The sequence below is a fragment of the Schistocerca nitens genome, chromosome 1 (genome assembly GCF_023898315.1).
Source record: "Schistocerca nitens isolate TAMUIC-IGC-003100 chromosome 1, iqSchNite1.1, whole genome shotgun sequence".
NCBI classification, from domain to species: Eukaryota; Metazoa; Arthropoda; class Insecta; order Orthoptera; family Acrididae; genus Schistocerca; species Schistocerca nitens.
Window position 1 is genome coordinate 81268760 of NC_064614.1, and position 144179 is coordinate 81412938.

Genomic DNA, 144179 nt, shown 5'->3' on the forward strand with positions numbered 1-144179 from the left:
AAATTAAGGATAATGCTGATACATGGTGAATCAACGGTTTGGTGGTCGGTTTGTGGGTTTAAATCACCTCGGGGTATGACCATGCGGTGCATTTGACCTGTGGTCGTCGCACGGTGGCACTGACCGCAGTCCACATGATAAGAAGTGTATTGGTGGATGTCAGAGTAAGGTGTATCAAGTAAGTGTGCAGACGTTTTCAGACGTACTAATGGTGACTGTGTAATAAAAATGGTTCAAAGAACACATATTGATGACGTTATGAGGGGTAGAATACTAGGGCGACTGGAGGCTGGTCGAACTCAGCTGGTCGTAGCACGGGCCCTCCGTGGGCCACAAAGTGTGGTCTCAAGATTATGGCAACGATTCCGGCAGAAACGAAACGTGTCCAGGCGCTACAGTACGGGACGTCAACAGTGTACAACACCACAAGAAGACCGATATCTCGCCATCAGTGCCCGCAAACCGCCGCGGAGTACCGCAGGTAGACTTGCTCGGGGCTTTTTCGCAGCCACTGGAACAGTTGTCTCCAGACACATAGTCTACAGTCGTCTGAACAGACATGATATATTCGCCGGGAGACCAGCATAGTGCATTACACTGACCCCTGGTCACAGGAGAGCCCGTAAAGCCTGGTGTCAGGAGCACAGTACATGGTCATTGGAACACTGGTCCCAGGTTATGTTCATGGACGAGTCCAGGTATACTCTCAACAGCGGTTCTAGTCGGGTTTTCATCTGGCGTGAACCAGGAACCAGATACCAACCCCTTAATGTCCTTGAAAGGAACCTGTATGGAGGTCGTGGTTTGATGGTGTGAGGTGGGATTATGATCGGTGCACGTACACCCCTGTATGTCTTCGACAGAGGAACTGTAACAGGTCAGATGTATCGGGAAGTCATTTTGCACCAGTATGTCCGCATTTTCAGGGGTGCAGTGGGTCCCACCTTCCTCCTGATGGATGATAACACACGTCCGCACCGAGCTGCCATCGTGGAGGAATACCTTGAAACAGAAGATATCAGGTGAATGGAGTGGCCTACCTGTTCTACAGACCTAAATCCCATCGAGCACGTCTGGGATGCTCTCGTTCAACGTATCGCTGCACGTCTTCAAACCCCTACGACACTTCAGGAGCTCCGACAGGCACTGATGCACGAATGGGAGGCTATACCCCAGCAGCTGCTCGACTACCTGAACCAGAGTTTGCAACCCGTTGTGCGGCCTATGTACGTGTGCACGGTGATTATATCCCATACTTATGTCGGGGTACATGAGCAGGAAACAGTGGCGATTTGTAGCACATCTGTGTCGTGTGTGTTCCCTATGTGCCTATACTATTAGCGCCAGTTTTGTGTAATGCCACGCTGTGTGGCACCACATTCTGCAATTATCCTTAATTTATGAGCATGAGTGTAGTTAGGCGTATCTTCTTTTTTTTAAAAAAAATATTATTAGGTTCAGTACAGGTAAAGTACAGCTCGGATTGCATTTCTTGTCAGACAATTATTCTTTCAGCGCATTGTTACATTCGCGTGTGTATAAACCAGTGTTCAGTAATTTGTTTAGTTGGTTCTGAGTAAGTAAATTTACAGGTCATTTTTATAACAGCATTTTCGTTATTCATTCTTTCAAATTTCGATTAATAGCGTATGTAGCATTTTTACTCTGTTAGCTCGTGTGTTGGAATTACAAGTCACGCATTTTGACCTCACGCGCGGTAGCACTGTTTACTGTACTGTACAACAGGATTTCACAGGACAGCTTATTTAGTTCACAGTTTTGGACTTCTAATTAATTTGATTGAAGTTAATTAAATTATAGTTATACAGTTTCTGTTTTGGCGACTCACTATATCAGATAGCGTTTCCGTAACTACATGTCTTGTATTGTTCAGCATTACAACATGAGTAAAAAGAATAACAGGCAAAGTTCACAAGAAACATCACAGTTTGATAAATTCACGCACTTGTACCAAAGAGGTTCCTTCCAGCTGACTTTTTTTTTCACTTAACTTTGTCTTAATGTATGGTGTCTACTGAAAAGTAAAACTATTTGATAGTGGTTTAAGTATGTCGTACCTTTTATTGCTTTTGTGGTTATTAATTTTTTAGGTATTCATTTTGGTATGAACCCCGCTAGTTACGTAATAGAAGTCTGAGATAGCAAGTGATTTACCATGTCTTCCTGTCAGACGCAATGACTCTGGAGTTGCTACAGTTGCGACCAAATTATGATTAATTTCCAGGCTAGCTAGCTTAGTTCGTTCGGTTGATATTACGAAAGCCTGTAATATTTTTGTAGGAAACAGCTGATGTTTCCCGCTTTTCCTAATATGAGACCTTTAACTGGAAAATAGAAATTCGTTGGAACCATCAGCTGCCTTTGGTGGATAATGCTTCACAGTGTTTCCGTAGGAAATACCATTCTGAACTACAGTAAGGCGTTACGCATTACACTCATCTTATGTCTGTAACATTATTCAAACAAAACAGCTGTGCAGCCAGTTTTAAAATTTCTTTCAAAATTTTGCCAAGCCGGGCACAACGTGGTATGCTAACAGAACAGTGCAAGTCCGTCCACAGTATCTGAGTGGTCAGTCCGACAGGCTCTCAGTTCTAAGTGCCCGGGTTCGATTCCCGGCTGGGTGGGACATTTTCTCCGCTCAGGGACTGGGTGTTCTGTTGTCCTGATCATCATCATTTCATCCCCATCGACGCGCAAGTCGCCAAAGTGGCGTCAAATCGAAGACTTGCACCCGGCGGGAGGCCCTAGCCACACGACATTTATATTTATTTAGAGCAGAGGAGGAAGTTGAACCTTATTTGATGTTTCTGATTTGTTGCATCCACAATGGATATACTGAAAGTATCTGTCCCTCACGAATACAGCGTGATATGACATTTTTCATGTTTACTCATCCTAGTGAGATGTTTTATTACAATGAACTGTGTACGTCGGCTTTAAAATGTACTTGTCATATATAAAGCACTTTCAATTTAAAGCAGCTTATGGTGGTAACATGAATTTCTCGCAGCATCCACAATGGATATACTGAAAGTATCTGTCCTTCACGAATACAGCGTGATATGACATTTTTCATGTTTACTCATCCTAGTGAGATGTTTTATTACAATGAACTGTGTACGTCGGCTTTAAAATGTACTTGTCATCTATAAAGCACTTTCAATTTAAAGCAGCTTATGGTGGTAACATGAATTTCTCGTAGCACACGGAGCAAAAGAAGTGAAGGGTCACGTGTATGAAACCCTGTCACATTCCTCTACTTCGACACAGAAGACTGCAATATGACTCGGAAATGCCTGCAACCTTCCACTGTAATAATACAAAAGCATGCCACCCTTGGGTTGGGCAACGCTTCGAACAATGAAGTACCCTAAACAAAGACCAGACCTCAGACGTTCATGTGAGGTGAAAGATAAGTAGGTAAGGTCATATTGCTACCAAATGTTGGCAAAGATCTGCCCAACACCTTCGTGCAGGCGTCGCACAATAGGAAGGTCCTCACACGATCCCTTACCAACATCTCACAAATTCTCTTAATGCCTCTGTGATGGAGGTCAGATCCGCGACATCCAGAATGAAAATTACTCGGTTGTCTTGTGGTTGGCCGAGGAAAGTATCTGAAACACATCGCCGCTTCTGTGCGGCTGGTCCCGGCGGAGGTTCGTGTCCTCCCTCGGGCATGGGTGTGTGTGTTTGTCATTAGGATAATTTAGGTTACGCAGTGTGTAAGCTTAGGGACTGACGACCTTAGCAGTTAAGACCCATAAGATTTCACACACATTTAAACATTTTTTGAACACCACCGCTTAGAATCGTACCGAAAATTCCTGGGGAGGTGGCACAGAGGATGTCAGTCAAACCACCTCTTCCCTTGGAACGTTCATGTAGACACATTTAGCTGTCAAAAACGACACTTTGCAGTGCGATGTGCTACAGAACGGCGTCCTTGACAACCTTACACATTGTTGAAATCTCTCGGACGATTCAACCCTTCTGTAAGTACGTCGTGGGCTGCAACCCAACTGAATGTAATCTAGTCCCTTTTAAATGTAGAGCGACAGCAGTTTTCGCTCTGGTATAACAGAGGGAACCACTAGAGACCAACAATTCGGCGAAATCTGAAGGTGATCAGAAGCAGAAAAGTGTGTTTGTGCCCTTTCAGCCATCCAGTTTCGCGCCCACAGGTGGACTGAATACGGAATACGGAGGGGGGTAGGGGTGGGGGAGGGGGTGTGATACTGATACTGGTACATGCATGAAAAAAACGGCGAAAGGGTCTCTCTAGGACCCTACAGTTTGCCAAATCTCTCACTGCCACCTACGCTCCTTTGTTGAGCACTGTAGCAATGTACCTGCGCAAAGACAATTCGTGTCGCATTACTAGGTGCCAGTGGGATGTGACCTGTCTCTTCAGTTTCTTTTAGCAAGAAATTCAGATATTTTCCATTCTTAGTATTTTTCCTGTCTCTCGTTTCACTTCCATGTATTAATCATGTTGGTTACCATGTTTATTTGTTTACCTACCTTTCTATCGTTCTTCAAATAGTTCAAATGGCTCTGAGCACTATGGGACTTCACGTCTGAGGTCATCAGTCCCCTAGAACTTAGAAGTACTTAAACCTAACCAACCTAAGGACATCACACACATCCATGCCCGAGGCAGGATTCGGACCTGCAACCGTAGTAGTTGCGCGGTTCCCGACTGAAGCGCCTAGAACAGCTCGGCCACCGCGGCCGGCTCTGTCGTTCTTCTTTTTGCATTTACCGCTTCCTTGTTCATTTTATAACATCAATTTCGTTTCTTCCTTTTCTTTTTACCAGTCACATGTTTTGCAGCATCTGTCATCCTGCCCTTCTTTCTCGCCCACCTCGTATCATTATCTAACTCTTCGTCATTCTGTTACTTTGGCATAGATGTCTCAGACTTATTCCCCACGGCAACATGGTCTCTTCTCGCTATCTTACATAAGTAATGATGAAATTGTGTTTTATATTTCTTTGTATAAACATAATGGAACTGCACATCACGTTACGAGAGAAATCAAGACTAACAGATCTAATCGAAGAAAATGAGCCTCTAACGCAGTGCACTTGAAGAAATACAGAAGTAAGTTTTCACAAAACCTCAGGGCCTGAATTTTGCACAATCAGGTCACTGACAGGTGCCCCATTTACTGACAATGCTATTTTATTCATCTTCGTGTTTTCAGTCTTCCTCTTCTAGCCTCTTAGCTTTGTCTTCCTGAATATAGTTTTACCCTAAAACGCCAGTGTACTGAGAACTTCAGTTCAAAAATTTTGTTTATCGCCGACAATGAGGGAATAAATACCTATTACGACCTAACAAAATGCTTGACTTATAACAAGGTTAGGGACACTTAGCAAACTGCGTAGAGTGATTACAAATGAATACGTGAAGTAGTGTGAGGGATTGTCTCAATAACTACTTGTAAAATGGGTAAGTCCATGTACAATAACTGAAGAGCTTGTTTAGTCAGTTTTGGAAAAGAAGTTGCTGGTGACATTCAATGTGAAACTCGACAGTGCTGACACAATTGAAGCGCAAAGAGTAAAGTTCATGTGGCGCCAAACAGAAAGCCCGAAAGATGAGTGAGACTGGTAAAGAAATTTGTTTATTCATTTATTTGTTTATTTTTTAGTCATCAGTCTTCCGGCTGGTTTGAGGCGGCCCGCCACGAATTCCTGTGCCAATCTTCCCGTCTCAGACTAGCGTCCTCAATTATTATTGGATGGGTGCTTTCCAATATCTGTTTTCCTCTACAGTTTTTACCTTCTTCAGCAAGTTATTGTCTGATGGGTTAAGAGATGCCTGTCCGCACTTCTTGACTGTGTTCTCCATATATTCCTTTCCTTGCTGATTCTGCAGAGAGCTTAATCATTCCGTACAGTACTGGTCCACCAAAGTTTTAAAATTCTTCTTTAGCACCAAATCTCAAATGCTTCGATTCTCTTCTGTTCCGGTTTTCCCACAGTCCATGTCTCAACATTATGTAATGCTGTGCTCCGAGAAATTTCCTCTTTAAATTAAGACGTATGTTTTATACTAGTAGGCTTCTCTTGGTCACGAATGCCCTTTATGTCAATGCTAGTCAGCGTTTTATGTCATTCTTGCTCCCTCTATCATGGGCTATTTTCCTAGCCCTTCAACTTCATCTACTTCGTTATCAACACTTTTGATATAAGGTTTCTCGCTGTTTTTGTTTATTGAAAATTTTATTACTTTCGCCTTTCTTGGATTTACTTTCTGTCCATATTCCGTGTTCACTAGAAGTTCATTTCAATCAACAGATCCTGAAATTCTTGTTCACTTTCACTGATGATTACCGTGTCATCAGCCGATCTTATCACTGATATTCTTTCACCGTGAATTCTAATCCCACTCTTGACCCTTCCTTTTGTTTCCGTCCTTGCTTTTTCGATGTAGAGACTGATCGCTAGGGGCGGCAGGCTACATCCCTGCCTTACACATTTTCTAAGACCAACACTTCGTTCTTGGCCTTCCACTCTTATTGTTGGTATAACCATCCGCCTTTCTCTATAGTTGAATTTTATTATTCCCAGAATTTCGAACATTTTGCACCATTATACATCGTCGAACGCTTTTCCAGGTCGACAGGACCTGTGAATCAGTCCTTATATTTCTTCAGTCTTGCTTCCATTATCATCTGCAACGCCATAACTGTCTCTCTGGTGCCTTCACTTTTCCTAAAGCCAAACTGATCGTCATCTAACATATCGTCAGTTTTCTATTCCATTGTTCTGTATATTACTATTGTCTGAAACTCCGATACATGATCTGTTAAGCTCACTCCACGATGATTCTCGCACTTATCGACTTTTTCAATCGTCGGAGTTGTGTGAATGATGTTTTTCCGAAAGACTGATGGTATATCGCCGGTCTGATACATTTTACAAGCTAACGTGGATAGTAGTTTTGGAGCCACTTCTCCCAAAGAATTTAGAAATTCTAATGGAATATTTCTACCGCTTGTGCCTTATTTGATCTTAAGTCTTCCGAAGATCTTTTAAATTGCAACACTGCACACTCTGTCTTCCCTATCAACTCCTGTGTCTCCTTCTACGACGTCATCAGACAAGTTCTTCTCTTCATAAATGCACTGAATGCACTCGTTCCTGTTATCCGCTCTCTTATGTGTATTTAACAGTGGAACTCCCATTGCACCCTTAATGCAACATCGCTTGCTTTTAATTTCACCGAAGGTTGTTTGTATACCAAGTGAAACCAGGTTGGTAGGTATTCAGAGAGCGCACAGGATAAGATTACGATTGTGGATGGGGCCGTAAACAGTTACTCTGAGTTGCACAATCAAACACACAACTTTATTCTTCTGAGAACCACTCATTTACACTTTGATTTCAAATATCACAATTAAACAATAAAGCTGAAGGTCTAATTAAAGAACTTGATATGCTTTCAGGGCTGAAGGCTCAAATCCACACCAAGAACAAGAATGGCTCAAGGCTGGGCTTAGAAATCAAAAGCAATTAAAAATAGAAGATAATTTTTTTTCCTTTTAAAGAACATGCAATTGAAAACAACTAGCGGCTGGAGGCCTATACTACACGTCTGAAGGACAACTATAATTCAAACACATTAATAAACAATTCTTCAAACCAAGAAATTTCTTTTCAGACTTAAACACAACAGCCGATAGCCTAATTAAAGAAATATTAACTTATTTCATGGCTGAAGGCCACATACACATTTCAAACAACGGCTGAAGGCCTGAACAACAAATCAGACAAACAATTTAAATTAATCCTCTTCCTCCTTATAAAAAAAATTTCCTTCAAAGAATACACACGGCTGAAGGCCTTATTAAAAGGGGTTCATGTAAATCCTTGGCTGAAGGCCATACATAACACAATGGACTGCTAACAGTTTAGGGCCTGGATTACAAACGAATTCAGATGGAACCAATTTTACGGAATTTTTTTCCTTTTTTGAAAATAAAATCAATCTACAAAATTTTAATTTAACACAGCTGAAGGTCTTTTATGTAAAATTTAAAAAGAACTGAATTAATACATGGCCAAAGGACTCACACAATACTTCAAACTAAAATGAAAATAACAATTCAAAACAAACAGAACAAGTGGTGCTCAGAAGTGTTCCAAGGGTCAGTCTGAGAGGGTAGCTCAAACTTAAGGTGAGGTGAAACAGGGAGCTAAGAGTTGAAGTTAAATAATAGGATGGCAAGAAAAACTAGGGATGGCCCAAGGACCGACCAACAATTTAACCAATTCCATTCCAACCAACCAATGGTACAACAATGGAAAATATCGGCCTAGGACGAGGATACGAACACCACTGCATCTTCAGAAACTGGCGTTGAAAAACAGCCATGAGAACATTAATCACTCTAGCAAATATGAACCAAACAACTTAAAAGGCTGTTAAACTACATGCCATGCCGGAAAGCATCAACACGATAAGGAAAGGCACACTGCCGGAAAAGTACACTAACGACCAGTGCAGGTAACTGGTAAGTAACAGTCAGTTTAGTAATTGATCACCACATAGGAAGACAGCTGAAAGATTTCACCAACCCCAACACGTCATACAGGGTGTTTCCAAAATGACCGGTATATTTGAAACGGCAATAAAAACTAAACGAGCAGCGATAGAAATACACCGGTTGTTGCAATATGCTTGGGACAACAGTACATTTTCAGGCAGACAAACTTTCGAAATTACAGTAGTTACAATTTTCAACAACAGATGGCGCTGCGGTCTGGGAAACTCTATAGTACGATATTTTCCACATATCCACCATGCGTAGCAATAATATGGCGTAGTCTCTGAATGAAATTACCCGAAACCTTTGACAACGTGTCTGGCGGAATGGCTTCACATGCAGATGAGATGTACTGCTTCAGCTGTTCAATTGTTTCTGGATTCTGGCGGTACACCTGGTCTTTCAAGTGTCCCCACAGAAAGAAGTCACAGGGGTTCATGTCTGGCGAATAGGGAGGCCAATCCACGCCGCCTCCTGTATGTTTCGGATAGCCCAAAGCAATCATACGATCATCGAAATATTCATTCAGGAAATTAAAGACGTCGGCCGTGCGATGTGGCCGGGCACCATCTCGCATAAACCACGAGGTGTTCGCAGTGTCGTCTAAGGCAGTTTGTACCGCCACAAATTCACGAAGAATGTCCAGATAGCGTGATGCAGTAATCGTTTCGGATCTGAAAAATGGGCCAATGATTCCTTTGGAAGAAATGGCGGCCCAGACCAGTACTTTTTGAGGATGCAGGGACGATGGGACTGCAACATGGGGCTTTTCGGTTCCCCATATGCGCCAGTTCTGTTTATTGACGAAGCCGTCCAGGTAAAAATAAGCTTCGTCAGTAAACCAAATGCTGCCCACATGCATATCGCCGTCATCAATCCTGTGCACTATATCGTTAGCGAATGTCTCTCGTGCAGCAATGGTAGCGGCGCTGAGGGGTTGCCGCGTTTGAATTTTGTATGGATAGAGGTGTAAACTCTGGCGCATGAGACGATACGTGGACGTTGGCGTCATTTGGACCGCAGCTGCAACACGGCGAACGGAAACCCGAGGCCACTGTTGGATCACCTGCTGCACTAGCTGCGCGTTGCCCTCTGTGGTTGCCGTACGCGGTCGCCCTACCTTTCCAGCACTTTCATCCGTCACGTTCCCGGTCCGTTGAAATTTTTCAAACAGATCCTTTATTGTATCGCTTTTCGGTCCTTTGGTTACATTAAACCTCCGTTGAAAACTTCGTCTTGTTGCAACAACACTGTGTTCTAGGCGGTGGAATTCCAACACCAGAAAAATCCTCTGTTCTAAGGAATAAACCATGTTGTCTACAGCACACTTGCACGTTGTGAACAGCACACGCTTACAGCAGAAAGACGACGTACAGAATGGCGCACCCACAGACTGCGTTGTCTTCTATATCTTTCACATCACTTGCAGCGCCATCTGTTGTTGAAAATTGTAACTACTGTAATTTCGAAAGTTTGTCCGCCTGAAAATGTACTGTTGTCCCAAGCATATTGCAACAAACGGTGTATTTCTATCGCTGCTCGTTTAGTTTGTATTGCCGCTTCAAATATACCGGTCATTTTTGAAACACCCTGTACATTGCTGCTAGCCCGAACATTCCAAGGAGCAACCTGCAAATGAATGAAGATATGTCACAATAGTTGAGGTTCCATAACAGGTTAACTGATAACTGAACTTCAGTGTCCAGTTTCAGTGGGCAACGAACTTCGTCGCTCTCGCAGCTAGCACCTCACGTTGCGACAGCGTGTGGATGCCGCCAGCGGTCCCGGCCCGGAGTCACGCGGAGACTTCTTCGCTGCTCCGTCCCAACTGACTGACTACGACACACACCACCACCACCACCACCACCCGGAAGTACTAGCGGTCACACCAAAGATGGTGCGACAGTACAAGTGTCGATAAACGCTGCTGCTGCCACTCAAGGGGGCAAGCCAGCAACCTCGGTACGCTAGTAAGTAAGCAAGAAACAAGACGCCACTCAATGTGACAAAATTCCAAAGAACAAACGGCATGAATGAGAGCCACACACGGCTCACTAGGTGAACCGTTCCGACATCATTTCTTTTTTGATGTTTTCATGCAGCCAACATTTCCTATTTATTTCATTCCTAAGTGACTTGTAGTTCTGTATTTTCGAGTAACCCTAAGCATTTTTTAAACTTATTTCTCTTTCGTCGATGCTGCGAGGGTAGGACATGTCTGAATTTCATAACTTCTAATTAGAAATCCCATTCGCAACGTTCTTTTCTCCGAAATATCGAACAGGAGATGATTCAACGCGCCACCGTGGCCGTGTAGCGAACTACAACGTACCTTAACAGGTTGTACACTGCGACCGGAGCTCACGCATTTGTGCAGACATGACAAATAGCGGCTCTAAGCGTTACAATACTTGCGCTGTGTTTAATGACTGCACACCTACCTATCATGTAGACAACATACGTAGAAGTGGACGATGAATTTTGTAACCGCAGAAGAAAAAACTGAACTGATGTTGATTTCATAGAATGTAGGAGAAATGTTGAGACTGCTGTTGCGTTGTATGCCGAGCACTTTCCGGAGAAAGCACGCTCTCTTTCGTTCCTTTACGACAGTGTCAACATCTTTATGTCTGATGGCAGCTTACAGACAGGCAAAAGGAAACGAAGCAAACGTGTTACAGAAGAAATAGTCGTACTAAAGGCAGGGCACCACATCCCACAGATAAGCGCTCGACAATTAAACCGCGATTCCGATATGCCCACAAGTAATATTGTCGCAATACTGCATCATCGTGTTATCCATATTATGTTTCACTGCATAAAGAAATTCATGGCGGCGATTTCCATAACCAGGTAGCGTCTTGTGAATGAGGACGTCAACGAACGCAAAAGACCCTCACGTTCATTGCCGAGGCACTGTTTTCCTACGACTATGGTATGCTTTAGTCCTGACAAAACTCTACCATCTGGTGAGCAAGATGTATGAGACAGGCGAAATACCCTCAGACTTCAAGAAGAATATAGTGATTCCAATCCCAAAGAAAGCAGGTGTTGACAGATGTGAAAATTACCGAACTATCAGTTTAATAAGTCACGGCTGCAAAATAGTAACGCGAATTCTTTACAGTCGAACGGAAAAACTGGTAGAAGCTGACCTCGGGGAAGATCAGTTTGGATTCCGTAGAAATATTGGAACACGTGAGGTAATACTGACCTTACGACTTATCTTAGAAGAAAGATTAAGGAAAGGCAAACCTACGTTTCTAGCATTTGTGGACTTAGAGAAAGCTTTTGACAGTGTTGACTGGAATACTCTCTTTCAAATTCTAAAGGTGGCAGGGGTAAAATACAGGGAGCGAAAGGCTATTTACAATTTGTACAGAAACCAGATGGCAGTTATAAGAGTCGAGAGGCATGAAAGGGAAGCAGCGGTTGGCAAGGGATTGAGACAGGGTTGTAGCCTCTCCCCGATGTTATTCAATCTGTATATAGAGCAAGCAGTAAAGGAAACAAAAGAAAAATTCGGAGTGGGTATTAAAATCAATGAAGAAGAAATAAAAACTTTGAGGTTCGCCGATGACATTGTAATTCTATCAGAGACAGCAAAGGACTTGGAAGAGCAGTTGAACGGCATGGACAGTGTCATGAAAGGAGGATATAAGATGAACATCAACAAAAGCAAAACGAGGATAATGGAATGTAGTCGGATTGAGTCGGGTGATGCTGAGGGAATTAGATTAGGAAATGAGACACTTAAACTAGTAAAGGAGTTTTGCTATTTGGGGAGCAAAATAACTGATGATGGTCGAAGTAGAGAAGGTATAAAATGTAGATTGGCAATGGCAAGGAAAGCGTTTCCGAAGAAGAGAAATTTGTTAACATCGGGTATAGATTTAAGTGTCAGGAAGTCATTTCTGAAAGTATTTGTATGGAGTGTAGCCATGTATGGAAGTGAAACATGGGCGATAAATAGTTTGGACACGAATAGAATAGAAGCTTTCGAAATGTGGTGCTACAGAAGAATGCTGAAGATTAGATGGGTAGATCACATAACTAATGATGAAGTATTGAATAGAATTGGGCAGAAGAGGAGTATGTGGCACAACTTGACAAAAAGAAGGGACCGGTTAGTAGGACATGTTCTGAGGCATCAAGGGATCACTAATTTAGCATTGCAGGGCAGCGCGGAGGGCAAAAATCATAGTGGGACCAAGAGATGAATACACTAAGCAGATTCAGAAGGATGTAGGTTGCAGTAGGTACTGGGAGATGAAGGAGCTTGCACAGGATAGATTAGCATGGAGAGTTGCATCAAACCAGTCTCAGGACTGAAGACCAAAACAACAACAATGGTATGCGTTAACTGGCATAACATACATTACTGGTGTTTGGACAACCCCCACTCTTTACGCCAAATTGAGTACCAACGTCCTTAGGCAGTTAACGTATCGTGTGGCATCGTGGGGGAACAAACTCATTGGGCCGTATTTTATCGACGGAGCGTTACATGTAAGCAAATATCAATTTTTTTTGGGACGGGAACTACCGGTATTATTGTACAGTGTTGTCCTGGACGTTCGATATGATATGTGGGTTAAGCATGACGGCTGCCCAGCATACTACGCAATTGAAACACGGAAGATACACTCCTGGAAATGGAAAAAAGAACACATTGACACCGGTGTGTCAGACCCACCATACTTGCTCCGGACACTGCGAGAGGGCTGTACAAGCAATGATCACACGCACGGCACAGCGGACACACCAGGAACCGCGGTGTTGGCCGTCGAATGGCGCTAGCTGCGCAGCATTTGTGCACCGCCGCCGTCAGTGTCAGCCAGTTTGCCGTGGCATACGGAGCTCCATCGCAGTCTTTAACACTGGTAGCATGCCGCGACAGCGTGGACGTGAACCGTATGTGCAGTTGACGGACTTTGAGCGAGGGCGTATAGTGGGCATGCGGGAGGCCGGGTGGACGTACCGCCGAATTGCTCAATACGTGGGGCGTGAGGTCTCCACAGTACATCGATGTTGTCGCCAGTGGTCGGCGGAAGGTGCACGTGACCGTCGACATGGGACCGGACCGCAGCGACGCACGGATGCACGCCAAGACCGTAGGATCCTACGCAGTGCCGTAGGGGACTGCACCGCCACTTCCCAGCAAATTAGAGACACTGTTGCTCCTGGGGTATCGGCGAGGACCATTCGCAACCGTCTCCATGAAGCTGGGCTACGGTCCCGCACACCGTTAGGCCGTCTTCCGCTCACGCCCCAACATCGTGCAGCCCGCCTCCAGTGGTGTCGCGACAGGCGTGAATGGAGGGACGAATGGAGACGTGTCGTCTTCAGCGATGAGAGTCGCTTCTGCCTTGGTGCCAATGATGGTCGTATGCGTGTTTGGCGCCGTGCAGGTGAGCGCCACAATCAGGACTGCATACGACCGAGGCACACAGGGCCAACACCCGGCATCATGGTGTGGGGAGCGATCTCCTACACTGGCCGTACACCACTGGTGATCGTCGAGGGGACACTGAATAGTGCACGGTACATCCAAACCGTCATCGAACCCATCGTTCTACCATTCCTAGACCGGCAAGGGAACTTGCTGTTCCAACAGGACAATGCACGTCCGCATGTATCCCGTGCCACCCAACGTGCTCTAGAAGGTGTAAGTCAACTACCCTGGCCAGCAAGATCTCCGGATCTGTCCCCCATTGAGCATGTTTGGGACTGGATTAAGCGTCGTCTCACGCGGTCTGCACGTCCAGCACGAACGCTGGTCCAACTGAGGCGCCAGGTGGAAATGGCATGGCAAGCCATTCCACAGGACTACATCCAGCATCTCTACGATCGTCTCCATGGGAGAATAGCAGCCTGCATTGCTGCGAAAGGTGGATATACACTGTACTAGTGCCGACATTGTGCATGCTCTGTTGCCTGTGTCTATGTGCCTGTGGTTCTGTCAGTGTGATCATGTGATGTATCTGACCCCAGGAATGTGTCAATAAAGTTTCCCCTTCCTGGGACAATGAATTCACGGTGTTCCTATTTCAATTTCCAGGAGTGTATTAGACCGCCTTTACACTGATGTGGAACGGCAGAAGTGGCGCTATTAATTAGCCCGCTAGGTCGCCGGATTTGACGTCGCAGCATTTCTTTCTGTGGGGATATTTAAAAGATAAGGCGCACCGGCAAGTGCCAGCAGGCCGTGAAAACAGTCAATTGCGTCAGAAACACCTGTGCTGACATTCCCGCAGATATGCTTCTGTCCTGTGTACGGTCATTCGAAAAGCGGATGACTAAGTGTATTGAAGTTGGCTGTACTATGTTTGAAGACTTACTCCAGTTGGAAAAGTAGAGTAGTGTTCGCTCCGAGGCACGGCCACACTGAAAGTCTGTTCGATATGTCGTAGGAATACAACGTTACGAATTGGGTTTTCAATTAAGAGCTATGAAATATTAGCCTGTCTTGCCGTCGCAGCATGGAGATGGTGTCTCACATGGCATTGGATATTCAGGGGCCATTGAGCATCATGTAATCAATTATGATTCTGTACCCATTTCTATTCCTCCGACTGAAGCACTATCTGTAGCGAAACCAAGAAAATGGTCCAGACAAAACGGATATAAATTTTTCCGTAGAATAGTAATATGCAATAACAAACGGGTGTTCCCACTGAAGAATTCAAAATTGCTCCCTGCCACTCACGCTCAGAATGGGTTGGCCGGTCGAGACAAACAAATTGAAATCATAAGTTTTTTGATCCGATGTGTAGTTTTCGAGATATTGAAATTTCTTTACTTAAAAATGAATGTCATGTATATGCATAAGCTGGTAGAAGTGTTGTTGTGGGATGACAAGAATAAAACTTTTTAAAATAAACTTTACGACTTGTTGAAGCTATTCCAACTAACGTTGATATAATGCGATTTTAGACTTGAAAGCGCTTTTGACTATTGTGTAATACGTTTAGATCTTGTGTCTGCTGTGGTTAAGTAAAAGACAGAGACAAATTATAATGAACAAAGCTTTTGGACTACACTACAGTGCGAAGAATGGGCGACGGGGAAAAATGCAATAACAAATACAAGAAATTTTTAAGAGCACTAAAAAAATGGTTCAAATGGCTCTGAGCACTATGGGACTTAACATCTTAGGTCATCAGTCCCCTAGAACTTAGAACTACTTAAACCTAACTAACCTAAGGACATCACACACATCCATGCCCAAGGCAGGATTCGAACCTGCGACCGTAGCAGTCGCGCGGTTCCGGACTGAGCGCCTAGAATCGCTAGACCACCGCGGTCGGCAACAGCTATTGGAAAACGACTTTCACTGGTATCAATGTAGGGCTGGGGCCCATGAATGTACATATTTGGAAACATTCTAAAACGAAAGCATATGTGTTTTTTAACACAAATTTATGTTTTTTTAAATGAACCTCCTATATTTTTTCTTCAGCAATCCATAGCATGACAAAGCACATACACAATGGCGTTGATTGCATCGCAATATTCCCATTACATCCAGAGATATTGAGACGCGAAGTTGACGCTTGAAACACCCGACATGCGCTGCTAGCGGACTCCTGAGGCTCAGGAGTAAACCCCATGCTGCCCGTAATCGCGATGTGATTGACATGTGTAATCACACCTCCATACTTATCAAGAGGTCCGAAACGAATAATACGGTCTGCTGCCATCAACTCTCATAAGCACATAATGGTTTCCCTCTTGCACGTTTTACGTATCTACGTACACTATATGAACCAGTACCGATCGGTGTACACCCGTCCGGTTGTCTTATTTATCCTGCACACCCAAAATATCGTTTATCTAATGCGTTATATGACCCATTGTGCCTGTCGCGCAGGGCCTGGCTCTACCTAGTCAAGTGTCCAACGTAGTTCCCACTACTGCCACAGTTACCACTTCGCCTTGTTTATGATTTGCGAGCCATGCAAACTCTACCACCCTCCGAGCATCCCATTTTTTGTTGGTTTGGCGTGCAGTACACCGCTTGCCAGTGTAGTCGTGCATCAGAGTAATCCAGTGACGGTACGGAGGTAGTACACATTGTGAATAAACGTTGTGTTGTGGAACTTATACTGTACAGTATAATGTACACACATGAAGATATGGTAGAAATGTTGCTGATCTATGGAGAATGTACGTTGACGGGAAATACGTTATGAGATTGCTTGTTTGTTGATAGTACTGTTAGCGAACATTATGATTATTAAGTTAATATGTCTGTTTTCTACCCTACTCTACATACCTGTACTGTACCCTGTTGTAGATGGACGAAATGCTGTTCAGGCAGAACGACTGTACAGAAGACGATTCCCTGACAAGCCATCGCCTTCGCGCCTGATGTTTGGTCGTCTCACATCTCGTCTACTTGAAACGGGAAGCTTAAATCCAAGACCTCGACATCGTCCTAGAATACGCACAGATGAACGTGCCGAAGTTGCTGTGCTCGCTACCATAGCTGTGAATCCTCAAATCAACACACGTCAGATTGAACGTGAAGTTGGTGTGTCGAAATCAAGTGCACAGCGTATTCTTAAACGTCATAAATTTCATCCTTACCATGTTCATTTACACCAGGATCTTCATGAAAATGACTTCCGCAATAGGGTAACATTTTGTCGGTGGGCTCAGCAAAAACTTCATGATGATGTTACAAACTTTCGAGGATAATGGAGACAGATAAATGTATCAATTTGAGGTAAGGGTCCCTGTGGCGGAAACGAAGGAGTCGAAAGTTATAAGTGTAAATTGTTCTGATACCTAGCACAGTGGAATACATGTAACGGAACTCTTGTTTCTAAGACTGTAGGGTAGCAAACTTTCAGAGAGGGTAGTGTGTAGCAAAGCAAGAAAAATTTTCTAGTAAACATGGTCTCTAAAATGCATGCCTTAAGAGCTATGAGCACTTGTTCAATAGAGGAAATGTGTTTCACAGTAGCGAAGATAAACAATTGCTCATATTTCCTCAGGCGTTCATTTTAATGTATCTACTGCACGTTTCTTCTTGTTTTGGTCCGTACGACACCTCTGAAAGTTGCATACATTTATCCGTATCCATCATCATGTCAAGTTTCTAACATCATCTTGGAATCACCCTGTATTTAATACATTTACAGGCGGCGTCACCAATAACTTCCACGATCTGTAACGTCTATGGGTGACGTTTCCTCCGGAGATGGGTTCCTATTTAGAATATTATGTACTGACTGCCCTCTACAAGTCCCAGAAGTTTGTAACGGGAATTTCCGAACACCCCCTGTATTCGTCAGTTGCTAAACGTCTTTGCCCTGAGTGACAAGATGAAGGACAACAGGAAAAATGGGCAAAAATCGTATGGATAGGTTAAAGGAAAATTGTGCAAGTTAAAAATATATAATGTAAAAGTTAAAACTTCCTCTAAGTTTCTATGTTCATTCATGCTGAAACCAGATAAGTTTTTTGCGCTCTGTACTTTCGATAAATCATTCTTGTCCAGCAGCATACCACAGCTATAAAACGCTCTCTTCACACATTTGTACCTGGTCTGCATAATTATGCTACGAGTACAAACGGAAGCATTAGGGTTTACGGTCTTTTTCAGGTTGACGCTACAGCATCATTGAGATATCTCAGCTTTATTCTTAAAGAAGAAACATATTTTTCGCGTCTTTCGGCAAGAGGAAATAGGAGAAACGCTCGACACTTTATTCTCCGCGGATTTTCGCTTCTCCCCTCTTCGCAGCAACGCCTGTATTGATGGCCACCGTTCGTCAGACCACCCACGGTGTGGTCCGTGTTTTTCCACAGCGTTGCTTTGGAAACAAACAATACAGCGAGGAACACAAACAAAGTGCTTCTCGTGGTGGCCCGCCGTATTTCATCGTTCCCGAAATTCTCAACTTCCCACAGGAGCTACGAGCCTTTGCATTTTCATACTGCAGGGAGACATCTCTTTTACATGCAAGTGCTGGCAACCAGTATCATTGTGTTATCAGTCTTGGACTGGTTTCATCACATAACGTTTGTCTTCCGTGAACCTATTTTTCATTTTTTGCCATTCTGCCATAGCCAACAGCCTTAAGACAATGTGATGAAGGCTGCTGTCTTTTCCCTATGACTTTCCCTAAGTCGCTCCTATTTTGTTATTAAGACGGAGATTGTATCGTTGCAAATCTCCAAGCTAGTACATTATCTGCAACATTCTTCATCTCTGAATAACTACTACCACCAACATCTTTTGAACCTTCGTACTGTGGTCAAGCCTTGCTTTCCTCTGCAATTTTTAACCCTCACACTACCCTCAGTTACCAAAATGACGATTCATTGATGTCCCAAATGTGTCGTATTAACCAGCCTCTTCTTTTATATAAGATGTGCCATTAATGTTTCTATTCCTCAATTAGATTCAGTGCCACCTTAATTGTTCTATCCATATAAGCTTCACCATCTCCTGTAGCATGAAATATCAAAAGATGCTGTTCTTGTAAATACTGTTTATGGCCCCGTTTAACTTTCGTACGAGGCTACACACCTTAAAAACAGAGACTTATTTATAATTAAATTTATATTCTATCTTAACATGTGTATCGTGTTTGCTTTCCGTCAGCAATTCCTATCATCTCTACTTCGACTATCAGCACTTATTTTTCCACCCAAATTACAAAAAATCGTCTGTTAGTTCTATTGTATCGTTCTAAGTCTAAATTACTCAACACCCTTTTCATTAAGTTCCTCGTCCGCAAAGAACATCAGAGATAAGTAGCATGATCTGCTGTTTGTACATGGCTTTTCTGACTAGTGGATCTGTGCTCAGTCCAAATCACTAGCTTAAGTTCTTTAGCCAGAATAAGAACCTACGCCCTGGATCACGTCTGCTATAAACCTTACCTCGAAGTATCAGTTGCAATAGGTGTTATTTGTTCTTGTACGCTATATGGCCAAGGTATTTCGGTTTTCATGTGTTGATATTAACGAGAATTTCTAAATTTGCTTTCATTTGCAGCAATTTGAACGAAGCTCCATGCTGTTGCTCTCTTTGCTAAAATGGTTTTGTAGATCTTTAAGACTTTCCAGCCTGGTTGGAGGTAAGATAGTGTCATGCACATATCTGATGTTAGTGGTGGTAACTCCATTAACTATCACTGCTTGATGCATCCCATCCAGAGCATATTGAAAAATCTTCTCAGAATAGAGTTTGTAGCCTTGACGAATTCCTTTCATAAGTGATACTTTTTCGGAAAGCTGACCGTAGAAAAGCACACCAGAAGCTTGCTTCCAGTTCAGATTTCCAATTAATCGGATATTACAGCCTTCCAGCCCCAGTGCACTTAATAAATCCATCAGTCCACCTTAATGAACAGTGTGAAAAGCTTTTTCATAATCGATACAACAAGCATCAATGACATAAACATAACCACAATGTTTCAATATCTGAAATCGGAGTAACGGCCCCGGAGTCAAAAACAACTTTTGAATTCAAACTGAGAGTCTACAGCACAGGTGTGTAGACCGTTTTCCAGCAAGGAATTTTATGGATATGGAAGAGGGCGGAGATGAAAATGAGACGAGAGATATAATACAGCATGAAGAATTTGGCAGAACATTGAAAGACCTAAGTAGAAACAAGGCCCTGGGAGTAAACAACATTCCTCTGGAACTACTTTAAACCTCGGGAGAGCGAGCCATGACCAAACTCTTGCATTTAGTGAGCAAGATATATGAGAAAGCTGAAATACCCTCAGACTTCAGGAAGAATACAATAATTCCAATTCCCTAGACAACAGGTGCCGGCAGGTGTGAAAATTACCGAACTATCAGTTCAATAAATCACATTGCAAAATACTAACTCGAATTCATTAGAGAATTCAATGTTAGAAGTCTACATCGGGGAAGTTCAGATTGAATTTCGGAGAAATGTAGGAACACGTTAGAAAATACTGACGCTACCGTTTCTCACAGAAGATAGGTTAAGGAAAGGCAAACCAACGTTTATAGCATTTGTAGACTTAGAGAAAGCTTTTGCCAACGTTGACTGAAATACTCTCTTTCACATTCTAAAGGTGGCTGGTGTAAAATACGGGGAGCGAAAGGCTATTTACAATTTGTACCGAAACCAGATGGCAGTTTAAGAGTCGCTGGGAATGAAAGAGAAACAGTGGTTGAGAAGGGATTAAGATAAGGTAGTAGCCTATCTTTGATGTTCTGTTTATTTGCCAAGCAGTAAAGGAAACAAAAGAAAAATTTGGAGTAGGAATTGAAGTCCATAGAGTAGAAATAAAAACTTTGACGTTAGTCGATGGCATTTTAATTCTGTCACAGACACCAAAGGACTTGGAAGAGCAGTTGAACGGAAAGTACAGTGTCTTGAAAGAAGGATATAAGATGAACATCAACAGAACCAAAACGAGGATAATGGAATGTATTCGAATTAAATCATGTGATACTGAGAGAATTAGATAGGGAAATGGGACACTTAAAGAGTAGATGAGCTTTTTTATATGGGCATCGAAATAATTGATGATGAGAGAAGTAGAGAGGATACGAAATGTAGACTGGCAATGGCAAGAAAAATGTTTCTGAAGAAGAGAAATTTGTAACCTCGAGTGTAAATTTAAGTGTCAGGAAGCCTTTCCTGAAAGTATTTGTATGGCGGTAGCCATGTATGGAAATGAAACATGGACGATAAACAGTTTAGACAAGAAGAGAATAGAAGTTTTCGAAATGTGATGTTACAGAAGAATGCTGAAGGTCAAATGGGTAGAACAAGTAACGAATGAGAAGGTACTGATCAGAATTGGGGAGAAAAGAAATTCGTCGCTCAACCGGACTAGAAGGAGGAATTGGTTGGTAGGACGCTTTCTGAGACGTCAAGGGATCACCAATTTAGTACTGGAGGGAAGCGTGGTGGGGCAAAAATCATAGAAGGAGACCAGGAGATTAATACAGTAAGAAGATTCAGAAGGATGTGGGTTCAGTAGTTACTTGGAGATGAGGCTAGCACAGGATACAGTAGCATGGAGAGCTGCATGAAACCAGTTTTCGGGCTGAAAACCACTACAACAAACAACAGCAAGGAAATTTTGGGAACGAATAATTAAACTGATCATCTTGTAGGCACTGCCGCTCTTTACGCACAGCTCTTTGGCGAGTGGTAGAACTTTGTTTTAAGCTAGTCAGGTGGTACGATTCCGCTTCGATAGATAGTGTCGAACAAACCAACCAGGAAGGAAAGAAATGGTTTGTCCTTGAGCAGCTTTAGTACGTATGCATTCCGTCAGGATCTGGAGCCTTCTCATTGACTGATATTGTTAAGGCGACGCCTGATTTAATTCCTGTTGGCCTTGTATTCCTCAAACCTTCTCATGGAGGACTTACGTTGTTACCGATTAGTCTGTTTCTTCTTCAAACTTTCCTAACTGCTTTCATGTCATTCAGGTTTTGTCTTTCCTGGATTCTTCATTATATACGTTTCATTCTTATCTGGAGTAACAGTTATCTAACTGTACTGAGCAATTATTTCTTGATTCTCTATCCGATGAATCTTTTCCGTTGTTTTTAATCTCCTGATATCTTCCTTGGCTTTGAGACCTGGCTTAATTTGTTTTCTTAAGCTGCAGAATTATTTGACATCTGCAATGTTATCTTCTCCAGGTTTCACATACAGCAGCTATTACTTAACATCTACCATCGAAACACCTCTGTATTTATGTTTTATTGTCTGAAATTGTATTTCGCTCGCAGTGAACAGATTATACTGTCAGTGTTATATGCGAACATCATTATTCATAGAAAGTACCGTGGCATAATTATTTTTGTTCTAAATGTAGGTTTTAGGTGCTCCATTGCATCTCAAGTATACATGTTACATTGTCGGTGATCCCAAGCTTGAAGTATACAGGGTGAAGCGAAATTCGAATGTCCGAAAGAACAGATACCATCTTCATATATATATATAGTTAAGGCTCTCCGGCCATGCACAAACAGTGCCAGAAATCTCACGGGAATCGGCAGTAAAGCCGCGAGTAATTGGTATAATGGGCAGGGGTACTATGAATATAGTGCGGGACAATAAGCTGCGAATGTGGCTCTGACGGGAGGCGTGCCAGCGATAAGACCCTGCAGTCGCATTATTCTCTCCGCCAGGTAAGCAGTAGATTGCGGGTTCGAGTCCCGGTCGGGGCACATATTTTCAACTGTCCCCGTTGACTTGTATCAACGCCTGTTTCTCTGTTCTTTCGGACATGTCCGCATACTGCTCTTTACTGAATACGATACTCTCCCAAAGGAATAGTTATATTGGAATGAAGGTGAAGACTTTGATATAAGTTGGAAATCGAGCATAACCATCACTTCACTGATAACACACGTCTGAACAGAATCCCAGGTGACGAAAGGGTTAAAAACTCGCCCCCTGATAGACTTACTGACTAAGAATTTCGTGAAATTTCAAGTTTTTTTTCTGACACTTTTAGCATTGATGACAAAATGGTTCGATATTACGGACACCCTTAGCTAAACCACTTTTTTCGCGGGAAACCAGTGTGATTCGGATTGAAACAGTGGATCAAGTTCTGTTCCCCACATCTATTGCCTCGCAAATGAAAATATTGCATTTGATGGTGGCAAGGGCATATTGTGCTCAATCATCCACTACTCCTGTGTGAGTTGTTGGGACCCATCTTGCACAAACTTTATGAAACCCAAGTCTGTTGTGGATGATTTCGCAGGCAGAACCGCGGATAATTTTCAGACGATGTGCCACTTCGTCAATAGTTAATCACGTCTTTAAGAGAATCATTTCACGTGAACACTCAATGGTTTCTTCATTTGTGGCGGTAAACGGTGGTCCGGCTCCTTCATCGTGCGTAACACTGTGAGACCATTTCGGAATTCTTCAATCGATTCTTAGACACTCCTTTGTGGCAAAATACTGTTCCCGTGCTGTGCCGAAAGTCTTTTATGAATTTCGACCCCTGATACGCCTTCCGACCACAAAAAACGAATCATTGAACGTTCCTGTTCCTTGGTGCAAATAGACAGCGCAGCAGCCATGGTTAACAGCGCGGCAGCGATAACGAAACTAACCTAGCAGCTTGAAAACTGCAAAGATATAACAACAAACAAACAAAGCATGCGTCCTCAGCGTAAAAGGACAGTACTACCAAAATAAACAAAAATATAACGAAATTGCGGAAAATAACTGACTTACCCTAGCAAATTGATACAAAAAAACTAAGAAATTAATTAAATTGATCAGTTAATTATAGCCCACCCCTCTGTGAAATCCATAACCCATCGGGGGCTTCCTCCAGCTTCCTCTTTAGGAAATCCTCCATCCATCACCGAACCTTCCTCCTCCCCATCCCATACCTCCGTATCCCACAAAAAAATTATAACGCTCAGTCTGTGCTGATCTATTGGATGGCAGGATCTCACGACGCGAAATTGCAATCAATGTCATTTACACAGCTGAGGATATGATGCTTATTTATAAAATTCAGTTTGCACATTCCTTATTTAATCAGCTTACGGAGAACAGGCCTCTTCGTCTTCCACCCGGAAAAATGGAGGGAATATGAGAATTAGGGGAAATACTAATTTTTGTTGTAAATTAGAATTTTTGAGGTATATTCAAAAGATAATAACATTACACTGCAGAGGATATACCAAAAATAACACTAATAATAATATATTACTACTCATTATATTCACAGATCATCTAATTCTTCTTCACTTTCACTCAGACTAGAAACGTCATCAGCGAATCTTACCATTGATATCCTTTCACCTTGACTTTTAATTCCACTCCTGAACCTTTCTTTTATTTCAATCATTGCTTCCTAGAAGTACAGACTGAACAGTTGGGGCTAGAGATTACATCCCCTTTTACGCCCTTCTTAATCCGAGCACTTCGTTGTTTGTCGTCCAGTCTGGTTATTTCCACCTGGATTTTGTACATATTGTATACTACCCGTCTCTCCGTATAGCTCATCCCCATATTTAGCAGAATTTCTAATATCTTAAATCATTTTACATTGTCGAACACTTTTTCTAGGTCGACAAATCCCATGAACTTCCTTGACACTGTGCCACACAAGCGACTTATAGTGTAATTGCGTGCTTATGGAATATCGTCTCAGTTATCTGACTGGATTTGTGACTCGACGAGAAGTCATCGACTGAAACGGAAATGATTTCTGGCATTCCCAAAGGTAGTGTAATAGGCCCTTTGCTGTTCCTTAACATATAAATGATCTGGGAGACAATCTGAGCAGCCGTCTTAGGTCGTTTGCAGATGGCACTGTCGTTTATCGACTAATAAAGTCATCAGAAGATAATAAAAAATTTGAAAAATGATTTATAAAAGATATCTTAATGGTGCGAAAATTGGCAGTTGAACCTAAATAACGAAAAGTGTGAGGTCATCAACATGAGTGCTAAAAGGAATTCGTTAAACTTCAGTTACACTATAAATCAGTCAAATGTAAAGGTCGTAACCTAAACTAAATACTTAGGGATTACAATTACGAACAACTTAAATTAGAAGGAACATAGAGAAAATTTTGTGGGGAAGGCTAACCAAAGACTGCGTTTTATTGGTAGGACACTTAGAAAATGTAACTGAGCTACTAAGGAGACAACCTACACTACGCTTGTCCGTTCTCATTTAGAATACTGTGGCGCGGTGTGGGATCCTTACCAGATAGTACTGACAGAGTACATCGAAAAAGTTCAAAGAAGGTGTAACAACAACTGTACATATAATAATTTTTTCTTCTGATTTTCGATAAATTAGTGTAAGCAATGTTTTGATTTCATTTCTTTTTCTTTTCGTGTCATTATGTTAAAGAAATTGTAAGCAACTTTCGATGTGAATATTAATATTTATGTCAAATTTCAAGCAATGCTATAACAGAATTGAAGTGTAACCCATGTTGAATCTAGTGTAACATCTTTAAAATTGTAATTGTGCGCCTGGTCCATACGTAGGCAATGTATTAGGATATGTGGAATGCAAAACCTTTGGGGAATACCCTGTCTGTAGGGGAGCGGTAAAAGGTGGATGGGAGGCGAGCGCGGGAAAATGCACACGGGCGCGGTACGGCATAACGGACTCAGCAGTAGTGGTAGTCGGAGTTGGGCATCGGTCTGAGAAACACGCTCTGGATCGAGGAGGCTCTCCTGGAAAAAGTGATTTCATTGAGCCTCGGATGTGCCGTTTCCGACGACTATACAGCATGGCTATATTCTATGGGCACTAAATTGAAAAGGATTGCGACGCTAAGAAGAAGCAAAGTGCCGATACATCAAGAGCCATAGCTGTGATTGTATGTGTGCTGTGCGCCTTGCCATCTTGCCGCCCGCCAACCGCCGCATCGACACGAACAGGTTGAATCTTTAGAATTGTATTCATGTGGACCAGTGTTAATTTTGTTCCTGACTGTTCAATAACAACTTAACTTTTACCAGAATTGTCCTATCATTTAATTATCCTCATCACTAACCTAGACAGGGTCCTTTCCACATGTTGTGCAATCCGAGTGTCCCGAAATGAAGATTTAAAGTTTATGTCAATAAGAATTACCTGCAGACCTACCTATGCTAGAATGATGTTTAAAGTACTTTGTTGTCAATGAAAATATAAGCAAAGAACAAAGGTCTGACGAATTTGGAAGATAATTTTGAAATTGGTTTAGTAATGAAGCTTAATTAATTTGAGACAAAAATAATGGTAGTTAAATAAGCAAGAAATAAGACAAAAAGAATAGTGATTCATATGTTGGAAATCTTGAGTGCTTAATGCTTTCAATAGTTACTAGTTTCAACACAGTGATCATAACAGTTTCAGGGTCCCCCTTCCACTCTTTTCTTTTCTATTCATTTAAATTCTGAGGTGTACTGAACTGATTTGACCAGCAAAGTTAAAATTAATATAAAACCTAAATTTATCAGTGTTTTACACTTCTTAAAATTGACATTGTATGTGTGTTTCAAAAGTGCTATTCCTAGGGTAACCTATGCCCGATTTCAGTCGGATCAATAGACAAGATGCAGTTTGTAGTAATCATTATAATGTAATGTTGTGTATTTATAGCTTGTCCAAATTAGTACAGAAAGTGAAATTAATAGTTCAGTAGGTTTTTCTGGTTCTAAAATTTTCCATATAATGCTGTATTACTACGTGTTGTTATGCTTGTACGTACATCCACTTGTACAAGGAAAAAACTCACTTAATGCCTAATTAGGCTGGCGACCGTATTATTAACAATTGGTAGCATCTGCTGTGTATGTTTCTTGCCCGTCCTAACGTGTAGTTGCACTTTAGACTTGCTTAACGTATCATTGTTGTTACTGAGTGGATGTAAGTCTGATTTTGCCTCCATTCAGGTACACGCGGTCAACATATTTACTAAAATCCTTTCTTATAAGGTGAAGCCCGTCAACTTACCATAGTACAGGCTTTAAAGAGTTAACGTACGCCCGAGCGTAGACGTTACAAAGGGCGCAGTATTTGAGAGAGGGTCACTGAAGTGATACAGACTTTGGGCTGGACATCATTAAAAGAAAGGCGTTTTTTGTTGCGACGGAATCTTCTCATGAAATTCCAGTCACCAACATTCTCCTCCGAATGCGAATATATTTTGTTGACACCGACCTACATAGGGAGAAACGATCACCACGATAAAATAAGGTACATCAGAGCTCGCACGGAAAGATATAGGTCTTGGTTTTTTCCGCGCGGTATACGAGATCAGAAAAATAGAGAATTGTGAAGGTGGTTCGATGAACGTTCTGCCAGGCACTTAAATGTGATTTGCCGAGTATCCATATAGATGTAGATGTAAAGGTAGACTTTTCTTTAGTCTTGCTTCCATTATCAACTGCTACGTCAAAATTGCCTCTCTGGTGCCATTACCTTTCCTAAAGTCAAACTGATAGTCAGCTAACATATGCTCAATTTTCTTTTCCATTCTTCGGTATATTATTCTTGTAATCAACTTGGATGCATGAACTGTTAAGCTGATTGTGCGATATTTCTCGCACTTTTCAGCTCATGCAGTCTTCGGAACTGTGTGGATGATATTTCTCCGAAAGTCACATGCTATGTCGCCAGACTCATACATCCTACACACCAAAGTGAATACTCGTTTTGTTTGCAACTTCGCCCAATGATTTTCGAAATTCTGATGGTATTTTATCTATCCCTTCTGCTTTATTTGATTTTAAGCCCTCCGAAACCTTCTTAAATTCTGATTCTAATACGGGATCACCTATCACTTCTACATCGACTCCTGTTTCTTCTTCTATATCATCACTCAAATTTGCCCCTCATAGAGACCTTCAGTGTACTTTTTCCACGAATCAACTCTATCCTCTGCATTTAACAATGTAATTCTCGTTGCATTCTTAATGTTACCACCTTTGCTTGTAATTTCGCCGAATGTTATTTTGACTTTCCTGTAGGCTGAGTCAGTCCTTCCGACAATCATGTTTTTCGATTTCTTCACGTTTTTCATGCAGCCATTTGGTATTAGATTCCTTGCACTTCCTATTTATTTCATTTCTCAGTGACTTGTATTTCTGTATCCCTGAATTTCCGTGAGCATTTTTGTATTTTCTTCTCTCATCGATCAACTGAAGTATTTCTTCTGTTACCCAAGGCTTTTACGCAGTTACTTTCTTTGTACCTATGTTTTTCTTTCCAGCACTGTGATTGCCCTTTTTAGAGATGTCCACTCCTCTTCAACTGAGGTTGGTTTGCTGGCGATGCTGATGAAAACATCACTGAACTGTTCACAGTAACACGCTCCCATTATACCACTTCCTGCAGCTGTTGATATTCGTTATACTCATCTGACCAGAAATCCTTATCGTCTTCTGCTACGGTCGCAGGTTCGAATCCTGCCTCGGGCATGGATGTGTGTGATGTCCTTAGGTTAGTTAGTTTTAAGTAGTTCTAAGTTCTAGGGGACTGATAACCACAGCAGTTGAGTCCCATAGTGCTCAGAGCCATTTAGCCTTATCGTCTTTTCAATTCAGTTCAATGAACCCTACTGTATCTAGATTGACCGTTGCATTTCCTTTCACGAATTTCCTTTCTTCATTAACACATTCAACCTTCTGACATTCCACTCCCCGACTACTAGAACGTTAAGCCGGCCGAAGTGGCCGTGCGGTTAAAAGCGCTGCAGTCTGGAACCGCAAGACCGCTACGGTCGCAGGTTCGAATCCTGCCTCGGGCATGGATGTTTGTGATGTCCTTAGGTTAGTTAGGTTTAACTAGTTCTAAGTTCTAGGGGACTAATGACCTCAGCAGTTGAGTCCCATAGTGCTCAGAGCCATTTGAATTACTAGAACGTTATCCGCTCGCTGGTTATCCAGTCTTCTTCTGATGGGCATCTCCCCCTTGTAAGTCCCCTCCTAGAGCTGCGAATAGGGGATTATCCCGGAATCTTTTCCCAGTGGGAGTATCATCACAACACTTTTCAATTACAGGTCACATGTCCTGTGGTCCAATGAATACACGTTATGTGTCTTCAATTCAGTGATTTCCATTGCCTTCTGCATCCTCATACCCCTTGTGTTTGCTGATTCTTCCTTCTTTATGAGCAGTTTCCCACCCTAACGACAAGAGAGTGCCCTGAACCCCTGTTCACTCTTCCACCCTCTTTGACTAGTCTGTAGGCCGGAAGTCTTCGGCCGCCAATGCTGATTATTAATCAAAAATTAACCAGGACTGAGGACGTTTTGATTACTTATCAAAGGCAGTACTTTTAGACCACTGGTTCTCCCTCCTTTCAAATAAGATGTCAGCGAAAAGTAAAAATAGAAAATAGGACAAGGTAGCAATGTAAATAGACGTCATTGTTTGACCGATGGCTTAAAGGCAACCCTTATTACAGAGTACAAGTCTCACAGGTCCACCACAGCTGAATGCTTGAAGTTAACTGTCAGAGGCAAATATACCTGCTCCCATTACTCCTTATGCAAGTTGGATAGAGAAAGGGAGTGACTAGTAGTGATATAAGATATTCTCCACAGTGAGTTGTATGCTGCTTACAAACCATCGAGAATAAATTGGAGCAATTCAGCATCAAATTCTTTGCCACTACACACACAAAACACACGCCAGAGACTGCTCATCACACTTCTCGTTTCTGATAAATTGTACTGGTGTTTGTACTGGTAAATGTACCATAACATTTCATACAGATGTGTGAATCCCTTTAGTTCAGTTGGTATAGTACCATACTAGTGTTTGTAGTAGTAGATTCAATAGATTCAGTGGACCCCAAGACGAAATCAGATTGCAATAGGCCTCAACTAACTGTTGGTTTTCCACAAAATTTACCATAGTGACCCACACACATATACTTTTGGTGGATGGCAGTACAGTATTTTTTTTTTTTGACTAAGATTTTCGCAGTGGACATATGTTAGTGTGATGGGAATTTGCTTCTGATGCAGATGGAATGTTAAACTACACCCATCTTTCCTATAAACAGAATGTGATGTAATATCGACACTGGGACTGCATTTTTAAATGATTCCTCTCATAAATTATAAGTGTACTTTGTTGTACACCTTACAACTAAGATTTCCTGCAGGTTTCTACCCACTACTCGCCTGTAGCGTTCAGGCTTACTATCCGTCAAGAATGAAGTCTCTGCTATGAATTTCTAACACGTTACTCTCATCTGACAGTCCCACGTAGTAAACTACTGAGCAGGAGGACTAGAATTTCTCATGATGTCACCCTGCATTTACTAACCTGCGTGATTTTAATCTATAGCTTCTTCAGTGCAATGGAATGAGATATGTGAAACTTATTCTCCTAACGCCTGTCATAGTTCTTTAAGTACAGTGATGCTGTGCGTGGTACTCCCTCCTACTATTATCAGATCTTCCATTAAAACTAAAGACTATGTATCACATACATGCACAACAATTCCATCCTAATTTCGAAATGTAATTTGCTTATGAAGAAAAAAGTCAGTAATCTTAGGAAGCAGTGGAATCAGGTGCGTGTAATATGGGTTCCAAGCTACTGTTAGGGCTATTTGACATGTCACTGCCAAATGTTATGTAGTCACACATACCCATTCCCTTAAAAGGATCTAGCATTTTATCCGTCTCTATAAGCTACTAGTGTACCTATAGAAGGTCATTGCAATAATATAGACTGATGGTTCATTTCAACATCAACAAGTCCTGCTATAGATGGAATTTTTTTGCCTTCCCCCTGCACCCATACCAATTTCTCCAAATATACACAATTCTCATGACTATGTAATATGGTAAAATGTCTCTAGAGAGCATAGACTTCCCCCAATGAAAGTACTGATACCTGACTTCGCCATCCATCCAACATAAAGTGCATACATTAAGTAACGAGAACCTTCAGCCGCAAATTCAGAGTACGTCTACGGCGTAATGCTTTATACTACAGTAAAATAACGCATGGACATGTACAGCACTCATATTTTCTTTTTCTCCCTGCAGTACACCCTGATACAGAAATTCTAGCAGCTGTAAGGTTAGTGGTATGCACATGTAGCAAAGTTTTTAACAATATTACAGTGCTGGGGGATGAAATTATGTTTTTAACCCCATGGAAGACTGCATATATCGACAGAAAGGTGGTACTTTATGTCATTGCTTCAACATGCTTCTTCATTACCATTCTAAGCGCAGACTTAAGGTGATTGATCGACGAAAAAACAAGAAAGGAATGCTTTATTCTTCACAATGCGTATTAAGAAATTACAAATAATACATCATAAAATAATAGTACACTCCTGGAAATGGAAAAAAGAACACATTGACACCGGTGTGTCAGACCCACCATACTTGCTCCAGACACTGCGAGAGGGCTGTACAAGCAATGATCACACGCACGGCACAGTGGACACACCAGGAACCGCGGTGTTGGCCGTCGAATGGCGCTAGCTGCGCAGCATTTGTGCACCGCCGCCGTCAGTGTCAGCCAGTTTGCCGTGGCATACGGAGCTCCATCGCAGTCTTTAACACTGGTAGCATGCCGTGACAGCGTGGACGTGAACCGTATGTGCAGTTGACGGACTTTGAGCGAGGGCGTATAGTGGGCATGCGGGAGGCCGGGTGGACGTACCGCCGAATTGCTCAACACGTGGGGCGTGAGGTCTCCACAGTACATCGATGTTGTCGCCAGTGGTCGGCGGAAGGTGCACGTGCCCGTCGACCTGGGACCGGACCGCAGCGACGCACGGATGCACGCCAAGACCGTAGGATCCTACGCAGTGCCGTAGGGGACCGCACCGCCACTTTCCAGCAAATTAGGGACACTGTTGCTCCTGGGGTATCGGCGAGGACCATTCGCAACCGTCTCCATGAAGCTGGGCTACGGTCCCGCACACCGTTAGGCCGTCTTCCGCTCACGCCCCAACATCGTGCAGCCCGCCTCCAGTGGTGTCGCGACAGGCGTGAATGGAGGGACGAATGGAGACGTGTCGTCTTCAGCGATGAGAGTCGCTTCTGCCTTGGTGCCAATGATGGTCGTATGCGTGTTTGGCGCCGTGCAGGTGAGCGCCACAATCAGGACTGCATACGACCGAGGCACACAGGGCCAACACCCGGCATCATGGTGTGCGGAGCGATCTCCTACACTGGCCGTACACCACTGGTGATCGTCGAGGGGACACTGAATAGTGCACGATACATCCAAACCGTCATCGAACCCATCGTTCTACCATTCCTAGACCGGCAAGGGAACTTGCTGTTCCAACAGGACAATGCACGTCCGCATGTATCCCGTGCCACCCAACGTGCTCTAGAAGGTGTAAGTCAACTACCCTGGCCAGCAAGATCTCCGGATCTGTCCCCCATTGAGCATGTTTGGGACTGGATGAAGCGTCGTCTCACGCGGTCTGCACGTCCAGCACGAACGCTGGTCCAACTGAGGCGCCAGGTGGAAATGGCATGGCAAGCCGTTCCACAGGACTACATCCAGCATCTCTACGATCGTCTCCATGGGAGAATAGCAGCCTGCATTGCTGCGAAAGGTGGATATACACTGTACTAGTGCCGACATTGTGCATGCTCCGTTGCCTGTGTCTATGTGCCTGTGGTTCTGTCAATGTGATCATGTGATGTATCTGACCCCAGGAATGTGTCAATAAAGTTTCCCCTTCCTGGGACAATGAATTCACGGTGTTCTTATTTCAATTTCCAGGAGTGTATATCTTACTACATCATGGTCTTTATCAAATCGCTCTTCCTGCAGGTAAAACAAGTTTCTGACACACCCTACATGGGGAAAGGCTAGGTGCACATTTAATGCATGCAGCAAAGTATTTACAGGGAAAGAATAGTACTTCCGCTTCTCTAGGAAAGCAGGTTTTCATACAGGCTGGCATTGTCAGAAGCTCTCACAGTCACATGGTGTTCCGATGTTGCTTTTACAAGGTTTGAAGGAGGTCTAACATTAGCTGCAACCTTTGTAGTAATTTTTGTATCTCTCCTCTGACAAATATTATCCACAAAATCCTTACCCCTCGCTAGAATCACAAACAAGCACTTAGAGAACTAGACAGCATGTTCAACCCATGTATTATTCGTTTCATCCAAATGTTTCAACCCTCGATCTAAATGGAGTCACATGATTTCATCTCCGTCACTGGTATAAAAGAATCCAGCTTCACACGTCCCGGCAAAAGATTATTTAATAACTTAATACCAACGTTTGAAACATGCCAGCCTCACATCATGTGTTCTGTATTTGGGGTGAGCTACCCTAATCTCCTACACATGACACGGCGAACTGCACAAGGATGCTGGTTAAGGAGATGAATGTGGGAGTATCTCCATTCTGTACAGGTTCGGGCATTGTCAGTTACTTCGATACCGGAATGCATAAATTCGTCTACTACGGAATACAGCCCCCCCCATGAACCATGTACCTTGCCGTTGGTGGGGAGGCTTGCGGGCCTCAGCGATACAGATAGCCGTACCGTAGGTACAACCACAACGGAGGGGTATCTGTTGAGAGGCCAGACAAACGTGTGGTAACTGAAGAGGGGCAGCAGCCTTTTCAGTAGTTGCAAGGGCAACAGTCTGGATGATGGACTGATCTGGCCTTGTAACAATAACCAAAACGGCCTTGCTGTGCTGGTACTGCGAACGGCTGAAAGCAAGGGGAAACTACGGTCGTAATTTTTCCCGAGGGCATGCAGCTTTACTGTATGATTAAATGATGATGGCGTCCTCTTGGGTAAAATATTCCGAAGGTAAAATAGTCCCCCATTCGGATCTCCGGGCGGGGACTACTCAAGAGGATGTCGTTATCAGGAGAAAGAAAACTGGCGTTCTACGGATCGGAGCGTTGAATGTCAGGTCCCTTAATCGGGCAGGTAGGGTAGAAAATTAGAAAAGGGAAATGGATAGGTTAAAGTTAGATATAGTGGGAATTAGTGAAGTTCGGTGACAGGAGGAACAAGACTACTGGTCAGGTGACTACAGGGTTATAAACACAAAGTCAAATAGGGGTAATGCAGGAGTAGGTTTAATAATGAATAGGAAAATAGGAATGCGGGTAAGCTACTAGAAACAGCATAGTTAAACGCATTATTGTGGCCAAGATAGATACGAAGCCCACACCTACTACAGTGGTACAAGTTTATATGCCAACTAGCTCTGCAGATGACGAAGAAATTGAAGAAATGTATCAGGAAATAAAAGAAATTATTCAGATAGTGAAGGGAGACGAAAATTTAATAGTCATGGGTGACCGGAATTCAAGAGTAGGAAAAGGCAGGGAAGGAAACATAATAGGTGAATATGGATTGGGGCTAAGAAATGAAAGAGGAAGCCGCCTGGTAGAATTTTGCAAAGAGCACAACTTAATCATAGCTAACACTTGGTTTAAGAATCATGATAGAAGGTTGTATACATGGAAGAACCCTGGAGATACTAAAAGGTATCAGATAGATTATATAATGGTAAGACAGAGATTTAGGAACCAGGTTTTAAATTGAAAGACATTTCCTGGGGCAGATGTGGACTCTGACCACAATCTATTGGTTATGACCTGTAGATTAAAACTGAAGAAACTGCAAAAAGGTGGGAATTTAAGGAGATGGGACCTGGATAAACTGAAAGAACCAGAGGTTGTACAGAGTTTCAGGGAGAGCATAAGGGAACAATTGACAGGAATGGGGGAAAGAAATACAGTAGAAGAAGAATGGGTAGCTTTGAGGGATGAAGTAGTGAAGGCAGCAGAGGATCAAGTAGGTAAAAAGACGAGGGCTAGTAGAAATCCTTGGGTAACAGAAGAAATATTGAATTTAATTGATGAAAGGAGAAAATATAAAAATGCAGTAAATGAAGCAGGCAAAAAGGAATACATATGTCTCAAAAATGAGATCGACGGGAAGTGCAAAATGGCTAAGCAGGGATGGCTAGAGGACAAATGTAAGGATGTAGAGGCTTATCTCACTAGGGGTAAGATAGATACTGCCTACAGAAAATTAAAGAGACCTTTGGAGATAAGAGGACCACTTGTATGAACATCAAGAGTTCAGATGGAAACCCAGTTCTAAGCAAAGAAGGGAAAGCAGAAAGGTGGAAGGAGTATATAGAGGGTCTATACAAGGGCGATGTACTTGAGGACAATATTATGGAAATGGAAGAGGATGTAGATGAAGATGAAATGGGAGATACGATACTGCGTGAAGAGTTTGACAGAGCACTGAAAGACCTGAGTCGAAACAAGGCCCCGGGAGTAGACAACATTCCATTGGAACTACTGACAGCCTTGGGAGAGCCAGTCCTGACAAAACTCTACCATCTGGTGAGCAAGATGTATGAAACAGGCGAAATACCCCCAGACTTCAAGAAGAATGTAATAATTCCAATCCCAAAGAAACCAGGTGTTGACAGATGTGAGAATTACCGAACAATCAGTTTAATAAGCCACAGCTGCAAAATACTAACACGAATTCTTTACAGACGAATGGAAAAACTAGCAGAAGCCGACCTCGGGGAAGATCAGTTTGGATTCCGTAGAAATACTGGAACACGTGAGGCAATACTGACCTTACGACTTTTCTTAGAAGAAAGATTAAGGAAAGGCAAACCTACGTTTCTAGCATTTGTGGACTTAGAGAAAGCTTTTGACAATGTTGACTGGAATACTCTCTTTCAAATTCTAAAGGTGGCAGGGGTAAAATACAGGGAGCGAAAGGCTATTTACAATTTGTACAGAAACCAGATGGCAGTTATAAGAGTCGAGGGACATGAAAGGGAAGCAGTGGTTGGGAAGGGAGTAAGACAGGGTTGTAGCCTCTCCCCGACGTTATTCAATCTGTATATTGAGCAAGCAGTAAAGGAAACAAAAGAAAAATTCGGAGTAGGTATTAAAATCCATGGAGAAGAAATAAAAACTTTGAGGTTCGCCGATGACATTGTAATTCTGTCAGAGACAGCAAAGGACTTGGAAGAGCAGTTGAACGGAATGGATAGTGTCTTGAAGGGAGGATATAAGATGAACATCAACAAAAGCAAAACGAGGATAATGGAATGTAGACGAATTAAGTCGGGTGATGTTGAGGGTATTAGATTAGGAAATGAGACACTTAAAGTAGTAAATGGGTTTTGCTATTTGGGGAGCAAAATAACTGATGATGGTCGAAGTAGAGAGGATATAAAATGTAGACTGGCAATGCCAAGGAAAGCGTTTCTGAAGAAGAGAAATTTGTTAACATCGAGTATAGATTTAAGTGTCAGGAAGTCATTTCTGAAAGTATTTGTATGGAGTGTAGCCATGTATGGAAGTGAAACATGGACGGTAAATAGTTTGGACAAGAAGAGAATAGAAGCTTTCGAAATGTGGTGCTACAGAAGAATGCTGAAGATTAGATGGGTAAATCACATAACTAATGAGGAGGTACTGAATAGGATTGGGGAGAAGAGGAGTTTGTGGCACAACTTGAACAGAAGAAGGGATCGGTTGGTAGGACATGTTCTGAGGCGTCAAGGGATCACCAATTTAGTATTGGAGGGCAGCGTGGATGGTAAAAATCGTAGGGGGAGACCAATAGATGAATACACTAAGCAGATTCAGAAGGATGTAGGTTGCAGTAGGTACTGGGAGATGAAGAAGCCTTTCACAGGATAGAGTAGCATGGAGAGCTGCATCAAACCAGTCTCAGGACTCAAGATCACAACAACAACTACAACGGAATACAGAAATTCTTCTATTACTTTTAGCGTCCCATTTGCCAGCTTAATTCCCTTAGCGTCTGATTTAATTCGACTGCACTCCACTACGCTCGTTTTATTTTCAATTCATGCCCGTCTCATAACTTCTCGTCAAAACACCTTCAAATGCGTTCAGCTGATCCTTGTCCTATGCCAACATCGATGGTCCTTAAGCTTTAATATATTCTCCATGAACTTTAATTCCTACCCTTAATTTGTCCTTTGTTTCTAATACTACTTGTTCATTTTGGTTCAAATGGTTCAATTGGCTCTGAGCACTATGCGACTTATCTTCTGAGGTCATCAGTCACCTAGAACTTAGAACTAATTAAACCTAACTAACCTAAGGGCATCACACACATCCATGCCCGAGGCAGGATTCGAACCTGCGACCATAGCGGTCGCTCGGTTCCAGACTGCAGTGCCTAGAACCGCACGGCCACTTCGGCCGGCTGTTCATTTTGGTCTTAAAATTGTTGAGTAGGCATTAGTTCCTTTTAGACGTCGGTCAAACAAAGACATCCGTTTTGGTTTTTAGCTTGTCCTATATTCTCCTTTCACCTATTGTTGACATCTTATCTGAAAGGAAAGATTTTATACAGCTAATTTAAATTTCCCCTATATGGACTCAGATTTTATACAGCTAATTTAAATTTCCCCTATATGGACTCCCCCGGTTCCCGTAATGCCATTTCGGACCTGCGCATCTGGCAATATTCGGCGCTCGCTTCGTACTGCCGCATCAGCTTCCTGTCGGAGGTATTACATTCGCTCACACTCGCACCTGCGGGGTATTACATTACATGGCCCAATTCGGATGAGCGCTGCACAATTAGGTTCCCCGAAACTCGACTAGTTGCAATTAAAATGACATCTGTTTTCGTTCTGGTCGAATATAAAGTTCATGCCGGCGCATTGAATTTATCAGACATTTCGATTAATTGGGCTTGGGCTGATTTTGTTTGAGCGCGCTCGGCCCGGACCGGTCGGGTGCGCGTATTTGCAGATTGGGGTCAGCGGCCGAGCGTGCACTACTGCGAGCGTGCTCCCGCCGGCTATTTCCGTCCAGCGAATTAGCGACGGGGTATTCCGCCCAGGTGCGGCGCGGTGACGTCACTCGGCTGCTGAATAAATCGGCGGACGCCTCCGCGGGCGACGCGGTATCAGCTGCTGACTCTTTGATAATGGATGCCCTAGCACCGCCTCCACTCCCAGAGTTCTGCCGATCACATCGTTTACATACCAACAGCCCCTACCTACCACATCACTTACGTCCCACCGGTGTCTGCATAATTCTTTCGATGTTTATCAGTCAATACATTCCTCACGAGCAGTTACCTGACCCAGTCGGTGGCTGGCTCTGAGCACTATGGGACTTAACATCTAAGGTCATCAGTCCCCTAAAACTTAGAACTACTTACACCTAACTAACCTAAGGACATCACACAACACCCAGTCATTACGAGGCAGAGAAAATCCCTGACCCCGGCGGGAATCGAACCCGGGAACCCGGGACCCAGTCGACATTTAACCTTTTGACATACACTGAGGTGACGAAACTCATAGGATAGCGATATGCACACATACAGACAGTGATCCTCTCGCCTACACAGGGTGGAAAAGAGCGGTGCATTGGTAGAGCTATAATTTGTACTCACGTCATTCATGTGAAAGGTTTTCCGACGCGATTATGTCGGCACGACAGGAATTAACAGACAGTGACCGCGGAATGATAATTGGAACCAGACCCATGGGACATTCTGCTTCGGAATTCGTTAGGGAATTTAACGTTCCTCGATCCACAGCGTCAAGAGAGTTCCAGGATTACCATATTTCAGGCGTTACCTCTGACACCACGGACAACGAAGTGACCGACGGCCATCACTTAAGGGGAGACGGAAGGCAATTTTTATCCCTATTCTACCAATGCTAGTTTACCCTTTGAATAGGGTCACTTTTAAAAGGAACTATAAATGATAAAACAAAGAAATTTTTACTGCATATATATAACATATGTGCCTCAATTTAAAAGTAAAATGAACACAATACTTCTTATGGTTTTGAAGAAAAAAGAACTTATCATTTCACTAGTAAAATTTAACGTTTTTGTACATTAATTGTTATAGAACCTTTTCTGATTGTTTGGTGTCTCTCAATACACTCGTAATAACGTATTACCATCCGCAGTACAAACTGACCAAATTTCATGTTCCTAACCCCATTAGTTTGTCGAATAATGCTACCTGAAAGTAAAGAAAAAATTTAGTTTTGAGAAAAATCCATTTAGAGTTTAATATTGCAATTCTAGCATAGTTATTGATGAGAATTGCTAACCACTATTATTTTCCGGCACCGTACTGAGCATCATCTGAATCTTACTGATCTTCGTTTCTTCTCTTGGTCCGTCTTATTTTCTGTCTGGTTTCTTCTGTGCGTTTTATGTTAGCAATATCTGCTTTGCGGATTCTCTCTTTATCTGTTTGCACCAAAGATTTTGCAGTATTTCCACTAGATTTTATGCCCAATAATTCCAAAACATCCAGTATTTTAATTACACCATCATTGAAGCATAAAATATCATCATGAACGCCAAATTTGAGGGTTGTAAGCTGAACAAATACAGTTTTCGGTAACCGGTTTCAAATGACAGAATTCACACTTTCATTTAAACTTTGGCTTTTCCCATGAAGACATTTCATCAACAAGGTATCGTTGCAAAAGTCTCTACATATGGGTTTAATTTCATTCATTGCTGATGAAAATATGAAACAATATACAAGGAGTAAAAGAATGCTGTGCATTATCTCTGCATGGCGCAAAAAGGAAGGCGTAGCATTTAAATGCCAGATTGCACAGAGCGTCACGAAAACCATCATATCTCACGAAAAAAACTGTCGTATTTATATAAAACAGAAACTGTTTCACACAGGAAAGACGAGGCATTTCAAATATGCTAAAATCTGAAAATCGAATTTTTGAAGCCCACTTGCCGTAAAAATGGTTCAAATGGCTCTAAGCACTATGGGACTTACATCTGAGGTCATCTGTCCCCTAGACGTAGAACTACTTAAACCTATCTAACCTAAGGACATCACACACGTCCATGCCCGATGCAGGATTCGAACCTGCGACCGTAGCAGCCTCGCGGTTCTGATCTGAAGCGCCTAGAACCGCTCGGCCTCAGCGGCCGACCCACTTGCCTTCCGTCTCACGTTAACGCCCGAGAGCACGTAGATATGTCATTGCTAACAGACAATCAACAGTACGCGAAATACCCCAGAAATCAATGTGGGACGCACGCTGAACGTATCCAGTTGGACAGTGCGCAAAATTTGGTGTTAATGGCCTATGGCAGCAGGCATCCGACTAGAGTACCTTCACTAACAGCACAACATCGCCTGCATCAACTCTTCTAGGCTTGTGGCCATATCCGCTGAACCATAGACGTCTGTAAAACTGCAACATGGTCATATGAGTCCCGATTTCAGTTCGTAAGAGCCGATGGTAGGGTTCGAGTGTGGCGCAGACCCCACGAAGCCACAGACCCAAGTTGTCAACAAGGCACTGTGCAAGGTGATGATGGTTCCATTATGGTGTGGGATGTGTTTACATGGAATGGACTGGATCCTCTAGTCCAACTGAACGGATCATTGACTGGAAATGGTTATGTTTGGCTACTTGGAGAGAATTTGCAGCCATTCATGGCCTTCATGTTGCCAAACATGTCACTGGGCCACAATTGTTCGCTGTTGATTTGAAGAACATTCGACAGTCCGAGCGAATGACCTGGCCACCCAGACCGCCTGACATGAATGCCATAGAAAAATTTTGGGATATAATAGAGAGAGGTCAGTTAGTGAAGAAAATCCTGCACTTTCACTCTTATGGGTGACTACACAGGCAGCATTGCTCAGTATTTCTGCAAGGCACATCCAACGACATGTTGAGTCCATGCCATTTCGAGTTGCTTCAGTACACCGGCACAAGTTGGTCCGACACGATGCTAAGGGGCATCCCACGACTTTTGTCACCTCAGTGCAAGCGTACCACACAAAACACTGATCATTCCCTGAGGAGACATCACACCGCCTCTAGCACCGATAACGACCTCAGTTCGGCGAGCCTCCATAACGTTCTTGAGATGTGCCGTATAAGCTAGAGGCTCTCCTTGATCTGATCCAACAGAGCTACCTGACTGCTGGGATGCTGATTCTCAGATGTTAAGGCCACTAGTTGTGCCCCACCTTGGACGTCTCCACGATATGTCGTGCTGTAGACTTCGCAGTTGTATCAATGCGTATAGTTGCAACAGTCATCCAGCACTGACCAACAGGATTGTCAGTGAAAGAAAATGAAAAGTCAAAACGACCTCCTCGAAACACAGTCTGTCCTTTCAACACATCAACCAGAACGGACGAACTGACGTTTATATTATATTCAGCCTAGACGTCCAAAATAAACTTACAAATCGTAGGCCTCCATAGGAAGACACGATGTATTCTGCGACGAGGCATGCTGCCAACTGCGCCCCAGCTACCAACAACACGATAGCCACTGAGTATGGGCTGCACTGAGAGCATCTCAGTGTCCCCCAGAGAGCTAAAACACTAAGAAGAATCGCTTCTCGGCTTTTGGCAAGATCAATGTGTAGTAGTATTTTTTTTTTAGGATACACCTCTATGCCTAGCGTTCACAGGATGTACCATACTTTATCACATACTATTATATACAGTCATATCGCCAACAAATTTACACTTCATATCTACACCACGGGCACGACAAAACAGACTAATGTTATCACCATGACTAAGTTTACAAGATTTCCTAGTCCTTACACACAATGGCTTATCAATAAAAAAATTTGTTTATGTATCTCCAACACCACGAACTTGAGACATGGTAATCATGAACGTCCGATAACCCAAAACATCACCGGGAGGTACCTGCTCCAAAGACGTTGCTGTAGACTTCGTAGTTGTATCAATACGTATAACTGCAACAGTCATCCAACACTGACCAACAGGATTGTCAGTAACAGAAAATGAAAAGTCAAAACGACCTCCTCGAAACTCAGACGACATTTTGCCAGTGATTCGGCTGGTGTACTGGCCAGCATATTCTCCACATATCTCTTCCACTGAAAAGATTTGGACATGGGTTGCCGAGAGACTCACCATTACTGTTGATTAATCTTGGCATTTAGTTAGCATGGAATGTCGCAACCGTATCTGTCATCCAAATTCAGTTTGACATGATGCGCTGTGCGGGATATAACCGTTTTTGCTTCCAATGTTGGAAGTATAAATACTATATCTCACCCCACGAATGTACATCATTAAACCATTGGGAGGGACTGTATGCTCGCATGTTACCACTCCACAGGTCGACGTTGGAGCCAATGTCTTGCCGCTTCAGTAACTTCCCATTGTCCACGTGCAGATTGGGCCAAACTGATAGAAATCGGAAGACACGAGATCCGAGGTGGAAGATGTGACAGCCCAATGGAATTTATTGAGCTCCTCTCGGGTGAGCAGACTTATGTCAAGCCTTGCTTTGTCGTGGAGACGGAGAGGTTCGTTTGCATTTTTGTGGCAACGAACAAGCTGAAGTGGTTTCTTCATTTTCCAGAGGGTAGCACATGCCATGCAGCATGAGGGATCATTGCAGCATCAAACAGAATAGACCATTCAGAGTCCGAGAAGACTGTCACCATGACTTAACCGGCTAAGAGAGCGACTTCGAAATTTTCTTCAGAGAAGAGGCAATGTGGCACCGTTCCATGGATTGCCGTTTTGTTCCCGATTCGAAGCGATGAACCCATGTTTCGTCGCCTGTGAAGATGTTCGACAAAAATTGTCAAGATCAGCCTTTTAATCTGCAAGCAATTCTGCACAGATGGTCCTTCGTTAGCCTTCAAGGATTTCAGTAAGGCGGCGAGGAACCCAGCGAGCCCACACCTTTGTGTACCCCAATTGGTGCACGACTGTGTCAGCACTACCAGCAGAGACATCCAGTTGTGCAGTTGGGTGTTTAATTGTGATCCGTCGATCACCCCGGATGAGAATGCCAGCAGTTCCAATAATGCTGGAGTCACAGCTTCGTGAGGCCGGCCGGCAAGTGGAGATGGCAAAGGTTTGCACGACTTCGTTACGATGATGGCAGACTCTCTCCCACGACACACCGTTTTTTAACTGCTAGGTCTCTATAAACATTTTGCAAGCGCCTAAGGCTATCTGCGATGCTCTGGTTTTCTACCAAATGAAACTCAATAACAGCTCTGTGATTGGAACGCTCCTCTGTTACAGACGCAATTTCATTAGTCTACGTACAGCGCTACGCGCTCTGGGTACTTCGTGAAACAACAGGGGCTGAAGCGGGAATATTCCACTATGTCCCTCAAAAAATTCGTGAATTTGAGACTGGTCGAGAAAAAAAGTGTTGCGTTACTTATTGGACACCCTTCGTATTTTTCTTACAATATTGTTTCTGAGTCATAAGTCTTCAGACTGAATCGATGCTACCCACCACTAATTCCTCCCTACCCTCAACCTCTTCATCTCAATATAGCACATGCATCGTATCCTTATCTTCCCGTATAGTTTATCCCTCTAGTACCATGGATGTTATTCTGTGATGACTTGACACATGTCATGTCAACCTGTTCCATTGTCTTGCCCGAGTTTTCGATATCTTGCATTCTTTGACGGTTCTATGGAGTCTCCTCTTTCCGCATCAGACCGTCTTAACTTTCAACATCCTTCAATATCAGTACATCTCAAACGCTTCATTTCTCTTCTTTTCCAGTTTTTCCCACAGTCCATGGTTCATTACCTTAAAAGACTGTGCTGCAAATTTAAATTCCCCGAAACTGCTTTCTCAGATTAAGACTTACATTTGCCAGGATTGGCCTCTTACCTTGTATTAATCCGGATTTAATGTCCCCTTTACTTTGTCCGTCATGTGTTATTTTCCTTCCAAGGTAGCAGAATTCCTTAACTACATCCGTCCCTAATTTTGATGATGATTTTATCGGTATTCTTATTTCTCTTACTCCTCATTCCTTTAGTCTGTTTTCAGTACTCTCAACTTACATATTCTATACTCATTACACTTTTTAAAAAAATGGCTCTTAGCACTATGGGACTTAACACCTGAGGTCATCAGTCCCCTGGACTTAGAACTACTTAAACCCAACTAACCTAAGGACATCACACACATCCATGCCCAAGGCAGGATTCAAACCTGCTACCGGAGCAGCAGCGCGGTTCCGGACTGAAGCACTTAGAACCGCTGGGACTCAACGGCCGGCTACGCTTTTCATTCCAGTGAACACGTTCTCAAATCCTTTCTCACTTTCACTGAGAAAAGCATCATCAGTGAACCTTATCACTGATGTCTTTTCACCCTGAACTTCTATCTCACTGTTAAACCTTTATTTTAGTTTCACCATTGCTTCCTTAAGGCATAGACTGAACCGTAGGCGTGAAAGACTACATTCCAATCTCAGCCAGTTAATCTCGACGAGTTCCGTCAAATATTTCAAGACGTAGACACCCGCGTACTACATCTCACGGAGAACTGGTTCAAACAAAGTATTCCCACAAATTCGGTAAATCTAGACGGCTACATCTTTCTAACACACGACGGATGTATCAGACGAGAGGGTGGAGTATGAGCGTACATACGCTGTAGTTTATCACTTACTATGCCGCACATATCCAACAACAATGAAAATAAACAAGTGGAACATATGTTCATAGAGATCAAATCCCTTAATAGAAAATGTCTAGTATGTCTCCTCTACAAACCTCCTAAAGTACGCGGGTTTGCCTGCTTCGAAACTGCTCCTTTAAGTCTCGAATCGACATACAATATTATTATACCGGAAAACGCTAAAACAAATTTTCTATACAGTAGTCCATCCAATGTGAAACTTAAGCTGATGCTTTCTTCTTCAAACATGTCGCTGTTACAGCTTGCTCCTATCCGGCATGTAAACATTAGTCACATTGTCATGTATATATTTGCAACGAAATTCTCAATCAGTGTAAGTCGTACCTCTCAAAATATCTGCATCTGGCATGTTCACCCATGACAATTTTCATGACATACTCGTATCGCAGGAACAAACGGCAAATTACTCCATATTGAGACATCAAAAGCATTAATTTATCTGAACTTTCGGCTGAGACGCAAGAAACAGTTTGTGGGACGTCTTATATTACATTCTTGGACATAAGTGAAAACCTGCGTGGGTTAACTATATGAAAAATATGCCCCCTTAAAGACCGTAAAAGTAGGAAGGAAACCTACACCATGACTAACTGCAAATCTGGTCCATAAACTATGCTTCACGCCAGAAAGTGCTTTCCCTGAGATTTGGAAACAGGGATTACTTAAACCATTCCCAAAAACTACATTGCCCTCTGATATCTGACCTATTTGCATTCTTCCCGCACTATCCAGGGCCTTGAAATATATAGTTCACGCACAGCTAACAAACTACCTAACTACAAACAGTCCATTACACGAACACCATTCAGACTCCCGTAAGCATCACAGCACAACATATACCTTAATAAAGATAGCAAGTGGCATGAAGTTCGCCATGGATCCACAAGAGGCAACTATCATGTGCATCTCAGACTTCAGCTAAGGATTTGACACGGTTGACCACGAGATTTTACTTGCCAAACTTAGCAGTTTAAAGTTCTCGCCAAATGCAGTACAGTCGTTCCTCTTATACTTGACGTCTCGCCAACAATGCATCATATCTGGCATCGTAAATTCACTGTGGAAGCTGGTAGTACCAGGCATCCCATAGGGTTCAGAATTAGGTCCCACACTCTTTTCATTTTGACAGCGATGGTCATGAGCAACAAATTTTTCTAAAATCTACTTAATTAACTAAGTTGAGAGTCACAGAGTATATACATATATATAAGTGCAGAACATGAAATGAAATAGTGCACATGCACTGAGTACAGAACATATCAAGAAATGACAAAATGTATACGCAATGAGTACAAAACATATTAACAAATGACATAAAGTGCACATGCACTGTATATATCTCTACCATTTTACAAGAACTAGGATGCGCAACGAGTACAAAACATATTAACAAATGACATAAAATGCACATGCACTGTATATATCTCTACCATTTTACAAGAACTAGAGAAGGAAAGGGAAGGATTGCATCATGGTTGTAGCACAGTAGGTTGCATGTAGCGGCACTGAAAGTCCACATCTTTCTACAGAAGCACAACACCAAGAGAGACAATCTGAAGTTCTCTTCCCTGAAGTATTAATCAGTGTAGCCAAGACACTGAAATGTCTTATTAACATTCGATGTTATCATTTTGGTAGTACATTAGGTACACCAAACAGTGGGAGCATAATAACATCTCCATCGTTCAAGGTGGTGGACAGCATGATGTGTCAACACCACACTCCTCCAGAATTGATACTTTTTCACCATCGTAGAATTAGTGCAAAATCCAAATATAGTGCTCCATGATCATGAGGATGGACAGGACAAACGTATATTGCATTTAGGTGGACATTAAGTCTTATACTAGTCATCATAGAGACTTACACTAGTCTATCAACCGATTTGAGTAATTGTTGGCACTCATTGCCTAGTTACTAAACGTTTTGTACTATGTATGGAGTATTACAGAACAGTATTCATAAGTAATCTGATTACACTAAATATTGGCACTCACTGGCGAGTTACAAATCATATTTATGCATTGTTCAGAAGTCATCATTCAAAGCAAGAGTTAATTAATGGCATAGTATTAACATAATTCATCTAATTATAGTAATCATTGGCATTCATTGGCCAGTTACAAAGTATTCATATAGTTTTATAAAACATTATTCAGTATTATTCAGAAGTCATCATTCAAAATGAGAGTTAATTATTGACATAGCATTTATAGAGTATAACAAAAATATTATTTACAGAAATTATTGGCATAGTATTTATGCATTATTACAAAACATCATTCAGTATTACTCAGAACTCATCATTCAAGTGACATAGGACATATTTAAAATGCAACACACTATAACTATTACTCAAGGTCTGTGGTTAGAAAACATCATTCAGTATTACTTAGAACTCATCATTCCAGTGACATAAGACATATTTAAAATATAACACACTGTAACTATTATTCAAGGTCTATTTTTTTGTGCTAGCAATGCATTGCGTTGGGATCGATAATTAATTACTGGGGCATGAAAATATTTGCTTTTGACTTATTGCTGCAAATAAGGATTAGTAACGTCATTCATCATGAGTCAGCTGTAGCAAGGTTATGAAACAAGTAGAGTATATGTGATCACATTCATGAATGACACACACAAATGGGTAAAAAAATGCAAGTACTACAACGAACTGCAACAAATACTTAAATAACTACATAGCATCTCTTAACTAATATATAAACTTCATCATTATTCTCATCTGCAAAGAAAAACTTAAAAGTGGTGCGTTAAGTGGCCATATAAAATTCATCATTATCATCACCTGCAAAGAAAAACTTCGTTATTCATATTAGCATATTCTTCATACAACTATTCATCATCATTCATTATTATCTGCAAAAAGACACTTCATTATTCATTATTCATATTACCATTTACTTCATATAACTATTCATAGTGTAGAGTTTCTTATTTCCGGCATATTTCATCACTAAAACTAAGATGTGTTGTTCTTGTCTGACAGCCTGCATCAATCGCCTCGTATTCTGAAAGGAAAAAAAAATTAGTTAAGACTGCTATCATACGATGTGTATATTTTATTCTTGTTAATGCTTGTTAATTCTGATCCATTTACTCTTCACCACTAGGTATTCCATTTTCTTTCGTTCATTCCGAAGGTCAAATTCCCATTTCATAGTAATCCACTGTGGTTTGTTTAATTTATTTCTTTTACACGTTATTGCTTTCTGAAAATAATGAATAGGGATTAATATCTTGCATTTAAATCATATACCCATTAAATAAAAACTTGTTTCTAGTGATATAATTAAGCATACATCATGGCATGACAGAAAACGTATTATGTCAAAAAACATAGACAGTTTTCAAGTGCAAAAAATGTACATAGAGTATCATAATGTAGTAGTAAAAAATGTAAAATAGTCACGATGTTGAGATACCATAAGGCAAAATGTCGAAGCCAACTGGTGTTTGTTATATCTTAAAGATTTCTTACTGCATACAAACAAAATAGGAAAACAATCATACATACACGAAAATGGTAAATGTGCACGGTCTGATGTGTAACGACAAGAAAAGCGACCTGCTAACCTTACCTTGCCGGGCACTTGCCAAGAAAAAAATATGATAATCATCAGTAAATAGTCACATAGATAGAATTGCATAAGTGGTCATAAAAAAATCAGGAAAATAAAAATCAGGAAATGGCATTACAGTGTGATAAATCATAAAGTATGTTCATTCAATAAAGGGTTTAATATTGGAGACATGGTGAATGCCCTTGCGTTTTCTGGTTCTCAAAGTTTCGACGTATACTACATTAGGGTGAGGAATGCTGCGAATTCGATATGGACCTGCGTATAGAAGCTCAAATTTACTACATCTACTCTTTCTTCTGTTAGATAAATAATGTGTGCGTACTAATATCTTCTGACCAATGTGAAAGTCACGGCGTGTACAAACCTGTTTTTGCTGTCTTCTCCGGCGCTCTGCGGCACGTTTGATGTTGTTGAGTGCAATGTCAATTATTTCATGGTGTCGTAGTCGACGAGATGTAGGAAAGGTTACTAATTCTTTAATTATGTTAGGTGGTTCAACATTTTTCAGTATAACAGTCGAAGATTACATAGTGGATTCATTTGGTATGGAGTTAATTACATCCTGGAATAACAGTATGTGTGTATCTCAATCAATATGTATTTATGGCAGTATATTCTACATAGTTTACTAATTTCTTTCATTAGTCATTCACAAGGGTTCGAAGAAGCGTGATACCTGGATATATACAGCGGAGAAATGTTTCTTGCTCGTAACATACGTGTCCATATAGCAGATCGAAACTGTGGTCCATTGTCGGAAATTACTTTCAATACATGCCTTACACGAAATAGAAAATGTTTTACCAATGCATTCGAAACAGTTTTAGCAGTAGCTTTGCGTAACAGAGTGAAGGTTACGAATTTTGAAGTTAGTTCAACAGCGACAAAGATGTAGCAAAAGCCTCTATTAGTTCTGGGAATCGGACCAAAAATGTCTACGGCGGCCATGTGTCTCAATTTAACAGGTACAATGGGATGTAAAGGAGGAATATGTGAAGTCGTGTCTGATTTAGCTTTCTGGCAGATTTTACATGACGCTAAAACTCGTCGAATACGTTTCTCCATGTTCGTAAAATAACAGTTCTGTCTCAGTATAAGAAAACATTTTCTAGCTCCGTAATGTGCATAACATAAATGAGTATACCAGATTAATTTGTTAACAAGTTCGTCAGGAATGCATAATAACCAATTGTTGCTGTCAGGGTGAGAGCGACGAAACAGAATATTATTGCGTACAGTGTAATGGTTTCTGATGGTAACATTATTCCTATCTTGCCAAAGGTGTTTAATTTCTTTCCATACGTTGTCTTTACTCTGCTCTTCTATGTCTCGTAATGATGCCGAAATGAAATTTTCAAATGAAACTTGTTGAATATACATGACGCTGAAATTTGCTTGGCAGAAGTTGGTTGCGATGTCTTGCTGATTGTTGCTGAGAGAACGGGAAAGTGCGTCTGCTACAATATTTTGCGCACCGGGAATATGAACAATTGTAAAATTAAATTCCTGTAAATAGAGTTTCCATCTGCTTAACCTGTCATGTGTAAATTTTGCTGAAAGTAAAAACTGTATAGCTCTATGATCTGTGTAAACGGTAGTGTGTCTTCCATAAAGAAAATGCCTAAATCTTGCAAATGCCCATACAACACATAATGTTTCAAGTTCTGTGACAGAATAATTGCGTTCAGCAGGTGACAGAATGCGACTCGCAAAGGCGATGTTTTAAATTACTGTAGTACCATCTTCTTCAATTTCCTGAAAAATGTGTACGCCTAAAGCGGTGTTGGAACTGTCGGTGGCAATGGAAAAATGTCTAGTAAGATCTGGATGTGATAAAAGTGGTGCATTCAACAAAGCTTGTTTCAGATTGACAAATTCAGAATGTGCTTGGTTATCCCAGGACCAAATAGCGTTTTTACCCGGCAGTTGACATAATCTAGGGGTGTCTAAAGCAGAGCAATGAATAAATTTACGAAAAAAGTTAATTAAACCCAAAAAGCTGTGTAGTTGTTTCTTTGTCGTAGGTACAGTAATGTCACGTAAAGCTTGAAGTTTTTCCGGGTCAGGCGCAATGCCTTCTGCTGAAATTACATGTCCAAGAAATTTTATAGAAGTTTTGCCAAAGTGTGATTTGCTAAGATTAACTGTGAGTGCTTGTGCACGAAAAGTTTGTAAAAGTTGTTCAAGAATCAAATTGTGTTCAGACCAGTTAGCTTCTGCAATAAGAATGTCATCTACATACGATGTGATTCTGTCTTTTAATTCTGTCGGAAGTGTCGTATTCCAACCGCGAATAAATGCTGCTGAAGAAATAGTTAAACCGAACGGTAATTTGCAAAATTGATAACAGTCACCAAAAGAGAGAAAAGCCGTGTACTTTCTGCAGTTCGGATGGAGCCGAATTTGCCAAAATCCCGATTTCAAATCTAATGTGGAATAAATAGCAGTACCATGAAATTTCTGTAGAAGTTCTTCTAGTGTTTGAGGGCGATCTGTTTCATTAATAATAATGTCATTGATGTGACGCGAATCAAGTACGACGCGAAGTGAACCATCCTTTTTCTTAACAATAAGGAGCGGGTTTATGTACGGACTAACTGCCGGTTCAATAATACCTAGGTCAAGCATAGCTTGCAATTCTTTCTTAACTTGTTCTGTGTGAATATACGGAATGGGATAATGTTTGGCTTTAAACGTGTCGTGCTGTTTAACTTGAAATTCATACATAAATCCGGACATAGTACCAGGGACGTTGTCAAAAACTGGAACTTTGCTGTAAAAGAATTTTGCGTAGCTCTGAACGTTCGTCGTCTGTACTTGCACTGCTCTGTTTAACTTTATCGGAAATCATTTGTATAACGTCATAGTCGCCTTCGTCTGGAGAATTGTAGTCATGTACGTACGTATCTGTGAACATTGTCAAATGACAATCTATGTTACGTGATGCAGAAATGACCTCTGTCCGATTAATTGTTTGTTCTTCCGCAGATAAAAAGTGCTGAAATTCTAAAGCCAGTTGTACATTTTCATCCTTTAACATTAAATAGGAATTTTGAAAGTCAATAATTGCGTCGTGTTGTACTAGAAAATTCGTATCTAAAATAACGTCTGTTGTCAATAAGGGAACAATCCAAAAATTTGAGTGAAACGTATGACCTGCAATACAAAACGATAAGTGTGTCTGTAATTTTACATCTACTCCTTTACCAGATACTGCATCTTTTACTTTAGTTTTGCCTAATGGTAATGTAGGATAGGTATACTCTTTGTTACATTCGTTGAAAGTTTCCTCATTTATAACTGACATAGGTGATCCAGAATCGATTATTGATGAAAATTTGGATGATCCAATCTTTACTTCAATGACAGGGTGTGAAATGGTTTTTTGAATAACTGGTTTTTCCTGCAAAAGAGTGTCTCGGATGTCGTCCAAAGTAATAACATTTTCGTGAACAAGATTCTGTGTGTCAAAAGTATTGCTTGCGTTGCTGGAAGATGCAACCTGTACTGTATCTAGTCAAATTCTATCTGACATGCTATTATTTGCGGGAGGATGTTGTGGCATTTCGACTATTTGTACTGTTCTGTTATTTCGTCCTGACGCATTAGGTTCGGGATGATACCGACTGTCTGGTTCATTCATGATAATCTGTTGTTGCTGTTTTGATAGATACACTCCTGGAAATTGAAATAAGAACACCGTGAATTCATTGTCCCAGGAAGGGGAAACTTTATTGACACATTCCTGGGGTCAGATACATCACATGATCACACTGACAGAACCACAGGCACATAGACACAGGCAACAGAGCATGCACAATGTCGGCACTAGTACAGTGTATATCCACCTTTCGCAGCAATGCAGGCCGCTATTCTCCCATGGAGACGATCGTAGAGATGCTGGATGTAGTCCTGTGGAACGGCTTGCCATGCCATTTCCACCTGGCGCCTCAGTTGGACCAGCGTTCGTGCTGGACGTGCAGACCGCGTGAGACGACGCTTCATCCAGTCCCAAACATGCTCAATGGGGGACGGATCCGGAGATCTTGCTGGCCAGGGTAGTTGACTTACACCTTCTAGAGCACGTTGGGTGGCACGGGATACATGCGGACGTGCATTGTCCTGTTGGAACAGCAAGTTCCCTTGCCGGTCTAGGAATGGTAGAACGATGGGTTCGATGACGGTTTGGATGTACCGTGCACTATTCAATGTCCCCTCGACGATCACCAGTGGTGTACGGCCAGTGTAGGAGATCGCTCCCCACACCATGATGCCGGGTGTTGGCCCTGTGTGCCTCGGTCGTATGCAGTCCTGATTGTGGCGCTCACCTGCACGGCGCCAAACACGCATACGACCATCATTGGCACCAAGGCAGAAGCGGCTCTCATCGCTGAAGACGACACGTCTCCATTCGTCCCTCCATTCACGCCTGTCGCGACCCACAGGAGGCGGGCTGCACGATGTTGGGGCGTGAGCGGAAGACGGCCTAACGGTGTGCGGGACCGTAGCCCACCTTCATGGAGACGGTTGCGAATGGTCCTCGCCGATACCCCAGGAGCAACAGTGTCCCTAATTTGCTGGGAAGTGGCGGTGCAGTCCCCTACGGCACTGCGTAGGTTCCTACGGTCTTGGCGTGCATCCGTGCGTCGCTGCGGTCCGGTCCCAGGTCGACGGGCACGTGCACCTTCCGCCGACCACTGGCGACAACATCGATGTACTGTGGAGACCTCACGCCCCACGTGTTGAGCAATTCGGCGGTACGTCCACCCGGCCTCCCGCATGCCCACTATACGCCCTCGCTCAAAGTCCGTCAACTGCACATACGGTTCACGTCCACGCTGTCGCGGCATGCTACCAGTGTTAAAGACTGCGATGGAGCTCCGTATGCCACGGCAAACTGGCTGACACTGACGGCGGCGGTGCACAAATGCTGCGCAGCTAGCGCCATTCGACGGCCAACACCGCGGTTCCTGGTGTGTCCGCTGTGCCGTGCGTGTGATCATTGCTTGTACAGCCCTCTCGCAGTGTCCGGAGCAAGTATGGTGGGTCTGACACACCGGTGTCAATGTGTTCTTTTTTCCATTTCCAGGAGTGTATAAAGGATAGTAAAAGTAATACGGCTCGGGGCCCTGTGCACGCTATGGCACATATTCATCGAAGTGTAATGAATCCCCTGAGGTCAATTACACGCTGCAAATAAATTTTAGTTTCTGCGTTACAGGCAATGCCGGTGAAAATTCAAAAGAAAGTTGTTGTATCCAATCCAATTCTAGTTTCTGCATTATAGGAAACGCCGGTGAAAATTCAAAAGCAAATTGTCGTATCCAGTTGAAGGAGTGAATCTGTGTTCTGTCATTCTTACATACCTTAAATTTTCTCAGCGATAGAGACTGTTTGTAATTAAAATTATCGTCTCTGTATGTCTGAACCGGTTCATGATTGTATGACAATCTGTTTGTCTGTGTCTCTTCGGATTCTAAGTCACGTAGTCTCTGTATATTACCTAAGTTACACTGGCTGTGTGAGTGTGACAAATGTTCGGAATGTGGCGTATGCTGTGACGTGTTAGTGACTGAAACATTTTTCATTTCTGTCACTTTAAAACGTTCGTCAATTTGGGTGATCTGTTGGTCAAATTTCTTATCGACTTCCGTATCCAGCGTGTGTGAAACTTCTGCTGACATTAATTTAAACACGTCGCGTATCTGTGTTGCGTTTTCTGAACATTGTTCAGTGACTGCACTACTTTCATCTCTAAGTTATTCTGTTGTGGCTGCATGTGTATTACTTAATTCTTGTGCAACAGATCTAATTTCTTCACTGCTGTTACTAGCACAAGCCTTAATTTCCTCACATAATTGTCCTTTAGCATCATGGCGTTGCACGGCAACGGCTGTAATCTGTTCACTAAGTTGTTTGTTCTGTTCATTTAGGTTGTCGTGTCTTTTATTCGTCTGTTTGAAACTTTCATTAAATTGTTTGATCGACCTGTCATATTTTTCATTGGGTCGTTTGGACGATGCATTAAGTTGTTTGAAGTAGTTGTCTTGTTTTTCATTGATTTGTAGTAATAATGCCATAACTTGACCCCAGCCAAAATTAGCGGCTCTATTCTCTGTACTGTGTGATGGTGTATCTGCATGTGTCACGTTTTGTGTAACCATTTGGTTATTCTGTGATTCTTGAAAAGGTTTGCCAATCGGACATGCACTGTTGGTCACTACACCAGAATCAAATAAATCTGACGTACTTTGACTACATTGTTCATCTTTGTTAGAAACAATTATCTGTTCACTACGTAAATTTTGCAAACTGCGTATGTCAAACTGGGCAGCGTTCATTGTAACGGAACGTGCCGCGTCATCAATTGTCGTTAAATTAACAGAGGGCACAATTGAATTTATTTGCTCATCATTAGCATTAAAATCATTACTAGTGATCGGCACGCACTGATTATCTGTAATCAGGGGATTATCACTATTACCCTGAGTGCCGCAAGTATTATCGGTCAAATTATTTGAGTCTGCTATTTCACTCATTGCACATCGCGATATACTGTTAACAGTTTTTCGCGGCATTTTTCACAAATCAAAATTAAGCACAAAATGAAACAAAGACAAAGCAAAAATGGAACAAATACAATTACAACAAAGAGCAATAAATTGCCGATGATCTGTGAAAGAAAGAGTGATAAATTAGTAAATGTGTTGCGCCAGATGCAAACTACATTTAAGTAAATAAGAGCAGATATATGACTACATCTCAGAGATTCACAAAGAAATACGATCCTGGCAGGGTCGCCAAGGGTAACCTCCCAACAAAATTCCTTCTCATTTGTGACCTCCCTACAAAATTCTTTTCACGTTAACCTCCACACAAAATTCTTTCTGATTTAATCTAAGCTCAAAATTCATTCACATTTAGCGTAACATCAAAACAGAAAAATTCCTAATCCTCTCAACAGTAAAAATTATAATTATGTCGTTCACATTCAGTGTAACGTCTGAATAAAAAAATGAATTCAGTAACCTGGTAATAAAACAATGTAACTAACCTCTCAATTAAATTGTCACTCACTTATGACATTTCAATAATTCACTGTGAATTTAACCTGGTAAATTTTGGACGACAGCAGTGCGGCATCATGGCCCTGAAAGATCATTCTGAATAAAAAAAGAATAAATTCTTACCTCCATGAAGTCGCCGGATATATCTGTTCTTACAATAAATTTTTCCGGCACAGCTCTGTGCAATGCTGGCCGACCTAACTGTCATTTATGAAAGGAAGCAACTGATTTTTGTATTGCAATAATCAGGATGATCATGGATGGGAGAAATTAGTAAATTCTTCAAATTGAAATTAATGGTTGTTAAAAGTTACTTTTTATGAGAAAGATTATTATTACGAGATTTTTAAAACATTTACATGGGACTTACATTAATACTCAGGCTCCGACATCGCTGCACCGCGACCGGGCCAGCCAACACGATACACCATACCAGACCAGAGCAGACTCCAGACTAGCAACAACTTACTGCTACAGCTACACAGTTCCTACTGCAGTCGACACTGCTCTCTGGTCAGAGATTTTCTTATACCTTGCATATTGCAGGAGCAATACACCTTTTACAAGAGTCAAATTATTTTAATACTAGCTGTCGTATTAAAATTATTATTTCTTGGGTAATTATGGTATAAAAAGGTAGAGTATGTGTGAAACACTGATCCAGAGGAAGAGAGGGCCTTATGACACAAATCAGATGGGCTTAGATCAAAGAAATGGAAATAAAGTCTCATGCTACTTGACAGAGCGTAGGGGAACGATGTGGGAGACCCGCACCGCCGTGCTTGGCAAGGTCCTAGTGGGGGTGGTTTGCCATTGACTTCCTCCAATCGTAATGGGGATGAATGATGATGATGATGAAAACGACACAACAACCAGTCATCTCGGGGCAGGTGAAAATCCCTGACACCGCCAGGAGTCGAACCTGGTACACCATGCTCGGGAAGCGAGAACACTAGCTCGAGACTACGAGCGGCAGACCGGTTAGATCGATAAATAAATTAAATAGAAACACTGTTTCAATTCGAGGACTTCTTTCTTCGTTCACCGTTCGTATTTTTTCCTCTTCAGTCTTCTTACTTATAGTAGGTTATCCATCTTTCCCTATAGCTTACTCCTATGTTTATCATAATTTCGTACATCTTGTATCATTTCAGACTGTCGAACGCTTTTTCCATGTTGACTAATGTTCTGAAAGTTTCTTGATGTTTCTTAAGTCTTGCTTCCATTACCAGGCAAAAAGTGAAAAATATCTCTCTGGTATCCCTATCTCTCCGAAAGCCTTCCTTTCCAACAGGTTCTCAATTTCTGTTCTTCCATTCTTCTGGCTTCTGTACCATATTGTCTAGGAACAATAAGCGACGTTTCATTGGATGGTATTCTTTCTGACATTGTAGTTTTAATTGCCATCAGTGTATATTGATCTGTTTGTTGGTTATGTAGCATGTGAATAAACCTATGTTATCATAGAAACATTGCTGCATTGTGCTCATTTTACAAGTTCCACTCCTTTACTGTTATTGATGACTATAAGGGATGAACCAGATTTTCTCCAATAAAGTTTCATAGGTGGTAGTATGGGTCACAAATAGAAAAAAATTCTTGTAAATGAATAACTTAAGAGCTATGAGCACCTGTTAATCTTCGTATTGAATGACATATCTCTTCTAATGAAACCTCTATATTTTTCGTGTTTCGAGATGCGGTAGTACAGATGATGACTAAAAAAAAAAGGAAATCGCCCACTAAAAACGGTCTGTAAAGTGAATACCTCAAGAGTTATTAGAACAGTTCATTTTCTCTACTGTAAACACATCTCTTCTACTGGATACATTTCATAGGCCGCGCGGAGTGGCCGCTTGGTTTGAGGCGCCATGACACGGATTGCGCGGCCTCTCCCGCCGGAGGTTTGAGCCCTCTCTCGGCCATGGGTGTGTGTGCTGTTCTTAGCATAAGTTAATTTAAGTAGTGTGTAAGTCTAGGGACCGATGACCTCAGCAGTTTGTTCCCTTAATAATTCACACACTTTTAAACATTTCTAAAACATTTTAGAGTCCATGTTTACAGGATACTTTTATCTTGTTTCGGTCCATACTGTCCCCTCCCAAAACATGAAAAACAAGGCGCTGGAGCATAATAGATGCGTTTCACAGTACCGAAGACGAACAAGCGGTCATAGAGCTGTGAACATACGTGTTTTAGAGCCCATGCATATTTGAGATCTATGTCGGTGGAATATGGTGCACCCTGTATGTCACTTCTTATTTTATTATTACTCACTCGTTTTTACCGTGAGGAAATATGACATGAACTGTCACCGAAGTTCACCAAGCTATGCTAGAATTACATTGACTAAAATTATTTCTTAACAAGACTTCGTAATTATTCAGAAGGCAGTGTAACATACATCATAAATTCTCTGACGTCAGCGCGATCATACGTCACTTAGAAGCCAGTGCCACCTATAATTCGAGTATTTTCATCATCAAATCTACTCAATAATAATTCGCGGACTAAGTTAATTCCCGCCCGATACTGGTTTAGCGGTCGATTTATCGTGGGTACTTTGATTTTGCAGACTTTGGTGCAAATGATTAGGTTTTCCTTGAGACCGTACGTGACTGAATTAACATTGCAACTATATTAGACTCGTCCACTAGTCAACCTGATCCGGAGCCCAAGTGTCACCCTTTGTGACGTAGCACTGTGCGCTGGCATCTCCGTCTGTGTTTACTACACGAGGGTGCCGACGCTATAACTATTCACTGTGAATCTGGTTGGAAACTATAGGAACCTATATACGAGTGTTGCCCAGAGCCGGCCGTGGTGGCCAAGCTGTTAAAGGCGCTACAGTCTGGAACCGCGCGGCCGCTACGGTCGCAGGTTCGAATCCTGCCTTGGGCATGGATGCGTGTGATGTCCTTAGGTTAGTTAGGTTTAAGTAGTTCTAAGTTCTAGGGGACTGATGACCTTAGAAGTTAAGTTCCATAGTGCTCAGAGCCATTTGAACAATTTTTTTTTTTTTGTTGCCCAGAAAGTAATGCACCGCATTTTTTTTCTTCAACAATTCTTTATTGAACATATGAGAATTACGCACACGAAAGAATGATGTTTTGTCTGTACACCCTATGTTTCCACGTAATCCCCGGCCCGTTCTATGGCCTTCTTCCAGCGCGAAACGAGAGCGCATATGCTCTTACCAATCCTTGTCTTGGTGGCGATGCCAGTGCTTCACTGTGTCACTCACCTTGTCGTCGTACTCAAAATGTCTTCCACGAATGGGTCCCTTTAATCTGTCCTCGCGAATGACAACATGTCGCTGCAACATGCCATATGTAACAGACAACATGTCGCTGCAACATGCCAGATGTAACAGCCGTGGATGGTCTCCCCAACCGCTGCAAATCGTGGAGCTCCGCCGAACCGCCTTTGGATAACCTCACCCTCCGTGCCCAGCGGCTAACTGTACTTCTGTCGACAGCAGATGCTCCACAGACTTCGTACAAGCGTTTGTGAATATTCCCCAGTGGTTCTTTCTCTGCAGTGAGAAATTCAATGACAACAGGTTGCTTGTAACGTACATCACCTACAGACGCCGTCTGCCCCTGATAGCTGAATGGTCAGCTTGACGGATTGTCAATCCTCTGGGCCCGGGTTCGATTTCCGGCTTGGTCGGGGAATTTTCTCCACCTAGGGACTGGGTGGTGTGCTGTCCTCATCATCATCCTATCATCCTCATCGACTGCAGGTCGCTCAAGTGGCGTCAAATTGAAAGGCTGGCACCCGGCGAACGGCCTGCCAGCGGGGGGTGGGGGGGGGGGGGCATTTTGAAACTGTCCTGGAGCTACGCTATCTGTCGGAAGTGACTGAGCCTTGGCGCTCTCACCCAGGAGACTTCAAATAATACATACGCAACGTTTCGCATTCGTAGCATTGTTTTCGTCTGAGATAAAAATGCGGTGCATTACTTTCTGGAGAACCCTCTTACAATATAACTTACAGGGGGTTTCAAAAATGACCGGTATATTTGAAACGGCAATAAAAACTAAACGAGCAGCGAAAGAAATACACCGTTTGTTGCAATATGCTTGGGACAACAGTACATTTTCAGGCGGACAAACTTTCGAAATTACAGTAGTTACAATTTTCAACAACAGATGGCGCTGCAAGTGATGTGAAAGATATACAAGACAACGCAGTCTGTGGGTGCGCCATTCTGTACGTCGTCTTTCTGCTGTAAGCGTGTGCTGTTCACAACGTGCAAGTGTGCTGTGGACAACATGGTTTATTCCTTAGAACAGAGGATTTTTCTGGTGTTGGAATTCCACCGCCTAGAACACAGTGTTGTTGCAACAAGACGAAGTTTTCAACGGAGGTTTAATGTAACCAAAGGACCGAAAAGCGATACAATAAAGGATCTGTTTGAAAAATTTCAACGGACTGGGAACGTGACGGATGAACGTGCTGGAAAGGTAGGGCGGCCGCGTACGGCAACCACAGAGGGCAACGCGCAGCTAGTGCAGCAGGTGATCCAACAGCGGCCTCGGGTTTCCGTTCGCCGTGTTGCAGCTGCGGTCCAAATGACGCCAACGTCCACGTATCGTCTCATGCGCCAGAGTTTACACCTCTATCCATACAAAATTCAAACGCGGCAACCCCTCAGCGCCGCTACCATTGCTGCACGAGAGACATTCAAAATGGTTCAAATGGCTCTGAGCACTATGGGACTTAACATCTGAGGTCATCAGTCCCCTAGAACTTAGAACTACTTAAACCTAACTAACCTAAGGACATCACACAACACCCAGCCATCACGAGGCAGAGAAAATCCCTGACCCCGCCGGGAATCGAACCCGGGAACCCGGGCGTGGGAAGCGAGAACGCTACCGCACGACCACGAGATGCGGGCCAAGAGACATTCGCTAACGATATAGTGCACAGGATTGATGACGGCGATATGCATGTGAGCAGCATTTGGTTTACTGACGAAGCTTATTTTTACCTGGACGGCTTCGTCAATAAACAGAACTGGCGCATATGGGGAACCGAAAAGCCCCATGTTGCAGTCCCATCGTCCCTGCATCCTCAAAAAGTACTGGTCTGGGCCGCCATTTCTTCCAAAGGAATCATTGGCCCATTTTTCAGATCCGAAACGATTACTGCATCACGCTATCTGGACATTCTTCGTGAATTTGTGGCGGTACAAACGGCCTTAGACGACACTGCGAACACCTCGTGGTTTATGCAAGATGGTGCCCGGCCACATCACACGGCCGACGTCTTTAATTTCCTGAATGAATATTTCGATGATCGTGTGAATGCTTTGGGCTATCCGAAACATACAGAAGGCGGCGTGGATTGGCCTCCCTATTCGCCAGACATGAACCCCTGTGACTTCTTTCTGTGGGGACACTTGAAAGACCAGGTGTACCGCCAGAATCCAGAAACAATTGAACAGCTGAAGCAGTACATCTCATCTGCATGTGAAGCCATTCCGCCAGACACGTTGTGAAAGGTTTCGGGTAATTTCATTCAGAGACTACGCCATATTATTGCTACGCATGGTGGATATGTGGAAAATATCGTACTATAGAGTTTCCCAGACCGCAGCGCCATCTGTTGTTGAAAATTGTAACTACTGTAATTTCGAAAGTTTGTCTGCCTGAAAATGTACTGTTGTCCCAAGCATATTGCAACAAACGGTGTATTTCTATCGCTGCTCGTTTAGTTTGTATTGCCGTTTCAAATATACCGGTCATTTTTGAAACACCCTGTATATAAATAACGAAATAAAAATAGAAAATTAATACTCTTGTGACGCCACTCTATCAAAGGGCGCCAGTTTTTAATGAAGTAGCTAACTCTCCGTCCGAATAGGACTAGAAAGGGCCTGCGGTACCTACCGACCGCCGAATCGCCCTCACTCGATAGGCATCACTGGATGCTGATTTGGAGGACAAGTGGTAAGCACAGCTATCTCCCGCCCGTTGTCAGTTTTCGTGACCGGAGCCACTACTTCTCAGTCAAGTAGCTCCTCAGTTGGCCTCACAAAAGCTGGGTACACTTCGCGTGCCTACAGCGCTCAGCAGACCCGAATGGTCACTCGTCCTACTGCTAGCCAAGCCCGACACTTCGATGATAAGACAGGAACCGTTGTTACCACTGCGGCAAGGCCATTGGCGATTTTTAACGAACAATTAGACCCAAAGGAACATAGAAATTAGAGTTTATCTATAGGTGCTTAAACTTTATCATTAATTTTATGTATAATGCGAAAGCGGATGAGAGATAAATAGGCAGTTCAAGACCAAGACGGTGTTCTCCACTGAAAGTACGCCGTTGTAGGTCCTTGAAAGGTGCTCCGCGTGTAGGTACACCAGAGAGACGACTACAGCAATCACAAGACCCTCATATCTACTCGTAGTATCCTGACTGGTCCGAGGTGCCTCGCCGAAGCCGTGAAAATGAACTCGCGCTGACTGCAAAATTATGTGAGGTAATGGGCGAGTTGTGGCACCCTGAAAATATTCTAAGTTCGCAGCTGGCGTGGACGCACGGGTTGTTCGACAAGCCGGGGCTCGTCTGTGACCGCGTGGTGCCGTACGTTAGCCGGAGCCGGATTGTGTCAATCAGCGCGTGGTCCAGGCCTACCACGTGGCTGGGAATTCCATGTTAACACTAAGTGACGGAATGGGCTTTGTGTCGATGAAGGAGATTTGTGTGCCGTGGAGTGCGTGGACTTTGTGAAACCATAATGGCACACATTACCCACCCATGTAGAAATTAATATAACCAGAGGAATCATGATACCTTAAAAACAAACATATACATTACCATTATTTGCACGACAGTTATGAAAATGTAATCAGATTTTCAATATCTTTATTAGTTTAAAGTTTAATATCTGACTGTAAATTATACAAGTAACACTCAGCATCGAATTTACAAAATCCAAAAGTTTCATACGATTTTGTCAATCGACCTGTCTTTGGAAAGATATTCGTGTAAACCTAAACTGGTGTAAATTACAGGTTTATAACTTGAATATTATATGAGTTATTGGAGGTCAAAGTGGCCGATTACTATCGATCCCGTTAGGCCGTAAGTACTCCACAGTTACACGAAGGAACGGTAGCAGCATGCTTATAAATTCATCTGTGTTTCTGTTTTTATCCGATATATACTATTCATGAAGAAACTGGTCAATTATTTACTGTTTTTTCAGGAAGCACAGAGACATTAGGCTACTTACTTACTTCTGTTCTATTCCTTTGACATATGTTTATTTAATTTGTTTATATACTTAACAATGTGCGTTAGAACGTGTCTATGGTCGAGCCATAGGAATATTTATTTAATTTCAAGTTATTTAAATGTAAATCCAGTATTTCAAATGTGTTTCATAATGTTTGTGAGTGTGCGTTGACTTGACGACATGGCGGGCGGGAGTGCTTTAGCCAGTCACAGCGCTCGTTACTACAGCAGGCTACTACCGAAATGGGACAATACGGGAGAGGACACGAGAGAGTCCTGGACAGTACGGCGCGACGGGTGCACGCTCGCGGGAAAGACTTGGAGAATGTTGAGCAATTTGCACGTGGTCGCAGGGGATAGAAATACACTTCTGAAAATTGAAATAAGAACACCGTGAATTCATTGTCCCAGGAAGGGGAACGTTATTGACACATTCCTGGGGTCAGATACATCACATGATCACACTGACAGAACCACAGGCACATAGACACAGGCAACAGAGCATGCACAATGTCGGCACTAGTACAGTGTATATCCACCTTTCGCAGCAATGCAGGCTGCTATTCTCCCATGGAGACGATCGTAGAGATGCTGGATGTAGTCCTGTGGAACGGCTTGCCATGCCATTTCCACCTGGCGCCTCAGTTGGACCAGCGTTCGTGCTGGACGTGCAGACCGCGTGAGACGACGCTTCATCCAGTCCCAAACATGCTCAATGGGGGACAGATCCGGAGATCTTGCTGGCCAGGGTAGTTGACTTATACCTTCTAGAGCACGTTGGGTGGCACGGGATAGATGCGGACGTGCATTGTCCTGTTGGAACAGCAAGTTCCCTTGCCGGTCTAGGAATGGTAGAACGATGGGTTCGATGAGGGTTTGGATGTACCGTGCACTATTCAGTGTCCCCTCGACGATCACCAGTGGTGTACGGCCAGTGTAGGAGATCGCTCCCCACACCATGATGCCGGGTGTTGGCCCTGTGTGCCTCGGTCGTATGCAGTCCTGATTGTGGCGCTCACCTGCACGGCGCCAAACACGCATACGACCATCATTGGCACCAAGGCAGAAGCGACTCTCATCGCTGAAGACGACACGTCTCCATTCGTCCCTCCATTCACGCCTGTCCCGACACCACTGGAGGCGGGCTGCACGATGTTGGGGCGTGAGCGGAAGACGGCCTAACGGTGTGCGGGACCGTAGCCCAGCTTCATGGAGACGGTTGCGAATGGTCCTCGCCGATACCCCAGGAGCAACAGTGTCCCTAATTTGCTGGGAAGTGGCGGTGCGGTCCCCTACGGCACTGCGTAGGATCCTACGGTCTTGGCGTGCATCCGTGCGCCGCTGCGGTCCGGTCCCAGGTCGACGGGCACGTGCACCTTCCGCTGACCACTGGCGACAACATCGATGTACTATGGAGACCTCACGCCCCACGTGTTGAGCAATTCGGCGGTACGTCCACCCGGCCTCCCGCATGCCCACTATACGCCCTCGCTCAAAGTCCGTCAACTGCACATACGGTTCACGTCCACGCTGTCGCGGCATGCTACCAGTGTTAAAGACTGCGATGGAGCTCCGTATGCCACGGCAAACTGGCTGACACTGACGGCGGCGGTGCACAAATGCTGCGCAGCTAACGCCATTCGACGGCCAATACCGCGGTTCCTGGTGTGTCCGCTGTGCCGTGCGTGTGATCATTGCTTGTACAGCCCTCTCGCAGTGTCCGGAGCAAGTGTGGTGGGTCTGACACACCGGTGTCAATGTGTTCTTTTCGTAGTGCAGACGAGTCCACTTGTGAGATTTCTGTGGCTTCTGCAGTGAAGACATAGTATGCGTTTAGAAGTGAATATCTCACGAACTATATTGTTGTTCATAACTGATTACGTGTCCGCCCCCGGTAGCTGAGTGGTGCCGGCATGGTAGCTCAGCGTGTTCGGTCAGAGGGTTACGTGCCCTCTGTAATCGATCATCAACGTACTTAAACGGATGTCTTACGACGTCCGCCCTGAGCAGACGCAACGAACAAAACGGAAGAAAATGAGACTAAAAAAAAAAGTGGTCAGCGTGACAGAATGTTATTCCTAAGGGCCCGGGTTCGATTCCCAGCTGGGTCGGAGATTTTCTCCGCTCAGGGACTGGGTGTTGTGTTGTTCTGATCATCATCATTTCATCCCCATCGACGCGCAAGTCGCGGAAGCGGCGTGACATCGAAAGACCTGCACCAGGCGAACGGTCTACCCTTGTCACACGACCCTTTTTTTTTTACTGATTACGTGAAGTAGGAATCTATTGTTTCCCTGCTATTCAACTTATATTTTATTTAACTGCTGGATCATCGACACCAATAGGTGTTTTACAGTAATAAAGTGGATTCTTAAATGTACTTCTGCTATCGTACTCATCATTAAAAGTAATTAAAATAGTACCTGCAGAATTTATTTAATTGCAGTCTTCCTTTTATAAATGTGTATATTACGTTCAAAATTCGCAATTGCCGAGTGATAGGAACCTTCGACCATTCGATTCATGTGTATATTCATATTGCATACTGAAGACTCACCAGTATTTGACTTGTAATGCGGCAACTACGTATCCCAGCCCCTAGAAAACGGAACCAGCCAAAACTTTTAATATTTCATCTCTGAGTCTGTGGCTACGTAGTTGACGGCCATCATTTCATTCTTATTTGAAAACCCGCAAATGTAGCACCTCCGTGGACAGTGGACACTTTTCTTCGAATCACAGGGCTTGAGCAGAAAGCTCATGTGGGTCCTAGAAGCGGGCTCAGCGCATGGGTACACCAGAGAGATGTTTGCAGGCATTGGAAGAAGTCTATGTCTGGTAAACTCACTGCATTCAGATGACTTTCCAAATCCGTGAAAATGAAACCGAGTTCAACTAAAGTGTGTCACCTGTCTGGACTGTTTTCTTTGAGTGCCGACTTTCAAGCAACACCCGAAGTTGGTGGTCAGTCTCAGACTGACCGCCGTTTGTCCTACAGGACCACGCGGCTTCTGCAGGTAGTAGAGTCAGTCTCTAGGCGACACGGACCTATAGATTTGGCACCAAGTTGCAGCAGATTACGGGAGCGTCTAAGACATTCAGGGACATCTGTCGGTTTATCGAATTAAACATTTTTCAGTCCTGTTGCTCTCTAGTCACGACAGTTCGACGGATCGCAGTTACGTCTAGTGCCGCTTACTCTTGTACACAGAACGCCTCTCGCCAGCCCTTACTTTTGCTTGCTTAATCTCTGTACTCGTTCATGTTCCATAACTTCTTGTGAGTCATTCTCCTTTACTGACCAAACACTGTGTCCCGGTCGTTAAGCAGCAATACTCTATAGTAACAGCATTTCTGCCAATAATTACGGCCTTTTTATAATTAATTAAATGTGTGAATCTTCTTGGAAACTTATTTACAGGTCGATATGAAACAATATATCTGTTGAATCTACAATCCTCTCTTATTGGAGTACGAGGTGGTTTGATAATTCTGGTAAAAGAGCCAGAAAACTCACCTTACTCCTTGACATAGACTGCTTTGAGGACTATACACTTCGTCCAGCGATCCTCCAAGTCTTTTATCCTATAGGAAAAATCAGTTTGTCAGACTCTTCAAAGCACTCGTTTGAAACGCCCGCTAAACCCGCTGGGCAGAACAGGTAATTAGGATTGTGGAAATGGCCAAATAAGGTTGGGGTCAGTTTCACCTTCTAATTGCCACTTATTGTAATCTAATAACTCTTTTACAACGAAAGCGGCACATAGCAGAACCCTTACAAAATGCAATTCTTTCACGGCTGAAGGCCTCCAAACAAGAAATCTTAACAAATCAACAAGATAAAAATCCAATTAAAATAGCAATAAAATAATTGAAAAAACGTCTATCACAGCTAGATGGAAAGCCTCAAAGCAAAGTAGATAGAACAAACACATGCAAGGTGCAATACGAATGGATGAAGGCCACAATTAAGTTCCAAATTTTAGAATATATTACCATAGACTTTTAAAGGCAGAAGGCCGCAATGTTTAGGCTTGAAAGATAATTTTAAGAATTAATTTTGCAATTTTTTTAAGAAAAAAGAAAAATAACCATAAGCCTTAAATTTTAAGTAGCTGAAAACGGATAATTAAACTCCGGTGGCACTCAGAAAGCCTCCCGGGAGGTCGGCCTGCCCTCGTTCACTTAGGCGAGGCAGGTGGTGAGCCCAACTGCACTTGATCCGTCGGAACCCAACCCAGGGGACAGCCACGGACCGACCGACACGACGACTTGCTTCCCATCAATCAGTACATGAAAACTCAAACAGAAAAAGTTACAAACCAAACGTGATAATTCACACTGGAGTATGTATTAGCTGCCAAAATTGAAAACAATGTTGGACAGCGATCACAGATGAGGAAAAGACGCTGCCTGAAATTACGTTAGTGGCCAGGACAGGTAAGCGGAGCACTAACGGCCACTAGGCAGAAAATTCCACTGGTACACTTGAATTTGAAACACGGTAATATAGTTAACTTCACCCAAAATAACACTGCCTGAATTTACGTCAGTGCGCAGGGCAGGTAACCAGAACACTAACGGCCACGAGGCAGAAAATTCCACTGGTGCACTCGAATTGTAGTCAACCAAAATAGTTGATTGCACCGCATGGTGGCTAAAATTTCAGCAGTAGAAACACTCGGTGTTGCTCACAGGAGAACCTCCCCAACAGCAAATCACCGACACGAACCACCACAACATGAACGAACGTGGCTTGGGTAGTTGAAACCACTACTCAACTCTGACGTCCTGGGTCGGTGCACCACGCAACTCGTAGCGATCGGACAGCTCCACACACGCTCCGACACTCTGCAGGGGCTGCCAGCGCGTCCAGCCGACTGCACCCCGCGGTGATAACTTCCCTCGTCCGCAACAACTGACCGACTCATTTCCAGTACTCTGAGAACATTTAAAACAAGTCGTCAGTGGAAAGCCAACTACATACACAAGCTGACAAACACTTGCACGAAGACCGGAACGATACAACAGCAACTAAGCACGCACGAAGACAAATCTGGAGTCGATGCACACAGACACAGCCGACTCATGAACGATCGCCGAGCCAAAACGCGTCGTCCGGTAGGACGACCGACCGACGATCCACCAAGACCGTGGCCCGGCTCAAGTGATGCGTGGCGGTAATGGTCGGGCGAGCCATGTCGACGTAGACCTCACAGCTCCAGCCCGACTGTACTAGTGCCGCATTGCAATTCCCCGACTGGCAGGTCAGGACTGCGCTCCAGACGCGTTCCAACTGACTGGCAGAAGCGAACTCGCAACCCGAACTGCTTACGACAGGCAACAACCGGGAAGTAATATCAGACAAGCAGAGATACTACGAGAGCGGATATATCGATACGCGCTGCTAGCGCCGGTCACGGTCAGGCAAAGCAGCAACTCAGTGACGGTAGTAATTTATATTAACGTAGTGAAGTGGAATTACGTGAAAAACAAGGTGTAAAATATATTATGGCGGGAACACGAGCCACGCAATGCTGATCGTTGACTACAGCTATCCCTTCCTCTTATGATGAAAATAACTTCGCAGCAAGCCAGTGTTTCATATTAGGAAACAGAAAGAAGTGACTAGGGGCTAAGTCTTGTGAACAAGGTGGATGAGGAACCAATTCAAAGTCCAGTTCATGTAATTTCGCCATTGTAATCGCTGATATGTGGATGGTGCATTATCGTGGTGAAAGAGCACTTTTTCTTTATTCAGCCAAAGCAAGGTTCAAATGATCTGCAAGTAATTTACGAGGATTATCCCTTGGGAAGCCCGGAAAATAATTGGCCATCATCATACCAGCTGACAAAACGGTCTTTATCCTCTTTGGTACACTTTCGCCAGACTTTGTCCACAGTTCTGATTGCCGTTCCGACTCTGGTGAGTAATGATGAATCCAAATTTCATCAACAGTCACAAATCACCTTAAAACGTGGCGGGGACTCCGATCAAATATCGCCAGACACTCTGCCGAAACATTGTGCCGCATGAGCTTTTCTCCACTGTGTGCACTCTTGTTCCGGAGGACGACGGTTCAAACCTGCGTACGGCAATCCTGATTTGGGTTTTCCGTCATTTCCACCAGTCACTTCAGGCGAATGCCGGGATGGTTCCTTTGACAGGGCACAGCCGATTTCCTTCCTCATCCGTCCCTAATCCGAGCTTCTGCCCCGTCTCTAGTGACCTCGTTGTCGACGGGACGTTAAACACTAATCTTCTACATCTACATCTACATCTATACTCCGCGAGCCACCTTACGGTGTGTGGCGGAGGGTACTTATTGTACCACTATCTGATCCCCCCTTCCCTGTTCCATTCACGAATTGTGCGTGGGAAGAACGACTGCTTGTAAGTCTCCGTATTTGCTCTAATTTCTCGGATCTTTTCGTTGTGATCATTACGCGAGATATATGTGGGCGGTAGTAATATGTTGCCCATCTCTTCTGCTCCTTCTCAACTGTGTACAATCGCGTTACCTATATCGCACACAATTTGTTCATAGACAGTTCTCCGTGAAGGGTATTATGCCCTCGTTCGGTTGAAATGCCTATAGACTCAGAAATCTAACGATTTTTTTTCCATCCGTCGTGAAATACCATATCATCGATTTCGCCAATGGTTTCCTTTGTGGTGATCTCAGTTGGTGCTCGTCCGACCACATTTAAATTCATTAATCCAAAAGTAAATGGTCTTCAGTTATGTTTTAGAGCCCACGTGAACTTATGTTTTGACTTGTGAAGCAATCCAAACCCTCAAATGAAAATCGTTAATTACATCAGGAAACTCGGTTTCCTCCATTTTAACTGCTGTCGACTTACTAATCAATTCAGAGGGCTGTCAGTAATGACCTGTACACTTTGCACTGTTGAAATTCTCTATACAGGTCTTGGAATAACCAAGCTTACCAACCATCAAGGCGCTACAAGATTATTCCATTCTTTCACGGAAATTTACCATACTTATCAAACCACCTTCCTATAGTACTATGCTGTTTTGTCTTTAATTTTATTGCATGGTCCCCATCACTTTGAATAAGCGTGACGCAAAGGTAATTATGCCAGTTTTAGGAGAAGTGTCTGATGCTTAAAGCAACGGTCAGGAGATCGCGCTGGGATAGACAATTATGCGTTTTAAGCCACGAAGGTAAGGCGAAATAGTTTTATTCCAAGCTGTTTTAGTCGAGAAGCTACGCCGACCGAAACATCAATGAAACTGGAGAGGTAAAGTAAAAGTTGTTCCGAAAGAAACCAGGACCTAGTACTTAGCGAGAGCTGTATATACACCTGGAAAAGGTTTGGACAGCACACCTATCAATTTCTTTCCCCCTTTTTTTCCTCCCCTCTCCTCACGACCCACTGGTTGGGCCCCAGGGCTAAATCCTTAATATACGACGTCGCAATATTCTGCCGGACCGGGGACTCGGGGGGCAGTGGTGGTAAATAAATCCCGTTATCGCAGGCTGTTAGAGCGCACACGGAAGACGGTACCGGCGTCCGTGAAATATGGCGGAATATTCTTTGTGAGCTGCGGGTCCTAGTGGCCGGAGCGAGCGGGCTGTATCAGATGCGAGCGCCCTATTGTCTGTCGTGTTAATTTCCTGCGCCGGCCGACCCTTGCGGACGCCGACGCCGTATGTCACCCGGGCGGCTGTACGTCCACTGCATGCGGCGTCGCGTTGGACCATCCCCCCCTGCTGTGACGGAGGGCACTCCGAAGTCCGGGCGTTGCTGCGGCATCTGGTTACCAACCGGAGCAGTTTTCTCAGTAGCGGATGGCATGAAGTCAAGAGTGATGCACAACTGCATAGTTTCTTAATGGTGTTTGTTGCAACAGTCTCAGGTGCAAATAGTCACACTTGTTGACTACTCTGTCCAGTCACATTAATGTGACCACCGTCTGTGATCGACATAAACTACTCAGAGACGGGGCAAGTGGCAACACTATCAGTGGAGGGTATATAAGGCGCGTTTGGGGGGGTGGTGGGGGGGGGGGGACGCGATGAACAGTCCACAGTGAACTGGTTCAAATGGCTCTGAGCGCTATGGGACTTAACATCTTAGGTCATCAGTCCCCTAGAACTTAGAACTACTTAAACCTAACTAACCTAAGGACATCACACACATCCATACCCGAGGCAGGATTCGAACCTGCGACCGTAGCAGTCCCGCGGTTCCGGCCACAGTGAACTCGTTGTTGTTGTAATGCGGAAAAGGGCATGATCATTGGCTTTCCGGCCAAGGGTGGAATCATATCCGAAACAGCTAAGTTTATAAACAGTTCGTGCGCTGCCGTTGTTAAAATACACCGTGCATGGGAAATTGGCGGTTTCCAAGAAGTGGGAGCCTATGTCAGTGATACATCATGGAACTTAGACGACGGGGTTCAACGTCATCTTTGGAGAAGTTTACAGATGAACGGACGTGCTCAGATCAAACAAAGTGGCTAAAAACGGCTCAAATGGCTCTAAGCACTATGGGACTTCCATCTTAGGTCATCAGTCCCCTAGACATAGGACTACTTAAACCTATGTAACCTAGGGACATCACACACGGGATTCGCACCTGCGACCGTAGCAGCAGCGCGGGTCCGAACTGAAGCGCCTAGAACCGCTCGGCCACAGTGGCCGGCCAAGGTGGCTACCAATAGTTTCTCCAACAATACCGTACAGTGAACGTTGCTGGTATGGGTCACCGCTGCAGGTGCCTGGTCCACGACTGTTTTGGCGCAAATGGCCATTGTTATCTACCTCATTGAGATAGACAAGATGACAGAATGTAATTCACGTAGTACTAATATCAAATGCCTCGTAGGCCTACTAGAAGCAAAACGTTTTATTTAAGGAAACAGTTTCACATTCCATTCGTACGCTCCAGTTCCTCGAGATGGGACTGAAATAGTAATAATAAAGCACTCCGTCGTCAGGCCTCGAGTGGCCTACCGGGACCATCCGACAGTCGTGTCATCGTCAGTGGATGATTCGGATAGGAGGGGCGTGGGGTCAGCACACCGCTCTCCCGGTCGTTATGATGGTATTCTTGACCGAAGTCACTACTATTCGGTCGAGTAGCTTCTCAATTGGCATCACGAGGCTGAGTGCACCCCGAAAAATGGCAACAGCGCATGGCGGCCTAATGGTGACCCATCCAAGTGCCGACCACGCCCCTCGAGATGGGACTGAAATAGTAATAATAAAGCACTCCGTCGTCAGGCCTCGAGTGGCCTACCGGGACCATCCGACAGTCGTGTCATCGTCAGTGGATGATTCGGATAGGAGGGGCGTGGGGTCAGCACACCGCTCTCCCGGTCGTTATGATGGTATTCTTGACCGAAGTCGCTACTATTCGGTCGAGTAGCTTCTCAATTGGCATCACGAGGCTGAGTGCACCCCGAAAAATGGCAACAGCGCATGGCGGCCTAATGGTGACCCATCCAAGTGCCGACCACGCCCCTCGAGATGGGACTGAAATAGTAATAATAAAGCACTCCGTCGTCAGGCCTCGAGTGGCCTACCGGGACCATCCGACAGTCGTGTCATCGTCAGTGGATGATTCGGATAGGAGGGGCGTGGGGTCAGCACACCGCTCTCCCGGTCGTTATGATGGTATTCTTGACCGAAGTCGCTACTATTCGGTCGAGTAGCTTCTCAATTGGCATCACGAGGCTGAGTGCACCCCGAAAAATGGCAACAGCGCATGGCGGCCTAATGGTGACCCATCCAAGTGCCGACCACGCCCCTCGAGATGGGACTGAAATAGTAATAATAAAGCACTCCGTCGTCAGGCCTCGAGTGGCCTACCGGGACCATCCGACAGTCGTGTCATCGTCAGTGGATGATTCGGATAGGAGGGGCGTGGGGTCAGCACACCGCTCTCCCGGTCGTTATGATGGTATTCTTGACCGAAGTCACTACTATTCGGTCGAGTAGCTTCTCAATTGGCATCACGAGGCTGAGTGCACCCCGAAAAATGGCAACAGCGCATGGCGGCCTAATGGTGACCCATCCAAGTGCCGACCACGCCCCTCGAGATGGGACTGAAATAGTAATAATAAAGCACTCCGTCGTCAGGCCTCGAGTGGCCTACCGGGACCATCCGACAGTCGTGTCATCGTCAGTGGATGATTCGGATAGGAGGGGCGTGGGGTCAGCACACCGCTCTCCCGGTCGTTATGATGGTATTCTTGACCGAAGTCGCTACTATTCGGTCGAGTAGCTTCTCAATTGGCATCACGAGGCTGAGTGCACCCCGAAAAATGGCAACAGCGCATGGCGGCCTAATGGTGACCCATCCAAGTGCCGACCACGCCCCTCGAGATGGGACTGAAATAGTAATAATAAAGCACTCCGTCGTCAGGCCTCGAGTGGCCTACCGGGACCATCCGACAGTCGTGTCATCGTCAGTGGATGATTCGGATAGGAGGGGCGTGGGGTCAGCACACCGCTCTCCCGGTCGTTATGATGGTATTCTTGACCGAAGTCGCTACTATTCGGTCGAGTAGCTTCTCAATTGGCATCACGAGGCTGAGTGCACCCCGAAAAATGGCAACAGCGCATGGCGGCCTAATGGTGACCCATCCAAGTGCCGACCACGCCCCTCGAGATGGGACTGAAATAGTAATAATAAAGCACTCCGTCGTCAGGCCTCGAGTGGCCTACCGGGACCATCCGACAGTCGTGTCATCGTCAGTGGATGATTCGGATAGGAGGGGCGTGGGGTCAGCACACCGCTCTCCCGGTCGTTATGATGGTATTCTTGACCGAAGTCACTACTATTCGGTCGAGTAGCTTCTCAATTGGCATCACGAGGCTGAGTGCACCCCGAAAAATGGCAACAGCGCATGGCGGCCTAATGGTGACCCATCCAAGTGCCGACCACGCCCGACAGCGCTTAACTTCGTTGATCTCACGGGAACCGATGTATCCACTGCGGCAAGGCCACTGCCTGAAAAAGTAATAATTGTACGAAATTTTTATACAATTTTTAAATCATAGTCTTCGGTATAATTTGTGTGACGTCTCCGTTTCTTCTCCTTCCTCGTTCTAACAAACAACCTTGTCATTACTAATACTGTAACTATAGCTACCATTGTGAAAACTTATTCTCCGGTTCACTTCGCTAACCCTGCCAGAATCAACGGTTTAGTTATCCCACGTTTATTCTCCGGTTAGGCATTATTACGTATTCGACAACGCATTTTCCGCGCTATTCTGAAAACAGAATTAATCAGTTATTAACCCTTAGTAGTGCAGCGGTCTGGCAAATTTTTCCGTCAAAATTTCATTTTCTTGGGTACTCCAAGCAGATTATATGCAATCTTTGTTATATCCGAAACGGCTACGTTTTTAAACAGTTCGTGTGCTGTTGTCGTTAAAATACACCGTGCGTGGCAAAATAGGTCTATCTAAAAGTGGAGCCTAGGTAAGTGGTACACCATGGGCCATAGATGACAGAGATGAACGACGGCTTGTAAGTAGGCTGTTAAGATTTTTATGTTGGTAACACCACGTAGCGCCCTGTATGAAAATCACTCACTGTGCTGTGTTCAGTCTGTGGCTGGTTTGCATTGTTGGAATATTTGCTATTGTAGTGTTGGGCCGTTGGATGTGAACAGCGCGTAGCGTTGTGCAGTTGGAGGTGAGACACCAGCAGTGGTGGATGTGGGGAGAGAGATGGGACAGTTTTCAGAGCGGACGATCTGGACATGTGTCCGTCAGAAAAAGGAAATTTGTAACACTGGATGTCATGAACTATATATGACTTTTGAACACTACAAGGTAAATACATTGTTTGTTCTCCATCAAAATCTTTCATTTGCTAACTATGCCTATCAGTAGTTAGTGCCTTCAGTAGTTAGAATCTTTTATTTAGCTGGCAGTATTGGCGCTCGCTGTATTGCAGTAGTGCGAGTAACGAAGATTTTTGTGAGGTAAGTGATTCATGACAGGTATAGGTTATTGTTAGTCAGGGCCATTCTTTTGTAGGGATTATTGAAAGATTGCGTTGCGCTAAAAATATTGTGTCAGTTTAGTGTTGATCAGAATAAGTAAAGAGAGAAATGTCTGAGTACGTTCAGTTTTGCTCAGCTGTTTGAAAATCAAATAACGTAGAGGTTTTCCACCACTGTAATTTATAAATTTTTTTCTAAGGGTATGTTTCAGGCTTTGGAGATGTGTACGGTCGAACACACGTGGAACTGTTGAGCAACTTACCGCTCAGATGAAGCAAGGTGGCTACCAACGCTGTCTCCTCAACGACCGTTCAGTGAACGTTGCTGCGCATGGGCCTCCGCTGCAGGTGCCTGGTTCGTGCACCCATGCGGACTGATCTTCATCGGTGATGAAAGCAGGAATTTGCACGCCAGTACTGCAACTGTATTTCTACTGTGTGGCGACAGGTGGCCGTTTCCGATTCACGTTTTATGCTCCATCAGACAGATAGATGCAAGCATGTACGGTGTGAAACGTCTGAAAGCAAACCAGGAGGAAGTGTCATGGTCGGCGGAATGTTTTCGTTTCTTTCACTGGGTGTTCTCGTGATTCTGTGGGTCAACAAAAATATGCGCCTATTCTTGGTGATCACGATTATCCCATCTTACAGTCGGTTTTTCCTCGGCACAGTGGGATCTTCCAGCAGGACAATGCAACGTAGTTCGAAGAGCACAAGGATGGGTTAACCACACTCCCCGGGCAACCGTGCACCCCGTATTTAAAACAAGTTGAGAATCTGTGAGAACACCTCCATTTCTGTGTTCGTGCCATGGATCGGCAAGCGAGAAACCTAGCGCATATGGACGCGGCAGTGGAGTCGGAATGGTTCCACAACCCTGTCTGTACCCTCCGGAACCTCACTGGTTCTTCTTCTATGTCTCGTAACTGTCTGTACTGCAAAATGTAGCTATTCGGGCTTTTGACAGGAGGTCATGTTAATGGGAGGTATACTATCATTTAGTTTAAAAAATCTATTTTTTTACATTACATTTTTTGACCCATCAAAGTGTTTAGAATCCACCCGTGAAACGGTTTTTCCGAACACGGAACGGAGATGTTTGTTATTCGCGGCTGAAGAAAGAAATGCACCTGCCTGAAATCAGCCTTTTTCACTCACCAGTTTTTTTGCTTTCAAAAGACGAGTTATTGTACCGGTGCTTGGGAGGAAACACATAAAATTCAAATGAATGTTTGAACGCGTTTGTTTGGAAGTTAGCCCCCAAGCATTTGCATTCAGGTGCGAAGACTGTGGAGATTGCGACTTGCCTGACAGTGAGCAGCTTCAACGAAGGGTATTCAGCAATTCTGAAGACCATAGCAACGATGGACTCTATTCGACGCAGTTCGCCAAGCATTCGGACGACCACCGGATTCAAGCGGCCGAAAACCGCTTGTCACCGGCAGTACGAGCGGCTAAGGAGCAGCACATGACGGCCCAGATCGAGCAGAACGCCCTCTATGAGGAAGAGGAGAGACTAGTTTATGGATCCGGAATAGCAGATTGAACGTAAGTTGCATAATATTGAACTTATATGTAGTCAAAATTTCAAACGCGTTTTTCTCGAAATGACTTTTTTTTTTATCGCGCGATATGGTAACTTCAAATCTACTGAACCGATTGTCACGATTCTTTGTTTCCGATGAAGCTGACTAAATTGTCTAGGAGTTGTACCACTTTTATTACGATCCATCAATTACAAAGATTTTTACCTGGGCGACGAAGTCGAAAAATCGATGAAAAAACCCTATTTCTATCAAATGGCCGCCATTTAGTTTCCTATGGTCCAAATAACTTAAGCGAGGTACAACTCCTAAATAATCTTATATACTTCGCTCATGTCAACTCAATTTTGATTTCAGACGAGCCGGCTGACCTGAGACATACCGCGCTTCGAGTTCTACATCGAAATTTTGTTTCGTTCCGACGGCTCTTCCGCCTTTGCTCTTCTATATTTCCGGTCGAAAAAAATTCCAGTTTCAAGAGGAAATATCAATAATTATTTTGACCAAATTTAACATTTAAATCTATAAAATATCCTGCGAAAAAAATTCTCAAAGGACATGCTTTTTTCGGGCCAAAGATAGTAAACCTCCCCTTAACGTGCCTGGACGCTGCAGTTTCGATCACATTTAACAGTCATTGTCACATCTAAAAATTGAGCCTTGTCGGGAGGCACAGTCGTTTACCCCATCTCCGGTCACTGCAACGGAGTGTTGCGCTAGAGGTGCAAGAGAGCGGATGAGGCGTGCACCGGATTGGTGCCAGTGACGCCGTGTTCGAGCTGGTCGCAAGCACGGACGGTGGGACAGTCAGCTGCAGCAAGTGAAACCAGCATCTTCTGGAGGCAACGCCATAAGCACAATGGAAGCAGTGGACAAGCCTGCGGTCTGTTCAAAAAGATTTCGGGCTTGCAGCCGCTCGTCGTAAACTTCATTGCACGATATTTCGGCTGGACAACTGCCAGCCATCTTCAGGTGAGTCGAACGAGGACTGACGGAGACGTTCTCCGCTTCGTCTTTTATAGTGCGCATTTGGTACTGCCGCCCATGCGTTGCAGTCGCGGAGCAGAAGGACCACACCGCCCAGCGACACCGCCCTCGATGGCAAGACTCAGCTGCCGTCGGTATTGTCGCAGGCCGCAGCCATCGAAGTCTTCTGGCGTCTTCGTATCGAGCAATTTTCGGAGATGACGGGATTCAACGCGTTATTCAATTGGTAACCACTGTCCCGGTTCATCAGAATTCCCGCGATGCGTATTTCAACGGATTATTTGATAATGGAGTCCCAAAAAGTTGTTGCTATGGCCAAAATCGAAGTTTTGTCGTACTCCATTGAATATTAGTTGGAAATACAATGTTCCGCAACTGCAGACTTACTGGGTTGCAGTAGGTGACTGCAATGTTTATGTGCCGTACAACGCTCTTCCATGTACGCGTTGTCTGTGCTATATAGGCCATACTACATTCACACGGCATTTTGTAAGTTCCCTCCTTCAGCAGTAACAAATCATCCTTCACCGATCCTAGTAAATCCGACGTCTTAGAAGGTGGACGAAAAACCATTTTCACATGCAAATTACGAGGTGTGGCTAGAAAAAAACCGGACTAGTACTGGTGAAACAATAAAACGAATGCAATAAGGCTGAAAGTCGCGTGGCCTGTCACGTGACTCTCGCTCCGCCTACTGTTCGAGTTTCATCTGCCTCCTGCACTCAGTCTGCCCGTGGCGTCTGTTTTAAGTAGTTGACGTTTTGTCTGTGCGTCGGAAAATGTTGAGTGTACAGAAAGAACAGCATGTTAACATCAAATTTTGTTTCAAACTAGGAAAATCTGCAAGTGAAAGGTTTGTAATGTTACAAAAAGTGTACGGCGATGATTGTTTATCGCGAACACAAGTGTTTGAGTGGTTTAAACGATTTAAAGATGGCCGCGAAGACACCAATGATGACACTCGCACTGGCAGACCATTGTCAGCAAAAATTGATGCAAACATTGAAAAAATCGGTAAACTTGTTCGACAAGATCGCCGTTTAACAATCAGAGCAGTGTCTGAGTTAACAGGAGTTGACAAGGAAAGTGTTAGGCAGATTCTTCATGAAAGTTTCAACATGAACAAAGTGTGTTCAAAAATGGTTCCAAAGTGTCTCACAATTGAACAGAAGGAACGCCGAAGAATGATTTGTTCTGACATCCTGGAAAACATTGAAAGTGATCTCACCTTCTTACAAAATGTTATTACTTGCGATGAATCGTGGTTTTTTACTTACGATCCCGAAACTAAACGCCAATCGATGCATTGGAAAACTCTTGGTTCTCCACGACAAAAAAAAGCACGAATGTCAAAATCGAAATTCAAGGCAATGATGATTGTTTTTTTTTTTTTTTTTTTTTTTGACATCAAAGGGATTGTGCACATTGATTGGGTACCAGAGGGACAAACAGTGAACCAGCATTACTACATTAGCGTCCTGGCTACCCTACGTGAGCGAGTACGGAGAAAACGGAACGATTTGTGGAGAAAAAAGTCATGGATCCTTCACCAAGACAATGCCCCAGCTCACAGTGCGTTGTCAGTGAAGACGTTTTTGGCAAAACACAACATTCCCATCTTAGATCATCCACCCTACTCACCTGATTTGGCCCCCTGTGACTTTTTTCTGTTCCCTAAAGTCAAGTCAGCTTTGAAAGGAACTAGATTTGAGACTGTTGAAGCAGTAAAAGAAAAAGCGACGGAAGTAATGTATGGACTTACCGAAAATGATCTGCAGCATTGCTATGAACAGAGGAAAATTCGTATGGAGCGGTGTAGAGACCGAGGAGGAGAGTACATTGAAGGAGATAACATGAAATTGTAAATAATTGTAAATAAATGTTTTTTCCAACATCAGTCCGGTTTTTTTCTAGCCGCACCTCGTATTAAGAATCCTCGCTATTTTGAAGGAGATATTTCCATCGAAGGGAAGAATAGCTAGGCACTTGGCTGGCGCGTTCTCCTCTTTATCCACTTCCCGGTTCCTGACTCTTATTGAGAAGGCATGTTAATTTGCCGGGTCGAGTAGCCATTCACTCTGAATACCGTCGTTAAATGTGCAAGCTCCTTAGGCAAATTCTCAGCATCCGACACCGCATGTACTCTGTACACAAGGGTTTTAAGTACACTCATGGTTTGGGATGGGCGATGGGAACTTGCAGAATACAAGTACAAATCAGTGTGAGTGGGCTTACGATAAACAGAATGTCCCACCGAGCCATCACTCTTCCTTTTAACCGAAACATCCAGGGATGGAAGGCAACCATCTTTCTCTAGTTCCATAGTAAATCGAATATTCTCATGGATGGAGTTAGAGGGATGGAAGGCAACCATCTTTCTGTAGTTCCATAGTAAATCGAATATTCTCATGGATGGAGTTAAGATGATGAAAAGACTCCATTAACTTTTCTTCTCCGTGGGGCCACACTATGAAAGTATCATCGACGTATTTCCAAAAAACCGTTGGCTTAGAAACCGATGATTCAAGTGGTCTGTCCTCAAAATCCTCTATAAAAAGGTTAGCCGCCAGAGGAGACAGAGGGCTGCCCATAGCGACACCGTCAGACTGTTCAAAATATTCCTGGTTAAACATAAAATAAGTTGAGGAAAGAGCATGTCGAACAAAACAGTGATGTCCAATTAAAACTGTTGACCAATTAGCGTCAAGGAATCCGCAAGAGGTACTTTTGTGAAAAGTGAAACTACATCAAAATTGCGGGCTGTTGTTAGGTGCTCGATTGGTGCAGTGACTGAAGACTGAGCCTGAAGCCGATGGAATGTTCAGACGCTAGACGGACAGAGCCAAGAGCGGAGGCTTCAAAAAGCTGGTAGGTTGTGTTATGGTCAGTCGGACGTCACTGCGGTCAACAAGAGGTGTGTCCGCTGTGTGGATGCAACTGCCCGACGGATTCTTTGGCGTCTTTTCCCTGCCGGACGAACAGCTATCTCAGAAGAGAGCAAGAAATGTGCTTCTGCCTATCAAGAGCACTACTGCGCGAGTGTTTTAGCAGTTGACAGTTACACCCAGGCGGTTTTGTGGTTAATACAGCACACTATGTTGTTTAAGAGCCTCATATTTGGTGTATTCACTATCAAACGGTGTATTCACTAGCAAACAGCATTCTACAATGAATATTGTGATTGGTGCGTGACAAGTTGTGGATGTTTGTTGATGTAACGCGGGGCACATGGGCCAGTGCGCTGTGAGCGATAGCTATTCAGTTTCTTAAATTACACATTTTGGGCATGATTAAGCTCGTGGTCTCGCGGTAGCGTTCTCGCTTCCCGAGCACGGGGTCCCGGGTTCGATTCCCAGCGGGGTTAGGGATTTTCCCTGCCTCGAGATGACTGGGTGTTGTTGCGTCGTCTTCATCATCATCATCATTCATCCCCATTATGGTCGGAGGAAGGCAATGGCAAACCACCTCCACTAGGACCTTGCCTCGTAAGGCGGTGCGGGTCTCCCGCATTCTTCCCCTATGCTCTGTAAAGAAGCATGGGACTTCATTTCCATTTCAAGTGAATTTTTAATTTATGCTTCGAGTTTATCTGAGCTGTTGACACAATTTGTACTAATAAATTTTGTTGTTTTTACTACGTGAATGATCTGTTCTATGTGTTACTATATTAAGATACATGGATATGTAGTTAAGCATGGATCTGAGGGCAACTTGCAGTGGGGGCTATCTGGTGACAGTAATAGTTGTAGACCAGATTGTAGTTGTGTGTTACGTAACCGATCATACCTAAGTCCAAGAGTTATTTTGGCATTTTATGTTTAATTGCAGAAGTCGTTTACGTTGATGGCCGAGGGCCATATATTATAATTTTTTGACGTTGTTGCCCGGTTATATAGCGTGTCGCAAAAAAACACCGACAAACTATAGCGACAGACTCACTATACAGAAATAAGTAAAAAAATCCAGTAAACCTTTACTCTCAAATGCATGCCTTAAGAGGCATAAGCACTTGTTCATCTTCCATACTATTAACTAGTCATCTTCTGCTGCAACGTGTTTGCTTTCCATATTTTGGGAACAGGAAGCATTGACCAAAACAAGAAAAAACGTCTCCTAGTGAACAAGTGCTCATAGCTTTAAAAAGTATAAATTTCAGACCCCCTGTTGACATGACTTTTATTTCTTGTTTTGGTCCATAATATCCCCTCACACAATATGAAAGGCAAAGAACTTGCAGTAGAAGAGATGTGTTTCGTAGTATCGTAAGGTGTGCGCTTTACAGCCCCTGGACCCGTGGGTACAAGACTTTTTTCTTGTTTTCGTGTAAGGAATCTGTCCCGAGAGTCTGTTGGTGTTTTCTTTGGACACCCTGTATATCTTACGGCGATGGTTAATTTTAAGTCTGTTCGTTTTGTGGGAGACATTTCGTTGTATTCATTAATTTGAGTCACGCTTAAGGATCTTTACAGGCTATACAAGTATACATTATTTTACTGAAATGGAATTACTGTTCAGTGATCAGAAGCTTGATACATCTTTATCAATTCTTTTTACTTACTTAAACTGAAATAACTACGAAGGTGAAACTTCTAAATTTAATTCTGAAACTGCTGAGTGAAACTGAATGCAAGTGAACCTGCTTCAACTGCTGAGTGAAACAGAACATATTGTCACTTTGCTTGTCTTTATCATTTGATATCTGACCTACAAAAATATTCCTGACAAACACAACTAAACCGAAATCTGACTGCTCAAATAATTAACACAAAAGGGTGGCCCTGAATTAGAAGAAATCCCAATAATAAGCTATACATTTCATAAGACACTTACCTCACAAAAAAAAAAATCTTCTTTACACGAACTACAGCGTCACAGCAAGCACCAATACAGCTAGCTAAATAAATGATTCTAACTACTGTAGGCTCTAACTACTAATAGGCATGAGGTTAGCAAAGGAAAGACTGTGTTGCACAGCAAACAATGTGTTTAGCTGATTTTACCTTAATCATGTGACAGTCAGTTCAAAAATTATATAATCTTCCGTGGCATCCAGTTTCAAAAAATTATACAATCGTCAATAATTTTAAATCTTTATGACGGTCACGTCCAGACCGTCCGCTCGCGCTAACACTTCGGACCTCTAGCCTCCAACACTGCTAACTATAAAACTTCCAACCTCCATCACTGCTGGCGGTTCACCTCCAACTGTCATCACTGCTGGCTATAGACCTCCAACTTCCGTCACTGCTGGCTATTCACCCCCAACAACGAGTCCGACCAGACACAGAGAGTCACTTACAGAGTGCGCACAGCGCTGTCAGAGTTATTAATGCAGTCTATCGCGCTGCCAACATACACACATATAAACAGGCTACTTACAAGCTTTTAATGCTTCATAAGTTAACTGTTGAACTGGAGCCCGTTTCTGCACCATTCCTAGCCCGAACCCTATCGTACCTAAATCTTACACAACAAAATAAACTGAATCAGAACATTACTAAGTGACTATTTCTATATAGAACACGCAATGAAGTTATTTAAACTTTATGAAGTCTTAAAGGGGGAGGGGGAGGGGGGGTCGAGAGAAAGCACTGATGATGTGCGTGTGGTTGCGAAAGATAGAAATATTTCCTAGTGCCGACCGGTGCACTTGTGAGATTTCCCTGGCTTCTGCAGTGAAGACGTAGTATGTGTTTAGAAGTAAAAATCTAGCGATCTATGTTGTTGCTCATAACTAACTACATGAAGTAGGAATCTATTGTTTCCCTGTTACTCGACTTATATTTTATTTAATTGCTGAACCATCGACACAAATAAGTGTTTTGCAGAAATAAACGGCTTTCTTAAAAGTACTTCTGTTGTCATACTCATCATTTACAGTCGTTAAAATAGGACCTGCAGATTTTATTTAATTGCAATCTTTCATTTATAAATTTCTATGTTACATTCAAAACTCGCAATTGCCGACTGGTAGGAACCATCGACCATTCGATTCATGTGTGTATTCGTATTGTACACTACTGACTCAGCAGTATTTGGCATGTAATGCGGCACCTACGTATCCCACCCCGTAGACAACGAAATCAGCCGAAACATTTAATATTTCATCTCTGAGTCTGAGGGTACGTAGTTGAGGGCCACATTATTGTTGAAAGCCTGCAATGTCACGTGAGAAAGCACAAGGTAGGTGCTATGAAACCGGTGTTTCAGAAAAGCATGCTAGTCAGCACGCGATACATTCTCCAGATACTGAGAAATCGCGGATTTGCACAGTGAGCTCGTCGGACAGGATAAAAGACTGTAACGTGTCTCACATGCGAAAGGTCTATAACGTCCCGTCAACAACAGAATTATTAGAGTCGAACAAATTGTCTAGCTGGTTAAGGATGGGGAGGGAAATCAACGTCGTGTTCAAGAGTCTATCCTGTCACTTCTCTGGTGCGATTTAAGAAAACAACGTAAAAACGTTAATCGCGATTGCTGGACAGAGCTGGACTTTAGTCAATTGTCTTGTCCGCTGTCCAGTCTCTACTTCATTCTTTGTCGTGGTTGCTTATTAAAGAATAAGGTATATCTCATCTTTCGATGTGAGGTCTTCCCAAGCCATATTTTTTTGCGTTTGCCTGCATCACACACCTCATACTTGGAGCGCCTTTGCGAAAATGGAAAGTGCTATTGATGTGCGGTTTTCATAGAATGGACTGATAGTCAGGGACTCCTATTGTTAACCAATATATAGATTGCAATAATACCTAGAAGGTGTTCATCTTATATCCTCCTTTCAAAACAGTGTCCATTCCGTTCACCTGCTATTCCAAGTCCTTTGCTGTCTCCAGCAGAATTACTGTGTCATCGATAAACCTCAAAGTTTTTCTTTCTTCTCCTTGGACTTCAATTCCTACTGCAAATTTTTCTTTGGTTTCTTTTACTGCCTGTTCAACGTACAGACTGAATAATATCGGAGAACAGGTTCCATTCCTATCACATCTCTTTCCATCTAGAGCTGTATGGAAATGATTATGAGAATCGTGTTAACTTCTGTACACGGACGTTAATATAGGGTTCTCTAAATGTATCATTGTGTCGTATAGTGATGAAACCATATTTACCAATCATGGTTGGGTAAACCACCGAAACTTGCACTATTGATGAATAGATATGTTGTCAATCCCCGTTGGCTTTTCAGGTGGAACGTCAGAGTCCATGGAGTGTAAACCTGTGGAGTGGGATAGTGAAAAATGAGTTGATAGGACCGAATTTCATAGACATAATACTGAGCGTGCACAATTATCGCAGCGCTCTAACACCTCCATCTTCCATGGATGTTAGAAGACGTTCGTCTACAGACTAGAAGGAACCTGTGGCACCAACATAATGGCTTTCCAGCCCATTGTGCACAATGCACTACAGCATATCTTCATTAATTGTTTCTAATTCTTTGGATTGGACGCAAGAGACCTGTACCTTGGCCGGCCCGTCCTCTCCACTTTTTTTCTGTGGCGGAAGCTGAAAAACGCTGTCTGAAAGGACATACCAATTACACCTGATGACATGCAACGACGTATTACTGCTGTCCGTTTGGACATCTACGCTGAAATGCTAGCATTTGTGCACCAGTCATTCCAAATCAGACTGGAAGCGTGTATTGCTGCTGCCGGTGGTCATTCTCAATACAGCCTAATATGGGCAATTGTCTCGTTATTGGTCTAAATCCACATGACTAGTATGTTGTGTTGTTCTTTAGTGTGTACTGCCACTGGTATTTTACAAGTGGCGGTGTATAAACTTTTCAAGAAAAGATAACTCGTAAACGACTCGCACTAGAATTCTACAAGAATCACCTCTGACATTGTAATTTACCCTGCTTTTAGTTTATTAACGTCAATAGGCATTGTTTGCACAAAAAATTCACTTTCTTAATATTATTACAACCTGTTTATTCGCTAACAGTATCAGCACCTGATTACAAAACGATTCTGTGCATGTGTCACATCAATAGCGCTTCCCACTTCCCCAAAATTTGCGATGCATGTTTCAGGTGGTTCTCCCTGTATATTGACGGTGAACATCAGTAAAACAAACCAACAGCAGGAACTGATTCCTGACTGGAATTGGAGGAAAAGTGATACTATGAACATGTGTCCGGAAATGCATCGTTTCCACGGTAGATAGCGCTGACGAATGACAGTTCCTCTGACCACGGGCCGTATGGCCCTTGTGTGTTGCAGGCTGTGTGATTGACGCACCGTACTGTAAGCACCAGAATGGTCTGGTAGTCAGGTAGGAAGGCGAGATGGTGTTTGTGTACGGCCAAGCAGATGGAAACGAGAGGCAACACTGCTATACCAAAACAAGTACCCTCACGGACACCAACCGCACCACACGACATTCAAGCCCTTTTTGGGCGCTTGTGTGATTATGGGTCCTTTCAGACTAACGTGCAGGGAGGCGGGAGACTCTGCGTACGCCAGACTTGGAGGACCGGATTCTACAGGATATTGACAGGATATTGAGACGAACCCTAGTACAAGCTCCAGGCAAGTGTAGATCAAAACACGATTATGTGTATCCTGCATTACAGCCGCTACTATCCCTGTCACCTTCAACGCACATGGAACACATGGCACATGTTCACAGGAACTGCCATTCGTCAGTGCCATCTACCGTGGGAAAGATGCATTTCCAGACCAATGTTCAAAGGATCTTTCTTTCCTCCATTTACTGTGAACTGAATAAGAGATACTCTCTTATCCGTCGTCATGCGATCCGGAGGCAGCAAATATAGCTAGAACCGCCGGGGTGGTCGGTTATGGAACGCAGGGAGAGATGCTAGACACGTACGATATTAGTAAATTGTGTTTGTATTCTTCTTAGCCAACAGCAAAGAGAAATAGTGAACTGCAGGGAACACATGGTGTGTCGTGGGGCGATCACTCTGTTTTTAAAATAATTGAAAAGTATGCACAGGAACATAAAAGTTTTCTGGGTTTGGTATCGCGTCATAATGTAAAAACTACTGCTGGTATAGAAAAACCAACGTTTGGGCCACGATTGCTGCGGCCTTCTTCTGGGCCTAAAACGTTGGTTTTTCTATAGCAGCAGTAGTTTTTACATTATGACGCGGTACCGAACCCAGAAAACTTTTATGTCGACTGACTCTGGCCGCGGAAGACTACGCAATTATATGTACAGGAAATGTATGCGCAAATGTGGGCTTTGCATTGGTATGTGACAAGTAGTTATAGTAAAGTTGTGTTTTAGTAGTAATGAGTGGTTATACAATGGGATTGTGTGTGCGCTGCTTGGACAACGCTATCTGGTGGCCGGTTGTGAACCACTAGAATCACAGCAGGTAAGCCTGCGCAGAATACGGCAGTGATGATCATCCCGACCGGTGTTAGGCGAGCAGTGGTAGTTTTATATGGTGGCTTCAGTTTCATATTCTATGGAAAGAACGACCATGAGAGCAGTTTTTTATTATTTTTTATTGGTTGTGACAATGATTTTTATCAGATGGTCTGCCACGTGTGCCATGACGTCCATATGATTTTATAAATGTTAATCCACGCATCAGTTATGTGGTTCTGTAATAATTGTAATATATATAGTTAACTCGTGTAAGCCCTCCCTCAAACCTGTTATATTATACCTTCACAGATCCGATGAAGGCACCTTCAGAGTGCTGAAACCGGTCATCTAGTAAACGATAAATGAAGCGATCGTGGCTTTTCAATTGTTTTAGAAATAGTGAAGTCACAAAAGGCCATATGGAATTTAACTGTTCCCCGAGTTTGAGTGGCGCTAATAATTATAGCAGTTCTAATATGTAATCAATACATATTATAAAAGTAAGTGAACAATGTGAGTGACGTTATAACTCAGAAACGGGCTACGGTACGATCAAGGGAGTTATATGATGTGGTAGCCTTCTACCCCTCATCAATGAAGAAGGTTCCCGTTTTTACCCGAAGAGTGCGCTTTTGAAGATACAAGGGCTGGGAAGTTTAACCCTCCAGAAATTTATAGAACATTCTAGAATATTAGAGATCATTCCAGAACATTCTAGAGTATCCTGGAGAATTCCACAACATTCCAAAATGTTTCACAATGGTTCGGGATGTTCCATAATGTTCGGGTATACCCTGGAACATTCGAGAAGGTTCCAGACTGTTCTGGAACATCCAGGAACGTCCCAAATCATTGGGCATCATTCCAGAACACTGTCAGATGCTGTGGAATGTTCTAAAACTTTGTAAACAATTAAAAACCCTTTTCGGTATGTTCTGGAATTCGCCAATGGTGGGGCTACTCATTGGTGGGAGTGTATGAAGTAAGACCCGTCGTGAGTTCGAACGTCAGTTTATCAGTGACGAAGGGAGGAATTGAGAAAGTAGTACAGTGACTGAATAAAAACAAATGGTGAATTGTGAGCAGTCGAAGTGGAACCGGACTGAATAGAATCGAAAATAAAGTGTGAAAAAGTGTGTAACGTGTACGCAGTGTATTTTCTAATAAAACGTTCATTTGATTTACATTTTAGATGTTCTCCAAATTGAATGTAAGTGCAAAATTGTATCATTGTAATACACGTAGTTCGGGAGGTATGATGTCATCCGTGAAAAAATACCTCATCATGTATGACGTTTAAATTTCTTACTTATTTGTTTCTAACTTTTTTCGCAGTACATCTTCCAGACAATGTTCACATATGCTGCTGTATGTAACTGCAATATTACATCGTTGTACAACACGTAGTTGAGGATATACGACATCATTAACATTAAGAACAAGGTCAGATGCTGTGTGGTGCGGGTGTGTATGCAGAGTTGTAAATAAATACCCGGGTACCGCCGGGTTGTTCCGCTAGTCATAGCATAAATATTACAGTTGTTGTTAGTATTAGTAACATAATTTTCAGTAGTAGTAGCATCTGCTGATGGAAAATCTAAGTGGTAGTAATTATAGTATCAGCGCATTTTTATGTAAGAGTAATAAATGTATTAACATCTGTTTTTGAGTGTGGTCCGTCTTTAGCAAAATACAATTTTGTTTTTCGTCCCAGACATGTTTCACTGCAGCTGCATCATCATCAGTGAGTTTTTTATTGTTATGGCTGTTAAACATAAGGAATGTTCTTTACTGTTTAATTACATACAATTACTAGTTTCTACATCGTAATTACAGGTTTTTGAGGAGCACATAAAATTGTGTATTCATACCTTCTTACCACATTATCTGGTTTTCCTGCAGTATTACGTCTTTATAGTGTCTGTTTTCCTTTACAGTTTGTCACCTACAACTATATACAACTAAATGTAAGCAAAACATTTACGCAAGAATTATGATTCCTAAACTGTTGTGGCTATGCCTGAGATTAATAAATTATATGAAAGGTTGTGCGCGCGCGCGCGCGCGCGCGTGTGTGTGTGTGTGTGTGTGTGTGTGTGTGTGTGTGTGTGTGTGTACATCTACTTACATTATGTTTCACTTACGGTTTCATTTTTCGTCATCTTCTTCATTGTCAAGTTCAGTGTTTTGAGTTGTCATGTCACTGTCACTGTCACTTTTTACCACCTGTAATAACAAGATGGCGGACAGTGGAACAGTAGAAGGTGTGAAAACAAGATGGCAGACACTGGAACAGTTGAAGAAGTCATTGGCGGTTGTTTTGAATTTCTCAGGCGGACCGCACTCAAAAACGTATGTTATTGTTAAAGCAAACACAGACGAAAGAGCTTCAACATCAAGATGAATAGGTATATTGTTTGTTGTTGTAGCGCTGATGAATGTTGTAACAGTACACTAGTAGTAGGTGTAATGGTAACTGTAAGCCTAGTCAAGACAAACTGAAATACGGAAAATCTCTGGTTCCCTTGCTGTCACAATAAAGAAGACCCCACTGAGGATGCACAGAGAAGCCGTAGGAGAACTATAAGTATGCTTCTAAATATTAGAGTGAGAGTAGTAGAAAGAAGTAAAACAAGGAAAAAAAATAGTATTTCAGACAATGTAAGTTTAATTCAATATCCAGAACAGAAAAAATAAGAAAAAGGAAAACCAGTAGGTCATCATCAAAATTCAAATAAATGTAGTTCTATATGCAAAAGGTTCGTTGTTGCAGTCAAGAGAGTGGGCTAAGATACATAAATAAACAGATAAATAAATAATTTAAAAAATTGTCAAAATCATAGTCATTATGCTGCATTACCAGTCTGTGTTCGGTTTTGGCATTGTATATATTAGTATCTGGACATTTTTTTTTACTATGTCCCCATGGCAGTATTCTAATTTTATCAATTGCAAGACATTGACAAGACAATGGAAACACCTGGAAATTTCAAAAGTTGTATTGCTGCAGCAATCATGATATTGTACCGCTAACATAACAAAATGGCGGTGAATATAAACATTATTTGTCTGTTTCATGTAACCATAAAATGGGTTGTAAATTTCACTAGAATGCATTCACTCAACTGTTAACAAGAAAATTTTCCATTTAATTGGCTGCTGCAGCCGCGCGGGATTAGCCGAGCGGTCTTAGGCGCTGCAGTCATGTACTGTGTGGCTGGTCCCGGCGGAGGTTCGAGTCCTCCCTCGAGCATGGGTGTGTGTGTTTGTCCTTAGGATAATTTAGGTTAAGTAGTGTGTACGCTTAGGGACGGATGACCTTAGCAGTTAAGTCCCATAAGATTTCACACACATTTGAACATTTTTTTCGGATGCTGCGGACTACAATCCTCTCACTTCAACGACCTCAGTGTCAAAATTTCCTACCCATTCAGAGTGGGTGATTGCATCAACTGCTCTTATCTCAAGAATCATAATTCCCTTTATTCATTATCTTCACCGCTGTTATTCCTGATGTGGTCAAATAAAGTGTAAATGTAGAGTTTTTCTTTTAATTTTCATACGACTTCCGACCCAGAACGCAAAATCGTTCGAATTTTAGTACTCAAACACGCGATACATTTTTACCACACACATTTGCTGCTGAACAGCGAAAAAGATCGTTGTAAGAGTTCCTAAGATTTATGAAGCGATTAGAAGGGCCTAAATTGAAACTCACAGTGTGTTGACAGGTAACCAGAGTTACAGTAGTCCATAGTGCACTGGCAAGCTATAATCCATTAGTCGCTTTCGTAGGACAAAGATATTAATTGCTTTTGTATCGATTGGCGTACTTCGTGCGTTAGATGTTCTTTAGAAAATGAAATAACAACTGTTTTCATCGGCCGCGTAGGACTATACGTATCGAACGACGTACTACACACGTTAGACGTGCTTTAGAAAATGAAATAACTCGTTGCTTAGGAAGCGAGGGAACGTACGTCAACAACGTCACTGCGAACGTATATAAGACTGTTGTCTGAAAACCCTGGCTCAAGTTCTCCGTAGTCAGCAGGATCTTCCCACGTCGAAGTTCACGTGGCTGAATCTAACGCAATCATCATACTGCAATACGATCCTCGTCTTTACCGAGGCAACTTTATGGAGTAAGTACACTCAAAACGAAATTTACTAGAAACAAACATAGATTGTTGTCAAACTTACAGCAATGTTGGAACGAACGTGATATCTGAGATGCAGTGCCAACTTCCCCGTTTTAGAATAGCGATTCACATCCGAGAGGGCGCTGAGAAACCATAGTTTGTAAAAGTGCGTGAGAATTAATAGCTACTGGACGAGTTCTCAAAGCTACGCTGTTACAAGAGGGACTGTGACTCAAGTTCACAGGAACAGTTGATTGTGCTCTGGATACAAGTGTACCTAGCAGAAGCTTGCCGCGTATTCTGCAAGGTATCCGGTCTCTTTAACAATAAATACCAAGGAACGGCAACAACGCCACGACAGCCATGGCTCTAAGAACTATGGGACTTAATATCTGAGGTCATCAGTCCCCTAGACTTCGAACTACTTAAACCTACCTAACCTAAGGACATCACACACATCCATGGCCATTCGGGAGGACGAGGGTTCAACCCCGCGTCCGGCCATCCTGATTTAGGTTTTCCGTGATTTCCATAAATCGTTCCAGGCAAATGCCGGGATGGTTACTTTCAAAGGGCACGGCCGACTTCCTTCCCCGTCCTTCCCTAATCCGATGAGACCTATGACCTCGCTGTCTGGTCTCCTTCCCCAAAACAACCAACCAACCATTCATGCCCGAGGCAGGATTCGAACCTGCGACCGTAGCAGCAGCGCGGTTCCGGACTGAAGCGCCTAGAACCGCTCGGCCACAAAGGCCGGCGTAGTCACTGTACTTTCGCAGTATACTAAACGATGAATCGAAGTTACCTACGACTGAATTCATGCCATCATTTGATTTCATATCCATACCAACTGTTATATGCAGATATTTTTCTGGGTTGCCTGATTTCAGTTGTAATTCAATGATATAATACTATTTGGAGTGCGTTATGTAAAGTCCACACTTTTACATTCGTGATGTTTAAAGCAAGTTGCCATACTGCGCATAACTTTAAATCTTATTATAATCTCACTGAATATTTGTGTCTCTTTGTTTCAGACAATGCACCGTTATAGATGACTGCATCATCTGTAGAATGTCTAACATATTTTCCTGCGGCATTTTTCGATGACTATCAGCCATGGTAACATGCTGCGTCGATCCTATCAAGAAATCCTGAGTACAGTGACAATATCAGTTTGAGTCTAATGCTTCTCGAAAATAAAGAAATATTACTGAAGGCGGTTTGCATGGTTTTCAGAATATTATATCAGAAAAAGCGCAAATTGCTCTTCACTTTATCAATGTTTACGGAATTCATGGTGCTTAGTATAGCAGAGGTAATTCTTTTCAAACTACACTTCTTGTAGTAATAAGTAACATATGCTTTCTTCTAGTTAGCGGGCGCAATGTTTTGTTAGGGGAATCGACGGTATATTATGGTTAAAAGAAGATCTACCTCAGCCGCCAATTATGTATAGAATCTTTCGTGTTTCCATAGGTCTTTCTCGGTGTTGTTGGCTCCAGCTAGTCTTAACGGTAACGCCAGTGATCTTTGCAGTAATGAGAAACTTGAATTTTCATCTGTAAAGGAATATATGAAAGTGGAGTACAAGGTTTCTGTTTTTCCTGTGTTACCCTCAGTTTCACTCGAAGTGTCGTCCATGAGAGTCTGCTTACTAACTTTGGTACCAGAGACCTTTGAGCATTATGAGAGTTTTTCGATATAATTCTTCTGCGATAGTCATTAAAAGCTTAAAGGATTGTCATTTTGACAGCCAAACGTGTTTCATCTAGCTTCTCTCTTTCCATATTATACTTTTTTATATCTGTTGTGGCCGGCCGCTGTGGCTGAGCGGTTATATGTGCTTCCGTCTGGAACCGCGCTGCTGCTAAGGTCGCAGGTTCGAATCCTGCCTCGGCCATGGATGGTTGGTTGGTTGTTTTGGGGAAGGAGACCAGACAGCGTGGTCATCCGTCTCATCGGATTAGGGAAGGACGGGGAAGGAAGTCGGCCGTGCCCTTTGAAAGGAACCATCCCAGCATTTGCCTGGAGCGATTTAGGGAAATCACGGAAAACCTAAATCAGGATGGCAGGACGCGGGATTGAACCCTCGTCCTCCCGAATGGCCATGGATGTGTGTGATGTCCTTAGGTTAGGTTGGTTTAAGTAGTTCGAAGTATAGGGGACTGATGACCTCAGATGTTAAGTCCCATAGTGCTCAGAGCCATTTGAAGCACTTTACAGTGCATGTAAAGGAGTTATTTACAAAGCATTCGTGCAACCTGTCCTACGATACTGATCAAGAGTTCGGGAACCACACAAACTGGAACCAGCAGACCCTTTTGAAGGTACGTAAAGAACAGCAGAATGTGTACTAATGGGTTTCTAGGGATTATCGAAGAAATGATGAAGCACAGAAACTGGTAAATGCTTGAAGACAGACGCGAACTTTCCTGCGAAAGAATACTCAATGGAGTTTCAAAATCTAGCAATAAGTGAGGAATTTCCGCCCCTGGTAGCTCAGAGGTTAGCGCTACGGAATGTCATACCTAACGGCCCGGGTTCTATTCCCGGCTAGGTCGGAGATTTTCCCCGCTCAGGGACTGGGTGCTGTGTTGTCCTTATCATCGCCATTTCAGCCCCACCGACACGCAAGTTGCCGAAGTTGCGTCAACTCGAAAGACTTGCTCCAGGCGAACGGTCTACCCGGCGGGAGACCCTATCCACCCGGCATTTCCATTTTGAAATCAAGGAATAGACTATACCCTGATAGACATCGCTCCAGTTGTGATCCCAGCGCTACGGAATGTAGCTGGCAGATGCTGCAAGTAAGATGGGACTGGACGTTTTAGCTGTTAGTGACATTCGGGTAAGGGGTGAGAAAGAAGAGGAAGTGGAAGAATACAAGGTCTACCTGTCAGGAGTCAAAGCAGGAATAGCACAATGGGGTGTAGGGCTTTACATCAGGAAAGAAATGGAACCCAGCGTAGTTGCAGTAAGGTATGTAAACGAACGACTGATGTGGATAGATTTGACAGTCGAATGAAGGCTTTCACGACCGGGTGACATGGCTGTTGATATACTTTTCGGGGTGTTAGGTCGTGGTCCAAGAACTTTTCTGCTTCTTACGTTTCGTCCAGGACTGCGCTGGACTTCCTCAGAGGCGCTGCTCCGCTGAGTCTTGCCGACTGACTGGTCGGGTGTTTGAGAGCGACTTATATATTGTGAGAAATGGGGGCGTGGTTCAGGTGACACGTGATGAGCAGTGATAATCCATAGCAAAGATAAGGTTGACTATCGATTAATACCTTGTCAAAGATAAAAATTGTTAGCAATTTTGTAGAGCCACTGTCCATATATCGCTAAGTTTCATAACCTCCTCTTTCCTATTAAAATTATCGTGATGTTTATAAATTTCGATAGCTTCTCTATATAGCCGTGGATAGTAATTTAACGTTGTAGTTAAAACTTCGGTATCCGAAAACTTTACTTGGTGGTTGCCTGGCTGAAGAGCATGTTCCGCTACAGCTGACTTTTCTATTTTTCCAAGTCGACAAAAACTTTTATGCTCTTTCAGTCGCGTGTTTACGCTTCTTTTGGTAGTACCAATGTAAACTTTACCGCAGGTACATGGAATTTTATACACACCACATGTCGACAGGGGAGGGCGTTTATCCTTCACAGATCGTAGTACTTGACTTATTTTCTTTGTTGGTTTATAGATCGGTTTTATGTCATGTTTTCGTAAAATCTTACCGATCCGATCTGTTACTTTTTTAATAAAAGGGAGAATTACTATATTTTTCTGTTGTTGTGGTTCATTCCTATCTTTTGGGTTTCTGTTCCTTGGACGCAAAATTCTATTTATCTCTTTTCTTGAATAGCCGTTTTTTTCAAAAGCCTGCTTCAGATGTTTCACTTCAGCATCCAAATGTTCAGGTGTACATATCCGTTCCGCTCGATCGACAAGACTTTTTATGACACCTTTTTTTTGTTGAGGATGATGATTAGAATTTTTATGTAAATATATGTCCGTATGTGTTGCCTTCAGAAAAACTTTATATTCCAAGCTTCTATCAGACCGTCTAATAACTAAGACATCCAAGAAAGATATTCTGTTATCCTTTTCTATTTCCATGGTAAACTGTATTTTTGGGTCAATTTTATTTATATAAGCAAAGAAATCGTCCAAGGCCTTTCTGCCATGGGACCATACCACAAATTTTTATAGGAAAGAGGAGGCTATGAAACTTAGCGATATATGGACAGTGGCTCTACAAAATTGCTAACAATTTTTATCTTTGACAAGGTGGTAATCGATAGTTAACCTTATCTTTGCTATGGATTATCACTGCTCATCACGTGTCACCTGAACCACGCCCCCCTTTCTCACAATATATAAGTCGCTCTCAGACACCCGGCCAGTCAGTCGGCAAGACTCAGCGGAGCAGCGCCTCTGAGGAAGTCCAGCGCAGTCCTGGACGAAACGTAAGGAGCAGAAAAGTTCTTGGACCACGACCTCATACCCCGAAAAGTATATCAACAGCCATGTCACCCAGTCGTGAAAGCCTTCATTCTACAATCAGAAGACTCTACGGGGAGGATTTCTCAAAATCAGTTAGACGCCTGGAATTTTTACGTAAGAAGAGAGCACATTTAATTTGTACTTTAATTTTTTTGTTACGTTGTAGAGACTCGTCTTCTACACTCCTGGAAATGGAAAAAAGAACACATTGACACCGGTGTGTCAAACCCACCATACTTGCTCCGGACACTGCGAGATGGCTGTACAAGCAATGATCACACGCACGGCACAGCGGACACACCAGGAACCGCGGTGTTGGCCGTCGAATGGCGCTAGCTGCGCAGCATTTGTGCACCGCCGCCGTCAGTGTCAGCCAGTTTGCCGTGGCATACGGAGCTCCATCGCAGTCTTTAACACTGGTAGCATGCCGCGACAGCGTGGACGTGAACCGTATGTGCAGTTGACGGACTTTGAGCGAGGGCGTATAGTGGGCATGCGGGAGGCCGGGTGGACGTACCGCCGAATTGCTCAACACGTGGGGCGTGAGGTCTCCACAGTACATCGATGTTGTCGCCAGTGGTCGGCGGAAGGTGCACGTGCCCGTCGACCTGGGACCGGACCGCAGCGACGCACGGATGCACGACAAGACCGTAGGATCCTACGCAGTGCCGTAGGGGACCGCACCGCCACTTCCCAGCAAATTAGGGACACTGTTGCTCCTGGGGTATCGGCGAGGACCATTCGCAACCGTCTCCATGAAGCTGGGCTACGGTCCCGCACACCGTTAGGCCGTCTTCCGCTCACGCCCCAACATCGTGCAGCTCGCCTCCAGTGGTGTCGCGACAGGCGTGAATGGAGGGACGAATGGAGACGTGTCGTCTTCAGCGATGAGAGTCGCTTCTGCCTTGGTGCCAATGATGGTCGTATGCGTGTTTGGCGCCGTGCAGGTGAGCGCCACAATCAGGACTGCATACGACCGAGGCACACAGGGCCAACATCCGGCATCATGGTGTGGGGAGCGATCTCCTACACTGGCCGTACACCACTGGTGATCGTCGAGGGGACACTGAATAGTGCACGGTACATCCAAACCGTCATCGAACCCATCGTTCTACCATTCCTAGACCGGCAAGGGAACTTGCTGTTCCAACAGGACAATGCACGTCCGCATGTATCCCGTGCCACCCAACGTCCTCTAGAAGGTGTAAGTCAACTACCCTGGCCAGCAAGATCTCCGGATCTGTCCCCCAATGAGCATGTTTGGGACTGGATGAAGCGTCGTCTCACGCGGTCTGCACGTCCAGCACGAACGCTGGTCCAACTGAGGCGCCAGGTGGAAATGGCATGGCAAGCCGTTCTACAGGACTACATCCAGCATATCTACGATCGTCTCCATGGGAGAATAGCAGCCTGCATTGCTGCGAAAGGTGGATATACACTGTACTAGTGCCGACATTGTGCATGCTCTGTTGCCTGTGTCTATGTGCCTGTGGTTCTGTCAGTGTGATCATGTGCTGTATCTGACCCCAGGAATGTGTCAATAAAGTTTCCCCTTCCTGGTACAATGAATTCACGGTGTTCTTATTTCAATTTCCAGGAGTGTATATCGAACTTTTTAAAGCTGAAGAGGATGTTCTGGACAGGTCGTGTACACCGGATTTATGATTATACAGAAAGAGCATTACTTCAAGAAAGGATACATTACAAAAGACGAGAAATCGATTCTGTTGACTGTGAGTTACTGAAGCTTCATTTATTCTTAGCTTGTAAGATACAGATAGACCTGTGAAATAAAATTGATTATCTTACGTTTACAACTATGGAAGCTACGATAGAAATGACTACTAGTAGACATGAGAGAAAGTTCGGAAAGTTGCAAGCTAATGTAACAACTACAAGTAATACGATGATGACTGATACTGTTATAAACAAGTCAAAGAAAGTGTTATCTCAAGACGAGATTTCCGTCCTTGCAAAAGGAGGAAATTACGCTATAACACCTGTAAAAGTACCACTTCAAGATATTATCGCGAATATAGAAGCAGGTATACGAAATATCCCTAAGGCAACCGCGAATGCAATTCGAATTGAAACCACTAGAGTTTTAAGCCACAGCAGACCTCTAGAAAGTAATTTAACAAAAGGTGAGAGGAAGGCTCTTAAGGATTTGAATGCAGATGAAGAAATAGTGGTTCCTCCCGCAGACACCGTGCGAGGTGGCGCAGTGGTTAGACACTGGACTCGCATTCGGGAGGGCGACGGTTCAATCCCGCGTCCGGCCATCCTGATTTAGGTTTTCCGTGATTTCCCTAAATCACTCCAGGCAAATGCCGGGATGGTTCCTCTGAAATGGCACGGCCGACTCCCTTCCCCGTCCTTCCCTAATCCGATGGGACCGATGACCTCGCTGTCTGGTCTCCTTCCCCAAACAACCCAACCCCTCCCGCAGATAAAGGGAACGCTACTGTTGTTATGAATACAGAAGATTACCGAAGGAAAATTGTGAACCTTTTAACGTCAGGACAGTATAAAAAACTTGCGAGGGATCCTACAGCCAGTGTACTTAGGAAAACAAATAATTTGATTAAGTCATCTACCTCTATCCGAAAAGAAGATAAAAGAACTTTATTGAAAAGTGAAGCTATGTGTCCTCGATTGTATGGTGTACCTAAAATTCATAAAATAGATTTTCCTTTAAGACCCATAGTCAGTGCCATCAATTCTCCCACTTATGAAATAGCAAGATATTTAACAACTTGTTTACAACCATTTATTGGAAAAACTGACTCATATATAAAAGACTCGCGTCATTTTATTGAAAAACTAGAGGGACTAACTCTGGCCCCTGAAGATATTCTTCTAAGTTTTGACATTGTGTCCTTATTCACAATGATTCCTGTTGACGAAGCTATGATTTTCATAGCGGATATTTTTCCAGAAGATCTGACTGTTCTTTTCAGACATTGTCTTACATCAAGTCAGTTCCAGTGGGATAATGAATTTTATGAACAACTTGATGGAGTAGCAATGGGTAATCCAATAGGCCCTGCGATTTCCAATCTTTATATGGAGAAATTTGAACAATCAGCCCCAGACAAAGCTAATAACAAACCATCTCGTTGGTATCGATATGTAGATGACACATTTATGGTTTGGTCCCATGGCAGAAAGGCCCTGGACGATTTCTTTGATTATCTAAATAAAATTCACACAAAAATACAGTTTACCATGGAAATAGAAAAGGATAACAGAATATCTTTCTTGGATGTCTTGGTTATGAGACGGTCCGATAGAAGCTTGGAATATAAAGTTTTTCTGAAGGCAACACATACGGACAGATATTTACATAAAAATTCTAATCATCATCCTCAACAAAAAAAGGTGTCATAAAAAGTCTTGTCGATCGAGCGGAACGGATATGTACATCTGAACATTTGGATGCTGAAGTGAAACATCTGAAGCAGGCTTTTGAAAAAAACGGCTATTCAAGAAAAGAGATAAATAGAATTTTGCGTCCAAGGAACAGAAACCCAAAAGATAGGAATGAACCACAACAACAGAAAAATATAGTAATTCTCCCTTTTATTAAAAAAGTAACAGATCGGATCGGTAAGATTTTACGAAAACATGACATAAAACCGATCTTTAAACCAACAAAGAAAATAAGTCAAGTACTACGATCTGTGAAGGATAAACGCCCTCCCCTGTCGACATGTGGTGTGTATAAAATTCCATGTACCTGCGGTAAAGTTTACATTGGTACTACCAAAAGAAGCGTAAACACGCGACTGAAAGAGCATAAAAGTTTTTATCGAATTGGAAAAATAGAAAAGTCAGCTGTAGCGGAACATGCTCTTCACCCAGCAACCACCAAGTGAAGTTTTCGGATACCGAAGTTTTATCTACAACGTTAAATTACTATCCACGGCTATATAGAGAAGCTATCGAAATTTATAAACATCACGATAATTTTAATAGGAAGGAGGAGGCTATGAAACTTAGCGATATATGGACAGTGGCTCTACAAAATTGCTAACAATTTTTATCTTTGACAAGGTGGTAATCGATAGTCAACCTTATCTTTGCTATGGATTATCACTGTTCATCACGTGTCACCTGAACCACGCCCCCCTTTCTCACAATATATAAGTCGCTCTCAGACACCCGGCCAGTCAGTCGGCAAGACTCAGCGGAGCAGCGCCTCTGAGGAAGTCCAGCGCAGTCCTGGACGAAACGTAAGGAGCAGAAAAGTTCTTGGACCACGACCTCACACCCCGAAAAGTATATCAACAGCCAGATTTGACAGTGTCTAGCAAGAAAATTATGATTGTGTCAGTATATGCACATTGTGAAGGGACAGATCAAAATAAGATGGATAGTTTTTATGAGGCACTCAGTGATGTAGTTGTTAGAGTAAAGGACAAGGACAGTGTTCTGCTCATGGGTGATTTTAATGCCAGGATTGGAAATCGAACAGAAGGGTATGAACAGATTATGGGTAAATTTGGAGAGGATTTAGAGGCCAACAGGAACGGGAGACAACTCTTGGATTTCTGTGCCAGTATGGGCTTAGTAATCACAAACTCCTTTTTTAAACATAAGAACATTCACCGGTACACTTGGGAAGCAGGGGAACCAGATCTGTCACTGACTATATAATAACAGATCAGGAATTCAGGAAGGCTGTGAGGGACACACGTGTATTTTGGGGATTATTTGATGACACTGATCATTATTTAATCTGCAGTGAAATTGGGATTGTGCGGCCGAAAGTGCAGGAGGTCAGGTCCATATGTAGGAGGATAAGAGTGGAGAAACTTCAGGATAAGGAAATCAGGCACAAGTACATAAAAGCGATCTCAGAAAGGTACCAGTTAGTTGAATGTAGTCAATTACTGTCAATGGAAAAGGAATGGACAAGGTACAGGGACACAGTACTAGAAGTGGCTAAATAGTGTCTTGGAACTGTAGTGTGTAAAAGTAGGATGAAGCAATCAGCTTGGTGGAATGACACAGTCAAGGCAGCCTGTAAAAGGAAAGAGAAGGCGTATCAAAAATGGCTACATACTAGAACTCAGGTAGACAGAAAAGTTATGTTGAAGAAAGAAACAAAGCCAAACAGATAATTGCAGCATCCAAGAAGAAATCTTGGGAAGACTTTGGAAACAGGTTAGAGACAATGGGTCAAGCTGCTGGAAAACCATTCTGGAGTGTAATTAGCAGTCTTCGAAAGGGAGGTAAGAAGGAAATGACAAGGATTTTTGACAGGTCAGGAAAACTGCTGGTGAATCCTGTGGATGCCTTGGGCAGATGGAGGGAAAATTTTGAAGAGTTGCTCAAGGTAAGTGAAAATACGATCAGCAATGTTTCAGATTTCGGGGTAGAATGGGATAGGAATGATGATGGAAATAGGATCACATTTGAGGAAGTGGAGAAACTGGTCAATAGGTTGCAGTGCAATAAAGCAGCTGGGGTGGATGAAATTAAGTCGGAACTCATCAAATACAGTGGAATGTCAGGTCTTAAATGGCTACACAGGATAACTGAAATGGCCTGGGAGTCGGGACAGCTTCCATCAGACTGGACAAAAGCAGTAATCACACCAATCTTTAAACATGGAAACAGAAAAGATTGTAACAACTACAGAGGTATCTCTTTAATCAGCGTTGTGGGTAACATCTTCTCAGGTATTGTTGAAAGGAAGTGAGAGTATTAGTTGAGGACCAATTGGATGAAAATCGGTGTGGGTTTAGGCCTCTTAGAAGTTGTCAGGACCAGATCTTTAGCTTATGGCAAATAATGGAGAAGTGTTATGAGTGGAACAGGGAACTGTATCTATGCTTTATAGATTTAGAAAAGGCATATGACCGGGTTCCTAGGAGGAAGTTATTGTCTGTTCTACGAGATTATGGAATAGGAGGCAAACTTTTGCAAGCAATTAAAGGTCTTTACATGTATAGTCAGGCAGCAGTTAGAGTTGGCAGTAAATTGAGTTCATGGTTCAGAGTAGTTTCGGGGGTAAGACCAGGCTGCAACCTGTCTCCACTGTTGTTCATATTATTTATGGATCATATGTTGAAAACAATAGACTGGCTGGGTGAGATCAAGATATGTGAACACAAAATAAGCAGTCCTGCATATGCGGATCACTTAGTTGTGATGGCAGATTCGATTGAAAGTTTACAAAGTAATATTTCAGAGCTAGATCAGAAATGTAAGGACTATGGTATGAAGATTAACATCTCCAAAACGAAGTAATGTCAGTGGGAAAGAAATATAAACGGATTGAGTGCCAAATAGGAGGAATAAAGTTAGAACAGGTGGACGGTTTCAAGTACTTACGATGCATATTCTCACAGGATGGCAACACAGTGAAAGAACTGGAAGCGAGGTGTAGCAAAGCTAATGCAGTGAGCGCTCAGCTACGATCTACTCTCTTCTGCAAGAAGGAAGTCAGTACCAAGACTAAGTTATCTGTGCACCGTTCAATCTTTCGACCAACTTTGTTGTATGGAAGCGAAAGCTGGGTGGATTCAGGTTACCTTATCAACAAGGTTGAGGTTACGGATATGAAAGTAGCTAGGATGATTGCGGGTACTAGTAGATGGGAACAATGGAAGGGGGGTGTCCACAATGAGGAAATCAAAGAAAGTGTGGGAATGAACTCTATAGATGTAGTAGTCAGGACGAACAGGCTTAGATGTTGGGGTCATGTTACACGCATGGGAGAAGCAAGGTTACCCAAGAGACTCAAGGGTTCAGCAGTAGAGGGTAGGAGGAGTCGGGGCAGACCAACGAGAAGGTACCTGGATTCGGTTAAGAATGATTTTGAAGTAATAGGTTTAACATCAGAAGAGGCACCAATGTTAGCACTGAATAGGGGTTCATGGAGGAATTTTATAAGGGAGACTATGCTCCAGACTGAACGCTGAAAGGCATAATCAGTCTTAAATGATGATGATGATGATGATGATGATGAACACTTTTCCATTTTTTTATGACCGAGAGGCAACACATTAACACAACCCAATTTGAATTACAGTAGATTTTCAAAAAAGCCTCCATTGACATGTAAACAAGGTTTACACCGTCGGATCGTGTTCTGTCCGACACGGGCAAAAACCCCAGGAGTATCTTGAATTGTTCCTGCTGCTGCTACTATTCGGGCTACGAAATGCTCTTCTCATGCAACGGGAGTTGTGTAAACAAGGTTGCGCACTCTCCCCACACAAAAAAGTCCAGAGGGGACATATCTGGGGATCGAGCAGGTCATGGTACAGGACCACCTCTGCCAATCCACGTTTTTGGGAACCGTCAGTCCAGGAATCGACGCACACGACGACTGAAATGTGCCGGCGCCCCGTCATGTTGGAACCACATGCTTTGTCTTGTAGGGAGCGGGACGTCTGCCAGCAAGTCTGGAAATGCTCTGGCGACAAAATTGTATTAGTTCCTGCCATTTAATGGCCTAGGTAGCGGATACGGCCCAATTAAACAGTCCCCAACAACACCGACTCACACATTAACGAAGAACCGCACTTGTTGTTGATCAATCCGCTGTGCGGCTCGTCCGTTGTGGTGCGCTACATAGTACGCACCAACCGCATCAGTGTACTCACTCCAGGTCTATCGCTCCATTAGTAAACAGAGACAATGCACTACTACACGGATGGACAGCATTTGCCTACAACTGAAGAGCATAATACGCCCTGTAACGACTAATGATCACAATACGGCCTCTAACAACGGAAGAGCTTAATACAGCCTCCACCGGTTTAAATAATCCTCATAGGAAAAAATGACATTAGGGAAAAATATTTGTTTTGATGTCCCATACAACCTCCCAGAGTTTGTCAGTTTAAATACTTTTCACCCTGTATAAGCGATAATACTGCCATCTGTGTATGTGCATACCGCAGTATCACGACTTTTGTCACATTAGCGCAAATGACATTTTACTGTTTCAGAAATACGCAGAGCTTCATTGCTGCGGCTCGACCGATGTGGCTGCTGTGCAAGGCTTTCGGCTTGCTTCCCTACTGGCTACCGACGGCCGCTCCGACCTCGGAGCCCTTCCAGCTAAAGCGATCGTCGCTGGACTCTGGCTACTGCCTCGTCGCCCTGCTGGGCCACGCGTCGCTATTCGCGGGCAGCTTCTGGAGCATCGTGTCGGGCGACCGCCCACAGAGGGAGCGCTTCCTGCTCGCCCTCAAGTTCGGCGCCTCCGTGGCCACCGTCGCCGTGGCCATCCTCAGCGACCTCCTCTACAACAAACCCAAATACGAAGCCCTGCTGTCCACTCTCGGCCAGATCGACAAGGACATCGAACGCTACATCGACACGTTCCCCGCTACCTCTTACCGCAGAATTCGTTTCTTCGGGATACTGACAGTTTCGCTCTTCCTACTCGTCTTTATTCCGCTGCTCGTCTACTGCCTCTTGACAGACAGGAACGAGCGCGAGGGCGTAAGAACCCTCTGCGGCCACGGGCACGTCTTCCTCTTGGTCACCTGCTGCATGAGGTTCACCTGCTGTGTTTCCGTGATCGCTATGCGCCTTTCCCAGCTGAGGAAGTGCCTCGCTTTGTCCGTTTGCACCGAAAAATGCAGAAATCGTCACCGAGAAGGCGTCTGGCGTAATTGCACTGTACCCGCGCAAGACATTGCATCGCCGCTCTACCTTCCACAGGGAGACTCCGGCCTGAAACAGACAACATATTACGCCAGAAAACACGTACCTAAAACTTGCCTTGGTAAGGGTAAATTGGTGAAGACTGGGAGAGGGCAGACGGGACGGAACCGCGGGATGGACACTGGCCGCAGATGGGCAGTGACGTGTGGCGGTCGACAGGTTCCCAGCTGCGCAGGCATCGCCGACCTGCGCGTGACGTACCGGCAGCTGTGTGACGTGTCGTCCGACTGGACGGCGAGCCACGAGCCTACGCTCGCCTGCGGCCTGTGCCTGCTGCTGATGACGCTCATCCTCTGCAGCTACATGCTACACACCGCCACATCCAACACCATCTTCGTACGCTACGTGGTCATACAGGTGCTCAACGTCACCGCGCTTTTCCTGCTCGTACTGCCTACCCGAGCGACACTGGTGCAGGCTGAAGGGATTAGCTATCAGGTAACCAAGCGTCGTATTCCTGCTCGTCGTAATACAATACACTACCGTTTGCGAAACTTAAACCACCAAGGAGGAGACATGTCGTTACAGTCTTACTTAATCCGCAGACTGTGGTGTTGCGGCACGACCTTTATTTTGGGACACTAGCGTGCTTAATTACACTACTGGCCATTAAAATTACTACACCACGAAAATGACGTGCTACAGACGCGAAATTTAACCCACAGGAAGAAGATGCTGTGATATACAAATGATTGGCTTTTCAGAGCATTCGTACAAGGCTGGCGCCGGTGGCAACACCTACAACGTGCTGACATGAGGAAAGTTTCCAACCGATTTCTCATACACAAACAGCAGTTGAACGGCGTTACCTGGTGAAATGGTGTTGAGATGCCTCGTGTAAGGAGGAGAAATGCGTACCATCACGTTCCCGACTTTGATAAAGGTCTGATTGTAGCCTATCGCGATTGCGGTTTATCGTATCGCGACATTGCTGCTCGCGTTGGTCGAGATCCAGTGACTGTTAGCGGAATATGGAATCGGTGGGTTCAGGAGGGTAATACGGAACGCCGTGCTGGATCCCAACGGCCTCGTATCATTAGCAGTCGAGATGACAGGCATCTTATCCGTAAGGCTGTAACGGATCGTGCAGCCACGTCTCGATCCCTCAGTCAACAGATGGGGACGTTTCCAAGACAACAACCATCTGCACGAACAGTCCGACGACGTTTGCAACAGCATGGACTATCAGCTCGGAGACCATGGCTGCGGCTACCCTTGACGCTGCATCACAGACAGGAGCGCCTCCGATGGTGTACTCAACGACGAACCATGGTGCACGAATGGCAAAACGTCTTTTTTTGGATGAATCCAAGTTCTGATTACAGCATCATGATGGTCACATCCGTGTTTGGCGACATCGCGGTGTACGCACATTGGAAGCGTGTATTCGTCATCACCAACCTGGCGTATCACCCGGCGTGATGGTATGGGGTGCCATTGGTTACACGTCTCGGTCATCTCTTGTTCGCATTGACGGCACTTTGAACAGTGGACTTTACATTTCAGATGTGTTACCACCCGTGGCTCTACCCTTCATTCGATCCCTGCGAAGCCCTACATTTCAGCAGGATAATGCACGACCGCATGTTGCAGGTCCTGTACGGGCCTTTCTGGATACAGAAAATGTTCGACTGCTGCCCTGGCCAGCACATTCTCCAGATCTCTCACCAAGTGAAAACGTCTGGTCAATGGTGGCCGAGCAACTGGCTCATCACAACATGCCAGTCACAACTCTTGATGAACTGTGGTATCGTGTTGAAGCTGCATGGGCAGCTGTACCTGTACACGCCGTCCAAGCTCTGTTTGACTCAATGCCCAGGCGTATCAAGGCCGTTATTACTGCCAGAGGTGGTTGTTCTGGGTACTGATTTCTCAGGATCTATGCACCCAAATTGCGTGAAAATGTAATCACATGTAATTCTAGTATAATATATTTGTCCAATGACTACCCGTTTATCATCTGCATTTCTTCTTGGTGTAGCAATTTTAATGGCCAGTTGTGTATTTGGCAGTATGTGTCTTACTTATCACCGAGTACGGATTGAATTTTGCGACTTGGTTCTGAGGATCGGGCGTAACTGACCACTGAAGACTGGAATACACAGGATGTTCCGAAACTATTCTTTCAAATTAGTGCAGCAGGTAGAGAACACAAAAAGAAATAAAATGAAGTGAAAAAAACCATGTGATAACTTTATACATATATACAGGCGGCGGTAGTATTCCGTATACAAAGTATAATAGGACAGTGCATTTGTAGAGTTGTTGTTTGTACTCAGGTGATTCATCTGAAAAAGTTTCCTACGTTATTACGGCCGCACGACCGCAATTAATAGACTTTCAACGCGGAATAGTAATTGGAGTAGACGCATGGGAAGTTTCCGTTAGGACAGGAGGCGAAATTTGGCGTTAATGGGCTATGGCACCAGAAGACCGATGTGAGTGCCTTTGCTAACAGCACAACATCGCCTGCAGTGCATCTCCTGAGCACGTAAATATATCGGTTGGACCCCAGACGATTGGAAAACTGTGGCCTAGTCAGATGAGTCCCGATTACATTTGGTAAGAGCTGATGGCAGGGCTCCAGTGTGGGGTAGACCACACGAAGTCATGGTGCGATGCTATCAACAAGACACTGTGCAAACTGGAGGTGGCTCCATAAAGGCGTGGGCTGTGTTTACGTGGTATGTACCGCGTCCTGCGGACCAACGGAACCGATCATTGGCTGCAAATGGCTATGTACGGCTACTTGTAGACCACTTGTTGCCACTGTTTGGTTGGTTGATTAGGGGAAAGCTACAAAACAGCGATATCGTCGGTCCCGTCGGTTTGGGAAAAGATGGGGAAAGAAGTCGGCCGTGCCCTTTCGAAGAAAGCATTGTGCCATTTGCCTGAAGCGATGTAGGGAAATCACAGAAAACGTAAGTCAGGATGGCCGGACGCGGGACTGAACCGTCGTCCTCCGGAATGCGAGTCCAGTGCCCCCCATCGCTCGGTTTGCATCCATTCATGGACTTCCTGTCCCCAAAGAAAGATGGAACTTCCATGGATGACAATGCGCTATGTCACTCAGCCACAATTGTTCGTGTTTGGTTTGAAGAACATTCTGGACGATTTAAGAGAATGATTTGTCTCTCCAGAACGGCCGACATGATTCAATCGAGAGATCAGTTCGTGCAATTTCGCAAGTATGGACTGCTATAGAGACAGCATGGCTGGAGGGCACTAAGTCCATAACACTTTGAGCTACTGCGCTACGACAGGCAAAAGAAGGGACAATTAAAGCACAAAGTAATTTAGCATTCTAATTACATCAGTGCCATTCAGAGGAACAACTCGAATGAGCGGCTATTAACATGTATGCACTCAGCACATCGTCGGCCCACTGGCTGTTATGTCCGTTCGAAGATTTCTCGGTGTGTCCACAGTGGTACCAGCAGCGACGCACCTGCACCGCCGAGGTCTTCTTCTACTTCCACAGCGGATTTATATAGCAAATGTTTCATATGTCTGCAGAAGAATAAATCCAGACAGGTGAGGTTACGTGACCTGGGTGTCCAGGCCACAGGACCACGGTGGCCGATCCGTCGTTTCCCGAAATTGGCTCTCAGATGATTCCTCACAGCAGTGCTGCAATGGGCTGGCGCCACATAGTACTGGAAGTACATCCTTTGTACATCTGCAGCAGTTCTGGCAACACATATTCCACAACGATGTGGTACCTCCGTCCGTTGGCGAAATGGACGAATGTAAGGAAGAACCTGTCACCGATAATGACAGCGCACACATTAATACCGAATCGTTGTAGGTGAGGAGGAGGTTGAGTATCTCGTGGATTCGTATGTGTCCACACATGCGAATTGTGGATATTTGAATGTCAGTACACATTCTCAGTGAGCGACACCGACACAACAACTTTCGGTGGTTCCGCTGACTTGAATGCACGCGTTTACCATCATATGGCAGAACTCTCCACTTATTCTACAAGTTCTTCCTGAACATTGATTTTTAAAAATAAGAACCATTCTGGAAGATTATCTGGTTTTATTATCCAGATTTCAAGCAGATTCGAATTCACAACTCATGTTTCAACTCGTTAGTGAAACAACCACGACTGAACGGTTCCAAGGCTAATGGTAGAATCCCCTTTTACTTCATTCAACAGTCGTAGGTCAGTGCTGACCATAGTCATGGAACTTAATCATGGAGGGGCTCCATGACCAAACGTAAAATCCCAGAATCTGTTCAGCGCTCCGACTATTCATAATAATGTAACTTAAAATTAATTACATACCAAATAATTGTGATTTCTCAGTTATGTCAACTATTATGTGGCAGGTGTTTTACGAACTCCTGATTTATTAATTCTCGTCTCTGTACCCTCACAGGCTTACGTCAATACCACTAACAAAATGTTCCCTCACATTACAGATGACTTCGGAAACCATTTGTTATTTGCTTTTATGTTCTCTACCTTCTGTATTGGTTTGAATGCATAGTTTCGGAATACCCTGTATAAATTAATGTAGGATATTTCCGCTATAGATGCCCAACTATCGGCGCTAATTCGTATCTTCATTAGAGAAGTCTATTTCTCTTAAATCATGAAACACGCGGCGATTAATAAGCGCAGTGGATTCTGTTACCATGTCAACCAAATTTATTCAGACTCTGTTCCGTATTTGTACACTATGGAGACACAGTCAGGGGAGATGGCGCTGCAGACGTAAGTTATACGCTGCTTTAAAGCCGGTGCCGCCTTTTTAGATGCCACAATACATTTTCACACTACTGTTGACGATTCTTTCTTGTTCTTAATTTCTGTCGCGTAAACGCAGCAGTTGTTTTAGACAAAAAAGGTTTACAGTGCTTTCGTTAATAACACGGTGTCAGGAATCTTAAATGTATATTTCATCCAGTAATACAATACATTTCGGCGCGTTACTGTAACTTTGATTTTGTACTTTCAAACAACCAAGAAGGGAAGTACGTGATATGAAAAGTCTGCTTTCGTAATCCAACATCGTCGTTAATGCGGACTGACATAACTGATGTTCGGCCGCTGCGGCAGAGCGCTTCTAGGCGTTTCAGTCCGGAACCGTGCTGCTGCTACGGTCGCAGGTTCGAATCCTGCCTCGGGCATGGATGCGTGTGATGCCCTTCGGTTAATTAGGTTTAAGTAGTTCTAAGTCTAGGGGACTGATGACCTCAGATGTTAAGTCCCATAGTGCTTAGAGCCATTTGAACCAAAATTGTTATTCGGTCTATGCCTCCTTCCCGAAAATGATGAGAACATACACCGAAGGGAAAAATAATTGGAACATCAAAAATAATTGGTGTAATGAAATTTTGGGGGATACATTTGCCTACGTAGCATATTTAAGTGATTAACACTGCAAGATCACAGGTCAATGTAAGCGCGAGATAAGCCATTGCAAATGTGAAATGCTGCTAAATGAATAACGGTGTAACAGCCAGAATGTTGAATGCAAGCATGGAAACGTGCTGGCATCGTGTTGTTCCAGCACCGGATGTCAATTTTAATGACGGAGTTCCATGCCTGTAGCACTTGGTCGGTCAGTACAGGGACAGTTAATGCTGGTTCTGTATGGTGGCGAAGTTGTCGTCCGACGATGTCACAAATGTGCTCGATTGGAGACAGATCTGATGGTCGAACAGGTCAAGAAGACATGTCGACATTCTGTAGAGCATGTCACAACAGTGGTACGTGGGCGAGCGACACATGATTGCAAAAGACCCCTAGGGATGCTGTTCATGAATTACAGCAAACAAATCGAATCAACAGATTGAAATACAAATTTGCAGCTAAGGTGCGTGAGATAACAACGACACTGTTTCTGCTGTCATATGAAATCACACCCCAGACCATAACACCAGGTGCAGTTTCAATCTGCCTAGCAGATGCTGGGAATTCTTCCGGGTTGTATGGCCGTGCTCGATGGAACTCTTCTACTCCTGACGTTTCGTCCAAGGCTGCATTGGACATCTTCGGAGGTACTGTGCTGCCTGCCTAGCACGCACAGAGAATTGTTGCAGGCTCTCAACTGGTCTCCTTCTGTCCAACACACGGCCGTCACTGGCACCGGGTCTGAACCACCTCTCAGCAGGAAACACAACAGACCTCCACCCTTTCCTCCAATTAGGTCTCGCTTGACACCATTGATGTCGCAAATTGCAGTGATTCGGTATCAGTGAGATGCAAGCTACAGGTCGTCTATCTTGGAACTGTCCTTGAAGTAACCGATTTGTAACAGTTCGTTGCGTCACTGCAGATCAAATTGCTGCTGTACATGCAGTACATTGAGTCAGTGCCTTACGTCGAACATGATGGTAATGCCACGCCACTATCCGGAGACCGGTCTTCTTGCGACTGTACATTCTCCTGAACATTGCTGCCGGCAATCATGTACAATGGCTAAATTCCTGCAAAGGCTTTCTACAGTATTGCAAAAGGTACACACAGCTTTTCTCAGTCCTATTACACGACCTCGTTCAAACTTAGTGGGGTGTTGATAATAGCAGCCGCGCGGGATTAGCAGAGCGGTCTTAGGCGCTGCAGTCATCGACTGTGCAGCTGGTCCCGGCGGAGGTTCGAGTCCTCCCTCGGGCATGGTGTGTGTGTTCGTCCTTAGGATAATTTAGGTTAAGTAGTATGTAAGCTTAGGGACTGATGACCTTAGCAGTTAAGTCCCATAAGATTTCACACACATTTGAACATTTTTTTTGATAATAGCATCTGTGTAGTCCTAAAGGCACTTGGCCAACATCAAGTCATCTCGTCGAGTCTCAGAGGTAACTAATGCTCACGACCGTTAGAGTGTGTATTTAAAGCAAGCCTGATTTGCATCCTCATAGTGCCGCTACATCTTTCAGATGTAGATACATGCCTTTATACGTTTATGTCGCACAACTTCTTGGTGTTGCGATTCTTTCTCTGTCAATGTATTTTACTGCATTCGTTTTGTAAATAAAAACCACATTTTTCAAGCTTCATTTTATTTTGTTCCATACGTGTTTCGTCTTTCAATTTCAGGCATCTGCAATGGAATATAGAATGATTCAGTTTTTTAGATAACAAAACAGTTCACGTCTTGTTTTTTTCGTGAATAAAGTTATTCAAGTTTTTGGGTGACACCTGAGTCTCCTTTCATCTGATCACATAGTGCGACCTCCAGCATGTGACCAGATGAGGAAAAAAAACAAGATATGTACTCTTTTACAATCTACAAATATCGCGAATCAAAACAAAACTGTATCATTTTAGATTCCACTGAAGGTTCCTTAAAGTAAAAGGAGACACGCCTGTTGAAGAAATAAAATACATTGCAGCAAGCAAGAGGCGGTTTTTATTCACAAAACGAATATTTCTGTGTTTGCTGGGTATGATGGTCCTGAAAACAAACTTGTTATATTCTGCTACGTAGAGTCCGTTTCCAATCTTCCCTTCTCCCAGCACGACCCTGCTTTAGCCAACACCAACTACTGTACGTTATCTTGTTACTTATTTAACTTCTTACTCGCAGCTAAATTTAATGTAAGTGCTGCCGCTTATTGTTTTTGTGCTGTGTGCTGTTATGATAGTTTCTAATTGTTGATAAGTTAGTAACAAGAAAGGAGAACCGATTTTGGTTCGTCCGCTAGCGTTATGATGAGTTAAAAATATCTAAATACTGCCATAATTGCCTAATTATTTATCTACAGCTGTTAAATGTTAGCAGTGGAGTCGTTATTTGGACGATGGTAGAACTTTGGGGTTACAATATTTAAACATAATTACAAATAATGTTATATTAAAATCAGTGCCTAAAATTAGACTTGGATTAACCTATGACCCACAAAAATCGCGTTGACCAACAAAAATATCATCCAAACATGGGTGGTTCCATTTCTTTAAAAAAATTGCTCAAAGTTCTATTATTGGTAGTCGAAATGGCAAAATTTCACCCAATCTAGTCATCCGAACGATACTCATTTATGAAAACCGGTCCCAATATGGAATGATGTAGATGGATTTGTGGAGAGCCGAAGGGGAATGTGATGGTAGCACATTGTACTGTTCGTTCCTTTCTACGCAATTTTTTCATTGGGCTGCGTATATTGTCCAAGCCGACAACACCCTACGTCCGCACCCCCTCCCCATTTTTTTTTTACTCTCGGGTAGTGCTATAATAACTGAAGCCAGTAATTCCGTGCACGATTAAGTCTTAAAACTTGCAGGCATTCGTGCACTACCAAATGACCAAACGAATATTTAAAGGAAAAAACACGCAATACCAGAGTTCCTTTTTCTTGTTGTGATGCAGTTTATTTCATTACAAACAATGTACAACAATCACTTTCTTCTAAATTACCCACTAACCGTGATAGATTTATGAGTTGAGTTGCTGAGCTGCAAATCCCTTGAGAGTCGAGTTGGTTTGAATCCATCTGCCGGCAACCTTGAAAACGGGTTTCTGTGGTTTCCCAATTTCAGTTTAGGCCAATGATGGTATTGGTTTCTTATTAGAGGCTACTGCTGATTCTTTCGAAATACCTTTCTTTCCCGACAAATTGCAATTCCCTTAAATATTCAGATTCAGTCTCCTTGCTTAAATGAAAAGAGCTGCATCGAAGGTGAGTGAAATATCTCTTCGGAGACTCCCTGCAGTAAAAGATATACGATAAATAAATAATAATCCAAATTCTCCTTATTTACCAGGGCATTCTTCAATGCAGAAAATTATACATTGTAAGGATCGACAGATGAATATGTAATTCAGAAAATTGTCGGTATAAACCAGTGATTGCAATCGCAGGCGGCAGATTTCTACAGAGCCGGTATTGAAAAACTTGTGCCACGGTTTGATAGGTGCCTCAGTCTGAATGGTGATCATGAAGGAAACTAGCTTAAGAGTGTTCATTGGAAATGCATAAAATGAAATTTGGTTTTTCCATATTGTTAATTTTTTTTATTGCAGAACGTCTGTTACTTTCTGGATAGCCCCCATATGTCGTTGTACGAAACATAGTTCAGGTGATATGACGTCATAAACACTGAGCTGAATGGAAACAGAAACTGTAGGGCTAAATTCTCAAGAAATATTGAGATGGTGAAAACCAGCAGCCTGGGGCTGATGACGTGGGAAGAGGAACCTGGAGGAAGAGATGAACAAAGAGAGAGGGAGGGCGAAATGGACAAAAACGGAAAAGGAGGAGATGGATAAGAAATGATAGTGGTCTACAGAGAAAGAGAAGAGGAGGAAATAGACATAGAGAAGAGGGAGAAAGGGATTGACAGCGAGATTAGGAGAAGTAGCTGGATAGACAAATGAGGAAATGGTACAGAGAAAGAGGTGGCCAAGTTGGAGGGATATGGATGAGGTGGGGAGGATGTAGAGGGGCTAGGAGGACATGAACTTACAGTTGGAGCAGGAATTGGACAAAGGGGAAAGGATCAGTTGGTCAGAGACAGTGTGGAGGAGCAGACAGGCAGAGAGAATGTGGAGCAGTAGATGGACAGAGAGGGATCAGGAGAAAATGAACAGAGAATGAGGGTGGAGAAGGTGGACAAAGGGGAGGAGAAGATGGAAAGACAGAGATAGGAGGAGGAGATGGATGGAGGATTGGTTCAAATGGCTCCGAGCACTATGGGACTTAACTTCTGAGGTCATCAGTTCCCTAGAACTTAGAACTACTTAAACCTAACTAACATAAGGACATCAAACACATCCATGCCCGAGGCAGGATTCGAACCTGCGACCGTAGCGGTCTAGACTGTAGCGCCTAGAACCGCTCGGCCACCCAGGCCGGCCTGGATGGAGGAGATGGACTGATTGGATACTGGAAGAAATACATACCCCAGGATATGCTAGGTACTCAGCTAGTTGGCCAACAAAAACTCTTCCATTCCCCTTCTAAAGCTGACTGGCTTAAAGCGCTGAACGCTTGGAAAAAGTTTGTGAAGCTGTTTGGAGCTTGCAAGATTGGAAAGTCAGGCAGCAGCTCTCGCCGCTGTTGTAGAGGACAAGTCATGGAGACAAGACGTGTGCTCTCCGCGGTGTTTTCGTTTTATAGGAGTTTAGTTATCATTGCTTATTAGCAATGTTGACTTACCAACAAAAAATTATACAAGAATTCGAAACTGCGTTACAGTCTGCTGGTATGTAATTCTACTTCAGCACTTTCCATTTTGCCCCATGAGAGGTGTAAAGCAGTGAATGTGCAATGTCAGGAATTAAACCCCTATCAGGACGTGGTGTTATATGAAGTAGACTAACCAGACGAGATCTAACTGAGGCGAATAAATTAAGTATATTTCTACGAAAATTGAAGCATGGTGGTTTTGTATGTGTTTCCACTACTGACTGCATATTCTCAACTAATTTCTGTTACTGTTATGATTATTAGTGGAATGGTTAAGAACCATGTGGAAGCAGTGCACATTTTTCAGTTAATTGGTCGAGTCACTGAATCTTTTAGAAAGTTGGATAGCTACAGGACTGCAGTCCCGTTGTTTCCAAACCTCTGATGTTTCTCCATGCTTTTACATGTCATGTCAACCTCAGCGTGTACTGAGTACAGTTGTTTGTCAGGTGTGGCGACTGCTGGAGGCTCCGTGCTGTCCCGAGGCGAGACGCCAGCTGCTGGAGTTCTCACAGCTGCTGTCAGCACGCAGCCCAAGAGTCAGCTTCTGCGTCTACGGCGCCTTCACGCTCGACACCTCCCTACTGATGGGCATCGCCTCTTCGCTCACCACCTACCTGGTGCTCGTCTTCACACTCAAAGTCTAGGCTCAAACCGCTGTGTGGCGCCTGCTGGAGACACCGTGCTGTCCACCGGCGGGGCAGTAGCTGTTGGAGTTCTCACAGTTGCTATGGACGTGCCGCCCCATAGAAGGCTCCTAAGTCAATGACACTTTCACACTCGACACATCCCTGCTGGTGGACGTCGCCTCCTCACTCAACGCCTACATGGTGCTCGTCTTCACGCCCAACGTCTAGCCTAGCAGCCAGCTGCTCAAGAACTCTAGATAAAAAAAACGGTATTAGAGTTGCTATTTCAACAGTAGAGTTACACTTTGTGAGCTCTCCTCCATTACAGTTTCGCAACCACCATCTGTACACTATTGTAGGGTATGCTCCATCTTAGGTCCGTAGACACTTCTCATGAATTTCTCTATACTAGTCTATCCTGCGCTGGCTTCCATCTCTTCATAACCAGTTCTACATCTGCATCTACAGGGATACCCCGCAAGCCACCACTCCGTTTGTGGCGGAGGGTATTCTGTGCCAGTAGAATCCTTCGGCCACTCAGTTATTAATGCCGTCTCTCAATAGTGTTTCTCGAAAAGAACATTACCTTCCCTCTGGCGATTCCCATTTGAGTTTCCAAAGCATCTCTGTAACACTAAAGTGTTGCCTGAACCTGTTGTTGTTGTTGTGGTCTTCAGTCCTGAGACTGGTTTGATGCAGCTCTCCATGCTACTCTATCCTGTGCAAGCTTCTTCATCTCCCAGTACCTACTGCAACCTACATCCTTCTGAATCTGCTTAGTGTATTCATCTCTTGGTCTCCCTCTACGATTTTTACCATCCACGCTGCCCTCCAATGCTAAATTTGTGATCCCTTGATGCCTCAAAACATGTCCTACCAACCGACCAACCGATCCCTTCTTTTAGTCAAGTTGTGCCACAAACTTCTCTTATCCCCAATCCTATTCAATACCTCCTCATTAGTTACGTGATCTACCCACCTTATCTTCAGCATTCTTCTGTAGCACCACATTTCGAAAGCTTCTATTCTCTTCTTGTCCAAACTGGTTATCGTCCATGTTTCACTTCCATACATGGCTACACTCCATACAAATAATTTCAGAAACGACTTCCTGAGACTTAAATCTATACTCGATGTTAACAAATTTCTCTTCTTCGGAAACGATTTCCTTTCCATTGCCAGTCTACATTTTATATCCTCTCTACTTCGACCATCATCAGTCATTTTGCTCCCTAAATAGCAAAACTCCTTTACTACTTCAAGTGTCTCATTTCCTAATCTAATCCCCTCAGCATCACCCGACTCAATCCGACTACATTCCATTATCCTCGTTTTGCTTTTGTTGATGTTCATCTTATATCCACCTATCAAGACACTGTCCATTCCGTTCAACTGCTCTTCCAAGTCCTTTCCTGTCTCTGACAGAATTACAATGTCATCGGCGAACCTCAAAGTTTTTATTTCTTCTCCATGGATTTTAATACCGACTCCGAATTTTTCTTTTGTTTCCTTTACCGCTTGCTCAATATACAGATTGAATAACATCGGGGATAGGCTACAACCCTGTCTTACTCCCTTCCCAACCACTGCTTCCCTTTCATGCCCCTCGACTCTTATAACTGCCATCTGGTTTCTGTAAAAATTGTAAATAGCCTTTCGCTCCCTGTATTTTACCCCTGCCACCTTCAGAATTTGAAAGAGAGTATTCCAGTTAACGTTGTCAAAAGCTTTCTCTAAGTCTACAAATGCTAGAAACGTAGGTTTGCCTTTTCTTAATCTTTCTTCTAAGATAAGTCGTAAGGTTAGTATTGCCTCACGTGTACCAACATTTCTACGGAATCCAAACTGATCTTCCCCGAGGTCCACTTCTACCAGTTTTTCCATTCCTCTGTAAAGAATTCGCGTTAGTATTTTGCAGCTGTGACTTATTAAACTGATAGTTCGGCAATTTTCACATCTGTCAACACCTGCTTTCTTTGGGATTGGAATTATTATATTCTTCTTGAAGTCTGTGGGTATTTCGCCTGTCTCATACATCTTGCTCACCAGATGGTAGAGTTTTGTCAAGACTGGCTCTCCCAAGGCCATCAGTAGTTCTAATGGAATGTTGTCTACTCCCGGGGCCTTGTTTCGACTCAGGTCTTTCAGTGCTCTGTCAAACACTTCACGCAGTATCTTATCTCCCATTTCATCTTCATCTACATCCTCTTCCATTTCCATAATATTGTCCTCAAGTACATCGCCCTTGTATAGACCCTCTATATACCCCTTCCACCTTTCTGCCTTCCCTTCTTTGCTTACAACTGGGTTGCCATCTGAGCTCTTGATATTCATACAAGTGGTTCTCTTATCTCCAAAGGTCTCTTTAATTTTCCTGTAGGCAGTATCTATCTTACCCCTAGTGAGACAAGACTCTACATCCTTACATTTGTCCTCTAGCCATCCCTGCTTAGCCATTTTTCACTTCCTGTCGATCTCATTTTTGAGACGTTTGTATTCCTTTTTGCCTGCTTCATTTACTGTACTTTTATATTTTCTCCTTTCATCAATTAAATTCAATATTTCTTCTCTTACCCAAGGATTTCTATTAGCCCTCGTCTTTTTACCTACTTGATCCTCTGCTGCCTTCACTACTTCATCCCTCAGAGTTACCCATTCTTCTTCTACTGTATTTCTTTCCCCCATTCCTGTCAATTGTTCCCTTATGCAGTAATACCTACCAGTAATAAATCTAGCAGCCCGTTTCTGAATAGCTTCCATGTCTTCCTTCAGTCAGACGTGGTACATATCCCAAGCACTGGAGCAGTACACAAGAATTGGCCGCAGCGTCCTATATGCGGTCTCCTTTACAGGTGAATCACTCTTTCCCAAAATTCTTCCAATAAATTCCTAAAACATTCCTCACATGCTTGTTCCATTTCATATCATATAGCAACACCCAGATATTTAAGGACTTGACTGTGTCAAGCAGGACACTAGTAATACAGTATCCAAACATTACTGGTTTGTTCTTCCTACTCATGCCTTCAACCCACATCCACTTACACGTACTCATACCAGTCACTCTCTATATTTTCCCCCTAAACATCCCTCCATTGCCAGATTAGCTTTTCCTTGCTGCGTCACAATTAAAATTAAAGTTCTATACTAAACAACCAGGGGTCTCGGGTTCGATCGTTGATGAGTCCCAGGTTTCGTATTTGTTACGTCTGACGTCGTTAACTTTTAGCAGTGCTTCTCAATGGGAAAAACGCCGAGTTGCACCGTGGCTTGGAGTCCACGTTAAATTGTAAGCCCCCTGTGACTGGCTGGACAAGTCATTTCAAAGGTCAGAGGAAGGCAATGGTATACAACCTGTAACAGAATCGTACAGCACCATGGTGTTTCACCTTAGAACGGACGATAACTTTACCTACATTTTACTCACACCTTATTAGTTATTCCGTCCACCCATCTAATCTCAACATTCGTCTGAAACGCTGCTTTTTAAAACTTTCTTGTCGGAAATGTTTATCGTCCACATTTCATTTTACAAGGGGAGGCCGCCAATTGTGAAATTCAGATTCGATTCATACTGCGCATAATAAAAGCTCATGGCCAGAGGTGTAATGTGGCAAAGCACCAAGATGCACTAATCAGCCGTTGTCGAGAAAATCGACAGTTAAAAGAAACCGTTGCGATGAAATACTCTCTACTATTAATTATTTTCTACAGCGTCGTGGTGCAGCGGTAAGCGCTCGGGTTCGTAATCCGAAGGTCACCGGATCGAATCTCGCGCCATGCAACCTTTTTTTTTATTAGTATTTGTTTTTTGTAATTCAAATGTATATACACACACACACACGCACACACACACACACACACACACACACACACACACACACACACACACATATATATATATATATATATATATATATATATATATATATATATATATATAATTCCCGGCAATCAGTTGCAACAATTATGCACATAATAAGTTGTTGAAAGTCGTTTCTCGTGGAAAAACTGGCGACTTCGAACATCATTATGTTTTCCGCAAACAAAGTTGTATTTCACAAATGTTATTAATTGTCTTCATAATGTTAACCACGTATAGTTAACGGAAGACGTTGAAACGATATTCCGAAACGAATACGTATAGCGTAAATCAAACGTTCGAAATGGAACAGAGACCCCACGAACACAGATTTGCTGTGGCAGGTATGAAATATAAACTCCGTTACTCGCTCGTTACACTTGAAGTACAGATGTTGAATGGGCCGAAACGAGCCGCCGCATAACAGCGTAGTTGCCCGCTAACTTCGAAAGAAGGTAGATGCGGTCCCTAGCGCAACTTATAACATCGTCGTAAATCAGTGCGGACGGGAGAGCTTTGGTACACCCTGTTAAACAAACGGAAAAATGGAGGCGGTACAATTGGAGAGCGATCCGCCTTCACCAACATGCATAAGCAAAATATATATATATATATATATATATATATATATATATATATATATATATATATATGAAATACAAAAAACAAATAAAAAATTGCATGGCGCGAGATTCGATCCGGCGACCTTCGGATTACGAACCCGAGTATTTACCGCTGCGCCACGACGCTGTAGAAAATTATTAATCGTACAGAGTATTTCACCGCAACGGTTTCTTTTAACTGTCGATTTTCTCGACAACGGCTGAGAAGTGCATCTTGGTGCTTTGCCACATTACACCTCTGGCCATGAGCTTTTATTATGCGCAGTATGAATCGAATCTGAATTTCACAATTGGCGGCCTCCCCTTGTTAGTAGAATGCTACAAACAAGGTAAATAACTTCAGAAACAGCTTCTCACCACCGGCATCTATAGTCGATGTCAATATTGCCAGTTTGCATTTTATACTGTCCTTGCTTCGCAAATTTTCAGTTATTTTCCTGGCCAAATTTCAGAACTCATCTACCACTGTTCTTCTATACTATCCTTAGCATCGTCTGATTTATTTCGACTACATTACCTCTGGTTTACTTTTGCCGATATTCAGGTTATGATCATGGTATCGATCGGTTAAACGGCAGCCCATGTACTTCATGCTCTCTGACACAGTTAGAATCTCATCAAATCACATCAAAGTTTTTGTTCCTGTTCCCTGAATTTTAATATCCTTGGTTTCCTTTACCGCTTGCTGAAACCACAGATTAAATAACACTGTGCATAGGCTGCAACCATGTCTCTCTCCCTTCTCGGCTATGACATACATTTCATGTGGTGCTTTTCCTATGATAATACACTCGTTACTGTACACGTTGTAGATTAAATATTGCTCCCCATATTTTATCCTTTCTACCTTCAGAATGTCAAAGCGTGTATTCCAGTCAACACCGTCAGAGATTGCTGTAACAGTATAGTTCTATGTTTGGGGGAAACTCACTTTTCGACACACCCTCAGTGCATTTTCGAGACGAGAGCAGACCAGGTAGCGAATCGATCGCTCCCACGTGAAATTTGGTTTGTCTGGAGTGATCAAGGAATTACACTGATGTGTAGTTCTGAAAGTTCTTTATCCTTCTCATAAGAGACAACAACAGGTGTGAATCTGTGTCCAGATGCCAAAATTTGCCCACTTTCGTCTCGGTATTGTGTTTGTGCTACTACGGATTTGCTGTTAACAACTAGAAATTAGTTTTGAAATTCTTCTTAAGAACCTTATGACGCTCATGCAAGAAATGCTGCTCTCAAATTGATTAATTTTTTCCATTTATTCCTTGTTTTAGAGTACCATGTATAATGTTTCTTTCCTGTTAGCTGAAGTGATTACGTTGCATTTAAATTGCACAAAATATGTATTAACACTGTATGCTGAAACAAAATAAACAGTACAAAAAATTAAGTTTTTGATTACTGATTTAACAGCTCATCTCAAAGAATATGCATAGTAGTCTCTCAAACTCTCATTAATGTTTGCTAACTAATTGTGGCAGTCTTGATTATAAAGCCATAATTCTAAGATCTGGTTGTAAGTGCTGTATTAAACGGACTTTGGAATGTCCACATCCATCCAATTAAGTCAAGCATTTCCATAATTTTCTGATCTAAAGGGGCAATGCTGTATGCGTCATCTACGACGGTGTACTGAAAAATTATTGCCTGCATAGTTTTTATGTGAAAACTCTTAACGCACATTCAATAAAGCAGACTTTATTAACATTCTACGTCCTCATTCTTCATGTCATGTAGAGACCTCTGCCACTAGATGGCTCCAAATTGTAGCGTGTAACATGGCGCAGTGTAACGTAACTATGCCGGTGTGTGAGAAACGGCGTAATATAATCGAGTATCGAATTCGGAGAGCACTCTCTCCCTCAGTACGACAAGCCACACCACACACTAGCCCTGTGACACACGCAACAATCCGACGTCTCGCTTTCGCTGTCATAGATCAGTTTCCACACAGTTCCGACAAGACCCCATATGATTTTCATCCGTTCTCAAAACATCATGCAGGACTTCACTTTTATAGTGATTAAGCTGTGCAAGCAGAGGTGAGGTTGGGGAACCGCCAACAAAGTCAAAGACCCAACAGTAATGGTATCAACGAAATGGTCCCTCGTTTTGAAAAACGTGTTCGTCGTCAGGATGACTATGTTGAGAAATAAATACGTAAATATGAACACTAGAGACGAAGAATGTTAATAACTTTTGTTGTATTTAAAAGGGTTTAAGAGTTTTGACATAAAAATTTCGGAGGCATTACTTTTCCACAGGCCATCGCTTCGAGTATTTTTATGATTCCAACTGTTTAAGTTTTGTTTCTGACGCACTTAATCTTAGCATCGACAGTAAGAGTCAATAGTACGCTTATAATTTCGAAAAGCACTTGAACGGACAATGTCGAACTGCCAACATTATTTAAAGAAGTACGTTTCGTAATCAAAGGCGAAAATCTTGATTCAGATCACATTGAAGAATAACGCGTTTCATTTAAGGATGAAGTTAAGATATTGCTCCTTGTGCCTATGCTTCAGAAATAGAAGTAAAGTGTAGTGAACTGTGTGGTAGGCTCATGAGGGAATCCTACAATATACTAGTGTATTGAAACAAGTTTCTATATTGCATCCGCTCGTTATTCACATTACTTTCTTAAACCTGCTTCGAGCAAACTGTTTATGTACAATTCCATCAGTTATGTTCCCCAGCTAGGAGAACTAATTTTCACGTGATAATTATAAACAATAGACTTCCTTGCAGCAAACTGCAATGAGACAGACATTATAGTAATGGAGTGTATAATTTGGAAGCAATAAAAGCTGAAGGGAATAGGTGCAACACCTAAAGAGATTTAGGTTGTTGTTGTTGTGGTCTTCAGTCCTGAGACTGGTTTGATGCAGTTCTCCATGCTACTCTATCCTGTGCAAGCTTCTTCATCTCCCAATACCTATTGCAACCTACATCCTTCTGAATCTGTTTAGTGTATTCATCTCTTGGTCTCACTCTCCGATTTTTACCCTCCACGCTGCCCTCCAGTACTAAATTGGTGATCCCTTGATGTCTCAGAACATGTCCAACCAACCGATCCCCCCTCCTAGTCAAGTTGTGCCACAAACTTCTCTTATCCCCAATCCTATTCAATACTTCCTTATTAGTTATATGATCTACCCATCTGATCTTCAGCATTCTTCTGTAGCACCATATTTCGAAAGCTTCTATTCTCTTCTTGTCCAAACCAGTTATCGTCCATGTTTCACTTCCATACATGGTTACGCTCCATACAAATAATTTCAGAAACGACTTGCTGACACTTAAATCTATACTCGATGTTAACAAATTTCTCTTCTTCAGAAACGCTTTCCTTGCCATTGCCAGTCTACATTTTATATCCTCTCTACTTCGACCATCATCAGTTATTTTGCTCCCCAAATAGCAAAACTCCTTTACTACTTTAAGTGTCTCATTTCCTAATCTAATTACCTCAGCATCACCCGACTTAATTCGACTACATTCCATTATCCTCGTTTTGCTTTTGTTGATGTTCATCTTATATCCTCCTTTCATGACACTGTCCATTCCGTTCAACTGCTCTTCCAACTCCTTTGCTGTCTCTGACAGAATTACAATGTCATCGGCGAACCTCAAAGTTTTTATTTCTTCTCCATGGATTTTAATACCTACTCCGAAATTTTCTTTTGTTTCCTTTACTGCTTGCTCAATATACAGATTGAATAACATCGGGGAGAGGCTACAACCCTGTCTTACTCCCTTCCCAACCACTGCTTCTCTTTCATGCCCCTCGACTCTTATAACTGCCATCTGGTTTCTGTAAAAATTGTAAATAGCCTTTCGCTCCCTGTATTTTACCCTCCCACCTTTAGAATTTGAAAGAGAGTATTCCAGTCAACATTGTCAAAAGCTTTCTCTAAGTCTACAAATGCTATAAACGTCGGTTTGCCTTTTCTTAATCTTTCTTCTAAGATAAGTCGTAAGGTCAGTATTGCCTCACGTGTACCAACATTTCTACGGAATCCAAACTGATCTTCCCCGAGGTCAGCTTCCACCAGTTTTTCCATTCGTCTGTAGAGAATACGCGTTAGTATTTTGCATCCGTGACTTATTAAACTGATTGTTCGGTAATTTTCACATCTGTTAGCACCTGTTTTCTTTGGGATCGGAATTATTATATTCTTCTTGAAGTCAGACGGTATTTCGCCTGTCTCATACATCTTGCTCAGCAGATGGTAGAGTTTTGTTCTGTCAAACTCTTCACGCAGTATCGTATCTCCCATTTCATCTTCATCTACATCCTCTTCCATTTCCATAATATTGTCCTCAAGCGCATTTCCCTTGTATAGACCCTCTATATACTCCCTCCACCTTTCTGCTTTCCCTTCTTTGCTTAGAACTGGGTTTCCATCTGAGCTCTTGATATTCATACAAGTGGTTCCCTTTTCTCCATATGTCTCTTTAATTTTCCTGTAGGCAGTATCTATCTTACCCCTAGTGAGATAAGCCTCTACATCCTTACATTTGTCCTCTAGCCATCCCTGCTTAGCCACTTTGGACTTCCTGTCGATCTCGTTTTTGAGACGTTTGTATTCCTTTTTGCTTGCTTCATTTATTGCATTTTTATATTTTCTCCTTTCGTCAATTAAATTCAGTATTTCTTCTGTTACCCAAGGATTTCTACCAGCCCTCGTCTTTTTACCTACTAGGTCCTCTGCTGCCTTCAATACTTCATCTCTCAAATCTACTCATTCTTCTTCTACTGGATTTCTTTCCCCCATTCCTGTCAGTTGTTCCCTTATGCTCTCCCTGAATCTCTCTACAACCTCTGGTTCTTTCAGTTTATCCAGGTCCCATCTCCTTAAGTACGTTAATAAGCGCTTTCATTTCCTGGTGAGTAATGTATTTCTGTATTAGTTTTACTCTATAAAATTTATTACTACCTTAATCCTGTTTATACCAATACAACTAATATATATCCAACAAAAGAATGAAAAAAAAAAAAACAGTAATACACTCATTATTGATATCTTAATGGTCAGTTTCCTGAATGTTGATGATTTCTTTTATACACATATAATATTATTCCCATTAATAGTATGTTTCGTTCTCAGGCAGTACAAACAAAACGTGTTGATATATAGCAGTTTGTGGCTTTCACACATGGAGTGACAGTCGGATTTTTTATGTACGTAGCTGCAGCGTGATGAGCCTGGAATAGGCATCCAACAGCAGTGATAGTCTGTTCGTTATTGTTTACACCGACAACCAAAGTCTTGAGGAACTTTTCAACAACGTATGACATTACGTGTGGCAGCAAGTGTGTCTAACAGTACGAGAATATCTAAGTCTTTTGGCTTCCCGTCCTGGTTCATGGGTGGTGCCAGCCACAAAATCGGCACAAAAACCAGAAAGTGTTTCTGTGTCTCTGTTTCCTAATCCTCTGGAAGTGACGTGAAGCCGGCCGGTGTGGCCGTGCGGTTCTAGGCGCTTCAGTCTGGAACCGCGTGATCGCTACGGTCGCAGGTTCGAATCCTGCGTGGGGCATGGATTTGTGTGATGTCCTTAGGTTAGTTAGGTTAAAGTAGTTCTAAGTTCTAGGGGACTGATGACCACAGATGTTAAGTCCCATAGTGCTCAGAGCCATTTGAACCATTTTTCGTGACGTGAAGTTTCAAAAGGTAATTTATATTTTAAGATCATCATACAGTTCGTAAATTTATTATTTTAGTAACTAGATTGACCCTTTCAGTGTTGATAATACTCAGAGTGTTGGATACATTTAATATGTATATTTTTTCGTTTCGTAATTTGTGTCTTCTGAATAACTGTATATCTGCAAATATGGTTGTAAGTAGACATTGATGACAATCTTCGACAATGGCCAAAAGTCTTGTTTAGCTCTAAGTCTTGGATCCAGGTACTGTCAAGTGCCTACCAACAATGTTATCTGTGTATCTTCGTATCGAATGAAAAGATCAAGTGGCTAGAACTACGAGTGTGGTGATAGACGTCATTGGATAGCGATATGCACGTATACAAATGGCTGCAGTATCACGTGCACAAGGTACAAAAGGGCAGTACAGTAACGACTCTGTCATTCGTACTCACGCGATTCAAGTGAAAGCGTTTCCGAAGTGATTATGTAATTGAAAAACTCTGAATGCGGAATGGTAGCTGGAGCTAGGAGCAATTGACATTCCATTTCGGAAAACGTTAGGGAATCAATATTCCGAGGTGAACAGTGTCAACACTGTGCCAAGAATTCCAAATTTCAGGCATTACCTCTCACCACACAGAATGACCGAGACCAGCAGCGTTAACTTAGAGTTATCAATGCAAACAAGCAGACAAGAACTGAACCGTGATTTACTTTCAAAACTTTTTCTTAAGAATTTACTTTATTTACTAGCGATTCATCAAGAACATTAAGACATTTCAACACACAATCTGAGCGTGGAAGTAGTTGCCAGAGGGAAACTGATGAAAACAAATCAAATTTCTTTCAACAAATGGAAATTTTATTCTTAAAAGCCTTTTTTTAAACAGATTTAAAATTATAATCAGAAAGCACCCTCTAAATATCAAGTTACAATTTATTCAGAGGCAGAAAGAACACATTTTTGACTGTATGAGCTTTCGGGATGAGAACCTTGTCGCTCCCTTTTGACACGGCCGTAGTCACGACTGCTCACAGCAACCTCTGACAGACTACACGGGTGCAAATCTACTACACACCAGATTACTTTAAACTCACACGAGCACATAAACTATGCACCCCGTAGGAGGGATGGAAATGGTACCAAACACCAACATTAAAAGATTAACTTGCCACCGAAAGTGCAACTTGATTAAAAAACAAAAACTCTTACTGTGGAAGGGTGGCAACCTTATATACTAAAATGACCATTTAAATAAAAACCCATGAATTGCAGTCTTACATAACATATACAAGGTTGGCCCAACATGCTCTACATTACACATACACCGCCTCTCAAGATGATAGACCAGATGAAAACATATTTCAGGAATTGGGCCGTTACACTCCAAGCAATAAATTCGTTAACACCGAATCCGACAAACATGACAGAGGCAACTATTAACGTACGGCAGACCGACAGAAAGACACTAACTGGCTAACAAATGCGGACGAGAGACAGACGAGCGACCTGGGGACGAGGGACTGACCAAGAAAACATGTAGATTTTAACAAGTAAATGAAACAACATACTACGAATCACTTAGCTTCTAATAAACTGCGATTTCTGGCGAAGACCTGGCGCAGCACCCCCAACGCTCTCCCGAACCGTCCGCTGCCAGCCGCTTCAATGGACGCAGGAAGGCGCGCCGATATCCCGTGTCACGGCGTCGCAGCTCGCACCGGCCAGACCGATGTCATGGGTTGACTCCCGTTGCTCTCGTGTCGGCCGCGAAGCCACTATCCCTCGCTATACGCCGCGGCCCACTGGACTCACGTGGCGACCTCACATGCGCTGACGCTGAAGGCGGACAAGTCATCTTGCGTCTCAGTGCGCGACCAACCAACCGATCGATCCAACCGCCAATGACCGTTGCCCGAGCAACTCGATAAGGTGCAGGAACTCAGCCCCGACAGAGCGACCACTAGCTGAGTTCTGTTAATGGCGGAGTGGCAAGACTCTCATTCTGCCACCTTTAAAGTTTGATCCAAACGACAGAGATACTAGCACTCCGAACGGAAGACAGACACTAACTGCCGCACAAATGCGAACAAGAGACAGACCAGCAACTGGCGACGGGTGACTGACCCAGACTCACCCGACTGACCTGCTGCTACTGGCGAGCTTATAGCGCCCCTTAAATGCACGTGAACAGGCAACCTTTCCCCTTTTCCACCAGTGGGAGACACCAAAGCTGCGATTGCCACAGCGGCGCCACCGCCAGAAACAGGAGGGCGACTGCTTTTCACTACGCGCTGCGGCGCGCTCTTCTAAACAGCAATTTTTACCACGGCTCAAGAAGCACTGCATGAAATGACAGCAGGAATCAATGTGGGAGATATGATGGACGTGTCCGTTGGGACAGCGCTGCGAAGTATGCCGTTAATGTGCCACGGCACCAGACGACGACACGAGTGCCTATGCTAACAGTAAGCCATCGCCTGCAGCGCCGCTACTGGGGTGGTGACCATATCGGTTGGATCCTAGACGATTGGAAAAGTATGGTCTGGTAAGAGCTGATGATGCGTGAGCCTTGCGCGGATCCTGTTGATGCAGTTCATAGATTGGCATCTTGTGATAGCGGTAGTGGCGTCTCGTTTTCTTATTGTGTTCACTGGCGCCATTACGTCTCTCACATTGTCTGTCCGTGAGTGGCAGCAGCAGCGCTTATCGATAGCGCGTACTGTGGCACCATCTTTGGAGCGGCATCTAGTATTTCCGGGTCATCGTGTGTCGAGTAAGTTGAGTTGGTCCGGAGCGGCATTGCGGTCCGGACAACCAGTACTCGCCGGACAGCTGGAGACACACGCGTACACTGTCCGACGGAAGCACTTGGTCGCGAGAGTGCACGACCACGTCAGCGAGTTCTAGTTGAATGGTCCGTGAGATTCGTATAGTCCAATTTTCACCTGTGTGTGTGTGCGCCCGTCGAAGTGCCTTTAAAGCAATAAGTAGTCAGTCGACGATTTACACTGGGATCTTTCCCGGGTCCGTGGGGACGACCGTTGGTTGGTCGATCGGTCGGTCGTCGCAGCGGACGACGTGCATTTGGTCTTCTGACCGCTCCTGGCTTCTCTGTGTTTGTGCCGACTTGTAATTCGTCTGTGTTGGTTCACAGTGACTGGTTTTAGTATTGTGAGTTGTTGGTGGAATTGTTTTCCCGGATCCGTGTGTATCTTGTGGTTTTGAATCAGCAGTTATTTTAATGCTGTTTCCTTACTGGATTTGGTGAGAGAGTTTGCGAACGGACTTTGGTTCGGTTGGGGCGCAGCAGGCATTGGTTAGTAGGTCGGTCGGTGCTTTTCTGCCCCTAGTTTGACTTGCCATCCTGTTACTCGAGTCCAACTCTTGGCTGCCTGTCTCACCTTACCATATGTCTGAGTTACCTTTCCAGGCAGTCCCTTCGAACACTTGCTGAAAAATGGTTCAAATGGCTCTGAGCACTATGCGACGTAACTTCTGAGGTCATCAGTCGCCTAGAACTTGGAACTAATTAAACCTAACTAACCAAAGGACATCAGACACATCCATGCCCGAGGCAAGATTCGATTGGTTGGTTGGTTTGGGGAAGGAGACCAGACAGCGAGGTCATCGGTCTCATCGGATTAGGGAAGGACGGGGAAGGAAGTCGGCCGTGCCCTTTGAAAGGAACCATCCCGGCATTTGCCTGGAGCGATTTAGGGAAATCACAGGCAAGATTCGATCCTGCGACCGTAGCGGTCGTTCGACTCCAGACTGTAGCGCCTAGAACCGCACGGGAACACTTGCTGAGAACCACTTGTCCTGATTCCCTAGATTGTTATGTTTGTTTGTTTTAAGGATATTGTAATTTTCTAATTATTGTTGGCGTGGCCTTATGCCGAGCAATAATTTCACTTCTTTCGTGATAAGGCCTTAAGCTGTGTTACAGTAAGTTTTTTAAGCAAACTTGTTTTAAATACAAGGTATTTATTTTAAAAGTGCTATTTGGAATTGTTTCCCTCACTTTTTATTCAGGCCTTCAGCCGTTTGTGATTAGAAGTTGCGTGTGGCCTTCAGCCGAGCAATAATTTCACTTTTTTTTATAATAAGGCCTTCAGCCATGTAACAGTTTGTTTTAAAACCAAGTATTTATCTTAATATGTGCTATTTGGAATTTGTCTTCTGACTTCTAATTCAGGCCTTCAACCGCTTGTGATTTGAAGTAGTGTGTGGCCTTCAGCCGAGCAATAATTTTACTTCTTTTATAATAAGGCATTCAGCCGTGTAACAGTTTGTTTTAAAACCAAGTATTTGTCTTAATATGTGCTATTTGGAATTTGTCTTCTGACTTATAATTCAGGCCTTCAACCGTTTGTGATTTGAAGTTGTGTGTGGCCTTCAGCCGAGCAATAATTTCACTTCTTTTACAATAAGGCCTTCAACAGTTTAACAATAAGTTTTTTTTAAAGCAAACTTGTTTTAAAAGCAAAGTATTTGTTGAAATGTGTGCCACTGGGAATTGTTCTTCTGACTTCTAATTCAGGCCTTAAGCCGTTTGTTGTTTGATTGTTGGTGCGTCTCACAACCTTATCCTGCCCCATCCTGAGTAACCGCAGCTATCAATACGGTTCGAGTGTGGCACAGACCCCAAGAAGCAACGGGCCCAAGTTGACAACAAGGCACCGTGCAAACTGGTCGTTGCTCCACAATGGTATGGGCTGTGTTTGCATGGGACTGGATCTTCTCGTCCAAATGAACCGATTATTGACTGAAAATGGTTATGTTAGGCTACTTACAGGGTGTTTCAAAAATGACCGGTATATTTGAAACGGCAATAAAAACTAAACGAGCAGCGATAGAAATACACCGTTTGTTGCAATATGCTTGGGACAACAGTACATTTTCAGGCGGACAAACTTTCGAAATTACAGTAGTTACAATTTTCAACAACAGATGGCGCTGCAAGTGATGTGAAAGATATAGAAGACAACGCAGTCTGTGGGTGCGCCATTCTGTACGTCGTCTTTCTGCTGTAAGCGTGTGCTGTTCACAACGTGGAAGTGTGCTGTAGACAACATGGTTTATTCCTTAGAACAGAGGATTTTTCTGGTGTTGGAATTCCACCGCCTAGAACACAGTGTTGCTGCAACAAGACGAAGTTTTCAACGGAGGTTTAATGTAAAAAAAGGACCGAAAAGCGATACAATAAAGGATCTGTTTGAAAAATTTCAACGGACTGGGAACGTGACGGATGAACGTGCTGGAAAGGTAGGGCGACCGCGTACGGCAACCACAGAGGGCAACGCGCAGCTAGTGCAGCAGGTGATCCAACAGCGGCCTCGGGTTTCCGTTCGCCGTGTTGCAGCTGCGGTCCAAATGACGCCAACGTCCACGTATCGTCTCATGCGCCAGAGTTTACACCTCTATCCGTACAAAATTCAAACGCGGCAACCCCTCAGCGCCGCTACCATTGCTGCACGAGAGACATTCGCTAACGATATAGTGCACAGGATTGATGACGGCGATATGCATGTGGGCAGCATTTGGTTTACTGACGAAGCTTATTTTTACCTGGACGGCTTCGTCAATAAACAGAACTGGCGCATATGGGGAACCGAAAAGCCCCATGTTGTAGTCCCATCGTCCCTACATCCTCGAAAAGTACTGGTCTGGGCAGCCATTTCTTCCAAAGGAATCATTGGCCCATTTTTCAGATCCGAAACGATTACTGCATCACGCTATCTGGACATTCTTCGTGAATTTGTGGCGGTACAAACTGCCTTAGACGACACTGCGAACACCTCGTGGTTTATGCAAGATGGTGCCCGGCCACATCGCACGGCCGACGTCTTTAATTTCCTGAATGAATATTTCGATGATCGTGTGATTGCTTTGGGCTATCCGAAACATACAGGAGGCGGCGTGGATTGGCCTCCCTATTCGCCAGACATGAACCCCTGTGACTTCTTTCTGTGGGGACACTTGAAAGACCAGGTGTACCGCCAGAATCCAGAAGCAATTGAACAGCTGAAGCAGTACATCTCATCTGCATGTGAAGCCATTCCGCCAGACACGTTGTCAAAGGTTTCGGGTAATTTCATTCAGAGACTACGCCATATTATTGCTACGCATGGTGGATATGTGGAAAATATCGTACTATAGAGTTTCCCAGACCGCAGCGCCATCTGTTGTTGAAAATTGTAACTACTGTAATTTCGAACGTTTGTCTGCCTGCCTTGTCCCAAGCATATTGCAATAAACGGTGTATTTCTATCGCTGCTCGTTTAGTTTTTATTGCCGTTTCAAATATACCGGTCATTTTTGAAACACCCTTTAGAACCCGTTTGCTGCTATTCACGGACTTCATATTCCCATAAAATGATGGATTTTATATGATAATTCTCCAAGTCACCGACATTGATGAACCTTCCGCACTGTTCGAGCGAATGGTTTGGCCACCCAGACCATCCGACATGAATCCAATCGAACGTTCATGGTACATAATTGAGATGTGCACAAAATCCTGCAGCGGCAACACTTTCGCAGTTGTGGACGATTATAGAGGCATCAGTACTGAACATTTGGGCAGGTAACTTCCAGCGACTGGTTGAAATCATGTCACATCGAGTTTCTGAACTACGCACGACAAAAAGAGGTCCGACGCGATATTAGGACGTGTCCCATGACTTTTGTCACCTCAGTTTATATCCACTGTATATCGTGAAGCTGTCATAGGAGTCGTTGATGAATCTGTCGGTACCATGTTGCGGGCTTCCCAAAACAGAAAAAAATGAAATGAAATGAGGTGACCCTCAACTACGTACCCTCAGACTCAGAGTTAAAATATTAAATGTTTTGTCCTGTTTCGTTGTCTAGGGGCTGGGCTACGTAGTTGCCGCATTACAGGCCAAATACTGCTGAGTCCGTAGTATATGATAAGAATACACACGTGAATCGAATGGTCGAAGGTTTCTACCACTCGGCAATTGCGAATTATGAAAGTAACATACAAATTTATAAATTGAAGATTGCAATTAAATAAAATCTGCAGGTAGTATCTTAACGACTTTAAATGATGAGTACGATAGTAGAAGTACTTTTGAGAATGCGGTATATTTCTGCAAAACACTTAATGGTGTCTATGGTCCCACAGTTAAATAAAATATAAGTTGAAAAACAGGGTAAACAATAGATTCCTACTTCACGTAATTAGTAATGAACGACAACATAGCTCGCGAGATATTCACTTCTAAACGCATATTACGTCTTCACTGTAGAAACCTCTCACAAGTTTACAAGTCCGCACTCGTATTTCTATCTCCCGCGACCACACGCAAACCTCTCCACACTCCAAGACTCTCTCACGACCGCGTGTCCGTCGCGCCGTTGCGTCCAGCACCTCCCGTCTCCTGTCTCGAAACGATGCTCCTCCCCCACTTCCATACATCTCTCTTAGTAACGAGCGCTGTGATTGGCTAGAGCGCTCCCTCCATGTCTCCAAGCCAACGTACACTCACAAACATATTGAAACACATGTGAAATACTGAATTGACATTTAAATAACTCGAAATTAAATAAATATTCGTATGGCTCAACCACAAACAAACTCTAACACACATTATTAGATGGTGCAAATGGCTCTGAGCACTATGGGACTTAACATCTGAGGTCATCAGTCCCCTAGAACTTAGAACTACTTAAACCTAAATAACCTAAGGACATCACAAACATCCATGCCCGAGGCAGGATTCGAACCTGCGACCGTAGCGGTCGCGCGGTTCCAGACTGAAGCGCCTAGAACCGCTCGGCCACACCGGCCGGCCATTATTAAATACACAAACTAATTAAATAAACATATATCAAAGGAATAGCAACAAAAGGTAGCCAGTAGCCTAATGTCTCTGTGCTTTCTAAAACACAGTAAATATTTCACCAATTTCTTCATGAATAGTATATATTAGATATAAACGAAGACATAGATGACTAAGTATATTTATAAGCATGCAGCTTCCGTTTTTCCGTGTAACAGTGGAGTACTGATGGCCTAACGCCATCGATAGTAATCGACCACTTAGACCTCCAATAGCTCATGAACTATTCACGATACATGCCTATAATTCATACCAATTTAGGTTTACACTAATAGCATTCTAAAGGCACAGTGATCGACAACATGGGATAAAGTGTTTAGATTTTGGAAATCTGTTTCTGGGTATTACTTGTATAATTTATCGTCAGATATTCAACTTTACACTAATAAAGATATTGGAAATCTGATTACACCATCAGAATCGTCGTGCAAATAATGGTAATGTAAATTATTCCTTTTTGAGGTATCATGATTCATATGGCACTATTAATTTCTATATGAACTGTGGAATGTCAGCCATTATGGTTTCACAAAGTCCGCTATCTTTGGCACTCCGCCAGCCGGAGTGGCCGAGTGGTTCTAGGCGCTACAGTCTGCAACCGCGCGACCGCTACAGGCGCAGGTTCGAGGTTGGTTGGGTTGGGTTGTGTCAGGGAGAAGACCAGATAGCGAGGTCATCGGTCTCATCGGATTAGGGAAGGACGGGGAAGGAAGTCGGCCGTGCGCTTTCAAAGGAACCATCCCGGTATTAGCCTAGAGCGATTTAGGGTTCAAAATGGTTCAAATGGCTCGGAGCACTATGGGACTTAACATCTGAGGTCATCAGTCACCTAGAACTTAGAGCTACTTAAACCTAACTAACCTAAGGACAACACACACATCCACACCCGAGGCAGGATTCGAACCTGCGACCGCTCGGTTCCTGACTGAAGCGCCTAGAACCTAAGTTCATCAGTCCACTAGAACATAGAACTACTTAAACCTAACTAACCTAAGGACAACACACACATCCACACCCGAGGCAGGATTCGAACCTGCGACCGCTCGGTTCCTGACTGAAGCGCCTAGAACCGCTCGGCCACACTGGCCGGCGCGATTTAGGGAAATCACGGAAAACCTAAATCAGGATGGCCGGACGCGGGATTGAACCGTCGTCCTCCCGAATGCGGGTCCAGTGTGCTAGCCACTGCGCCACCTCGCTTGGTTTCGCAGGTTCGAATCCTGCCTCGGGCATGGATGTGTGTGATAGGTTACTTAGGTTTAAGTAGTTCTAAGTTCTAGGGGACTGATGACCTCAGAAGTTAAGTCCCATAGTGTTCAGAGCCATTTGTGTAAGTCCCATAGTGCTCAGAGCCATTTGAACCATTTTTTTTTTTTTTTGGCGCTCCCGGCATAGACATTTTCTTCATCGTCACAGCGGAATTCCTAGCCACGCGGGTGGACCAAGCACTGGGTCTACCCCTCTCGTCCGGCTAACGTTCGCCACCAGGTGTTTGCTGCCGGGCCCCGGCTGGCCGAGCGACCCGTGCGGCCACCCCAACTCCGAACATATCATATTTCCAGGGCGCCACAACTCGCTCGTTACCTCACAATGTCTACAGTTATTGCACACTTCATCCATCTACATGAAAGGACGGGCAACTCTGTTGTTGAAAATGCGCAGGAGTGTCACAGAAATCGATAACGCACTCCAGTGAGACTGTAAAATGTGTGCCAAAAGGCGGCCTTACTACGTCCCACGACGGTCTTGTCGTCCGCTCGGTATCTGTGTCCTGGCTGTGACTCTTATTCTCTTGCCGCCTACCCCGCGCTCGTGGGGAATGAGTCACGGAGACGGGCAGACCTGAGCTGCCCCCTCCCAACGCGCTCGCATACACCCGCGGCCCGCGGCGTACGCACCTCTACAATTAGCAGCCTCTGGAGGGGCCCGCACCACGGCGAGTAATTAACCCGGCCCGAAGCACAAAGCAGCCGCGCACGCAGCACAGAGACACGCATTCCTGCGACGTCACCGAGGGACGCCACCTGCGGTCTTCCCCTGTTGTCAGCGTCCGCCGTCTGCCGCTGACCGCCTCGGCTAATACACTCGCCCCTCTGGAACTTTACTCTCCCTACTGCTATGGCTGCCTCCGAGTTCAAATTCTGCGGCTGTTCCCTAAAAATTTGCAGCTGTATTTCAACTCCTTCGTCATCTCCTGCGTCATCATTTGTAACCTAATAGCGCGCCAAACCATCCATCAGTAACTATTGGATCTATCTAGCACTTAAACTCAACGTTGTTGTTGTTGTGGTCTTCAGTCCTGAGACTGGTTTGATGCAGCTCTCCATGCTACTCTATCCTGTGCAAGCTTCTTCATCTCCCAGTACCTACTGCAACCTACATCCTTCTGAAGCTGCTTGGTGTAAAACTCAACGTAGAAAACCGAAATGTTGAATACTGCATTAAAAAAATATTTTTACGTGCACACGAACACCTACGGTACACCTATCAGAAAAACATTACGACCACCTGCTAAATAGTGTGGTGGTACACCTTTGGAACAGTTTTAAACACGGCTGTTTCTCAGCAACTGTATAAAAGTTTCAAACATAAGAATGATACAGCCAACCGGTTGCAAGTAACTGACTGGTACGTTCACCTAGGTTTCGACACCTGTAACGATGTCTTCATCAGAATGAAATTTTGAGAAACCGTAAAATTGCGTTGCGAGAGGGCAATCGTCAGAGTTTGGAGCAGATAAGCTCAAGTCAAAAATAAAATAAAACACGTTCAGCCTTTGGCACTTATGCCTAGCTACGAGCAACATCAGACAAAATTTCTCAAAATTTCTTTCTGATGAAGACATCCTTAGAGGTGACAATACCTAGGTCAGTGTACAAAACAGTTATTTCCAAACGATTGGCTCTATGATTCCTATGTTAGAAACCTCTGGAACACAACAGCGATGTTGCGCAGTATGTGTACAACAAGTGCATGACAGGTCTTCGCAGCTACACTATCTGATCAAACGTATCCGAACACCACTAGGGGACATCAATTGCTGTTTACCCTCTTCACCTTTAGGGTGTGTTGAACTCTGCTGAGGATACTTTCAATAAGAAGTCTGCATGTTTGTGGAGGAATGGCTGCCCTTTCATCCACAAGAGCCGAAACCAATGAAGGTTGTGTTTCTAAAACTTAAGTAACATAACTTATTACTAAAGTATTTCACTTACACTGAAAATTTTTCTGTGCAAATCAAGATAAATCCTTTGCCTTGATCGTAGTAATATTCTGCTTTACAATTGATTATTAGATTCGGTTGCTAAACAACTACTTTCAAACCACTCATGCTAGAGGCTTACTGTCTATGTACACTATAGGTTAGAAGAATACCATCGTCTGATAGTACAGGATGAGTCAAAATTATGTGAATACTATTTGAGAGAAATATTTTCCCAGCGTTTCATTGTAGTCCCAACCTGACCATCAGCACGATTAAAGCACTCAGACCAACGTTCATGAGAGCAATTTAGTACCAGAACACACATTTCAGGGGAAATGTTGAATATAACACGTTTTGTTCTGTCAATGAGGTCTTTGAGGTCTCTCAGTTTTGTGCTACACTTGTGCTTCTTTATCATACCCCATTACCAGACATCACAGGGTGTGAGATGTGGAGATGGCGGGGGCCATACCAACGGTCAGTCGTGACCAAATCAACGGTTAGTCAACGTTGGATAAAGATAAATACGAACGGAAAGAGCAAACTGAGACAGTCCGTGATTATGTTGCAAACATCATTCTCGTCTAAGTTTTAGGGATGTGTTATCAATGGCACACTCCTTCAGCATTTTATAGTAGTATTATGCGTGTACCGTTGAGGATGTAAAGAAAATGACTCAAGTACTCCAGTAGAGGGCACGTCAGACCATAAATATACTTTCAGGGTGTGCGCTTTCATGCTCAAAAACAATACGTGAATTTTCAGTACCTCAGAAAATTGTTTTATGACGCTTCACATGACCACTGGTGTGAAAGTCAGCTTCGTCATGTGTCTAACAATGCCCAGCTACATCCATAACATTTCTGCCAGAATCTCACATTGTTGTACTCGTACTTGTGTCTGCCGAGCAGTCGAATCTTGAACGATCTGCAGATGACATGTCGCATGCCGAAGTTCTTGGATGGAATTCGGTTCCGTCCTTTGTGGAATCCCCGTTTCCAGACTATAACGTCTCGCACTATATCAGTGTTTGCTAAACTTCTGCCAGTTCTAGGTCCTCCCGTATTTCCGTCATAATTGTCTGCTACAGATCTAATTGCTACAAACTTCCGGTAAACGCAACAAACTTTCAAACGAGTTGGTGAAAATACTTCTCCAAACCGTCAACGCACTTCTGTCGCCGACTGCACAGCTTCATTTAAGCTTGCAACCACTCTTCGCTGCACCAATGTGAGTCCACCAGCCACAGGTACTAATAACCAGGAATAGAAAACAGAACGAAATTGATATCGTTCACTTAATTTTGATCAGCCTGTGTATCTCAGAATATGCTCGCTAACGAGCTAAGTTTTCAGTAACCTGTTGGTTGTGCCAGTAATGTCAGAGAGTGCAAACTCTGAACCATTCTTATAAGGAAGGGCAATTAACAAGGGAAACTCACCATCGCACCCCCCCCCCTCCCCCGCCTAAAATTTAGTGCTAAGATGGCGCTGAGGATAGCCCGACAGAAACTGAACACAAAGCAAGCTTGGAAACAGGAAGAAGGTGTAGGGGAGACTGGGGCACTTCGGCGCTGCGGTAAAATGTCTTTAACTATGAGACCTAGTTTTATCTGATCGGTTCTGCCATCTGATGTTTTTTTCCCTCTAATATTTGATCTCTAGGTTCTAAGATGTAAGGCAGTTCCCGTTGCGTCAAAATACAAGTTTTTGTTCTTGCGCCTATCTCTGCACATTAAGGGGCTCCGGAACGCCCTATACTTGCAATGTTAAAATAACGCTTATAAATTACATCTTTCCTCACAAAGTATTTGAGGTAGGAAGTTGAACTTTTTACACATTATTTATTGGAATATGGGCTACAACTTAACACAGGGATTTTACAAAATTTTGGTTCAGTTATTAAAGATGATTTTTTTTTCAATTGTCATGAAAATTAACAACATTTTTTTGCAATTTTTTATTTATATATTCAAAAATATACAGTTTTTTGGAAAAAGGCTGTGTTAAATTATGCAGAAGGTTCTGTGTAACATTTACTGAAAGTTTGAAACAAATATGTTTGGAAGATCCTTAGAAAACATGTAATTAGTATGAGAAAATAAAAGTTTTGGGAATCGAGCGACAAAGATTGGATTAACTTTTTAGTGCATTCCAGGTCCATAGGATGGATTATCTTCATCCTCTGCAAACTCCTCCTCCAGCTTCCTCTTGTTCCTCCTCCTGTTTACTCTTGCTTGTATTTCTAAACTCTTTACAGCCCTGTCTGCAGCCCAAAGGCGTTCCTTGTCTAAAGCAAGCATCGCTCGTACCATGTTAGAAAATTGGTTCAAATGGCTCTGAGCACTATGGGACTCAACTGCTGAGGTCATTAGTCCCCTAGAACTTAGAACTAGTTAAACCTAACTAACCTAAGGACATCACAAACATCCATGCCCGAGGCAGGATTCGAACCTGCGACCGTAGCGGTCTTGCGGTTCCAGACTGCAGCGCCTTTAACCGCACGGCCACTTCGGCCGGCTGTACCATGTTAGAACCTATCTTCATTCCCATATTTCTAAATACCTTGCACCTTACAATGTTGCCATCATTGAAAGTCGCAACAGCATCATACACACCAAAGTGAAGTGTTTCTATTCCAACAAATACAGTCTTGGGGATTCTCGACCATATAACACTATTTACACTTTCATTGGGGTTTTGAGTTTTTCCGTGAATACACTTTTTGAGAACCGACATATCAAATATTTCATTCACATCCGATTCGCCCATAAAACATTCATAGTTTTCACTCATTGAACCACGCTTCTTCTGTGAAGTATTTTCTTTCCCACTTTGACTGCTATGGGCAGGTGTACTTGAGAGGTTAGGTTCACTCACTTGGTTATCGTCTTGTTTACAGTAATAACACATACCTTTGGCTTTCCAACATTTCTCCTTTTCTTAAAAGCCTTCAGAGGATTTCTAATAACTTTACTTTCACTCATTATTATACTTCAACAAAACAGAGACTCAAGAAACAGAATTAATTACGAATATTTTCGAGATAACGACAGAGTAAATAAACATGAAACAATCGACAATCACACCAGTGATATACACTCCTGGAAATGGAAAAAAGAACACATTGACACCGGTGTGTCAGACCCACCATACTTGCTCCGGACACTGCGAGAGGGCTGTACAAGCAAAGGTCACACGCACGGCACAGCGGACACACCAGGAACCGCGGTGTTGGCCGTCGAATGGCGCTAGCTGCGCAGCATTTGTGCACCGCCGCCGTCAGTGTCAGCCAGTTTGCCGTGGCATACGGAGCTCCATCGCAGTCTTTAACACTGTTAGCATGCCGCGACAGCGTGGACGTGAACCGTATGTGCAGTTGACGGACTTTGAGCGAGGGCGTATAGTGGGCATGCGGGAGGCCGGGTGGACGTACCGCCGAATTTCTCAACACGTGGGGCGTGAGGTCTCCACAGTACATCGATGTTGTCGCCAGTGGTCGGCGGAAGGTGCACGTGCCCGTCGACCTGGGACCGGACCGCAGCGACGCACGGATGCACGCCAAGACCGTAGGATCCTACGCAGTGCCGTAGGGGACCGCACCGCCACTTCCCAGCAAATTAGGGACACTGTTGCTCCTGGGGTATCGGCGAGGACCATTCGCAACCGTCTCCATGAAGCTGGGCTACGGTCCCGCACACCGTTAGGCCGTCTTCCGCTCACGCCCCAACATCGTGCAGCCCGCCTCCAGTGGTGTCGCGACAGGCGTGAATGGAGGGACGAATGGAGACGTGTCGTCTTCAGCGATGAGAGTCGCTTCTGCCTTGGTGCCAGTGATGGTCGTATGCGTGTTTGGCGCCGTGCAGGTGAGCGCCACAATCAGGACTGCATACGACCGAGGCACACAGGGCCAACACCCGGCATCATGGTGTGGGGAGCGATCTCCTACACTGGCCGTACACCACTGGTGATCGTCGAGGGGACACTGAATAGTGCACGGTACATCCAAACCGTCATCGAACCCATCGTTCTACCATTCCTAGACCGGCAAGGGAACTTGCTGTTCCAACAGTACAATGCACGTCCGCATGTATCCCGTACCACCCAACGTGCTCTAGAAGGTGTAAGTCAACTACCCTGGCCAGCAAGATCTCCGGATCTGTCCCCCATTGAGCATGTTTGGGACTGGATGAAGCGTCGTCTCACGCGGTCTGCACGTCCAGCACGAACGCTGGTCCAACTGAGGCGCCAGGTGGAAATGGCATGGCAAGCCGTTCCACAGGACTACATCCAGCATCTCTACGATCGTCTCCATGGGAGAATAGCAGCCTGCATTGCTGCGAAAGGTGGATATACACTGTACTAGTGCCGACATTGTGCATGCTCTGTTGCCTGTGTCTATGTGCCTGTGGTTCTGTCAGTGTGATCATGTGATGTATCTGACCCCAGGAATGTGTCAATAAAGTTTCCCCTTCCTGGGACAATGAATTCACGGTGTTCTTATTTCAATTTCCAGGAGTGTATATTGAACCATCACGGGTTAGCCACAACACATACTTTATCTCACATCACTAAAATGTACCTGATGAACGCGGACGTTAATAATAACATCATTTGACAGCAGTTTAACAGCGCCACAGTGGGTCACGCCCATGTAGAACACATTTCAAAAAAAATTTAAAAATATTTGTAGTCTTCGGAATTGAATAAATTATATATCTATTAAAAGGTAATAGTCTGCAGATTCAGAAAACGCAAAAAAGTAAAAATTGAACTTTTCATGATTTTGAGCCTTTCCGGAGCCCCTTAACTCACGGCTACATAAATATTATTATTGCCAAGCAAAACGCGAGTGTGTAACTATAGTTTTTTAAAAGACCATGCTTGTTGGGGTAATTTGACGTACAGAATCCGAGTGCGTCATTTCAGTTCACTCCAGTTTCCCACTAATGAAATAGGCAACGAAATAAGTTAATGCACATTTAATGAAAGTCATGATAACGTTGTCCATCACTTTTATAAGAATGGATTTCTCTGTTCTGATGCCGTAAACCAGAAAGAGCTTTTTGGACGGCGGATGGACAAAGAAATGCCGGCAGTGCGGTTCATAATTTGATATCTGTTAGTCAGAGCACCATCCAGCACAACATACCAGAAGTGCGTAGCATGTGGTGAAATCGGCAAAGATGACGAGGAATGGTAACGATGTTTTTCTTATGCTTTTAGTGTCATTCTGAATGCAATAGGTGGGCCAGCTATGAAAACTGTAATTTTGCCTCTTGTCTCTAGAAGCGTTAGTTGTTTTTACAAAAAAATGGTTCAAATGGCTGTAAGCACTATGGGACTTAACATCTGAGGTCATCAGTCCCCTAAGAACTACTTAAACATAACTATCCTATCCTAAGGACAACACACACATCCATGCCCGAGGCAGGATTCGAACCTACGACCGTAGCAGAGCGCGGTTCAGAACTGAAGCGCCTAGAGCCGCTAGGTTACATCAGCCGGCAGTTGTTTTACAGATACGCAAGAGACCAAGTACTGAATTCGCTTATATTCGAGTCGTCTGCTTCTTCAGTTTTGTAATTGTTTTATAACAAAACTATTATTATTGTTTTGCATCTGTTTCATAGTTAATTAAGCATACATTTTTCACTGTTTTCCTTTCTGTAAACTATATTGTTCAGGGTTCTATTTAATAAGCATATTATTCAAACACATTTATAAATTATAGAGTGAAGAAATCAGTCGTCCTTTTTAGATTTTATTACGCAAATCCAGATTCTATTCTCAATGCATGTAAGTCCCTGTTGTTCGGGGACAGTCACAGTTCTACTATAGTATTCAAAGAACTGTGAGTGACGCCTGAACAACAAGGACTTACATGCATGGCGCGGTGAATTTTCCGAGCAGTCCTTTACATAGCTGTCGCCATATCAGGACGCGATCATCGACCTAGTGCAACAACATACATTCCCATTGATCCATGGGCCACTCTCGGTGTTCCCATGCCTATTGAAATCATAACTGACGATGCTGTTGCATGAACAGAGGGGTCGTTTGCTGAGGAGCAGCATGTTCGACAATGTGCGTTGAATGATGTGCGCTCAACCATTCCTTTCTCCACCAGCACTGTACTCAAATCTCTCTCTCTGATCGTATCCAATCTTCCTTTCCAGAGCGGGAAAGCCTACGTCTTCACTTTCTATGATGTGGTGACATGTTACCTGTTCTCTGTATAATCGCCGTTCAGTCGCATTCCACAGAGGCTCACGACAGTAGCACATGAATATCCCATCATCTTTTGCGTTTTCCAGATTGTGTTCGGAAATCACGGACCATGTCAGTCTGCTCTTTGTCAGAATCTCTTATATGTGTGTGGATCTCCCTACGTGTAACCCATATCTCCTCTACGATGATTTCCCTGTAGTTCCTGCTCCACTTTTATTCACTGGTGTGCCAAATTTAAGTACGAAAGTGACTTTCGCGTGATTTGTCAATGTAATGTAATGTAGCTAGATGAAATTTGTACCGCTCTTAGAACGAGCTGCTACAGTATATTAGAGAAGGTAACCAAAAGAAAGACGCAATGAGACGAACATAAATTATATTTAATTGAAAGAGAGTAATTAACAGATGTCACTGTGATTCATGATGGTGCCCCTGGACATTACAAAGGGCGGGACATGGTTCTTAAAAGAGTTTGTAATGACCACGGGCAGCAATGCATGCTGTGCAGCGTGTTCACATGCTGTCCATAAATTTGATAAGAAGTTCTGATGGTAGCGTTTTCCATTCCTCCATCACTGCGGTTGATCATTGCTGTATGATCATTGGTGCATGTTGATGTGCTTAAACTCTCTCCCCAACGCATCCTACACGTGGTCGACGGGGTTTCACTCGGGGGAACGCTCAGGCCAGTCCATTCGACGATTAGCCTCTCTTTCTGAGAGCTCATCCAGCTGCGCAGTTAGATACGGTTGCGTACTGTTACCCACATAAATGAACTCGTATTGAATACACTGCTGAAAAGACGTACCTGGGAAAAGAGTACAGTATCAGAACAACGTTGCCCAGTGAGTGTACTTCGTCCAAATGTATGGAGGTCAGTAAGGCCATGCAACAATATGCCCCTTCACATTACAGCACGTGGACCATCAAAACGATCACGTTCGACGATGTTCTAGGGTGTGTCGCGAGTTCCCGCCTCTCGCCATTTGGGGGAACGCCCAACAATGTCGAACATGGGCGAACATTTGGATGAAACAAAATTACGTCTTATGTCAATGGTTCTTAAAGTGGTCGGTACCGCAGCCCCTTGGGGAAGGTGAAAGGAACCCAGTGGGCGGTCTTAGTATTTAGCGCTGCTGGAGGGCGCGATTGAGCTGTACCTGACCGGTTCCTGCGGAGCAAATCCAAACATTCTCCTCACTTCGACTTTTGCCGATGATTCGTGCTGACATCTGCTGAGAACAGTCGAAACAACGAATGGCATCCACTGTCACTACTATTCTCTTAAAAGAAATCTATAGTGCATGTGCTAACTCAGTAGGAATAGTAGTACGGTGCTTGAAACACCATTCATATTAGAGTGCAGAAACATACTGATGTATTAATGTTCCTTTCAAGTTCATTAGACAGCTAGGTTTCAGAATTGTAATGTAGGTCTAATAGCCTACTGAGAGTACAGTGATATATTTTTAAATTTATTGATGTGCAGAGAGCAAACGTATTCAATTTCTCATTCCTTCACGGGTTGTCAATTTTTAATGTTTGTGGGCTATAATCGTAGGAACACACAGACAAAAATTTGTACAGATTTCAGTTTATAACGACACTTACTTCACAATATTTCAGAAAAGAAATAGCAGATGCTAAGAGTAGCTGTAGACAACATAAAGATCAGTATATGAAATATGGTTGTACACCAGCCCCTACAGACAAGTAGCTATAAATATGCCTAATATCTAAAAGATTCTACTCTGACGAGGCCATGAAGCCGTCCAGAGTAGCAGAACATCTGAGAAAGGCACATACTATCGAGGTGAACATGGATTTCAGTGTCTTTAAGTCCCTCTGAAGTAAATTTGAGAAGCCACCTACTGTTTCAAACATGTTACGTAATGTTTCACAACAATACTGCTGTTACTAGAATAAATTTTCATTGTACAACAGACTGTGCTCTGATACGAAATTTATTGGCGCATTAAAACTGTTTCGGACCGAGCCTCGAATCAGTGAGTCTACTGAGGCGCCAGAGGACGTCTGTCGACCCGTCATCAAATCTTTACTTCCCCCAGTACCTCATCTCCTACCAGGTTTGGAAGATAGGAAATGAGGTACTACCGGAAGAAAATCAGTAAGGACAGGTCGTGAGTCAGCCTCGAATACCTCAGTTTGTAGACAACTTGCCCGCTAAAAGTAAAGGGCCCTTGAAACTTCCTGGCAGATTAAAACTGTGTGCCGGACCGAGACACACAGTTTTAATCT